The sequence below is a fragment of the Haemaphysalis longicornis genome, unplaced genomic scaffold, assembly GCF_048455015.1.
Source record: "Haemaphysalis longicornis isolate Haplotype H1 unplaced genomic scaffold, Haemaphysalis longicornis Haplotype H1 scaffold_2, whole genome shotgun sequence".
Lineage (NCBI taxonomy): Eukaryota > Metazoa > Arthropoda > Arachnida > Ixodida > Ixodidae > Haemaphysalis > Haemaphysalis longicornis.
In genome coordinates, this window is record NW_027526295.1 from 103911240 (window position 1) to 104019466 (window position 108227).

The window sequence follows — 108227 nt, forward strand, 5'->3', positions numbered from 1 at the left end:
CGGTGCTAAAAACAATTATTTTTATTAATATCAACTATGCAGGGAAAGAATGTCGACTGAAGTATAGTGCGGCGCAAAGCAATAAACATACCAGCTATACACCCAGTGCAGGGGCCCTTATTAATTGTTGGAAATGTTTTGCAGCCTACAAGGACACGTATAAATTATATTTGCAGAAATGCATATGGTTAGCTATCTCCTAATAAGAAAGCTCTAAAGTTTTGTAACAGCCTTTCAGTAACTTTAATTAAGAATACCTTCTTGCTGCCCAAAAGCAGCGAGGTATTTATAAGCACGTAAAGTTTTGGTCTGCCACAGCTTTTTTTTTTTTTGCATTGATGCTCAGGCAAAGGCCAACTGCCTCAAATCTGTCTTGGTGGCGTATTTAAAGGGAAAAATCAACCAACAACTGAATACTCAAGCGTTTAAGCACATGTGCGACAATACTGGCACGTTGGAATCCCAATTCCGCCTTGAGAAAGGTGATTGCGATTTTGGTATTATTTGATCTATGCACGTAACGTAAATTATCCATAATGACGCAAAAATTTAGCTCCAGTAAAAGTTCCCAGAGGTCCCAGTTTTACTATACAGTCTTGTATTTACAGTGGTTGCGCGATGTGTTATCTTCAATGCGTTCTTTTACCACATATTGCTTGCACCTAACGGTATGATGCAAAAAAGCAGTGGCGACAAGAAAACATGCCGCGGGGTTTTGTGCCCTAGCCACTACATAAGAAAGCCCTAGCATATGGTATCTCACTGCTTTTTGTGTCTATGTGAGGCTGCCTTTTAATTTGTAGTCGAACAAACTCAAGTTAAAAACTCAGGCAGCTTGTCTCTGACTGATTACTTGGGACATGGATCTCAAAAATTCTAATATGTTGCTGAAAAGTTCCAGAATCAAGAGCAGGCAAACTAAAAAGGAACAAGGAGGGAAAAACAACTGAGTAAAAGCAATGCTTATGCTTACGGTCCCTAATAATAACGCCTTAAATGCCAAAGTTTCATCTGGGCTTTGGAGGACGCAGTGTTGGAGGTCTTCAGAATAACTTATAAAACATCATCTTCAAGTTCATTCTGTGCATAATTTGAATGTTTGTGAAAAAAACAAAACTTTGTGAAAGGATGCGTTGTATACTTGGTGAAACTCAATTGAATATCCGTTTGTAAAACGTGATTATTGTGGCTGCGTCTTGTCTTCTTGCTTCCTGAGCTGTGCCAGATGCACACGCCTTCCTTTGGCCTTGGAAATCAGCAACATTTGTTTCTCACATGGCCTACGGACATCATGTTTTTGCCCTAACTATCTGCTTTAGCTGCTTTGCCTGCTTTAGCTGCAGCAGTGGCTGGCTGTCACTCGTCTCGTTGTCCGTCGCTATCGACATTTCGTTGACGTCATTCCCATTTATTTCTCTCTTATCTCACCTTCACTGGCTGCAAACTGTATTTTAGAACGTATAGAAGTGGCCATGGGAGTCATAGGACGCGTTGATACGGTATGTAACGGGATCACAAACAGAGGAAGGTGCTGAGCCGTGGTTAAAATTGATGTCTCCCTAGCAATGTCGCCAGAGGAGGGAAGGCAGCGCCACCGCTCTGTTCTGCCGCTCTGGGCACGAACGAACGGCAAAAAGTTTTACTTTAAAAGGGTCTTTTAAAGGGTCCTTAGAGCTTGCACAGCTTTGCTGTGCCCATATTGCTGAACGTTTTTCTCTGATCTCATCCCAGGTTTTCTGAAGATTTTTCCAGCCCTTAGTTATTTCGTGCAAGTTCACTTCGAGACATTGCTTTTCTTCTAATCTTTGCACGATATCCAACCAGGCGAAATATCGTCTAGCATTATACTGCTTTCAATGCACTATCCAAGTGTTTCTGAATATCTGTAGGCTCGCCTGAAGCTATGTTTTAACGTGATAGCGTAATTAAGCTCATGTTGCGAATCTCCCGTGTCCGTAATTCGTCCGCTATCAGCCGTAATCATCAAGCGTCCGCAGAAACGCGCATCCCGCTACCAACCTCAAGCAATGATTGAGGCAGGCAGATGTGGTGGCTCGCCCTAATTTGGAATACCCGCCGCACCAAATGAAATGTGTACAGAAGGAGAATGGTAGAATATGGCGGGGACAAAAGAAAAAAATATGGGAAATTAGCAGGGGCCGTGCCTTCGCGATGAAGTTCAATTTGCGGTCTATCGGTGTCAGAATGCTCGGTAAACCTTCGCCAGCAGTGCCCGCAACTAACACCGTCATACGAAAGCAGCTCTGCCATTATTAAGTTGGAAACAATTAAAAGGACCGACGTCATATTCATATATTCTAAATTGTCACCTTATGACTCTCCCTCAGATTTACAGCGTGAAAATAAGTTTCCTTCACCTCAGGCACATGGGGTAACCCCCCGTTTAGATTTTCTTTCCTTCTAATCAATAGAAAGCTCGAGCTGGACCCAAACAATTAATTACCTACCTCTCCTGCCAATATCCACACAACACCATCCCCCGGAAAGGTTTACGCCACATTTCACTCGCGCAAACCTATTCAAGTTTTCTTTTTTTTATTCCCAAGACTATAAACGATAGAACGCCGGTATTCAATTCCGTAGTGTTACCTCCCTTACTTGGTGCTCTCATGTTTAATGCGTATTTTAGATGCGACGCTGAGAGGAGCATCTCTTGCCGGCGACCCTGTCCTGCGTGCGTCCGTCGTCCGCGTCCGCACAGCTGCGTCTCTCCTCTGCTCGCCTCCTCTCCTCTCTACGATAGCGAACACTCTCTCCCAACATCTGTGGTCGCGCTGCACGTGGCGCCGCGCGGGGAGCTGCGCGCGGGGAGCTGCGCGCGGCTGCGCACTGTGCGCATGTGCAGTACTCTCTCCGCGGTCCCCTCTCCTTCTGGCGCGCTGCGCATAGAAGCGGAGTGCCGCGCTCCGGCCGGTCTCTTAGCCGACGGTCGTCCGCGCTTGCGCTTGCGCTTGCTTTCTTGTCGTACCCGACGATTGCTTGATGCGACGCCAATGGAACCCCCTTCAGCGTTGCATCACAACAGGGTTCCCGCGAAAGGAGGTGGGCGTAATTTTAAATGCAGAGCATTTGTATAACCCACGATGTCACCCGTGCGTCGGCGTCCGCAGCAGCCAGCCTCCCCCTACACTATAAAAAGAAATAACAGATACCGGCGCCTGGTTTCGATCCCACAGCCCTGCGGGCGGAACGCAAGGTACATGGTGCTCTACCCACTGCGCCACAAAACCGACACAGAATGAAAGGCTACGAACGCACCTTATATCCTTGGCTCATTCAAACTACGTCAAGAAGCTGCTGATACAACGCATTCACTACCTGTGGGCGGAACGCGAGGTACATGGTGCTCTTCCCACTGCGCCACAAAACCGACACATAATCAAAGGCTACGAACGCGCCTTATATCCTTGACTCATTCAAACTACGTCGTCAGCGGCGTGCGTTGGCGACTCAGCGGCGTGCTAGCGGCGTGATAGCTGCGTGGTGTACACGTGATAGCACCAACCCCCCAAACACTAAACGTTAACGCAATACACCCACCCCCTATGCGACGCATTTACTCGAGTCCCCCTCGCGGGGAGATGGGCCCATTTTTTTGTTTGTATTTGATTATTTTTTCTCTATTTTGCGTGTTCTTATTGTAAAGTAGACGGCAATGGGTAGACCGAAATTTTATGGCGAAGGCCTCATGCCCCATTGTGGGTAAAAGTCGTTTTTTTTTGTTGTCCCGTGCAAGAAATGGTTGCCTTTGAAAAAAAAAAAATAAAAGGGATTGATTGATTATTTCTGAAGTTTGACGCACGCACGGTACACGGGCGATGAGGTGCGCCGTAGAGCAGTGCTGCCAATTAAATTTTACCACCTGGGAGTCTTTAACGTGCTCCGAAATCTCGAAGGTATACGGGCGTTTTCGCTTTTCGCCTCCATCAGGAAAGACGCCGCCGTGGCCGGGAATCGAACCCGCGCCCTGGGGCTCAGCGGAAAATTAAATGGGAAATACACTTGAGTTCACCTGGGCATTGAACCCAGGTCTACAAAGTAGCAGACAACAGGGTAGGCACCACGCCACCTCAATAATGTTAGCGGCACATCAAGCATTAGCCTGTTCCGTGCGGCGCTAATGTCATATACCATGACAGTTGAAAGTGAGGGCACGAAGAACTGTCATTGTGGGGAAGCTGTGCTGTGAAGCATCGCTGGTTTGCCTGCCGAGTGATTGGCACCAAAAGACGAAGAAACAAAAGCCTGCAAAGAGACGCAAACAGGAAGTAGCAAAATATCCCTGGCCCTTAAGTCTGCTTACGCGCTTTGAAGCCGGAAGAAGCAGGTAGTATTGTGGCGGGTAACTTTTATATATACGTCCACCCGTGGACATAGCAGCCACAGTATTTCGCCATTTTTAATCCCCATTAGTTCATCTCAACCGGCCGTAACCCATCTGAATCTTACCTTAGTAAACCGTACTCCAGCCTTAATCCTCCCTAAGATATCCTAATCCACCCTAATTCTACTAATCAATAATAGCCAACCTTAACCCGACCACAATAATTATATAAATCACTAGTGAAGCTAAATAACTTTGGAAATCATTATTCGTCTTCATTCATGGTTAGCACGCTTTGTTCCGAAACTGGCGTTGTTTGGGTTTTTTGTACCGTTCGTGCCGACGCCGGAGTTATTCAAGGCTACCTTCCGATGAGGGATATAGGGCTTCAACCTCAATCAATAAAGAAGCATTTAATAAACATCATCATGGAAAGCCTGCTATTTTCCCCTTCGAGGCACGTAAGCAGATTTAAGTACCCCGAAGATTTTTTTATTCTGCGTCCCTGTTTAGTATGTATTCTGTCCCAGCTTGATAAACGAATATTTCAGCGGTACATTTCTCGAATTTGTTTTCCATCGAACACTGTCCCCAGCACAACACCGGCGATGCTTTTACATATACCCTTACTTTTCCTACCAAATGCGTGGTCAATTTCTCGCCACGTGCGAGATCTGCCCCCCTGAACTGGCGATGCCTAAAGTGAAGGAAGACGAATGACGAAGAAGAGGAACGCCAGCGTGCGTCTGCGTGCGTGGTCTTCGTGCTCGACGCCATTGCAGTTCGAACGACTGGAACTGTCTCAGACTATCGTGGAAAAGAATTCAACGGCCGGGGTGAGTAAATTTACCACTTCCCGTTACCCTCTCTCGGCAGTAGCTCGTACTGGAGGGAGTAGCTTGCGTGTTTGGGCAGCGTCATCCAGGATCGATTTCTAACCCTGATGGCAGCACTGCAGCGGGGCGTAGTTGGTGTGTCAGTGGCGTAGTCCTGCGCTCGTGAGATAAAAAGCCAGCTTTTTTTTTTTAACATTTCGCCGTATTCGCATCAGGTAATGGTGGCTCCCAGATGCTACACGGGCAAAGCGTTTTTAGGATTACAGAAGTGAAGATTTGAACAAAAGTTAGCTTCTAATTGCGGAGAAGGTGAGGAGCTTCCTCACTGCATTGTTTATTGCTATTGAGGAGCAGCGCAGGGTATGCGCTCTAATTTTTGCCACCGCTCAATAACAAATTTTCGGGGCCCCGCAGGGACGCCGGCTGATCACAGTGAGATTAGCAGTGTCAAGGTCCGGTGCTATCGACGTCATATAAGAATCGCTTTCGATAAAAACCGGTAAAAACGCCAGTTACTTCTGTCCCGAGTGCTTCCGTTTGTATCCATCCCTAGAAGGCGGAACTTGTGAATGTGTTTTAAAACAACTGGGCGAAGAGCGATTTTCAATGCTTGCGCTTCTTGCCACCTCAGCTTTCTGCCGTGCTTTGTTTACGAACCTGCCTGCTCTGTACAACAGCACCCAGTTCACCCCTCTATCATTGCCAGAAAAATTACTTATTGAACTTTCAAACCGATACATAACGTCGGTGCTTTGAGGATTGCATCGTATTGCAGGATAAAACCCTACGTTTAATTCAACCTTGTCCATTATTTAGGTGCAGGTCGTCATCAGTGACGGAGATTTCGTAATAATGGCGGTTTCCATACCACGTGTCATGTAGGAGGTCGTCCACTCTTGTGGTGCGAACACGGCGCAGCGTGGATGGGCTCCGCGAAGCGACACCGCGACCGCGCTGCGATAAAGCGAACTTCACTTATTGCGGCGCATTGTGTAGTTTGTGCGTACAATAACTGAGTTCTTCCTCTTATCAGATCTAAAATCCCAGTTTAATGCATGCATTATTGCGATTATTGAAGGACTGGTTTGGCTTGGTAATAGGAGGCGTTGCACAGGAGGGCTCCGTATAACCTCGAAAAGAAGGATTTATATCATGTGCACTGGCATTACACAGCACATTGTTGTCCGTAAATTTCGCATACACAGAATATCTGTCACGACGGCTGACTTTTCCATCCCTCTACTTTGGTCACGATGTCTGTTGGCTTTTTTTTTACATATATTAATATTTCGCATCGTTTAGACGGCAAGCAGTCGCCTAGAAAGCGGGTCTCACGCACCCCGGCGAATCGTCCTAATCGCCGGCACAGTCCTGGACTAGTCCCCTCCGGTCTGCTGCATTTTAATGCCTATATCATTGGTTGCACTGCCTACCTGGCTAGGTATTGGGTAACAGCGGCTCTACTCTTTGTTGCCACCTGCTACGTATACTTTTGTTCGTTGGTCACATGGGTTTGTTAGCAACATTTAAAGTGTAGTGAAGTGGAATCGAGTAATCGGCGGCCACCTTCGATCTAGACTGAGCATGCGAACATTCCGATAAAAAAGTGTTCCAGATGCTTTATTTGGGCTTTATAGAGCAGGCGCAGAAAATGAAGCTTTGCTCCGTGACGCTCTTTACTTTCAGAATGCGGTCACATCCGGAGAATGCCGGCCGCAGCAGCTCAGTGATTATCTCCTTGGCTACTCTGAGTCGGGAGACCCATGTTCGATCCCGATAGCGGGTGCCGCATTTAAATAGAGGCGAAATGGCAGAACGCGCGTTTGTTTGGATATATCAGTGTGCGTTAAGAGCCAGGGTCGTTTTGCAGCGTTAAACCCTATAATCCGAACCAAACACGATCTCAAATGTTTGCAAAAGCACACGAATTTAACTGGGATCGTGGCACTGAATAGACAAAGCCCCCCGTCCTCGTACGCAGAAACTACAGAACGCGCCGCATACAGTGAAGTGCACTTGTTCGCAACTCTGTCGTGGCGCTCTGAAATGCTACAAGTATGCTGATAGTTAGGCGTGCTTCCCAGCAAAGCAAGCACGGCGCGGTCCCGCGCTGTAGCAGACCACATGAAGTCCCGCCTCTATGTTCCTGTGCGCGTGCGCTACTTAGCCGCGATGCGCGACCGCGGCTTGTTCGCTTGCGCTGCGGCGAAAACGGCCACGCTGCACCGTGTTAGCAACAAGTGGACGGTCCTGTACGTACTAGCGGAAGTGAAAGTTTGCGGGATGTGACGTGCTGTTGGAGCATCCCAAATCTAGCATTCCTGCGCCATCGGCCTCACACAGACCCCCTCCCTGTGGAGGAGGCTCAAGAAACTTGCGTGCCAGGCGCTCTTTGTGTGCGTGTACCTGTACTTCCTTTGTTATCAGAAATGTCTGCTTACTCGCTTACCCGTGACGTTTCGTTTCAATATTCGCGGCAGCCGCTGTGGAGCCGCGTGACAGTCACCGCGGGTGTAGTTTCACTGGTGCAACAAAAGACGTTACTCGTCTTTGCCTTGTGCGCAGGGAACAACTTCGTCTTCGTATGCTTTACCTACGAAGTGATGAGCTGGTCTAACATCAAAATAATTACAGCGGAGGTGTTTAAAGGCCGAACCGCACGGAGCGTTTTTTCACGCGATTCGCGCGCGTCGGCATTGCGCGTGCGTTTTTTCGACGCTCGCGTCGACGATTCCGCGCCCGCGGCAGCATCTGCCTTGGATAGATTTTGATGCGCGTCGCGCGCGGCAGTGGGAGGAGCCTGGCGACTTGCGCCAATGGGGAGGCGCGCCGCTCATGGCGACGATTTCTAAGCGCTCTAGACAACCGGCTGGCTCCGCCGGGGATGTTTAGGCTTACCACCCCAGCAGATATTGAATGGGCGCTTTCACTAACGGCGCGGATGATGTTTTATAGTACCGTTTTCACCCACATTATAAGCTCCTTTACCGCACAAGCAACTTCGTTCGTGCCTTGAGCGGCATTTTAGAGAGCGCTTAGAAGCGGTCGCTCGAGCTCCCGACACCACTTCGCTGCCGAAGCCGCCGCCATGTTGCCGCCGCCGGCAGCGGCGCGCGCAGCGTGTGGGTGGTTACGCGGCAGCGTCAGCGCGCCTGTGGCGTGCGCGGCGCGTTTTCGCGAGCAGAAAACGCTCCATGCGGTTCACGCTTAAGATCTGAAAGAAAATCTTCGCGCGTCGAATAGGTGTGTTGCAGCAAAGCCAATTTTTTGGTGAATGCACCGTAGCTCTCAATCTCATTTGGGTATCTTGAAAATGTCGTACTAAAATTGGCGCTAAGACATCAAATAGATTGAAACGGCATCTGATTGTTTGCTTCCCCAATAAAATAATTCCTCACTCATTACCAATTATGTCCGTTCTAGGCGTGATGGATGACGACAGGGGCCAGCGCACCTGCCTCTGGGCCCGGCAGCTCCACGTGATCATCTGGAAGAACATCTATCTGAAGCGCGTGTGTCGCCACTACGCCGCCACGCTCATCGAGGCCGTGCTGATGGTCGTCCTGCTGCTGGGCATTCAGGAGGACTCGGTGGTCAGGGAGCCGCTGATACGCCGGACCGACACCGTCTACCAGCCCGCTCACCCCAGGCAATTCTGGAACACGCAGCCGGACATGGCCCGCATTAGCACGGTGAGTAATCAGCCGTCGTGTAAATTCTTCTGCTGGGTACTGTTGGAACTCGCACTTGAAAAACACCCGACACCACCACCTCGGCAAGCCCTCAACGTTACGACGCAGCGGTTGGCAGATAGCATGGGCATGGCACGCGAGAGGTCCCCCACACCTCCTTAAATTAGCTGCCCAGTTCTGGGGAGCTCAAACGTAGTGAGGTCAGTGTGCGAATGTCCTGGCGACGCGTTAGACGGTCGATGTCTCCTGAAGGGCTAAGCTAAGAATCAGCCGCCTTACTGAGCTTAAACATGTGTGCATCAGTATATCTAACATGTTCAGTATATCTAACATATCCATATCTAAGTATTTCTAAGTATATCTGGGTATATCTGACCTATATCTAACATATCCATATCTATATCTAAGTATATCTAACAGTATATCTAAACATTAGCCTGTCATGATGTATAATTGTACATGTGTCTATAATACTGACGTACGCTGTGACTCGGTGTTGGGAAACCGAAACATTTTTTTATTGATCAGGTCACACCACGACAACAGGCTCCCAGAGCTAAGCAAGCATGTTTTTAGATCAACATCGAATATAAATCCTTGCAGCATCTGAAGGGGTAAAAATACCTGGGGCAATCAGCGATATTGATTCTAACAAAACCGCGTGGCGGGAGGTGGTAAAAATCCGAGCGTTTAGGCTTGAGAGTAAAAAAAAAAAAGGTTGAGGATTGCTACAGAACGCAATGCGACTGGTCATATTGAGGGCGAAGCAGCCGTGGTAAGTTGATTTACGTGCCTTCAGGGCCAGAGGCATTTCAGAGTGCAGTGGTCATTCAAAACGGAGAGAAAACATCTGCATTATTTTGGAAATGCAGGGCATTATAAGGTTTATTAGTTTCGGTTTTGCTTAATATTATTTTTCTTATTTTTAAGTTTTAAAAATTTTGTTCGACAGATTATCTCCATTTACACTTATACGATTACATTTGAAACGTGCTGGAAATCTGCTTTCTTGTGGAAATGCAGGGCGTTGCACGGTTAGCCATTTCCCGTACTTTTTAATATTTTTCTTTTTTTGTCTTTCAAAAATGTTTCGACCAATTATTTCATTTACGTCAATACAACTAATATAGGTGGAATTTTGGCAAAAGTTGCCTTGCTGTGGAAATGCAGGTCATTTTACGGTTTCCCTTTTTCTGTATATTTCTTTTTTAATTTACTTTTTTCAATATTTCGCTCGAAAAATTATCTCCATTTACTCTAATATAACGACTACAGTTGGAAATTTACCGCAATCTGCCTTGTTATGGAATTGCAGAGCTTTACATGGTTAGCCCCTTTCCGTATTCATTTTGTCAATTTCATATATTTTTTTTAATTTCTAAATTTCGTTCGACGAATAATATCCATTTACGCTATTATAACCATTACAAGCGATACTTTCACGAAAACTGCAATATTTCGAAATTACAGACGTTATACATTTTACCATTTTCCATATATCTCAAATAGTTTTCTTATTTTTTTAATTTCGTCCGACCAATTATCTCCATTTACGTTATTGTACCAATTAGATTAGGAACTTTGTCGAAGTCTATAATATTGTTCAAATGCAGGGCGTTACACGGTTCGCCATTTTCTGTTATATTTTTTTATACCTTTGTTCTTTATTTTTTCAAAATTTTGTTCCACCATGTATCTTCATTTATGCTATTATAACGCTTAGAGGGAAACTTTCTCGAAATCTGCAATATTGTGGAAATGGAAGGCATTATGTGTTTTGCCATTTGCGTACTTTTTAAAATATTTTTCTTGTTTTTATTTTCAAAATTACGACCGACAAAACTGTTCATTTAGTTATTATATTGATTACTTTTGTAACTATCCCAATATCTGCATCATTGTGGAAATGCAGGGCTTTACACGGTTAGCTGGCTTCTGTATTTATTGTATATTTTTGTTTCTTTTTTACTTTCTCGAAATTTCGTTCGGCCAACTATTTCCATTCATGCTATTTTAACGAATACCGGTGAAACTTTCGCGAAATCGGTATTATTGTGGAAATTCCATGCGTTATATGTTTTGCGATTATCCGTATTTTTTTATTTTTCCTATTTGTTTTCAACATTTCTTCCGACCAATTATCTCAATTTACATTATTACAAAAAGTTCATTTGCGCTTTCGCGAAATCTATATTAATGTCGAAATGCATGGAGTTACACGATTCACCATTTTCCGTTTTTATGAAAAAAGTTTGCTTTTTATTTTCAAAATTTCGCTCCAGCAATTTTCTCTATTTGCTCTATTATAACCAATTCAGGTGGAACTTTCGCGAAATCTGGAATGTTGAGATAATGCCATGTCATTTTCCGTGATTATTATTTTTTTTCTATTTTTTCAAAATTTTATCCTATCGATAATATTCAGTTACATTAATATAACGATCACACTTGGAGCTTTTGCGAAATGTGCCTTATTGTTGAAATGCAGTCGGCTACATAGGTCGCCATTTTTCGTAGTTAGTCTTTTTTTATTTATTCGAAATTTCGTTCTACCAACGATCTCTATTAACGCTATTATAACGATTACAGGTGAAACTTTTGCGAAACCTGCATTAATGTGGAAATGCCATGCGTTATACGTTTTGCCATTTTCTGTTATTGTTTAATATTTCTCTTATATTTTTGTTTTTCAAAATTTCGGCCGATCTCACTTTATGTTATTATGAAGATTACTTTTGGAACTTTCCCGAAATCTGCCTTATTTTGGAAATGCAGGGCGTTACGCGGTTCGAGAGCTTCCGTAATTATTGTTTTTTTGTATTTTTTAGTTTTCTAATTTCGTTGGACTAATTATCTCCGTTTACACTAATAGAAAGAGTACAGGTGAAACTTTCGCTAAATCTGCATTACTGTTGAAATGCCATGCGTTACACGTTTGCCATTTTTCGTAATTTTTAATATCTTCCTTTGTTTTTCATAATTTCGTCGGACCAATTACCTCCACTTAGGTTGTCACAACGATTACATTTGGAAGTTTCCCGAAATTTCCATTATTGCGCAAATGCAGGGCGTTACATTGTTCGCCAGTTTCTGTAATTATTATACATTTTTTCATTTTTTAGATTACAAAATTTCGTCCTACCAATTCTCAATTTAGGCTATTATAACGATTACAGGTGTAGCTTTCGCGATATCTGCATTTTTGTTGAAATGCATGACGTTAAACGTTCGGGGCTGTGGGGCTACTTGATAAAGAATGCTACCCATTAAAAACTTAGACATACAGTTAAAACAAGCAAAAATACATATGCCCGTTTTAGATTATTAGCTGATGCAGTGTAAAAAAATGTGCTTATCCTGTATCTCCGCAATATCCGCTGGAAGGCGATTACAAATAGTGATGAGGCGCGCCGTGGTGGAGAGCTCCAGGTTAATTGCACCACCTGGGGATCTTTAACGTGCGTCGAAATCTCGTACACACAGGAGCTTTTGCTTTTCGCCTTCACCAGAAAAGCGGCCGCCGCCACGGCCGGGTATCAAACCTGCGACCTCGTGCTCAGCAGCACAATCCGTTGCCATTGAGCCACCGCGGCGGGTATGTGTACCCAACTAGAACAACGTCAAGTTTCGGGCGTTACATTTACAGCTTAGACAGGTGGGCGCTGACAGATGCTGGTAACAAAACATCTAGGTGAACAAAACAGAAGGAAATTGTTCGTGGCAATATTGTGCAAATCTTTATTCGGCCATAAAAACATTTGTGTCGTCCAAAACTTCCTTTTCGAGAAAATGTCATACCATCTCCTCCTCCAAAATAGAAAAACAAACTATGAGCAGTCAAACATAGCAACGCACACTGTGAAGAGGCAGAAAGTCACTTGCCGCGGCGTTCTATCCCACGAATTTATGTTGTAGTAGCTCGGTGCTTTCCGGAAGCATCCAATCAATCCGAGAGCACAGTTGATCGTACCAGAACCGTGCGGGAAAGCCTGCGAACGAGTGGCACCGCTCTTTGCCGGTTAAAAGAGTTGGATGGCCACTTCTTAACTCAAGAAGACACAAGCGCTCGGTGCTTTCGCCACTGAATAACATAATGCGGGTCTAGGACGTGCTTTGAAAACGTAAAAAAAATTCTGAAGAAATTCGGAGAATTATCTACTACTGCGTAGCATTCTTTTGCCCCCTATCTCAAGTGAGTTTTTCCAAGCCAATTTTTTTCTAAATCCTGTCCTACCAATTATCTCCAATTACGCTATTATAACGATTACAGGAGAAACTTTTGCGAAATCTTCAATATTGTGCAAATGCCATGCGTTATACGTTTGCCATTTTCCGTCATTTTTAATATTTTTGGTATTTTTTAGTTTTCCAAAATTTTGTCCGACAAATTGTGTCGATTTACGTTACTACAGCGTTAACATCTGGAAGTTTCGCGAAATTTGGTTTCTTATGGAAATGCAGGTCGTTACACCATTCGCCATTTTCCATAATTATTTTCATTTTTCTTATTTTGTTAGTTTCTCAAAATTTTATACGAGTAATACCGTCCATTGACGCTAATATAAAGACTACAAGAGGCACTTTCGCGAAATCTGCATAATTGTGGTAATGGCATGCCGTATATGTTTTGACATTTCCCGTATTTTTCAAATACAAATTTTCTCATTTCTTAGTTTTTCAAAATTTTTTTCGACCAGTTATCTCCATTTACGTTATTACGATTCCATTGGGTCTTTCGCAAAATCTGCATTATTGTGGAAATGCAGGGCGCTACACAGTTCGCCATTTCCGTAATTATGTTATATTTTTCTTTTTTATTAGTTTTTAAAAATTTCGTTTCACCAATTTTATTTTATTTCATTTCATGTATTCATCCTTAAGGGCTCGGAGACATTGCATAAGGTCCCAGAGGCATTGCATACAATTATAATTTGCACTATTATAACGACGACAGGTCGAACATTCGCGCAATCTGCATTAAAGTGTGGAAAGCGAAGCGGTGTACGTTTTTACATTTCCCGTATTATTGATATTTATGCTACCTTTTAATTTTTGAATTTTTTTTCCAAAGAATTATCTCAATTTACGTTACTATTATGATTACATTTGGAACTTTCACGAAACCTGCATTGTGGAAATGCAGGGCGTTACACGGTTCGCCATTTCCCGCAATTTAAAATTTTTTTTCCCAGTTTTTCAAAATTGCCTTCTGCCAATTATTTCCATTTACGCTGTAACAATTACAGGTGGAACTTTCGCGGAATCTTTACTATTGTGGGAATGCCATGCGGTATACGTTTTGACATTTTTTGAAATTTTAAAATATTTTTCTTCAGTTTTCCAAAATTTCGCTCGACCATTGATGTCCATTTGCGTTATTCCAACAATTGCATGTGGAATTTTCTCGAAATCTGATTTATTGTGGAAATGCAGGGCGTTGCAGGTTTCGCCTTTTTCCGTATTTACTTTATATTTTTCTTATTTTTCCGGTTTTTCGAAATTTCGTTCGACCAATCGTGCCCATTTATGGCAGCATGATGATTACAGGTGGAACTTTCGCGAAATCTACAATATTGTGGAAATGCAGGGCGTTACACTTTTCGCCATTTTTTCTAATTTTTTTCTATTTTTTATTTTTTCGAAATTTCGGGTTTATCTCCATTTACGCCATTATTGCGATTACAAGTGGAACTTACGCGATATCTGCATGTTTGCAGAAATGCAGGGCGTTACACGCTCCTGGCTGTAGAGGTACTCGGCAAAGTATGCTACGCATTAAAAAAAATGGCTGCGGCTTAGCGTAGCTCAGTGAACCTTGGATATGCAAAGCAAGAGCTTGGCTTAGTCTGGTTGAGCCTTGGTTTCGCTTGGTTAACTTTTGATTAAGCTGTATTGCCGACCTTGTCTCAAAGCCGTTCGGTTCCGCCCAACGCGATTCGGTTCCGTCCAACGGTTCCGTCCAACACGGCGTTCGCCATGGCGAACGCGGCGCTCATTCAAAGCGAACGAACCGTTCCTCTTCGCCGGGCGCGAGACGAGTCACGTTCCGGAAACGATCCAGCGCCGCATGCATGGCAGGCTGCGGGGATTGGCTGGCTCTGCCGTAGCGGCGGTGGCGACCGCTGTCGGCGCCCGCCGGCGCCAACAGCGGGCCTGGCGAATCACGCGATGCGCTTCGAGGGGTGTGTCGCCGGGGATGCATCTTCGGTCAAAAGGTCATTTGTGGATCCTCCACGAAATGGCTGGACGAAAGTACTAAAGCTTTGCTGAAAAAACGATTGCCATAACGTGGTTCGCGCCGATGTGTTCGTAACGCGCGCATACATTTATATACACCCGGCGGCAAAATTAGCCCGGGCATGCGAGCGTGTGGCGAAGTGCATCTAACGTTTCACTTCCGGCGTCGAGACACCAATGTGCGCGTGCGCGTTATACCTCGGTATACTACCCTCTATTTTCCTTCGCTTGAAGCGGCAAAGCTGATAGCATTGAGCCCTTGGCACTAGTTCTCACTTTGTTGCTCAATATATCTCGCTGGCACACGTTTGGCGCCAGAGGGCGAAGGTGAAGGGTGCTTCGCTCTATCTGCCTGACTCTGACAAAGCACGCAGTGGAACAAGGCTATGATGTCGCAGCTTTTTGGGTGATAGCTTTAGTTTGGTTGTTAAAAGAAAAAACGTTTGGTCTGTGTCAATCAATTCTACGCGCATTGCAACCATTACCTATTTTTGTTCTTTTTTGTCAAACTAACTACTGTGCCGATCTCTACTGGCGTTTTTTTCCTGCCAATATCTGTTTTAGTGCGTGTGCAAGGTGACTCATTATCACACTTGAAATAAATTATTTCTCGCCCTAATTGCTTTCCGTTATGTTGGGCTCACTTTTAGTTACCGACAACTGCCTGTTTTAGGCAAAAAATACAAGTACACCGTGCAGTATATGTGGCACCAGTTCTTCATCGAGACGGGCAAGATATGGTATGTGTCGGATGGGGACAGTGCGACCAACACACACTCCCCCTCACCGTTCATCGCGGAAGCGTGTGCGGGCGAGTCATGTTAGCAAGGAAGGTGAGCCCTATCGCCAAACGCTGAATGTGATCAGTTTTGACGCTTGAAGTGAAGGAAAAGACAGGGTAGCGAGCGTGGTTGGACGCGAAGCGCACATGGGTATCTCTACACAAGAAGTGCAACGTTAGACGGCGCTGCGATGCAGTTTGCCCCGCACTCGCGTGCCGCGGCTTATTTTGCCGCCGGGTGTAGATAGTAAATTCGCACCTATACCTAAATACAGACTAGGTATAACGAGTTATAACTGCGAATAACGGGCTTGCGGAGAGGACGCAACCAAGAGCTAGAAAAAAAAAGCCACGTTCTTACCGCCTACCATTCTGTATGGAAGGGCAGCGACACTCAGGCGGGCTCACCTCTGTGCACATCCCCCCCTCTCCTGTTGGGAGGCTGCTCTGCCCAACACTGCCGCAAGACCCGCAACGACTGGTCGAGTGGGCATGCTGGAGAGCGCCCGGCGTTTGGAGTATTGCATGGACTGAAGGGCCCACTCAACGAAGGGGATCTTTTATCACCCAATAAATAGGACCGGTGTCCCTCCTCCCCCCCACCCCTCCGCCTACCATAACCAAGAAGGCGAGGAGACGCCTTGGGGGACGAGTTCATACATTTGTTGCTAGTTAAGTAACGTTTATCGCAGTCAATGAAGGAAGCGCATTGGAGAAAAACATTATGACATGGTAGATGACTTTTCGAACTTCGGAATACATCCACACACCTAAGACACACAAACCTAGAGATTCTCGAGAACCTAACCCAGATATGTAAACGCTTAACTCACGTAACTTGGCAGCCCACCGGATGCATTGACAGGCTGACCTGGTTGAAGTGAAAACATTCTCGCTGCATGCAGGTCTACTACACACCGGAAAACCGGTACATCAACAGCTTGATCCGAGAGGCATTCGCCAGGCTGGGCGTGAGTCACGTGGAGGCCGTACCGACGGAGCAGCAGCTTGTCACGATTGCGCGTGAGCTGGCTAACGCCACGCCTCCCGCCAGAGCCGTGGCGCTGAAGTTCTGGGGATTCGTGGAGAACGGCACGGATGAGCGGCCAGCCCACCTCCACGCGTCACTCTTCACGGGACCGTTGCCCTTCGACATACAGGTACGCCAGGGCACGGCCGGGCTAGAGCGGCGGCGCGCGCTGTGTTGATACGGCCTTCGCAGCGGCGGCGCGAACAATGCAGCCCAGTCGCGACGTGAAGTTCCGCCGCTCTCCGCGTGGCGGCTGCAGGAGCCTACCTTTGCCTGGTCCTTGCGCGCTTGCATTTGAAGGCTGTTTTACGGACGCGCGGGCTTTTTTTGGCACCGTTCGTGCTTATGTGATTTATCAGCGATCATATCGAAGCAGAATTTCGTAGCTCTGTTATATTATTGCTTTGAAAACTGCATGCTGGACACCGGACTCGACGAAATTTTTGTCAGGGCCAGACACCGCGGAAAACGAACGATATTGACCACTTATTCTCCATCAGGGGCAGATTTGTGAGCCCTGGAAAGGTGGGAGCTTTTTGTAGGGATTACGATGATATTCCACTAGACGACAGTACTAATATTAATAACAATATTTTATTATTCAATCGTGTTTTCATACGCTCCCTGGGATTGCCATTGGGCCTTTCTGGCCACCGCCGAAAGATAGCTAATACTTACTATTATTGTAACTATTGTGCACATTATTGTATTATTATAATGTAATAAGTAGGGCTGGGAGTCGATTAGAAATTCTAATTCGATTGGTTGAACAATCTATTACAGTCGAACACGGATATATCGAACACGGGTATATCGAATTATTGTCTATATCGAACTCATAAATTATCCCCTTGAAAACCCTGTGTAAAAGTATAGGAATTCGTACGTTTATATCGAACCGTATTTTTCCCGACATTGGGTATATCGAACGCCGCGCGAGCTGGAAGGTGCTCTTCGGCGGTCGCTGCACCCCCGATTGAGGTTGAGGAGGATGTAGAGGAATTTGCTGGCATGGCGAAGACTGGCTCGCGGAACTAATCCCCCATACCGGAACGAATTTGCGCTTGCCCAGTCGGGCCCCGCTACCGGCCGCCGTAGCGTTAGCGGACGGAGCCCGGTAGGCTAAATCTCTCTAGGCACACAAGCCCAAACGCTCGGAAAATGTGACAGTGCGAGGTAGGGATGTCCCGACTGCGCACGTCCTTTTTTTAGCTTGCCGAAAATGAGTTTTTTTTCCTCTCTCTCTGGGTCTTTCTTCCCCCGATGTCATCTCGGGAAAGGGAAGAGGGAACGAAGGCGCTGGCGGCCTCCTCCTTCTTTTGCATTTTGCTGATGTTGCTGCTGTTTGGCGAGTTTTCCCGCACCTTTCGGAGATCTCTGTTTTTCTCGGAGATGACCATCGCGAGCGCTTTGTTGGAGTCCGTTCAGAGAGCCTTGGAATTGTTACCTTCAAAGTTCTTGTGGTACGTGTGCGCTGTTCTTCTTTTGCGTGCGTGTTGTGAAGGGTCAGCGAAGGCGCAGTGTACTGCTGGAATTTTCTAGTTGTGCAGCCTCGAGAAGATCGAGACCAGCGTCTTTAATTCATTTCCAGGACGAAGAAGCAGGCCAAGATCAGCGATTTTTTTTTCACGGAAATAAAGCGTCCTGTTGCGTCGTGAGTGCGGAATTGGTTGTCATTCTGGAATGCGACGATCGGTAAGTGATCGTCCGCCATAGGTGAGGTCTCAGAGCCCATATTTTTTATTTCGAATTTTTTATATATCGAACTATTTCGCGATCCCCTTGGAGTTCGATATATCCGTGTTCGACTGTATATTAACCAATTAGTCGGCCGTGTTCATTTAAAAAATGGCTTAGAAATGGGCCATTTTTAATGGTTGTTTCTATTGGATTGTTCATGAATTAAGGTCAGTTTATGCGATCAATGGTACCTCGTCCATGCAGTTGAGGAGGCCGAGAAATTCGTTAGTTTCTTTTCTTGTTGACGTCATCCCGGTTGTGCTGATCAGTACAGCACGCGAGACTGCGTTCAACACACGCTCGCGTTGAGGACAGGAAGTAAATGGGATTGAAAATGGCGTTGAGGTCAGCGCGACGCACAGCAGCCTTTTTTACAATGGGTGCTAGTTCCAGAAACGAGGGATCTCTGCATGCGCATGGCACTCTTCCAAGGGATCCAGATCGTCGTTGGCGCTTTCCCCGCCTGAACTTCAACCAACTAACTGATTAAAAAAAATATTAGCAACTAGAACATTAATCTATTAATCGGAAGGTTAATCGACCAATCGCCCACCTCTATTAATAAAAAAGGCTTTACTACTACTTATAATGTACAAAAGTACGCAGTAGCAACATTCGGGGACATGTCTACGAAAACTAAGAGCAAACGCGCGAAGAGGTGCTTCTGTCCGTGAAACCAGCAGGGCAAAGGTATACAAGTTATGCGCAATTCACGACAGAACGTATACAACAAATTAGACAAAAGAATAATCAAACGGCTCTCATACCAAACGATTATAGTTTGAGACAACCTATCTAACTGATGTAATTTTCACGTGTTGCTGCCAGTCGCTGGACCTAAATTGGTGGTCAGAATTAAGGCACATGACGGAGCACAGCTTCAAGCAGTCGACACTGCGTGGCACCAAAATATCTCCACGCCAGAGGATGATGATGCACACGCCTCTTTGTGCTGCTGGTACTTGCCTTACGTTCCGGGTTACATCGCCAAGCTGATAGCTGGCTTGGGTTGTGAATCTTACGCCCCAAATAAACTGTCCGCATAAACTCGTTTCCAGTCTTCCTGCTGCCCTTCAGTTCACGGGTTATACTCCACCGATGCTTTTTCTCCGGCATGGCATCTTAACAGCCGCAGTGCTACTTTTAATAAGTAACCTATGACAATTTCAGTATTCTTTAACCAATGCACTCCCAACCTGCATACGAACCTGAAACATTGAAACTAGCAAAGGCGAATCAGTTACGAGTTGAAAGCAAGAGTAGTAAAATTTTGTGGCGGGTGCCCACAACAGCTGAGTACTGAGGATTTCAGTTCGGGGGGAGGTGGGACCTGAAGGACCAAAAAAGTAAATAAAACAAAACAAGCGAAGGAAGATTTATTGCTACATTGAAGTGGATGTCAAATTTTTCTTCCCAGGAACTTACTCGGCCTTGGGGTTTTCCCCTAAATCTGGCCAATTAAAATGAAACAAGACAACAGAAAGAGCCAAAGGTAACAATTTATACGATTGATTCCGTGGTCTGTCTCATTTTCCAATTATTTCAATAATTTCCTCAGAGCATACATCAAAGCCGCGTATGGCTGGTGCTTAGCGTGCCACACAAAAATAATCATCGAAGTCATTATTAGTTGATGAGCATGTCTTCGCCGCTTGCTTCGTACCCCGCCCCCTTCCCACGCTTTGGTGTAGGCCCGTAGCCAGGATGGCACCGAAAAAGAAAGAAAACAAGAGCGGCAGCGGCGCAAAGCTTGCCCGCGGAGTGGGAGACGCGCGCGTCAAGCAGAGGGGGCTCACAGCGCCGGCTCCTCGCAGCGGCCGCAGGCAGGAACTAGGCCCCTTGCGAAGGCCCTCCCAACGCGGGCCCGCCGCCGCTCTAGCCCGGCCGTGGCCACGGCCAACATAAGTATATAAGGGTGGCTACGCAAGATGTGAGCTACAAAGGAGCAAAAACATCCAAAACGCTCAAACGAGAAAACAAGCGACAGAGACAAACAATTACCCAGCGGGGAAAAGTGAACTCTCAAACGGCTTGTGCAATGCGTGTTAAATTCTTTCTCTCGTTGTTCCTGAGAATGAGCGTGGCTCACTCTCTCATGCACAACTCTCGCCTAGACAGGCGGAGAATCGCCGGGAAAGGGACGCAGAAATCACATTGAGTTTAATTTGACATTGTAAAGGCCACAGGTGGCCCAAAATCGTGGTTATAATATAAACCGTGCAATGGTTGCCACGCACCGGTTCCCAGAGGCACAACCGCATTATTTTCAACGAGCCACTCTCCGTTTCCGGTCGCGGCTTATAAGCCTCGCGTTGGTTTGCTGGCGTAGTCCGTCGGCTCGAACGCCGGTGACTCGGTGGACACTTTGTAGTGTGTCTCAGTTATTCCAGGTTGGTTGCAAATGTTCACAACGGGCTTCGGTTGGCAGGAAGCACCTAACATCCATTCGTGTGGTCGCAAGTTCAGACTCGACAAAAGTTTACACCAACTGGCACCCATTTCGTAAGAGGACGTAGGGGAGGGAGGGAGTGAAGGAGGAGGATAATGAGGAGGCGTGGGTGTATCTTATACTCCCATTAGGGCCAGCGTGGTATTAAAAGTCCGATGCTCCTTTTTGGGGGGAGGTCCAATCGTGGTAAATGCGCCTATTTACTACGGCTCTTGGCCACCGGAGTAGACCGGTAGTTTTCCGCCATCGTACTACCGAACGTGGGAGTAAGCTGCCTGCCGGGAGAAGTCTCAGAGACGTGTTCCATTATAAAAACGCGAATTTAGGTTAGATTGATTGTAGGGTTTAACGCGCCAACGCAACGCGGGCGATGAGGCGCGCCGTAGTGGAGGGCTTCGGATTAAATTTGCCCACCTAGGGATCTTTCGCGTGCCCCGAAATTTCTTACACACGTGCGTTTTTGCTTCTCGCCTCCATCAGAAAAGCGGCCGCCGCGGCTGGGAAAGGAACCCGCTACCTCGCGCTCAGCAGCGCAACGCCTTAGCCACTGAGCCACCGCGATGGGTAATTCAGGATACTTTTGTGTTTTGTTAGTAACTTGTCGGTACTGTGTCAAACACACAAAACCATCTACAAGTGGCCATCTCATATTTTGAGCGTTACTGGAAGGAGGTTTACTGAATCATCCATTATATTAGAAAGAAAGCGTTAGCGCAAATCACATGCACACGATCCGTGCTCCTGTAGCCTGCACTGATCCCTCTGAGAATGGCAGGTTCCTATTTGACGTTTTCACACTCACCCACCACACCCTAGAATAACTACCTCGTGGTATCGGCAGCATTACACAGTAATATATTGTTAGTCTATTGTATAGCGCCCGTCTGCACATTTCCGCAGCCATATCAGGCACCAGCAGCCGCTTTCTCAGGAGAACAAGTTTAGTTTTCCAGTCCTGGTTCCATCTCCTTCCCTGCAGCTTCACTACCCGGAGTGGCTCATCGCCCAGCCCGAGGGTCCAGTGAAAGAAGAGCAGTTCCCGGAGGTCAACACGCTGCTGCCCATCATGGCGGCGCTGCAGCAGCGGGACCTCGAGCTGCAAGCGCTGCGCTTCGCCTACCCTTACCCGCTGCCCCCCGTCAAGCTGCAACGCTTCCCCTACCCGGAGCACATCGAGCACAAGGACACGAAGAACTACGCCCTCGTCCTCACGCGCTTCTGCATCGGGATGCTGATCCCCTTCTCGGTGTTTGTGGCGCGTCTTGCCGAAGAGAAGTCCACGGGTGAGCACGGCTTTCCTTTTATTGATTGGTTGTGGGGTTTAACGCACCGAAGCTACACCCGGGCTATGAGGCGGACCATAGTGGAGGGCTCGGGATCGATTTCGACCACTTGGGGATCTTCAACGAGCGCTGAAGCTCGACACATGGGTCATGTGGCTTTTCGCCTCCATCAGAAAAGCAGCCACGCTGAAGAGAATTGAACCCCCGTTCTTGGGCTCAGCAGCACAACGCCATGGGCACTGAACCACCACGGTGGGTGAGCATGACATTGCGGTGGCTGCCTACAGTGGCTGAAAAAGGAAAATCACTAGGCCGCTCCGCTCTGCTGTGTTGTTCTGCTGCGATTGATTTCGCAGCAGGACGCTTCAGTGCCTACACATATGTGCGTACGAAAGGTCGAAGTTTTGACTACACCTTTCTTGCATTAAATTCTAGGGTAATTTAATCACCCACAAGAGAACATCACAACTAGCATGTGTGGGTACTATGAGAAGAAGCTAGGGGAAGAGTTATTGTAATGAATGCTAAATTTGTGAAGCCCTAGTGGCCACGTTTTTATTAAGAACATTTAAGGCAGCATACAGTTCTAATCTAGTCTTCGGAATGTACAAAATGCTTCATACGTCGGCAAATTTGTGAAGACTTAGTGGTCACGTTTTTACTCAGAACAATTCAGACAGCATACAGTTCTAATCTAGTCTTCGGAATGTACAAAATGCTTCATGTGTCGTCATTCTATGACAGATTGCCATCTACTTTCTAGTTAAAACCTGATTACTGCTTGGTCTTTAGAAAAGCCAATATGTCATTAATTTGGTACCATTAAGTTCAGTGTGCTGCGTACAGATGTCGCCTAATCGTTTACCATGATTCTAGGTATGAAGGAACTGATGCGACTGTCGGGGCTCAATGACTGGCTGTACTGGGGGAGCCACTACTTGACGGCATTCGTGATACACGTGGCCATCTCCACGATCATGATGCTCTTCGTGAGCGTGAAGAGGAACGAAGAGGGCCGACCCTTCATCCTCTACAGCGACCCCACGCTCGTCTTCTGGATCCTCATGTGCTTCTGCAGCTCGAGCATCATGCACGCCATGCTGCTTTCCATGTTCTTCGCCAGCCGTAAGTGGCGTGTGTGACGACACAAACAGCACAACTTGTAATTTTACACTTGTAGTTATATATTACGCTGGTAATGTCAGTTTTTTACATCCCAAAAATACCGTATTTACTCGCATAATGATCGCACTCGTGAAGTTCATCGGCAAAATATAACTTTTTTTATTTCCCGCGCAATGATCGCACCGTGAACTTGCCGCAGCCATATGTCGTATGTGTTCCAAGTCTAGACGACGATGGTCGTGCTTACGATAGTTTCCTCCTCTTTCAAGGCGGACATGGCTACGTTATTGCCGCGGACTTGATAATACTAGCGATATCGGCAAGCGTGAGTTCATTATTGGTGCGGAAGAAACTCTCACGAAATGCACATAATGTACTCATAAAACATAAAAAAACGAGCTCGGCTCGCTGTGTCGGCAGCCGTGTCTTGATGTCCCACACTGTGACAGCAGCAGCCACTTATTGGTCGACCTGTTCTCACCTCACAGCAAACTCGTTCCGGTGCGTTCCGTAATTCCGGCGCGTTCCGCAATCTTTTGCATCACTCGGTGGTCATTCAGTGGTCAATGGAGTTTTTATTACGTTTTTATTTGTTATGTTTATGATGTTCATGAGACTTATCGTAAACATTCTGAGCTGCAACTTGCGTTTTCCGCGCTGAAATGTTTTCTCGAAAAACTTACCTCGCGTAATGATCGCACCCCTAACTTGGCATCATATTTTTGGAAAAAAGTGCGATCATTACGCGAGTAAATACGGTAAATTTGTGCACACTGGCGTATATATTACCGCTATTAAGGCGTAAAAATATTATGATTTGTGTATACACGTCAGGTGTCCTTTTCTTTGTACGGATTTGATGCTCAGCTGACATCGTCATCATTGTTGCAACCAGATCAGGAGAGAGAATTCTGCGGAGGCACCAAGACACTCTTATTCTACGTAATCTGAATCCGTTGTACCTCGAAATTTTCTCTGAAGATGATCACATGGCTGGCAGTACTTCTGTAATGCAATTTAACAATCAAAATAACTTCCGCTTGCTCTTGGTGGTAGGCGAGCTAATTATTGTGATAATAGCATCATTGAAAAAACGAAGATGGCGAGTCAGTAGTATGTGTTTCGTCATCCACATAGCCTTTAATGTATTAAACTTGCATTGGTGTTTTGACGCGAAATCCTTTTAGACTGACAATGTTTGAATTTTATTTATGAGCGCAGAATCTTAGCACATAAAATATACACTCGGAGGTATGGGACCTGAAGATGTTGCACCCAATTGGTGAGCATTGGTGAAAACGACATTTTCACTGACAATCCAATTCGAATAAAATAGCACGGTAAAATGTTTTGAACCTTGCGCGGGATCTAATAGTTGTTTGAAATACACGTTGCTATGGTCTGTGCAATTCAATTTGCCAGCAGGATGGAAAAGTCATCACGGGGGGAAAATGTGTGCCAAGTTATGCTGGTAACTAAATTTTCTACCTCTGCTACCTCTACTTCGTAGGTTGAAATTTAGATTGAAACAAGGTACTTCACATGCCCAAGGGTTCTTTTCGGAACGTATGGTGTCTTCTACCTTTTATCAAATCATAAACCTGGGGCACATCAGAGAGCTTTCTACGCCGTGCGAGAATAAAACTGATGTAAGCTTTGCATACACCTTTCCCGGTGTACTTGAAAGGTATGCAAGTATACAGCCAATGGTTAATCTCTATTATAATTCACCGAAATGGGACGCGGTCACCTCTTTGAATATGCGAAGCAGTTGTACGCCATACGCCCTCTGCAGCATTGTTTTGAATGATCAAATGAGCTAAATCTGCCCAATCCTCTTCAAAAAAACGTTTTTTAATCATGCTGATGATTTCACGTTTCAAGTGCGAACAGCTTCTCATGATGCCGTTAAGGGTGGCATAACATCAAAATTGTGATCTTTATGCAGGCAAAAACGAAAGACAGACAGACCAGCCACAGACAACTCAGCTTCACTTGTTAACCATTGCAATCAAGTATAAGTTATTACAAGTTGCGCTTCGCAACACTGCATTAACGTTTACGAATTTATCTATTAAAATATTACACAATTCGGCGAAAATAACATATGGGTCAGCTCAGCAATGATTCGTTTTTCTAAAGGCTGCCGGACGAGGCGCTTACGAAAATCATAAATAAAAACTCCGTCGTAGCTTGTGTCGGTGTATAATTTTCTGGAGCCTATAGGTGGTTCTGACCGTGTATGCTCGCGTGTGGCTGCACATAATGGGATATGGTTGTAATGTCTCGTGTAATTCATTCTGTAACGCCGTATGTATTTCCAATACCACACTAATAAACCTAAGGTTAGAAAAAAGGCAAACGTTTGATGGTTCACATTGGAGTTTTCAAGTGCAGAAAATAAAATAAAGGGATCGCACAATGGCCACAGCATTGTGCCTGCTCCCGTCATGTTTCGCAAGTGTGTAATTTCGGGCCGACAGTTCAACTCAGCCGGTGCTTTGTAGTCCTTGTGCACCAACGTCGTCATGTTGTATACAGTGCAAATTTCTCTCCTTGTACCTGATCGTTACGGTAAAAAACCGGGCTATCTCCCCTAACGTGAAACTTGGGAAGAAGCGAAGCATGCAGTGTATAAGTGTACAATGCGGTTTCGATGTTATGGTTTCGATATATGATGCTGTTTGGAAGTTATGATGAGGTTTCGATGCTCAGCGCTCGGCGTCTCAGGCATTGGCGGCTTGGCATCTTTGCCCACGGAGATGAAACTGTTTGGGGTAGAGGTATGCAGCTATGCCGTTAAAGACTGGTGTCTTTTAAACACGAAGCGTTCTAGCTGGAGGCGTTGGAAAACAAGTGTCCCGGTGTGTTCTTTTACTACGCGTTTTGGCCCGTGCAGATGAAACGATCTAAGTCAAGGCGTAGGGAAACGAGCGTCGCAATGCGTTCGTTTAGTACGGGTTACGATTTATCGCCACGCGTAGGGAAACAAGTGTTCTGGTGTTTTAGTACCCTAACTACATGAGACGCCGATAGCCCGAGCCCCTACGGTGCTTCGCCCTAAAAAAACTACAGGTGGGAATTCGTAAAATTTTCTGGGTGGGAATATTGAATTCTTATTATGTTCACGTTCGCTAAACCGACAGTTTTACCTAACTGTTCGCCATTGTGGCTGGTGGTGATCGTCACATAGAGACTGTTCTCTGTATGGTGCTAACGCGACATTAATGTCCGATAAGGACGTCGCACGCGGTGCTGCAACTCTGGTGGTTAGTCGCACTTGTTCTCCCCGCAGCTCAATCTGCCGTGGCCGGGGCGATGCTCTACTGGACCATCTTCTGCTCCATGCCGTTCCTGGCCCTGGAACACGATTACGGCCACGGATACCATTACATAAAGCGAAGAGACAAGCTCCTCACCTCGGTCTTCCCGGGCATGAGCCTGCACTGGAGCTTCCGCGTGCTGGAACGCTTCGAGAAGTTCGGTACGTTTATTCCCTGTGCGTGCGGTAGACTTTCTTCAATTTTGGCTCCAAAAACGGCGAACAGCACAAAGTGAGTTACCCCCAACTGATCTTACTGGATGATGACAGCTCTTATTTTATGCCATAAAGTTGGTCTAACAACATGAGCGGGTTCGCCTAATGTACGCTCAGATAGATAGATAGATATAAACTTTATTATTTAGGGGATGGTGGGGCGAATCAGCCGCCTCGGTCCAGGCAGCCGCTGAGGGCCCTGATGTGGGCCGCCAGTTCCCGTTGCTGTTGGAGACTCGCCGCAACAGCCAGCCATTCTCCTGTGGAATTGTGTGGTTGGGTAGGGTTGTAGGGGCACTTCCACAGAATGTGTTCCTGGGTAGGGGTAATAAGGCAGTGGGGACAGAGTGGGACAGGGGTGTCTGGTGTTTGTTGGAACAGATGGAGCCGAGTGGGTGTGTGCAGTGTATATGTTTGCGCCTGCCGAATTACTACTTGCTCGCGACGGGTAAGCCCAGAATAGAGGGGAGGGAACGTGCGGCGTATGCTTAGAAGGTGGGGAGCGGGGGGGGGGAGGGGGGGGGGAGAGAACAAGCATTTGTGTCGCGAGCGTCGACGGGGGCCCGGAGGAGAGCTGGCTGCACGCCATTCACGTTCAGGCTGCACACCATTCGCCCTGCAACGTGGTCAAGTCAACAAGTTGAAATTTCAAAATTTGAGGCCTAAATTATCTTATACACACGTCTGCTTGGCGTGTAGCCTAATATGAGCATAACGGATCGTAAATTTGCACTTATTCTTTTAGACGTTCTGAAATATGGCAGCCGTTTATTTGCTTGATGTCCGCTCTTTCTACATTTTGCCTTCACCACGCGACTTGGGCGCTTAAAGGAGCCATGAAGACAAAATACAAGTTGGGTTTATTAGAAAGACTGCTTAGACCCGATAACAATGATACCAATATCATCGCACTGTCCGAACAAATAACGGAGATATTAAAGAAAACGTGTGAAGCAGTCGCGACCCCCTGGCCAATTTCCCGCAACTTTTCTATGACGTCAAGGAACCTTGTTTGTGCGATTGGCGGCCGCCTGACAGACCTGTCGCGACGACACATGACTGGACGTCTGTAATGGGGCCTCTAGTTCCATTTGACCGCACCACTTGAATGCTAACGTGCAGTTAACGCACCGAAAATTATGTTTTATTGTTGGCCCGTATGACGTCATTCTTGCTCATAACACGTCACTGTGGCGCAAAATTTGAAAGTTTTTAAATACTTCTTGCTTTTTTTTTCGTTAAAAAACCTCTGTTGGGACTGTAATGGAGCTGAGTGAGATAATGAATCCTAGTTCTTTCAAATTAAACGAAGTTGTATTTTCTCTTCATGGCTCCTTTAAATTCGACACGCTTTTCGGGGGTGTTTAGAGCCTAACCGTGCAAAAGCTTTCTATGCGAGCTCCATTGGCGGCATATACAGGGCAGCGTACGTTAAAGGCTTTTTAAAGTAAATTTTTTTCTCCAGTTTCATACACACCGTAGGTTTCGCATGTATTCAGGCGGCGGTTCGGTAAAACCATTCTCTTGTCTGCCACGATTAAAATGACCAAGACTGGAAAATATAGGAACTGAGTGCAGGTACCTCTAGATATGAATAAATGATCCGCTCAAGGACTCTTCAGGCCGTTGTAATGATAATTTTTTCTTACTTCCTTTTCTTGTAGCCATGCTTACATTGGCCAACGCGTGGTTGATAAAAGTAACGTGATCAGAACAGAAGCACTCTTTAAAAGACGATCTTTGTGGGCATTTGCAGCAGCGTTGCTCCGAACAGTGTGCAGCCAAAGATTTAAAACTGTCTCAAATTTTTTTACGCAGAACTGTTAGGAGGTCGTTGAGGCTCTAGACATAAAAGAAATTGCCTCAAGACACATATTCGCTGCCTGTCAGTAGAGAATGCTGAAGACTCACGTCGAAATAAAAGCCCCCTTTTTTCTTTGTGTGGATCTTTCAACGCAGCAGCGAACAGGAAGGTAGTTCGTGAATCGGTTGGGAGACTGTCACACTGTTTTCAATGTCATGGCCGATACCAGTGAGTGCCTATGTGAGATATTTCGTTGGGTAGGTTGAAGACGTCGGCAAATGACTATTGGTGAATGGACCATGATCCTTAGACGGCACTTGTCATTATTTTCCTTAGGTAGGCATATGAGGCTCTTGTTAGGATAGGCTCGCCAAAACATAAGCTAGGCTTACGAATTTCCAAGCAATGTCAAATTCATTCTATTTCTGGTTGCCTTCAACGGTTGCCAATGTTTGCTCAAGTTCAAGGCCACATGTTCACTACGTACAGTATTATGCAGCTAGAACCACGCAGCCGGGCTGGTGACGGGGAGGCTCGTAAATTCCGAACTCCCTGGGTTCGATTCCGGCCCATTCCCAAACTACTATTTTTGTTTTAGCTTTATTACTTTACCTTTATTCCCTTTGTCTGGCAAATGTGTAATGGGTTAAAGGGACCCTGCGAAACTTTTTTCAACTTTTTTTTGAAATCTTATATGCTTGCAGAATGTAGTCACTCCACACATCCAGTACTTAGATTAGGGGGTCGCAGAGTGCCTAAGCCAAACATTACTGCTCTATGCCCATCAAATAAGTTGTAAACTCACTCAATAGATTTTTCTTTCTTTTCCGGACTTGACGTTCTTAGACGGCTTGAATTACGTTACGAAGGCCATGTAGCGTATCTCGGCAGGTTTTCCTTCAGTTGCAGCAATGAACGGTTTTCAATAGCAATTTGAAATAAATCCACAAAAACAAAGCCGAAACGGAAGGCGTATCTGGTGCGACGAGTAAATAACGCAGTGCAGCTCCGTGCTGGCAATAACTATAGCTTTTGCAGTGGTTCCAGACGCGAATGAAAGAGTGAAAGCACTTATCGAAAGTGCAGGGTCCCTTTATGACCCACGACCCTGTTCATCCGATTTCGAATTTTGGGTATGTAAGAACAGTAAAAAGTTGGAGAGGATGCCGAATTGTTATTACTATTCAATTCGCAATCGGTTCCAGAAAGAGATATTTCATATTTTAAAAACCCTTTTCAACTGAATAATGAGAAGGGCTAAAGATACGAAGGATCCCAGAAGCCTTGCTGTCATTAGCAGGAAGTGGAAGGAGCCTCAAGAACTAATTTTAAAAATGGGACGTGCCTTTGCTGATTGGTTTATCTCGTCCCCTTCGTCTTCTTTGCTTATTGTCACTGGTTTTCACGTACAAGTATTTGACAGCACTAAAAGATTCGGGGTAACGACAAATACCTAACGTGGCATGCGAATATTCATCTTTTGTGAATAAATCACCCTAGTGTAGATCATTGCTGAGCTTGGAAACAAAGAATTGACGAAGCTCCCACTAAAGGTGCATAACTGGAGGATGAGCAGAGCTTGCAGGCCCCGTCCCTTCGTCGATGACACGGCTGTCGCACCTCATACGAATTTCCGACCTTGCTGCTGAACGTTTTCCATGACTGGGAGGCAGGGATCGTTTTGTCAGCAGTCTTGCATATCTGTAACAAAGTGGACCGCACTAGGACGCGCTAGAACAGGCGGCAACCGGCTTCGCAAACTCGGCGTCTGTGCTCTCAACTTCACGCGCGAACGCACGTGAAGTGGCGAAGAAAGAACACGCGCGAGATCACACCATGAACGCTTGGCAGAGCGCTCTTCAAAGTCGAGTTGGACAATCCCGGGCGTTGGTGAAGAGGCGCAGCGCTCACGTGCGCTCAGTATTTTTAGTTGGCATTTTTTGCGAGCTCCTAAAGGGGCGCAAGTCCACGTGCAAGCCTGAGCGACGTCGGTTGCTTCTCGCGGAACGCGGGCTCACGTGCACTGGTATTTCTTCTTTGTCTGTTTTACAGACCAAGCTCAAGCTTAAGCAGCTCCTCTGTGAAAATCCTCATTCCACTTTTAGATGCGAAGCATCTCATGCTCGGGGCTGTGTCCCTCCCTCCCTCGTTGTCGTTGTCCGCCGTCCCCACGCTACTGCGCATGCCCGTCTCTTCAACACCGTCGGCGTTTGGCCTGACGTCAGCGCAGTCCACTATAAAAAGAAATAGTTAGGCGGCGCGATGTTTCGATCCCCGACTCTCTGACTGCAACGGGAGGTACGTGGCGCTATTCCCACTGCGCTATAAATCGAGACGGGAGCATGTGCTACCAACGCGCCCGATGTCCTTCACTCAAACTACGTCAAGAAGCTACTGATACAACGAAGGCACACGAAGCTGAATGTCAACGGAAATGACGAACTGAAAACTAATGGGAACTTCAGTCGACCCCATGGCTGCTTCGCATACTACTCAGGGTTCTCGCACGGGAAGCTGGTGTAAATGTTTTGCTCGCCCTTCATGCTGTCGAAGGCGACCAACACATGTAACAGACACTTAATGCTTAGAAAACTGTATGATTACTGCAAATACAGTATATTTCAATTTTCAAGCCAATTTTTTATCTTATTCACCTAAATTCTCTGTTCAAACATCGTTACTGGATTCTCTAATATCTATTTTGTAATGCGTGCTATTCCGCTGCCCAGTTCTCAACATGGGAAGATCACTCGCGTTAGTCATTAACAACTATATATACTATTCTATAATTAAATACTGTTTACTTGTAAAATTGTATGGCTGAACGCCCAAACTTAACCCTTTCGGTCCTGATTTTTTATTTCAAGTAAAGAAGTGTTTTCTGTGTGTTTTCCTAAATATTAGGGTCCCATAAGCCCACAAACAAGAAATAGAGCTGGAAGTAAGTGTAATAATAGATTTATTAATGAAGCAATTAGGACATCTGGCAATTAAAACTTTTATGTAGAGCAACGACATAACTTTTGCACATTTTCCTAAACCTTACGACTACATCAGCCGACAAACAAAAAATCAGCTTCGTAGTGCACGCATTTATAGATATACAAGCTTTGGAATAAAACTGAGACCGCCATTTTTTAAGTGCGAATGCACTTCTTAAGCGAGCCTGAAGCGTCCGCCGCCGTCCGCATAGCAACAGCTGCGGGTGCGCGCGCTGCTCGTCTTCCTTGGCAACGGGGGGAGATGGGTGCGCGCTGCCTGGCCGCTGAATGGCACATACCCACGTGGGGGATTGGCCAGGAATCTCCTCGTCTTCCTTGGCAACGGGGGGAGATGGGCGCGCGCTGCCTGGCCGCTGACATGGCACATACCCACGTGGGGGATTGGCCAAGAATCGGGCGTGAGAAGGGCTAATGCACCCGCTTAAAGGAGTACTGACACGAAATTTTAAAGCTGAGATCCGCTCTAGCAATCAAGTACAACGACAACACAAATAGGTGTCTGTGAATAAATGCATCTTTCTTTCTTTGTAGTTGTGTGTGTGTGTGTGATCTCTCTTTCGCGAACATTACCGAATCGCGCAAATTCAACTCGTGCATTCGCACTTTCGCATTCTTCCCCTCGGGGAAATGCGGGGAATTTTTTCAGCCACAGTGTCGTAATTTCAACTTCACCGGAGCTTTTTCTTTTTTGCTGTGAGTTGCGCCACGAAAATGAAACAGTGATATCAATCGCAGTAGACATCATTGAAGGACGATTCGCCAAAAATCTGGCAGATTTGGTTGCGTTCTCTTGTGCTAGAGTAACGTTTATATGATGACGTCAATTGACAACACCAGGGCAGAAAGCTTTCCCTGGTCTAGTATTGGGGGCGCATGATTATTAGGGCTTAGCGGGGTTGTTCCCCTACATTAGGTGCCGCATGATCCCTCAGAAACATGCTAATGCATTTCATAACATGTGGCCCGACTATTACGAGATTTGTTACTGTTAGAATCAAGCTTGAATAAAAATTAAGAGTTTATTTTGGATTGTTTTGTGAATATGCGCAAATATATCTTCACCACCGTAAGACTTGCACATTTTAGATCGCAACATTGCTGATTACCTTTGTATGCTATCCTCAAAACCGGTCAGCTGAAATTTTTTTACGCTGTTCAAGCTCCAGAGGTACGTAGTTCCGAAACCAGACCTGTATCTTAGACAAAAATCGTAAGTATCCGGTGTAAAAATGAAAAGGCGCCATTTCAGAAGGAGGTAAAAAAAAACTGTTTCCTGAAGATAACTTACAGAGGCTTTTAGTATGCTTTAATTTCTAAGCAAAAAAGAGAAATTGTTGCCATGACATTGCTTAAGTAATTCAGCAACCATAAGGCTATTTTGAAATCTGCAAGCCTATGTGGCCCCTGTACCTAAAAATATAGATTTAGGCTAATGTTCGACAAAATACACAATGGATTACCATTACCGTAAATTTTGGAACGCAATAAACAGCTTTACAAAATGAAAATGGTAATCTCGCAAAGGTAATCAATTACGGGCGAGTATGACAAAATCTTTGTTGTGATACTTATCGATTTCCGGCTCTTTCTCAAGGCTTAAAATACGATTGGAAGCATATCGGTTAAGTAAATTTTGTATATGCAAACGTGCTATTTTACGCGAGAAACCAACCGCCCACTCCTTTTGCAACGATGTAGCGGAGCATGGAGCCAACTGGGTGAACTTCTACGATGTGGAAGCCACGCCCGACGACATCACCCTGGCAGAAATAGTGCTCGTGAACTTGCTTGCCGACTGCTTCATCATCTTTTGTATCTGGTACTTGGACAACGTACATCCTGGCGGCCCTGCCATCTCTAAACCATACCTTTATCTTTTCAAGGTAAGATCGGCGAAGTTACCGAGACCCTTCACGTTTTAGATGTTCATTGCAAAACAAAAGGTAAATGAGAAGATATATATTTCGACTTCTAATGCCAAAGAGAAACCTGCTACAGCAAATAAGCGCGAAGGCAAAGCATGCGGCAAAATGTTCAGGAAGTGCGATAGGGTAATATAATCCCATTCGTAAGCCAGGAAACTGAATCTGCCTTATGTTCTATAATAACGCGTTCGATGCTTCTTCTCCCCCTGCCTTCCCAACTGTTTTCTGAGAGCATAATGCATAATTCAGGCAACCTCGTGAAGGCCCCTCAGATTTATTCTACGACGCGTTGCGCAATAGTGCTTAAAGGGAGACTGAACGCAAGCCGCAAGTTGGCTTCGTATGAATGTCTGACCTTGCCACAGCCATTTTAGCGTTCATTCGGCGCCGCAAGATTCCTTAATTACTTCTGAAGCGCTAATGAAACGCTGATCAAACGGGACGCAAACAGTGACTGCAGCCCCCGTTTGCATCTCGATAAATGGGAGGCAAGAGAGGCCACGGTCATGTGTAACCGTACAGGAACAATCGAATAGAACGTTACCACACACTGCGCGGTTTGACCAGTTTCGGTCAAAGCAGTCCTGCTTTCCCGAACTCGCAGGTACTTTTCTACTCCTTCATATGATGTTCCTTTATGGGATCGATGATCTACCAGTAATGACGCTTTCTTGAAGAAAAATATTAATGCCGGTCCAGTCAACGTCAAAGTTGTCGTAAGTGCAGAGCAGTGATTGGGCCATAGCGCCGTTATCCGCTCGATCCTGCTACCCATCGCGCTCTTCGCCTCCCAGTCTCATTCCTCCCTTGATGAATTCGACGGAGGTTTGTTCAGCGCAGTTTAAATTTCTTGCCTTTTCATTGCTCGCGTGCCCCCTTCCTGGGACAGCCCGAGGGGGAGTTCTGTTCTTTATGTGCTTGCTTTCATCCCGCACGTGCCGGCGCCTTACTGCGCAGTTTGGAACGCGTCGTTGTTGGCGGCCACTTTTTAACACAAAAGTGGTCTATGCTACGGGTAACCAAGATCTTACTTACGTCATATCGGTCACAGAAATATAGTCACCAGAAAACTGCAATTGACATGGCGGCGGCCGGATTCGAGCCCACGAACTCTCTCGCCCCTCGCCGCAACAGGAGGTACGAGGCGCTCTGCCAACCGGCTATGAACTCAGACGTAAACAGCTTTACAAACGCGCCTTATATTCTTCCCCATGACTCATTAAGATGGTGCTGTCGTCTAGGAGAGGAAGAGCGAAGTAGCGCATAATGACGCTAATGAGATCAGACAGTTGGCTGCTCGATGCCAAGGCCTTCATGTACGGGGACCCACGTGAATTAAGGCACCCACCGCTGCTTAGTGCTTCGGGTGTGATAGCCCCTGGTAAGAAAACTCGCGTTAAGCGCCGCTGAAAGGCAACGACTCTGAGGCGTGAATGTCACGTTCGTGACTGCTTTGGTGCGATGAACGACACGCCAGCGGGAAGCGGACTGCGTTCACGCTTTCACGGTCGAAACCACAAACTGTGCCTCTCGCGTTCCACAAGCTGAGCTCGTGGTAACGCAACGGTCTGCCGTACAGGCCACGTAGCAGAAGACGGTCGCACATTTGTCGAAGAGACCCGCGAGAAGGACGTCACTCGCCAAGCACACCCACAAGGCAGCCGCGCACCCCTAAATCATGTTCCTTTCGCTGCAGATTTCGTTGCACATTTCACTTTGTGTTTTACCGATTCCTATGACAGGAATCAATCAGTTTTTCGCTTATCATCGTAAAAATTACCCAACGGGCGTTACTAAATAGACGCGGGGGCTACGGGCAAATATTGCCTGCAATGTACCTGCAGTTTTCGTCGTGCTAAACAACGGGGAGATGTATGACAAGCAATAGCGGTTCAGGAGTTTCGAACGGTTAAGGCTTGAAAAAGCGCTTGTTTTTCGAAGCCCCTGTTAGGGTCCCTTACGCCGTAACGCCATGGGGCTCTGCCTGGGTTCATTATCTCTCTTCGTCGCCTTATTCCGGCAGTCGCTAGACATTGGGACTGAAGAACTTAGCGGCTTCTCGTGGGTCCCCTTCGGAGGATAGACGGTCTTTGCGTAGCGTGTCTTGTGGTCTGTGGCTACGACAATCCAATTGCGTTCAGCTGGTGACGTAGTGAACGGATCAAAATTTGTTCTAAGCGAACGAGCTATGAGGACAAGGCGAGCCCCTTAAGTGCTCTACATTTAAGACATATTCTTTTGAGGCCCCGCAAATGTTGGCGTCGCACAAACCGTTCGTGCATAGCTCGCACGCTTCCCCGAAAAGCAGTACCGATGGACCAAATATGGACAAGTAACGCCATCCAGCGGCTACCGAGAAAGATGTCCTGCACGCCAGATGGTGTGCGGACTTAAGGCGGAAGTTGCGCGGTATAGCCAGCGGGCAGCGGCACCAGTGTTGCAGTTTTCACTATTTTCTTATTTACAAAAAAGCTACGTGAAGAGTTCTCGGCCAGCTAATGTCTCAATCTAAAGCAACTTAGCTCAGCTAATCCTGGGTGTGTATAACGAAAGCTCGGTTCAACCTGGTCGTTCTGGTCTAGTCTATCCTGGTCTAACTTGGTTTTGCTTTCACATGGCTAGCCTTTAATTTAGCTGCAATTATTATGCTTAGGTATATACTCATTTATAAGCGGGAATGACGACGGTGCCGAGGTCGGCGGCTAGAAATGTCTGTGATTAGGCTTGGGTAGGCTGGCCACGCGGCCTTTAGGGCGGTTGCCGGTTCGTCCAAAGCTTCGCTTGTCCAAAGCTTCGCTTTGTCAACGGTTTCGGTACCGTTTCCGGCGTTTTGCGAGCCAAACGGCTCGTTCTTCCTCAGTCTCTGACGCTAGCATCGCGCGCTTCGCATTCAGGAACGTCTCCAGTGAACCAGTTCGGCGGGCGCGGGTGGCCAGACGCCGCTTGCCGACGACGGCTCAAAGCCTAGGGCTGCCGCGCTACACTCAAGGACGGCCCGGTATCGGTTTCAATCATGGCCGAGCTCACCGTGACGAGTCAAACCCGTGATCCGGTTAGCCAGGCATGCGGCTAGTCATGTGGTTAGGCGGCGACCCAGCTGCAGAGAGCGAATGTGCAAAGCCGGCGGCGGTGGAGGACTTGCCGTGCAAAGTTAAGTGATGCATTGCCAAGGGTAAGGTGCATCTGCGGTCAAATGAAGGTCGAATTACTAGTGACGGCGAAACTGTTGTGGCGAAACTTTGCTTTAAAAAAATTAGTGCGGTTCCACTTAGCGTGAAAGCTGGCGGAGGTGCAGAACAGTGATTCGCTGTAATGGGCTGGACCCCCATTATCCGCTCACTGCTACCAGCCAACACGCTCTTCGCCGCCCTGTCTCACTCCTCTCTTGATGAATCGAATAGAGGTTTGTCTAATGCAAGTCAAATCTCCCGCCTTCCAGTGCTCGCGCTCCCCCTGCCTGAAACTTCGCCAGCGGGGGTTTTGTTCTAGTTGTGCTTTCCCTAATTTCGTATGCTGGAGATGTTCTGCGTCATTTCAAACGCGTAATTTTTAAATACGATAGTGTTTATTGGGCCACTTAAAAGGGAAAATTTCGGTATGTCTTTATATCTGTCTGACTGTCTGCCTAACTCGATTTGGCCACCCGGCCAAAGTGAAACAGAGCTTGCACAATAGATTTATATACCCATAGCCAAATCGTAACGTTTAAGTCCGGCATCGGCGTCCATACGTGTCAACACCGTGTGTTGAACAAGAACAAAAATATTACTGAAATGCGAGGCAAAAAATCAATATATACGTGATATTTGCAGCGTGCCTTTTAAAAAAAATTGTGCATGTTTGCTCAAACAAAATTCTACATCCACTGCAGAAAAAAAATCACGCCGTAGCCTGCTGTCACCTGCGCCACTATAGCTTCTGGCGGCATTCTACAAAATCAAACCACAACAGTTGCAAAAGGTTCTACTACATAGCTTCAACGTTCCGCTCGGAACGCACGTGGAGAAAGGCAACGTGGGTCTATAAACGTTGAAGTAGGGTGCCTTGATCGACGCGCGTCTCTGCCGGACGGCGGCTCAGGCAACGTGCACACCGCCGGGAGCAGTTGAACGCGGTAAATGCAAGATCAAACCGCCAGGGTGTTTACATTGGCAGGAGGACGACGGGAGGAGAACAGTATAAGAGGTGAGTGTAAAAGTGGAAGGAGGCGTGTATTGGGCAAATGTCGACAAACTTTCGTCGATATTTGATAGCATCCACAGCATTTGATAGCGGAGACGCATCTGACAACGCCTCTGGTACACTACCAGCATACGCGATCTGCCGGAAAAGCGCGCCTGCAGTGACCGTTTTTCTTAGATGTGTAAACTATCAGCGCCACCGCTGTGACGAGTATGCTGCGAACAATGTTCGAAGCCAAGTTAAAAGAAGTGCTTTGAGAGGTATGTAGGCGCTATCGCCGTGGGTAGGCTCCCATACGGTTCGGCCACAGCTCCCGTGTTCGAATCACTTCTGACGCCACCTATACCTGCAGTTTCTTTTGCGCTAAACAACGAGGTGCATGACAAGCGTCAGCGGTTCACGAGATTCGGACGGTTATGACTATGTGACCATATCGAACTGGCAGCGCAAAAGGACTGGAGCAAAGAGTCGACGTCGTGTCTTCTGCTCAATGTCGCGTCCTGCTCTTCTGCACCCCACCCGAATCAGAGCGACGTTTACGCTTGCGTTCGGTGTCCCTAACCCATCCTGCTTTCGGGGCCGCCGAGTTCGGACGCACGGCAATGATTAAATTTGGTGGCACATGCACGCTCCCGCCGCGGCGGTGGTGCGGTGGCGACGGTCGCCATTTCGCCGCTGCTCGCAGCATCTTTCCTAGTGCAAACGCGTGATTCATAGCGAGAGTGTTCTCGTTATCTTTGTCGCTCGCCAACTAATGCCTGTGCTACTCAGTCAGAGGCTTTCCTAAGTCATCAACACGTGGCCATGACGCGTTTCGTGCGAGAGGCACCGAAAGCTCATTTGCTCTGTAGACTCCTTCCCCCTTCCCCCCTTCTCCCCCCATGTCCATGTAATGCACTGTATGTATGACACGTTTTATTGTGGCCCGCAATTCTTGTTCCTGATGTAGTAGAAACCATTTATAAAAATAAACTTCCAATGAAGACTGTTAAATTGCACTTTGTGCACTGCTACCACAACTATCGCCAAAACTGGTAGCTTCCATAACATTGACACTGATAGGGAGGATGAGACAGCAGAAGGATTCCAGTGATGCAGGAACAGCAGAACGTATTTTGCGTTGTCCGCAGCACACGCTGATCGGCATCACTATCGAATTCCGCAGAATAGAAGGTCTTGCTGGCACGTTCGGTGGCCGTACTCATCCCTATACTACGTGCATGTGTATAGTGAAACAGGAAATAGCCCACGTGGTAATTTGTGGTCATTTCTTTGCGTGCCATAAAATAATGTGTGGAATGCAAGCATGACTGCGGGTAAAGTTTGTCTTTAGGCACTTACGCTGCCCCGAAGCCTCTCAATTGCAGTTTTATCCCACTCAATGGTACCACATTCGCTTAAGGTTTAGCGAGGGAGGCCAAACAGCACCCATGAGTGTCGTGGTGCTGTGTCTCGCGGAAGCGCACATTCGCTACATTTTAAGGTGTAGGTCGCATACAGCAAGGAACCAGGGAAACTTTTGGCATTGTGTTAAAGCGAAGACGCAAACTGGCGTTACACACTGTAGCGGGTATACTGAGAGAGTACAAAGCGGAATAGGAGAGGAGGGGAACGTTCGACAGCCCACAGTTTGTCCTCACGTGCATGAAGACCCGTGGTCCGCTGTCCGCCACTCGTCGAACAGTTGGCCACGCGAGAAGGGGTGCATGGTGCATATCTGTTCGAGCGATGCGATCCGGATGTGGCCTCCAAGTCGGCGGCCGCGCCGAAGCCAAGTAGCATAAAAGTCCAGCGTGGGATTCTCGAGATTGGGCACGCTAGCGTATCCTACCATAGAGCGACGTCGCCTCCGGTGCACTCGCGAACTCTGGCCCCCCGTTCAATAGCCCACGAGCCCCACGGGACTCAGCGTATCGACGAAAACGTCTCGTTGACGGGTGGCCTTGCCATCTCGTGCGGGTCACCGCTCTTCAGCAAGCGCCAGCGTAGACCCACGGTTTCTGCTGCATCCAGCCAGTTCCTTCCTCTGCCCAGCAGCTTTCCGGCGACCGCCTGCCCAACTTCCTTCTTTTCGTTGGCTTCATCGAGACAAAAATTGCGCGGCATTTGAAAAGCCGCGGCCAGTCTTCGCAGCTGTTAATCCGGAGCTGTCGCCTGTGAAACTTGCCTATAGGGCAAATAAACATGGGGTGAAGCTGGCGATTTCACCTTATAAGGCAATGGATTCTTCCCCATACGTAGGTATGAGCCAATGTATCTTTGACGGCCATGACTATAGTATCCTACGCACTAACCAAGCGATTCCCAGGAACTAGAGGGCCATTGAGGGGTTATTCTCTAAGGTTGTGGAGGAAATTTATGATGCTGATTCAAAGCAGGGCAGAATCGCGTCGCCCACGGCTAACTAACGGGATGAGCACTGTGTGTGGTTTCTTGCTGACGAATGCACGTGTCCCGAAGTGCTCTGCTGTTCGGAATCAACTGGAAATACTAAATATTCCCGATTATTTCTTTCTATTCTCAGAAAAGCTATTGGTTCCCAAATATGACCTTCGGAGTTGCATCAACGGCCCCAACTCAAGAAAAGGATCATTTTGAGCCGGAGCCGAAAGACAAACGTGTCGTCATAGATCTTATCAACGTTAACAAGGTAAGCACGTTCGAATTTGTTTGCCTAAGAATTGCCGGACAGAACATGGTGTGCAGAGACGCACAGTCGTGTTTGAGTTACAACAAAGCGACATTGGAAGTTGTCCTGAAAGGCATTTTGAGCACACCAATTGAACAAGCGGAATCATTAGGTTGGATCGGGAACGTCACCTGTGCCAAGTATAACTTTTCCGTGAACAGCGGAAAGCTGAAATTTTCATTGCAAGGGGACTTTGGTTAGTTAGACCTCCCTGAAGCACGGTTAACGTATCGTGTCCGTCCACGTTTATCTTTTTTTACTCTATTACCAGGCTTCTCGGTAAGTCGTGTTGGCTAGGCCGATACGACGACGATACGACGGCGACGCAGATTTCCAAGTTGGCAGACCGCCTTGTCACACGACGCCGAGCGCGACACGAACAGGACGGCCGATCGAAAGTCCGCGTGGTGTGACTAGCTCGCTGCCTTAAGACGCCGACAATTCCGAGCGGCCGAACGGTCGTCGGGAATCTATCGAGAAGCGAAAAGTACACCCCGACATCTTTCGTTCCGTAATGAATGCGACTCTGTTCTGTTCGTTCCTGGAGTGTAAGAAACATACTAAGGTCCACGAAGCCCATACAACTCAACATTAGCGCTAATGCGATCCGTATTTGGGCTTAGACGCTTCGGACGTTCGCTTTGGCAACAATTCGTTTCCCGGAGTTGCAAACTTTGTATTCGGGCGCGACGAGCAACGCTTGTAGAAAACAGCTTTAAGAACAGCAGAGGAGTTACGGAAGGTTGATTAGTTAGTAAGGAATCCATATAGATCAAAGGTTTTAGCTTAAAGCTAAAAACAAAAGTACGGCAAGCACTATTCCTGCAGGGCGAAATCGCAGTCGCAGCAGAAAACAGTGCTGTTGCTGGACACCAGCTATATAGTGGGGGCTTCATGGAACCTTACTTGGCAACTGTTATTCAAGAAATGTTCAGTTAACCAGCCAGGAATTCCTGAAACCAGGAAGAAAACAATGTGATGCAGTGGTTGGGTCTCAATGTAGTAATAAAGTTTTTCCAGGCAATCTGTTTTGTTACGGAGGATCGTATACTTAAGAAACGCGCTTGCTCTAAGTCGCGGGTTCAAATACCCGCATGGTGTTGCTTTTTTTTCTGCGTGGTCTTCTGACTGGCATGGCTTGCGAATCACATTCGCGATTCCAAAGCAAAACGTTTTGGTGGAACTACATAACAAGCGTCAATGTATCGTTTAAGTCATACGCACGATTTCTTCAGTGTTAAACTGGTGCTGTCTATATATAAAAGGCAATTGCACTTGTATAGGAAGAAATATTGATGTGTGTATTCTGCAAAGTTGGTATGCCTCGTGATATACACTAAACCGTAGTCAAGGCTCCGGATTAATTTTGACCACCTGGGGATGCTTAACGTGCGCCGAAATTTCGTGCACATGGGCGTTCTTGCTTTCCGCCTCCAAAAGAAAAGCGGCCGCCGCGGCAGGGAATCGAACCCGCGTACTTGTACTGTAGGCCTAACTAAGGCTCCTAGGACATATATGAGGAATGCACGGGCAGAATTACATTTGACAAGCAAATCGATAAATTCCCGATCCGAAAGGGAGTGGGACAAGGAGGTACCATCTCACCGAAATTGTTCACAGCATGTCTGGAGAATTTACTCAGGAGGCTTGACTGTAAAACTTAGGCTTACGGATAAAGTAGGAATACTTGACTCATTTAAGGTTTGCAGACGAGATAGTCTTGCTCAGCGAATCTACATAACTCCAAAAATGACTGAAAAAATACGCAAAACTACAATCACGGGACTTGGCTGTGGGGCTAAAGGTAAATATGAATAAAACTAAAGCCATGCTAAATAAACATGCTGAACGCGTTTTTTGAGCATAGGTGACGAAACACTGGAACAAGTAGAAGAGTATAACTACCTTGGCCAGGTGGTCAGTGCTGACCCCAGCCACGCGAAAGGAATCTGGCGCAGAATAAGATTGGGTTGGGGTGCATTCGGCAAGCACTCGCAACTAATGAAAAATAAGATACCTATATCCCTAAAAAGAAACGTATTCAACCAATGCGTCCTGCCGATGATGACGTACGGAGTGGAAACTTCGAGCCTTACTAAACCTAGAACGAAAACTGAGGTTCGCCCAACGTGCCATGGAGCAAATAATGTTAGGAGTAATGCTTAAAGGGACACTGAAGTGATTTGTAAGCATATTGTTGTGGGATTACGAGTGCAAATTGTAGTCTGTAGTCTGCACGAAATGTTTCGTCCACGCTCGGTGCATGTACGTCACTTTATTCAATATAAACATCAATAAGAAAATGCTGTCATCCTCTCCTTCTCGCCAATTTTCTTTGACGTTTTGTATGAGGTAACAAAAAGGTGGCTTGGCTTGACTGCGCTACTGCACGGTTCGCCGACCCTACAACAGTCAGTCGGCCCAGCGTTTAGTTCGCCGGCCACCAACCGGTCATCCCAATTCGTTCGCTCAGTTGAAACTAAGCCACGACATGATTGTGAATGGAAGAATGTGCCTTTAGTTTGCTAGTTTATACACTGTATCAAGCTCCATGTCTAGGTCGCTCCAAAGAAGCACTGCACAAGCGCACATGCGTCGCTTCGCTGAGTGGTACTCTAGTAGGAAAATCTAAGGACAACTGCAGGCGGGAGAACAGTCAGCAAACTAGTATAGGTACTAAAGAATCAACCGCGTACGCCTCGGCTAGTGATTTCTACGATTCCCAGCCGTGCTGGTAAACTTATATGACGCAATTGTACAGCCAATATTGCAGGAGTGCGGTCTGCCGATTACTGAGATGTCGAGAATGCCCATCCACCGATAACGTCTGATGCCAAGCACGTTGTTTCACAGTACCGAAACCGAAACTTGTCTCAATTGTGATACTGGACGTCTTCCAATTATGTGGCACCTTTTACTGACGTCACTGCTGTTAGTTGGTGCGGCCGCCTACAACCGTGCTTGGTAGTGTTTCTACTTACAGACTTTATAAAGTAAATACCGCCGTCTCGGCCGGAAAAACGATGGAAAGTGTGTCTATTTGAGCGAGTCTACGCAGTGCAAGCAAAACCGGCAGCTTGACAAATTCAGTTAAGTGTCCCTTTGAGGACAGAAAACGAGAAACCTGGATTAGGGAGCAAACTCGGATAGAGGATATCATGGTCCAGGTTAAGAAAAAGAAATGGACTTGGGCTGGCCATATGGTACGACGAACTGGCAACAGGTGGACCACAAGGGCAGCAGGTTGGACACCAAGAGACGGGACTAAAAGAAGGGGGGGTAATTGACTCGATGGAGATATGCAATAAGAGAATTCGGAGGCAACGGATGGACTAAACAGGCTGTTCATGACGCTATATACCAAGACACGCCGTCACTTCAAACGTGCGGTGACACGATCACTCTCTTTTTGCGTGATATTTCGGCATGGTGTGGTAGCGCGAAGGGCACTCCCCGTTCTTTCCGTCAGCTTTTCCAGTGTTGAGTGGAGTGCAAAAATAATTACCAAAATCACAAAGCAACGGCCCAAACGGAACGCAGAAAGTCAGCTGGCCCCGTCCTAAGCAATGCTGCGGAGCAGAATATCGCAGTAGAAGATGACACGTGCAAGCGACTGTTCTTGCAGACGTCTCGAGGAAGCCAGGCAGCATGGGCAGTAATGCTCGCGTGGAGCGAGGAGGAGAAGGAGAATCGAGGCGCGGGCGACGATGCGATGTTTTGATTTGCAATAACTCCACTAATACTCACGCTGTAACACAATTATTAAAGGAGGTGATTTCTAGGGCACTGATTTACCTGAAAATTCAAATACCCAAGTATCGACCAAACCTCTTCAGGGCCCCTTGTACATAAAAATGAAACTGTTCTTCATCATTAACATAACGTTGTCATAGATTCGGATTCACTGCGTACCGCAAAAGCGGTTAGTTACTAAGCGCCGCAAAAAGTTAGGTGTCGCCGTCACATGCATTTTGACACTTTGTTGGCGACATCGGTTATATCAATGTTGTAACGGGATTGACAGAACTGGTGTCAATATTTTTTTTTCAAAAAAGAACGCACCAAATTCAGAAAAATGTAATTTGAAATTAACATTCTTTGCAACTTCTTGTGATCAATGTTTTATGAATATTTGCAAACTTGGTTGATATAAGTGCTGAATCTACGAGCTCTCTCACTGCACAGGTGTGAAGCTTCCTTGCAGTTTCGTTAGAAGCTTCGCATCTTCCTTAAACGGCAGTTACGAGGTTTTGATCGTGAGATGCGACAGATACAACACCCACGGCTAACAGTAAAATCCTAATATTTTTAGCCCTTGCTGTATTGTCTATGGACAATATCACGCTACGACAGTAAGAAAACTTCGCGTGTATCAACTAACCTACCAGGTTTGCTGGAACGTTGAATGATCATTAGTCGGGGTAACTGATCGATCAGAACCTTATCCTATAGAAGAGCGGTTTTGCGAGGCAATTTTGTTGCATATATCAGTGGTAGGTATTAAAATCTTGTCTAATTTGCAGGCAAGTATAAGACGCTTAAGCGAAACTTGGCCATACTCGATGGTCTTTTCCCCCGTTTTTCGGGTTCCATAGTGATAGCATGTTGTGGCCAGCCGTCCCAGATCTGTGGTGGTTCTTCTAGATCACGTTTGCTCGTTCTCAAGAGGTCGGCCATTTACTCAGGTAGCTCGCAGGCAGACCAGACACCCTCAGTCTTTTAACCCTTTTCCATTGTGGCGTCACACTGGGTGTTCAGGTAACAAATGTGATGCATTTAATTATAACTCTTAAGGGCACAGAGACGTTTGTGTGTGTGTTTCTGTGTTCGTGCGTGTGTGCGTGCACGTGCGTTCGTGCTTGTATGTGTTCACGGGTGTGCGTGTGCGTGTGTAGGTATGTGGGTGTAAGTGTGCGTGTACGTGCATGCGTGCGTGTGTGTGTGTGTGTGTGTGTGTGCGTGCGTGCGTGCGTGCGTGCGTGCGTGCGTGCGTGCTTGCGTGCGTGCGTGCGTGCGTGTGCGTGTGTGTGTGTGTGTGTGTGTGTGTGTGTGCGTGTGCGCGCGCGCACGCGCGTGCATGCGGGCGTGTGTGCGCGCGCGTGTGTGCGGGCACGCACCTTATCGAAAAGCCTTGTATAGACCGCTTCAGTGCTCTGCTTTGCAATCTACCCTAACGCTTTGAAATGTCTCCGCTTGGCATCGTACGCGTTGCTCCACTGCTCGGTCCTGCCGGGGTCGAAACGGAGTTGATTGAATTTCGCTGTTTGTGCGTTCGCTCGTTCATCTGGGTTCTTTCGATCCCTCCACCTGTGGTGTGCTTGCGTGGAAGGTTTCATCTTGACACTGCCAAGTTTACCCTGATGCTATGGAACGCTTCGGTCTCTGAAGAACCTCGGGCTATGAAGCCTTTCCGGTGCATTGTCGTCTACGTCGATTTCTCTTCGCGGGAATGTGCTGTCTTGGTCACGCCCCAGGGGAAGTCATGCGGGGCTTGCACATATGTGCTAGAGATAAATATCTTCAGTATAAAAAAATATGAGGACGACGTGAATGCATGTGTGTCTAACTATGTGGTGACGATATTGTGCTACTTACGAAAGCCCTTTGCCACCATTTTTTGCAGGATTACGACGGGGTGATTGGTGTCCGTGAAGTAAACCTCCGCATCTATGAAAAACAGATCACGGTGCTGCTCGGCCACAACGGTGCGGGTAAAACGACGTTGCTCAACTTAATAACGGGTAATACAACATTCCTACATCTGTTGCTTGCCCCACGACGCATACGTTCAAAGCAGATCTTTTTGTCGGATTGGCAAATAATCGTACTGCTGTTGGTACATGATGGGCGAAATTGTGCAAAAACTTAGGGTACCTCAAATATTAAAAAAAACGCACTTATCAAAAAATGTGCTCACGAATGCTGACAAATTTGTGCAATTTTCTTCAAGCCTGACCCGTGTTTCCAGCGCCACGAGTGCAAGTGAATATGACTAGTATAGTCTACATTCTTCATGCCAAAAAATTGATGTCAGTAAAACTAAAGCGCGTTTCCCACCCTTCACTGAGTGAGTGAGAACTCGCTTTAGTAAAAACTACTTTACACGATGGATGTCCCAAAACTATGATGATTATAAGGAGAAGCACATCAAACGCCTCCAGATAAGAGTGCTTCACGCGGAGGGAATCGAACCTGCCTCTTTTGCTTTATGAAGCCAACATGTATCCGCTTCCCCCTCTCCTAGAGTGTTGGATATGCTCGTTTTAGCACGTTACTCGTAAGCAAAGGGCCTTGACTGTTTTGTTTCTGGTAGCCACGTTATAGTGAATTTCGCACCGGCACTGATGACGACGAATACCGCAATATTGGTTTTAAAACTGTATAGTTAAAATGAATGCGTACACAGAACACGTTCAAGCTTAACGTCGAAAGCTTCAGATCAGTATAAAATAAATCCCGCTAGCCAGTCTATTAATGCAGCTCGCCATCCCCTCCAAGACAGGTCCTGGCTCTACTGTGAATGAAATGAGGAATCCTCGCGTAGCTATTCGTCAGACCGGAAGGGGCAGAGCACCTGAGAAAAACCACAAGTTTAACCGCGGGGCACCCCAATTCACGTTTTATAGTGTTACACAGTCCCCAGCAACCCACCGAATATCGATCACCCCGCACATCGGTGTGATTGGTTACATTCATAAATACGTCCGCTAGTGGGGCAGGCACTTTTCCGGTCAGTGCAATGTCTTCAGCATCCCTCTCCACCACAATAGTTAAGAAAGCATAACAGTTAAAGGAAGGCGAAACAGAGCAAAGTAAACCACGGCGCAGGAAATACATATAGTGCATAGGAAACGCTCACCGCCGCGGACCCTTCATGCGCGACATCACCAACCCACCACCCAGGATTTCCAGATGCTCGAGGAGCATAGGCCCTTAGTGCAGCGGTTACCGTTTGACCTAAAAATACGCGTCATCTCGGCTGAGCTGACCGCGCGGCTGATTGGCTTCTTAAGAGGTAATGCCTACATTATTTCATCGGTAATTGCTCCTCCGCGAACGCTATCGGTGCAAAATGCAACCCCACATTCCCGAAACAGAGGCTGCTGCATCTATGACGGCAGTAAAGAGACACATCGACCCGTTCGCCAATGCTGTCGCCGGAATATCTTCCAACTTCCCTATGACCGTTCGGCACCCCTGTGCACGGTGTCAGAGTCGGCCTTTAAATTCCCCTATATGAAGGGAATAAATTTTTTAACGAGCCCACCTAAACTTATTTTACTTTAATTGAATTTGTTAGTCAGAAGAACTGGTACAGGTGTTGTGCAACAGCTGTTGTGAGAAGAAAGTTTAAAAGAGCTGCTTTACGGCTGCTCGACACAGTCCAACCCTCCACAAAAAAGCAGCAGTCGTCACATATATTCGGTTATCATATTTTTCTGCACATGTAAGTCTGTCGAATGGTATTTATATCTCTTTATAAACTTCTAAAACTTATGCCTAGTCTCTGCTTACGAATACTCTAAATGTACACTTCTAAGCGGGTGGCTGTTGAAGAGTTCCTCGAGGCTTTCATTTATTTCACATGTTGGAAACGTACCAGGCATCACCATAGTTGTAATTAATACGAGTGTCGATCAGCAGAGTGTGTTTTATGGTGTTATCTATATTTTGCACACTAACAACTATGGTTTAGATCCGTATATACACGTATCAGACCTGCGCTGTTCCAAATGTAGACGCGTTTCTTCTGGAGGGTTACTTATTCCATTTTGTTAGCTCCCTACCCTTGAGGTGCCGTATACTACTGTTCTATGGATTTTTTACCACCATGTATAAAGTAAATATTGCGTTCTTAATCCAGGGAACCAGGTAGCATATAGAAAATGAAAGGACCAAAAGTACTTCGTAGCCTTTCGGTAGTGAATGCGGGGCGGTAGCACCACAGCAAGCAATCGGACTTTCTTGTTGAATGATTTTGCGTACAGAACTATTCATGTGCTCTCAGGCCCGACGTTGGCAAGGACTATGCGCAGCCAGCAGGCACTGATATTGAGCATGGCAATATATATTTTCTGAAGTGTTCAAAAAATATTTCTTCAATACGGTTTGACTTATTGTAATCAACAAAGCTTGTAATGCACTTTCGGAATGAGTTTGACATAAATTTATTTTTGTGGTCGACAGTAATGTATATTGCCGCGAATTCTCTCACGCGTTGCATAGCCACGTGATTTCTGGAACTATAAATACTGAGGTAAAACCCGTACAGTATTTGGGTCCATCAGTGATGGACTTGCGATCGCCAGCACAGAACTATGTTGTGTTGTCATAAAACCGGCGCTCTAAACCTGTCGCGCTGCATTTACGGTTGCATGTTTACGAGCAAGCCACAATTGGAAATTTCTGTGAGCATGTGCAAGAGAAATTAACGACTCACAATTCAGAGCGGAAAACGTGCTCTTGTTCAGTTATTGTAATGCTTTTTTATCTAAAACGGCGTAGCCATCGTGAGCGAAACTTTACCACACCCTCGCACATTAACGCATCACTGAGGAGCGGAATCTCCCAACACTGTTTGTTGGTGCAGGCAAGTCGAAAAGAATGACACAGCCTAAACCTTGCCACGAGAATTTCGACTCCTCACTAGTGGCGTGGGGCTATAATCCTGCGTCTGCAAAGTAAGGAAACAAACGCATGCATTGCTAATGATACGTAAACTGCCCCAACAGAGAAACGCCCTGCAACAAGAAAGGGGCAATCTGTGCAAAGGGACAGAGCACTCTATTTTACCCTGTTCGCAGGCGAAGACACCAGTGTAAAAAGTCATGTGATGTTTAAAGTCACGATATTGTTCCACAGCCTGCGACTGACTACTCTGGACCAAGTATTCTTTGAGGGCCTATAAACCTGCAGCAGGGAAAACTGTGAAGACGTTGACGAAGAACCGTTAACTGAGGGATAGGTTTATTGCCTGAAACGCAGGCGCTAAGCGAATGGGCTTGTGAACTGGAACCGCTTCAAAACGCAGTCGGGCAGGGTATCTCTGCAAACTTTGATAGGCTGACCAAGCACCTCCTGCGGAAAATACAACAGAACCCCCATCTCGGCCAACCAACGAAGGAATGAACAATTCGTTTTAGTTCTGGAAGCATCATAGAGGTTATAGAGGTTTTTCTAAATGATGAAAGAAGTAATTAACCAATGCCACAATGAACGAAGTGACATATTCTAAAATGAGGCCAAGTAAACTCGAGAATACAAGCGTCCACTCTTGCGAGCCAAAAAAAAATCTGCACAAAGAACGCTTCCGGCAACTCCTTTACAACAGAAAGCACTCATTTCTTATTTGCGTAATAAACCGTCTTGGCATTATCCCAAGAAAGGTGGATGACTGAAGCCGGCAGAGAAGACGGGCGCCTTCTGCTCCGCACGACCGGAGCGGCAATGGCCCCCATACAATGCATTGGCGGTATAAAAAAGGCCTATTCAGTAGTATAAGCTTGTATCAATTCAGGGTTGCTATAAGGTACCCAGCCTCCGTGTTGGTTACGCTGCACTATACAGCACTACCACAATCTCATACAGCACTACGGCAATCTCTTAAAAGGCCAAATAAATCGTAGACACTATTCGAAACAATATGCAAACTCTACGGGCGCCAAACAAGAGGCTACCCATGACCCTCTCTGTGTATGCGCAGGCTTTGCGGGCTGTAGCTCTGGCCAAATTCTCATCGGCAACTACGACATCAAAACGTGCACCAGAGACGCCCGTGAGAGCATAGGGTACTGCCCTCAAAACAACATTCTCTTCGACGATCTCACCGTTGAAGAACACGTCATGTTCTTTGCCCTGGTACGTGCCCGTGTTTGCTTCACTGTGGCCTGAATGATTTTTGTTTGCATATTGAGGTTGAACTCGCCATATTTGTAAAAATGTCTGTAGCTCTTCAGGGTTTGTGCAACGGATTTGGAGTAGCCTTGTTTTCACTCAGGCTGTTAGCGCGACTTGTCAAGCAGGTGGAACGATGCGCGAGGTGTGCCTGACTGCTCTCAGGAGGAACTGAATGGGGAAGTACAAAGAAAAGTGGAATGTGGGAGCGTGATGCATGTTTTGTTCACTGGGAGTTTGAAGCGCGCGAGTGAATCGAGGTCTTCGAAATAAGTACGGGCGCGAGTTCCTCGACACGTCCCACCCATGTTTGGTGGTGTCGTGGGGCACCTATTAAAGACAGAAGAAATGTAAAACATTTCCGGCTTCGTCTATAGCTTTGCCGCCCACAAAAAAAACCAAGGAAGTGTTTTCGGCATCTGGAAGGAGTGACAAAAATGGCATAAAATATTTTAGCACCAGCTTGTACTAACTAGCAGAGCCAGACAGTTCCCACTCGCACTGAATGTGGGCAGCTTTACCGGTTATGTGGGACCAGCGTTTCAAAGACTCAATTCCAAACACAACGCTGCACTCCAACTAAAAGTTTATTCGAAAAAGGGGAGATAGCAAAAAAATACTGTTTCCAAGAGCCAACCGGGCCGATATCTTTTGTAGTGCCCACAGCAATTCGTTCTCCCTACCCGCTCGATTACGACTTTTAAGACTGGCGGACCAAGTCTATAACCACTGATGTCACTCTAGCCTGACCGTAAGAACTCCACTTTTGTGTTTGTGTTTTGCATTTGTAGATAAAATTCACTGGTTGTCGGTTGAAGAGCCGCGAAAAACCATTTAGAAATGGTAACGGTTTCAATTTTCACTCACAAGCGAGGTGTGCGCCTTTTCAGATGTGAGGTGACGAAAGCGATGATTATCTTATGGTATTTGTGTCGCGATTCTGCGTTTAGAGTAACTTGCAGGATTACATTCGCTTAACCTAACGTGTTGTGTTCTTCTCGCCGCAGTTGAAGGGAATCCCGCGCTCCAAGGTTCGCCTTGAGGTGGTGAATCTTCTCAACGACGTTGGCCTTATGGCGTACAAAACAGCATTTCCGTATGAGATGACCCTGGGTACACAGAGGAGACTCAGCGCAGCACTGGCGATCTTGGGTAGCCCGAAGGTGAGGTCAAGAGTTTAAAATTCAAAGCGTTGTTTGCCGTGGTAGACACTAAAGTGGCATTTTATTGCTTCTAAACGCCTCAAAAATTTATCTGTGTCCCCACAAATGTTTCTGGAACGTTGCCGTTTTGTGAAGACAGAGGACGAGAAAAAGTCAGAACAGGACTGCGTTTGCTTTCAGGTGATATTTTCAAGATGTGACATTGCTTTTAGGTTTGGCAAATACTCAAATTTTGTTCCTTCGGCCAGTCTGTCGTTGTGTAACGCCAGTAAACCTGTGATATTACTGGTAGGCAGTGTGTTTGCTAGTGGATTACTGGTTTATTGCGAATGGTTGACCACTGGTTTTCAATAGTGGTGACCCATTAGTGACTGCCCCTGGGCCACCGAGAAGTAACCAGCGACGCACAATTTCCGAGCGACCGACAGGTGACCCACAAGGGACTGGAGATGTAGGCGTTTCCCATTTCTTGCTTGTGGCTCGCTTAGAGCTAGGGAAGAGAGAAGGACGTAGAGTTGGAAGGAAATAAGGAAAGGGAAAAGCAGTGAACTTGGAGGGCGAGGTGCGAATGGGAGTAGATACAAATATGAAGGAGTGGCTGGAGGAGGAGGGCCGTTTCTGGTAGTGTGGTAGAAAAGCAATATTTACAAGGCATTTTCGGCGAAAGAAAATAACAGCGGCCGTTTTTTCCCGTTACTTTGAAACCGTTGGAACGACCTTCATGTGGCACAATTGGCGGGGAAAACATGGAGAGCAGATGGGAGCAGCGCGAAGAAAAACGATGCTGGCATGATGATTCGAAGTTTTTTGTCGCACCTTTCGTGGCTGTGCACCCCCCCCCCCCATTTTTGTCACATTGATGTTCATGGAAGCTTCGCTCAAAATTAAAGCGCGTGCATGGTGTTAACCTTCAAGGTTAAGTCACAGATTAGAAAAATGTTCGCATGTATTATACAGAATGAGCGACTTGAATCCTTCAGAAAATGGCGGGCACGAAGCCGGAGCGGCCGCGCATTCGCAGCTGGAAGAAGTGTTTCATGCAACTGGTTGCCAGTGGACAGTGTGCTTGAACATTTTCAGGAGGGCAGCATACGTTGATGCCGTATGCTTCTTTTCTAGCGAGATAACTTGTCGACATAGACCTAAGCACGTACAGGCACACGAGCAATGTGTGCAGGAAGGTTAAACCAACCGTCTGGTTTTGCCACTCCAGCGCGTCAAGATCAGCTGTGGTGCTGCGGATAGGGCTGTAAGGGAGCTCCCAATTTCTGACGGGAGACACGTGGGTCCAATGTATCCTCAAAAGAGCCCATAAAGAAATATTAGGTGTGGGGTACCTTAGAAACGCACAATGTTCGTCCGCGTCCTTGCGCATAGCATTTACAATCGCAAAAAATCACACAGGCACCGGCACCGGCACGATTCGAGCCTGTGTCTGGTAGACCAGACAGAGTTAGTGTCAGTCGTCTTACAGAGTTAGTGTCAGTCGTCTTACCCATTGGACTATGAGCGTGAGTTAGTACCCGATAGTCAAACGCCTTACTCCGCCGCCGCCTGTAACGGTGCGGAGTGCCTTAGGACGTCCCAATGTCCCTCCGCGTCCATCAGTGGGCACACAACCATTAAGGGAAAATCAAACGAAATTTGATTTGAGCCGTAAGTTGGTTTTATTTAAGGAATACTCAAAGGTTTAACTCACTGCTCAAATCGAATGACGGTCGGGGCGAAAATCGGATGTCACTCGGGGCGCACCTTGGATGTCATTTCGACTCCCCCTACTCCGCACCCTCGCCATCATCCTCGGAGTGGAGATGGTGCCATTTGTAATAAGGAAAACCCATTTATAGGCGGCCAGAGCATCATGAGTACTCAATCCCAAGACATACTTCTCAATTACGCGCCCCCTAGAAATGATGGTTATGGTGATTGTGGTGAATCTATACACGCCTGCCCCTTCTTTAGTAACGATGTACCCGACCTCAGGTCGCAGCGTCGGCATAGAGATAGAGCATCCGCCTGCCGTGCAGAAGGACCGTGGTTTGAACCCCGTACCGCACAAGTCAGACCTGTGACGCAGCAGAGGGTGCTAAGAATCCCTGGACCCGGACAGAGTGCCATTGGAATCTGAACCTTGCAACATTTAACGCGAGAACCTTACCTAGCGAAGCGAGTCTAGAGGTGTTTGAAGAATTGAAGGGCATTAAATGGGATGTCATAAGGCTTAATGAGGTTAGGAGGACCGGTGAAGCCCTTACGGTGCTGAAAAATGGACACGTCCTATGTTACCGTGGTCAAGTTGACAGAAGAGAGCTGGGAGTGGGATTTCTAGTCAATAAAAGCATAGCTGGCAACACAGAAGAATAATATAGCATTAACGAAAGGGCAGCAGGTCTTGTAATTAGGCTCAATAAGAGGTACAAGCTCAAGGTGGTACAGGGCTACGCGCCCACATCCAGTCACGACGACCAGGTAGTGGAACGCTTCTATGAAGATGTGGAATAGCCAATGGCTAAAGTAAAAACACAGTATACCGTTGTTATCGGAGACTTCAATGCTAAAGTAGGCAAGAATAAGGTTGGAGACAAGGCAGTTGGGAACTATGGTCTGGGCTGTAGCAATAGCAGGGGGGACCTACTAGTCGAGTTCGCAGAACGGAATAACCCCCGCTTCATGAATACCTCCTACTGCAAACGGGAGAGCCGGAAGTGGACGTGGAGGAGCCCGAATGGAGAGCATAAAAATGAAATAGACTTCATATTATGCGATAGACCTGGGGTCGTGCAGGGTGTGGAAGTGCTCGGAAGGGTAATGTGTAGTGACCACCGTATGGTAAGATCTCGAATTAGGCTAGATTAGGCTAGACCGCAGCAAGCTAGCACGAAAGAAGCCGATTAATGAGCTAAATTAAAAGAATTCAGTATCGCGCTTCAGAACCGATATTCAGCTCTTACCGAAGAAGCGGAGTTTACGACACAGGAAGCCAGCGACAACCTTACTAGCATTATCGCGGAGTGTACAGTAGAAGTCGGGGGCACGATGGCCAGACAGGATACTGGTAAGCTTTCCCAGGAGACGAAAGATCTAATTAGGAAATGGCAAACCATAACAATATCCACGCTAGCTGACAGAATAGAACTAGCGGAGCTTTCGAAGTTAATCAATAAGCGTAAGACAGCTGATATACGGAAGTGTAATACGGAAAGGGTCGAATACGCTGTAAAAAACGGAGGTAGCCTGAAAGCAGTGAAGAGGCGTCTTGGCGCGGGAAAAAAATCAGATCTATGCACTTACAAATCAGCTAGGCAATGCCATCACAAATAGGGATAAAATAGTCACAGTGGCCGAGGAGTTCTATAGGGACCTGTACAGTAGCCGGGACATCCAGGATAATGCCGAACGAGACAGCAGTTCAGAGGAGATAGACATCCCACCAGTAACGACCGAAGAAGTAAGGAAGGCTTTGAAAGAAATTAAACGGGGCAAAGCACCTGGTGAGGGTCAGATAACTGCCGACCTCTTGAAGGATGGCGGAGAAATTGTACTTGAAAAACTGGCAAACCTGTATACGCAATGCCTAATGACCGCAAGTGTACCGGAATCTTGGAAGAACGCGAACATCATCCTAATTCATAAGAAAGGCGACATGAAGCACTTGAAAAATTACAGGCCGATCAGCTTACTGTCAGTCGTCTACAAGGTACTTACCAAGGTAATCGCTAACAGAATTTCTACAACCTTAGATTTCAGTCAACCTAAAGAACAGGCAGGGTTCCGTAAAGGTTATTCAACAATGGACCATATTCCCACGATCAACCAGGTGATAGAGAAGAGTGCTGACTATACTGAACCCCTATATATAGCCTTCATAGATTATGAGAACGCATTTGACTCGTTCGAAACCTCAGGAGTCATTCAGACATTACGGAACCAGAAGGTAGACGAGCATTATGTATGAATATTGGAGTATATCTACAATGGGTCCACAGCTACCACCATCCTCCATAAGGAGAGCAGTAAAATACCTATAAGGAAGTGCGTCAGACAAGCAGACACAATCTCCCCAATGTTATCCACAGCATGTTTACAAGAAGTATTCAGAACATTGGATTGGGAACAGCTGGGAGTAAGGATTAACGGAAAATACCTCAGTAACATCAGATTTGCTGATAACGTTGCCTTGTTAAGTAACTCGGGGGATAAATTGCAGAGCATGCTTTCCAAACTGGACAAACAGAATAGAACCATGGGTTTGAAAAAATATGCAGAAAACCAAAGTAATGATCAATAACCTCGGGACAGCACAGCAGTTTGAGATAGGTGGCGAGGCAGTGGAAGTTGTAAGCGCGTATACCTACTTAGGCCAAATTGTGACGCCAGATCCCAACCATGAGGCAGAGATAATTAGAAGGATAAGAATGAGGTGGAGTGCGTACGGCAGATATTCTCAGATAATGAATGGCAGACTACTATTGTCCATGAAGAAGGAAGTGTATGACAGCTCTATCGTACCGGTACTCACCTACGGGGCAGAAATTTAGGGGCTCACTAAGAGGGTTTACCTTAACTTGAGAATGACTCAGCGCGCAACGGAATGGAAGATGATAGGTATAACATTATTTGACAAGAAGAGAGCGGAGTGGGTGAGGAAACAAACGTGTGCTAAGGACATATTAGTATAAATTAAGAAGAAATGACTGTGCGCAGGGCATGTAATGCGAAGGCAAGATAATTGTTGGTCATTAAGGTTAACAGAGTGGATTCCTAGAGAGGGCAAGCGTAGCAGGGGGTGGCAGAAAGTTAGATGGGCAGATGAGATCAAGAAGTTTGCAGGGATAAATTGGTTGCAGTCAGCGCAGTACCGGGGTAGTTGGAGATTATTGGCAGAGGCCTTTGCCCTGCAATGGGCCTAGATAGGATGGTGATTATTATGATGACCGCGCTATGGCAACCGGATAAAAAAAACCCGTATTGATGGAATTGCAGAAGGAGGCTTGGGATGCGACCTGATGTCGGCAACCATCGCCGGTAACGTACTCCCTCACCAGAGCAGGATTGGCCACCCTGGTGTAGTAATGGCCACAACCTGCCATTAATACGACAATTAACCCTCAGCCCTCAATCCGTCCTTCCCACAGTCGCTGCACAGATATATGCAGTAGCCGCGACATCCAGGTTAATACCAAAGGAGGAAGTAGTTCATAGGAACGCTAGTAACGACAGAAGATGTAAAGAAGGCTTTGAAGGAAATGCAAAGGAGCAAAGCACGTGGTGAGCATAAGATATCAGCATACCTTTTGAAGGATGGCGGCAAATTTTACTACAAAAAGGCAAACCTCTATACGTAATGCCTCATTACCGTGAGTGTACGGGAATCTTGAAAGAACGCGAACATCATCCTGATCCATAAGAAAAATGACATGAAGTTGATAAACTACAGGCCGAGCAGCTTACGGTCAGTCGTCTACAAAGTTATTCCCAAGGTTATCGCTCACAATTATTAGCACGTTCGATTTTCGTCAACCTAAAGAACAAGCAGGGTTTTGTAAAGGCGATTCAACAATTGAACGCATTAACACGATCAATCAAGTGAAAGAAAAATTGGCGGACTATACTCAACCCCTATATATAGCCTTCAAAGATTGAGAAAGCGTTTCACTCGGTCGAAACCTTAGCAGTCATGCCGGCATTTGAAATAAAGGTGTAGACGAGGCTTACGTAAGAATACTAAAAGACATCTACAATGGGTCCACAGCTACCATAATCCTCTATAAGGCGGGCAGTGAAATACCCATAGGGGAGGCCGTCAGATAGAGACACAATCTCTGCAATTTCATTTACAGCATGTTTACAAGAAGTATTCATAACATTGCATTACGAACAGATGAGCGTAAAGGTAATGGAGAATACCTCAGTAACCTCAGATTTGTTAATGATGTTGCCTTGATAAGTAACTCAGGGGACCAATTGCAAAGCATGCTTACCGCACTGGACAAACAGAGTAGAACCGTGGGCCTGAAAATTAATATGCTGAAAAATAAAGTAAGGATCAATAACCTCGGGACAGCACAGCGATTTGAGATAGGCGGAGAGGCCGTAGGAGTGGTATGTGAATATGTATACTTATTCACATAACACTACTTATTCTTATAGATAACACAACATACATTACTACATACATTCAGTATACATACTACATACACTACTACATACATACATTACATACCACTACTTCTACTTATTCTACTTGGAAACCGGGGTCTCGTTGTGACCCCGGATCCCAACTATGAGGCAGAGATAATTAGAAAGATAAGAATTGTGTGGAGTGCATTCTGCAGGCATTCTCGAATAATGAATGGCACTCTGCCATTGTGTTTTCTCGATGTGGGTGACAAGGAATCGGCGGTTACCTAGTCGCATAGATGGGTGGTTGTTTTGTTCTGCCGCATTTAGGGCAGACTGTTATCGAACATATCTTATAGCTATGCGGCCGGTGATTGATCTGCTCTTGGATGACCATTGAGTGGAAAAAAAGACATAGTCGGGGTTGTTTTCTGGAGAGAAAACACGATGGTTACTTGTATGGTTTTTGCCGAAATTCTCCCTTTGCCTTTTATTCTTTAACTTGGTGACGCATAGTTTCCCATTCTGCACACGAGGTGTCATAGACATGTGTAGGCAATACTACTATAACCGATAATTCTGCGCAAGGAACGCGACCTTCGAATAAAAGAAACCAAGACTTCCCTGCTCTCGCGGATACCATGTAGTCCTGTAGATAGCAAATACCCCTCAACAGCTGCTGGACATTTCTTATTCTTGATCATGGCACACTCACCCCTCTGCTCTGAAGTTTATGCATGGAAGAGCGAAGATTTCACTCACCGAATTCCCTCTCTTTCATGTCGATATCATGAGCTGACATAAATTGTGTGGATTTTTCAGAGAATATTTCTTCTGCAAGGAGTCCACGCTGATATTGCCTAGAAACTATATCATCACGCTTAACCTAATGATGCCAGGGTAGTATGAGCTGAACTCGAAATGAGATTAAGTCCGTATACCGCATGGCTGTCCTCTGGACGTGTCCATGGCAGGCTGCATAGTCACATTGACAGATATTTTTTTGTGCCGGACCGCGATGAAATCGGGGTCATTCGTACTAGAATCATCCGTAATGCTGAGTAAGCCTAGGAAGTGAAATGGAGGATCTCGAGTGGCTGACAGCCGTTGAAGGCTGTTCTCTCGACGGTTTGAGGAAGAATTTATGCAATTCTTCTTCAGACTGCTTCGTCGGACAGCGTTGCTTCACACTCTGCACTGGAGTGTCGTTTTTTACCTTTGAACTACAACCAGTAACTCTGCCCAGTTGGTGGCTATTCGCAATGCTTTCACCAGACCACGGGGTGCCTTCGAACACAAAACGCTCCCAATGCGATTTGAAGAGGCTCCGAAGAAGGTTTACTTAAAAAAATCGGCGTAATGCTCAGGTCCTAAGCTAAAGGCGGTTGGCGTATTTGTACACTTCAACCCCAAATTCAAGTGTTGCTTCTTCGTCGGCTTACAGAATCTCCTGCGGCTGATTCACTTTGAATGGTCACTGCAAACACAATTCTACTTCGTTCTGTGCATAAAAACGTTTGACAGTTGGGAATCAGTACTGAGAGAGCTCTTTGCCACCCATGGCGGTAAAATAGTTATTATAGTCTTTAATCCACTCGGCCAATGGCAGAGTGACCGGAATGGAAAGAAACAGAACAGTCATACAAAAACAGTTAGAAATGTTTACACGCGTCAGTACAACGGAGAGCATGACTGAGCATTAAGGGTGCGATAGATACAAAGAATTCCTCAATACGTCAACACAGTTTACTGACAGAGCCATTGTTTCATGATCGTTTGCTGTCACAGTAACTTTTTCTGCGGGCATACTAACGTATGTCTCTCTAAGCCGGCCGTGCTTTGGACGCAACTCTGAGTGGCACCGCGGGACACCGTAGCTTCCCCAAGATGCGTTATCTTCTCAGGATTTCCCAAATGCTTGCAGAAAATTCTTCACAACCGACCAAGCGTTGTGACAGATTCTGACTAATAACGAGTTCGGAACCTGCTATAACGGATAACTTACGGACTGGACGTAGATGTCCAGCCAGCGTTCCGGCTTCTAAGAGGGTGGCCGCTATCCCAGCGCCCGTCATCTGGTTTTCCACCGCTTCATTCTTGATTTTGCCGTGGACACGAATACTGCTGAAAGAATGCCATCAATATTGGTTGAGGTTTTGCGATATTCGCGTGAAAGCTACAAAAAATTCGTGAACACACTGTCAAAGCCACGAACCGATGGCTTCACACTTCGAGTTACTACGTGGCTGCTATCGTTGTTTGTCACCGCGTCGTTTGTGCCGGCATCTCACCAGGGCGTTCCCTTCCCGTCGCCTCCGGCGGCATGTCAGAAACGGGCCCTTGCTCGGCACGTCCCAGCTCGTTACAGCTCAGCGTGAAAAGCACGTGTCCGTTCGCCCTCATGTTGAGCTAGGGAGCCCATTTGGTGATGCTCTTTGGTCTTCAGGCGCAATTTCTCCTTTCGTACCGAGGAGTGACGTCGATAAACGCCTTTTATTTATTCTCATGTGTTGACGAACCATTTTCGACATAAATATGGGGGAACGGAATTAAAAAATAAAGGATGGCAAACAAGATGGGTTTGACAAAAACAAGGCTCCAATCCACGCCACAGTAATTACCCACGCTGTGACACGTGAATTCACACACGTGGCTCTTTGCAGAGCCACGTGTGTGAAGTCAAGTCGAATGGGCGGGAGACTTGTGCATTGTGCTATTTACCCAGCCTCAACTCTGCCAGCCGTTGCCTAGAATTCGCGGAGGTGGCGTATTGAACGCAGTAGCGTCGGCCAGTGCCGGGCTAGAGCGGTGGGTGCCGCTGCTCTAGCCCGGCCGTGCGTCGGCGGAAAGAAAAGGGACAGGAGCGTCCTTCGAAGACTGAGGATGAGGGCCGCACGCGAGGTTATGGCGTCATTTGTCTCACTGCCCCCTGTTCACCCTAGTTTCATGTGTCGCCTCCGAAAAGCGGCCTCTCCCTCGCCAGATGCTTTATCCAAACCACCCTCTGTAACCCTGTCTGGGGGTGCCTCTAGAGAGTCATGGCGACAGTGACCCGTACTGGTCCAAGCAACCTACGGGTCTTTAAGAAAAGACAGAAAAGTGGAAAGGGGCTTATCAAAGGGGCTTATCAATGTTCGGGAGAGGTACAGTGTGCAATTTTTTATGAGCAAGGTGTGGCTTGTAATGCAAGTATTCCATTGCTATAGGACTAACGGCTAGAAATTTTATCGCGTATTCGCCGTGTTTATCTGGTGATCATCCGTGGAAAAGAACAAACAGAACGAAGGTTTTCCGGAAAGTGCGGGATGGTGTTCTCGGTTTATCGCATTTGTTTTTGAGGCCAGTGGTCAGGATATATCTGTTTCTTCGTAAAGTTGAAGTCAGCTTTACGAAGACAGTTTGTCTGCTGCGACTTCGAAGTCTTTTGCCTGAATTCGTTTTGGGCTCAGAGTACATGAGGGGTTTGGGCATGAATTTTTTAAGGAGGTGTTGTGGCCATATCGTTTTCTTGCAGTGCGTTTTTTAGAGTACAGTAGAACCCCGCTCCTACATTCCCCAGTGCTACGGTTTCCCGGCTGCTACGATTATTGGCATAGTCCCGGCGCAGCTGACATGGAGTCCGATGTATTCAAATCCACACTGTTACATCATGGCTCAGAGTACGTTCCCGGATCATTCGTCGCCATATGACACCCCGAATCCACCCGGGCAACATTCGCGGACCGCCATTTTGATGTTGGACGGGCCTTGACTTGGCTTGGCTACGGAACTAAATGCATAAAGCCGCACGCGGATGCGATTCGTCACCACTAAATGGCCCTGTTACTCTGTCACCATGATGACTGCACTTACAACAGAAGTTTCACTTCGGAATGCCTGAAGTGCGCGTTTGCCATAAAGTACCGCCGCAAGAATAGCACGCGCTCTAATCGTTATAGTGCGCTTCAAGCTTTGAAAACACTGCTGAACCTACAACCACGAACTTTATCCTGCCTTGATGGCGTCGCGGAAACGGGAGGCGCTTTCCCCCCAGGAAAAGCTTGACGTACTAGTCCCAGTAGACAAGCAGCCAGCACGGAAGAGAGTCAACATCGCTAGGGACCTTTCATTGCCGCGCGGGGTGTTTTCTAGCGCTCATGAAGAGCGGCAATCGTACATTATCGAGTGTTTTAAGGTTCGCAAGCCATAGTTACAGAAATACATGGTTGCAAGTCAAAGCTACACTGTTTTCGTTCATTTTCGAAGGTTTACTCACTGCTGCGTTTTTCCGGTTGTTACGTTTTGCTTTCCCGGTACGGTGAAAAACGTATGAAAAGGGTTCTATTGTATTAAGTAGGCTGAGTCGAAAAAGAACTGTACAAAGATATTGTCGAGAGTGTATTTACATTGCCAATACACCGGAGGAGGTGAAATCTGGGGCCTGACACATATGTACTTCAGCGAGGTCGAAGAATGCCAGTCCCGGGTGGAATCAAATCTTTGTTTTTAATCTCCATATTGGAACAGTTGAAGTAAAGACCTGGATGAAGGAAAAGAGATGGTGTGCCTAGGGGTGTGCGCTGTTGTGTCGAAAGGCAGAAACAATTGAGCATGTGTTGTTAAGTGTTGGGGAAATGTGTTCTCTTGGGACGTCCTCCAGCGAACACTCAAAAAAGATTTGCCGGTGGATGCTTGGAGTACTAGGTTTCTGAATATTGAAAAAGAGGACGGTGTACTGTCTCACCCCATTATTCTGTATGGATTGCATAGCGTCTGGAGAAACAGGATGGCGGTACGCTACTCCGACCCAGACGTGACACCCATCATACAGTAATTCCGTGTCGATACGTACTTTTGTGCACATACAAAAACTTCAGCCCATGGAACCCGACAGGCTACCCACAACTGAAGAGAGAAAAAACTTCTGTAAAGACTTCTGCGTTGCTCGGGGGGGGGGGGGGGTGCTGCTGTTACCAGTAGCCCCAAAGAACGGCTTTTCATTGTGCTGGAGGAAGACCTCCTATGCTCCTCTGTCGAATTGGACTGGGTCGAATTGTACTCTGTCGAGTAGCACTGGGGTCGAATTGTTCAACGAATTTGCGGTATTGTGTGCGTAGTCCTGGTGTATTCTGCATGACGTGGTGGCATATTTTATTCGCTTTGTCCGTAACACTGCTTGCGTGCTATTTGTTGAGGCAGCGCCGCACCGCTGTTTCCCTGGTGCGGTTCAGGTACACACCTCGTTGTCCATCGTAGAAGCTTCAGCTACTTTGCTATCTCACCTGCCGGTTATCATTTCCCGGAGTCTGTGGTGCACGAAAAGCAGTTTTATTTTGGGCGATTCCGCGTGCATTTGCGCTGGGTTGGCTGCTCGTTTGGTTCTGCGCCGCGCTGCGCCATTCTGTGCCGCGCTCCGCCACTCCCACTACTTATCAGCAACACATCGTCATGCGAGACCACGTTTCCCATAGATAGAGACCACGTTTCCCATAGATTGGCGTAGATATTCATCACCGTGGGCAGCACTCCCCTGAAATCTGAAGAGAAACTGTCGCGGGGACGTAGTGTGTTGTGCGATAACTTCGTTTTCAGTCATGAGGTGGTGCCTATAGATGTGCCACATTGTTCATATCGATGTAGGTGGGAGATGTGGACTGGTGCGACTGGGTACTGTTATTACTACCCCTGTTTTAGCACTGCATCAGTTTTGGCTGTGCAAGTCATTTATATTCTACGTCCTCAATTGTATGCAAAAATCACTCGTAGATACTTTTCTAATTCACTTTTAGAAGTCTACGGCCACAGCTAAGTCACTATTTTCTTTTCTTAGTCTGAAAAAATGAATGAGGTGTAGGGGTCCGCGGGAGTCGTGATAGTTTCTTCTTCCTCGAGGCCCTGGTGTATATACGACCAAAACAACATTTACCCTATTTTCATTTCAACTGAACTAGTTCTTTCCTTCATGGAAGCTTCACATAAAAATATAACTCCCTTTAGAGCATTACGTTAACGGTTTTTTTGTTCAGGGGGTCATTTTGTGAGAGACGTCGATTCGACACCAAAACTACTCTACGAGGTCATTTTAAAACACCGCAGCATTTCACAATTCACTCATTTAGACGCTTCACTGAATCCATTTCGGTGCCTGATTAGTGCCCAAATTATTTTCTCTGCGCAGATACTTGTCATGGATGAACCGACGTCGAACATGGATGCTGACGGACGTCGGGAGATGTGGCAGCTGCTGCTGCAGGTCCGCCGCAACGCCACCGTCCTGCTTACTACTGCGATTCTGGAGGAAGCCGATGTGCTGGGAGACCGAATCGTAGTGATGGCCAATGGAACGATCAGGTAGGGCCCTTTTTTCAAGCTGTTGTAGGAACACCACCAGATATAAAGCTGTCGAATAGGACAACAAACTAGATCCGTTACTAAACTCTAGCGAACTTCTGTAAGCAAGTACAGACGACGAAACCTACTTTTTTTAGTCACGAACAAGTTGTCCAAAATACATAACACAAACTGTGGGGCCCATAGCCGAAGCTAGTTTAGGCGCATTACAGAAATACACAATACAGCAGCAAAAATTAAACAGGTGAGTCAAAAGATACTGATTACAAAACAATGCACAAAAACCAAATAATTACAAAAATTCCACAGAACAAGAAATGAACCGGTGTTCATGCGATGTTAGATAGTTAGTACCTTTTTAGTGTAAATACAAAGTTATTAGCTGTTTTTATTTATATAGGTAAAGTGTTCCAAACTTTTGCTCCGTAATATTCTGGTAACCGTTGACCATAGGTATTTCGGGTAACAGGTAAGTTAAAATTCAGGTTACTAGCATTCCTAGCGTTCCTTGTAGGAACACAAACAAATTTATTGAAAAAAGATGGCAATGTAGAATAATTGTGTTGACAGCTATACAGACCTTCATTTTACTGAGAAGCAAGAATGGAAGTATTTGAAGCTCAGAGAATAACGGACGGCTGCGAACACAATAGTTAGAAAGTCTCATAGTACGTAATGCTCGTTTTTGAAGGCGGATGATGGGATCTGAATAAGTTTGATCTGTGAATTCCCAAGATTCGCAACAGTACGTAAAGTGAAAATGAAAGAGTGAGTAGTAAATAACCTTCCGAACTGAGATACTGAAGTACGTTCTGCTTCTTAAAAGGGCGAAACAGGACGATGCAAGATTAGAGGACATCGTTTCTATGTGCCCTTTCCAGTTCATATGGCAGTCTAGAGTCACGCCTAGATAATTGATGCAGTCAACTTGCTCCAGCCAGCAACTATAAAAATATTAATTGTTAATTACCTGCTATGTCTTCACAGAGGAACATGAGAGCGTTTAAGCTGCTTTTGTACGGTCGTCCTGCTGTGATGTGGTTCCTCGCGATTTGTTTTTAAATAGCGCACAATAAACAAAGACACCCTGGTTTTGCCAATGTTTAAGATTACTACCTTTACAGTTGCCGGAACAGAAAGCCGCTGGAGAAATATTGACACTCAGAAGTAATCCTGGCATAAGGAAGGAAGACACAAATATGACTGGCAGGAAAGAACAGTATGAACCTGTAAATAACAAAGGCAGGCAAAATCATAATGTTGAAATCTAGGTTTATATGCACAGTCTCGTCTGTTCTCAACCGTCATGTTGATGGTGCTGTTTTTGTTTTCAATACTGTAGCACCGACGGAAAAGGCGCGAAGCTGTCTTTCCCTAATCCCCGGTAAACATGATCTAGAGCTGTAAAGTTTGGTGGTCTTTCCGCAGGTACATCGGGTCCCCAACTTTCCTGAAGGAACTGTTCAACACCGGCTACTGCTTGCACATCAACAAGTATCCCAAGTGCAAAGTTGCGGCCATTAGAAAACTTCTCCAGAAATACGCGCCTAAGACCAAGCTCCGGCATAACACCAACAGCGAGGCCGTGTTCATGCTTGGACAGGCTGTGTCCTCACGCAGCCTCATCGCCATGTTTATGGTGGGCGCTTCCTCCTCTCATGCGTAATGCGCTGTGTAGTATCGAAGCCAAGATGAAATTTTGCATGAACGTCTTCGTGGATATTTTTTACATTATGCAAAAAAAAAGCCTTCCCACAGCTACGGAACGAATCCATGCCATTGTGGTGGCTTGGTGGCTTGTATAACCGCCCTCGGCGAACAAATTGCGCCTTTGCAGAACGCCGTATTCCCTAACAAAACTGTTATTTAGCTTGGCCCGTAAAATGTAGCTCCACTGCAGCTATAGGCGTCAAAATCAAAATGTCTAGAAATATTTGGATGACTATTAGGTGGGCACTTCACCTTGCACTTATTCATATCCACGCACGGCGAAGTTAGTGTTACCCCTAGAACGTGTTCAATGCTAAATTCAACGTTAGACCATAATTGAATTCTAAATAGGTACGGAGGCTAGGCTGGTGCCTCTAAGCTACATTGATACAACCATCTCACGTTAAAAAGCAGAGATTACTGGTGGCGACATTCGAAGATACATAAGCGCGACATTGGCAAAGAAATATTAGAAGCTGCGGCCATAATTCTAGAAGAGCTGTATTTTCCCGATACCTGGCTCGGGCACAACGTTTTCTTGTGAATTTAGGGACTGTGTGGTTTAATTAGGAAATGTCTAACTGCCTATTTCTTATGTAATCTTCGTTTTGTACTATTTTGATGATGTACAGGGGGCGTAACAAATTATTCTAGACTTTATTTTCAGGATGCTATTGAGATTGATTGATTGTAGGGTTTAACGCGCCGACGCAACGCAGGCGATGAGGAGCGCCGTAGTGAAGGTCACTGGAATAATTTTAAACTCCTGGGGATCTTTAACCTGCGCCGAAATCTTGTACACGCGGGCATTTTTGCTCTTCGCCTCCATCAGAAAGCGGCCGCCGCAGCCGGGAATCGAACCCGAGACCTCGTGCTCAGCAGCGCAAAGGAAGCTATTGAGCGTCACATGCGTAGCAGAGCTGAAAAGCGCGTCGGTGTTATGAGACGACGGAAATAAGCTTGTCGCTTCGGTGCAAGTGTTCGTCATGATCATGGCGAGAATTGATCGCTGCAAGACTGCACGTGTGGGAAGAATGGAAGAAAGTGGAGGCTGTGTGGGAACTTGTCACTCGTCTGGAATATTGTACGTCCAACAGTCTCGCAGATAAAGAGTATTTTTTTTTATCTTTATTTGTGAGGGCACCGGAATAATGTTACTAAGGGTTGCATTGTGTGCATATTAGTAAACCATTGAGAACGACAGTTGAAAGAAGGAACGCGATAGAAAGATACGTAATCCCAAACACACGCCAATGTAAAACGAAGGAAAGCGCTTTGCGCCTGTCCTTCCGTTCGTTCGTGTTATTTATTGATCTCCGCCGGCGCACCCCAAAAACCCTTTTATTGCTACAGTGCGTGCCCACAGCTTCAAAACCTAAACACACTTAAACATGAAACACCAGCTTCCTTACCCGGCACGCCGCCTTAGTAAAGGTTAACTAAATTGCACTGCCCGTTTCTTCGGGAACATATCTAGTAAACAAGATGCAACGAACTGCAGCACAACAACTAACACCTACTCTTAAATGACCTCGTTGTTAGCGCAAGTTTTCACCTCACTTTTGTTGAGGATATCTGCGCTAATGAGATCACTTCCGCATGGTTCTGATATCCATGAGGTAGGGATGCTATTCCAGTTATCCTCTTATCGCAAAACCACACAACTGTTTCTATTTATGCCCGCAGGTTTTGAGAGAGAACCCATTGGTTAAGGTTGGAACATGATGTCGTACACAAGAAAAAATGCTTACTCAGTAACTGGAAACAAGCCGAATGGGCAGTTCCATTTGGTTATGTTTCGGTAAATCCTCCAGCAGTACAAAGCTTACTCAATACCGCGGAGTGTTTAAAGCAGTAAACGCCTAAAAGTTCTAACCAAGTGACGGTGTAAATACGATGTACTTACAAAGCACTTCTCCAACCGACGGTGGAGTTGAGCACATAGCCTCCAATAAAACTCCGTCTGAGGAGATTCATGCCGGTAAAAGATACGTTTATGGATGGAGTAAAAGAACGAGCCTCTCGCGAGATCTCGGGGCAAACGAGAGGGCGGTCGTCAGAGGGCGGCCGCTGCTTCCGGTGGACGTGCAGGTAGACAACGAGCTCCGATATAACAAACGTGGCCTGTCCCGCGGATTTCCCCAAAAGCGACGACCTTGCTGCTCAAAAGGCATACAAGAAAGGAATGTATTAGCAATATACGCCAGGACTGTTCTCGAGGCATTGTGTGGGGCATGCGTTCACTTCACGGTGATGGAATGTGGTGGTGTATGTACACCAGCAGGGTGCTTGAAGTGCCAATCAGATCAACAGCTAGCGTAGGACTCGTCGACGCATACCAATGTTTCTACACAGATAGAGAATTTCGAAAACGTTAGGTATGCTTCCTGGCCTATTCTTCGTACTTCAGGAGGCGCATATTCGATGTAATCAGCTAATCCAGTGATGTTTGTCAGAGCCTAAAATTCAGATTTATTGATGCAACTATCGCGGACTGTGATGCCGGTGTAGTGGATTAACGTAACACGTTTATGTCTGGCTGCAATAATTTGCTAAATACAACCCAGCGAATGTCCTCATTTTTCATGAATGAATATTCCAGGCGCTGGACGTTGCCTTAAACTAAAGAGACGTCAAGCAAAGAGAAGGTGGTCGTTTGTGCAGTAGCCTCATCGTTTGCAGTGTACTACTTTTGTAAAGAGCACATGATTGTACAAAGTATCTATATTGCTTTATTGGCATGAAATCCTCCACCCACCGTTATATCCCCGAGGTTGCAGTGCCAGAAATGTTCTAAATGCGCCTTAAACATGTCGCGAAGCAGTTCGTTCAAGCAGAGGTCGTCCGCTTCTCCGCCCATCTAAAAAGCGCCCAACCAAAAGCGTCCCACCCTTTTTTAGGAATGTTTACGAACGCCGTGCTAGTGCACACCAAGGCACTGCTGCGCGCTCCCGCCGTTTAGGGAAAACGATTAAAACAATCTGGGACATACCTACACATACAAGTCGACTTGTTCAAGCTCCTGCGTGTATTCCAATGTCATGTTCCCACTCACGTAGTTAAATTTCTATCTCTTGCCTTTTTCCTTCGTGATATTTTTACATGTTCTTCATGTCTGAATGCTCTGATTATTTTTATTTTAGTGGCTCCTTGGGTTTTTTGTATTAGAGATGCCGTATCGAGGTGGCGTGGCTCTTCCGTAATGTTATTTCAGAGGTGTCTAATCATAGCATTCTTAAACTGTGTTACAATCTCGGTAATAATGGTACTCATTAAATATGGTGCTGATTTTCCTGATTCTTACCTAACATAAACCACATCGTTTAAAGTGGGCATGGACCTAACGTCCGCTTTACATCGCCTAGTAATTTTCCGTTCAGTTCGCGCTGAGTAAGGATAATGTTATGAGCTTTGTTTGGAGCTGCGCATAAAATATTTAGGGAATTTCAATGAGCACGAGCTACACAATAACTAATGAGTCAGGCCGTGATGCAGGAATTCTGACCACTTAAGGGTCATTAACGTGCGCGGAAATATCGACATACGAACAATTTGTTTGTCAAATCCATCACGGAACCGCCCGCCGTGGCCAGGATAGCACCAGAATCTTTGCACTCAGTAGTAAACCCGCACTGGTCCACCGCGCGGCTCGGAGCTGCGGATATTTAATAGCGTGTTTTATGTGCGAAATACTGATTGGTGTTTGTTTTGAGTTTTATGCGGTTTATTTCTTGGTGGTGCCAGAGTCCTTCAATGCTTTACTGGTCACGAAACTTCGGCGCTCCTTTCATATAGGGACCGCGGGCGCCACTACAGGCGCCACCGCCGGAACGAAGGGCATCCAGCCGCCGCGCGTGCGGCATATTGGCCAGCTCTTGGCGTGGAAACGCTCGCTACTTTTTTTCTCTGCGCGCTAATTAAGTGTGCTTTTTTTCCTAGTAGCTAGCGGTGAATAGTCAAGTTATTGTGTATATCACCTGCCTTTAATGGGGTTTTATTTTTCCAAGTAAATTACCGTCGACTTCGGCCGCAAAGGGCAACGGCTTCAGCGTCCTCTGAAAAGCGCTGCGCCGTCGTGTGTACGGATTTTTAAATCTCTGTGGGTTCATTTCTTAAAGCAAAAGTTGTAAACACCACACATACGGTAGCTACGTAGTCACGGACTGCTGCGGGCCTATCGAAAATACCATAAAAAAAACTGAAAGAAACCAAGCACGCGTCGTTCAGACTATACGCTTAATGAATTCGTTGATTACTGTGGAATGCAGAGAACGCTAAAAGAGATAGCCCAATAGTATTGTCGTTTCGATGAATGGGTACATACTTGAGAACATCTAAAAACGCTGCAGAAACGCGAAGGATCAAAGCACGAAGAGATATATGTTGCACCGTGTGTCTTTCCGCTTCCACGCTTTGTAATCCTTGCAAAGAAAAGGAAGTGAAAAAAGAACAATAAAACTGATTTTATCACACACAACAAAAAATTCAATATTAAGAAAAGAGCGTGGTCCAGCCTACAAAAAATGTTTTTTTGCGCTGCGATGTGCAGCACACGGAGGAAACAGAATATTGCCCCGTAGGCAAGAACGACGCAAAGCGTTTCTGAACGGAGTTTATTAAAGTGACCTCCTACTCTACAAAAGACTAGTACGAAACATAAAGAAGCAGTCCGCAGTGTGACGTGCACAGATGAACGTCAATAAAGTGAGTTGCGCGGCGTTGCAAACGCCGCGCAACTCCATGGAAATAGGATCGAGAACATTGTCGAAGAGACAAAAAATCAAGTTAGCGACAAGGTCACACCCTTTCCATACCAAATAATATTGCCCGACGTACGACAAAAAGAGCAAACGGGCGCTCCGGTTGAAACGCCAGATTAGAAAACCGGAAGCGGTCACGCGCGGTTACAAAACAAACAAAATGAACCCTAATGGATGATTCGCGGAAATATGAAAAGTAAAAGCACAAGGACGTTCCAAATCTTTCCTTTTACATGCCAACCTGAGCGCAAGGTAATACAAGTTAGCAAACAGGTAATGAAGCACCGCTACTACCTGTCTGATCTGACTAAAATCCGGCTTTAAGTTAGCCTTGTACAATTCTAGGTCCAGGATGTTCTCAACAGGATACATTGTTTTTTTCATTCTCCCACACAGTGCATTCCCACACACTCTCAGATGTTCAGAATAGAAGCTGAAATCTCCCGCATCTTGCCTTGGAATGGCGCGCCTCCCTTTCACACGCAGCTCCCCTTCGCTCGGTAAACAGAACAAGGAAACATTTTCTGTTTTGTCGTAGTACAAGGAACGACATCCCGGGACGCAACGCGTGTTCGGCATCGTTGCACTACTCCAGTCGCATCACAACAGCGCGAGATGCAGGTTACAGTTTTTTTCCCGCACAAAACAAACAACTCGCCGTGCCTCCGCCGTTCGAGCCAACGCAACGCCGCCCGGGGACTGACGTCAATGAGATGGTGGCGCCACCGCGCGGCGGTCAAACGCAGCATATGAAGCTCTCCCATTGAGTTACGGAGCAGTTTCGTGACCAGTAAAGCATTGAAGGACTCTGATGTTGCTTAGTCTTTCTTACCATATTTATTTGAGTTCCATTGATGGTTGATTAAGATTGTTTATTTTTGATACAAATATTTTGTTCCCTTTCTTGTTACGTGCCCCAACTGGGACTAGAAAATAAATGTCTATTTTGTTCTTTGCAAGGCTGGGCAGTGCCCTGCTGAGCTGGGTTCTTTAAATCACAAAATATTTCACCAGACACTCGAAAACACTCTTATCCATGGTGGTGCTTTCGGCGAAATGAAATGCTCCGTCGGATGCCTAAACACGCCCTCCTTCAGGAATGTTCTCAGTGAAATAAGAGTTAATAAATGTCCGGAAAAATTCCCCTCTTCAGGGGAGCAATAGACAGCATGAAATACTCTGCCACATGCCCTAAAAAAACTCTTCTCCTCAGCAGAGTGATGTGTAGCAAAATATACTTCGCTAAATGTCTAAAAAAAACTCTTCTTTAGCACAGTGTTTAAAATACTGCCTCTTCGCGGAGTAAACAAAACTCCGCGTACGTATGGCGCTAGAGGACAATCCACTTACTGCCTATCCGGAGTATTTTCCTTTAGAGTGTATATGTTGAGAAAGTTCCACAAATGATTACAGCACACGTGAAGAGGCTGCTGAGTGTTTAAAGCATCGCAAATCATGCAAAAATGGATTTTAACTGAGGCCATGGAAGATTACCGATTGTAAGCAAGCATGCAATGGAGGAAGGACTTGGGGGCCCTTACAAGGTACACAACGAGCGAAACCCTTACAGCTTTAAAACCTGGCAAAGGCAAGTGAGGGACACCTAAAGAACACGGCATCCCCGATAACCTTTTATTCATTGGTTTCAGTGTCGGACTATACTCCTAGTATAATTTCGAAGTTATAAAGGAAAGTGCATTCACGTTGCAGTATTTTCAAAACTTTTGATGTCACCAAGTAATCCCATGTTTGGAATCTCTAGTATAACTTTCTTGCTAAAGCTGATAAAGAAAGCATGTCTTAGAATCATATTTGGACCCAGTTACCTTGGAGCTTTCATTTAAAAAAAAAAAACGTCAGCATAGGCACCAATACGGCCAAATCATGGTGGCTGAGTATTGGAAACTTTGGTCAGAAATGATGTTGCGGAGAAATTGTGCTTCCGATTTAGGCGGGTGTGTTGGGTTGTGTGCGTGCTTGCGTCCCGGTAAGTGGATGTGCGTGTAATCCATGTGCGGCAAGTGAGGCTTTTCTGCTGTGGACGCTACGCGATCGCCCTATAGGAGTTGCGGCACGGCGCAGCCTCATCCTTTCAGTCGTTCTTTTCATGAATGCAGGATTTGGAGCAGTCCGTAGACGAACTTCGTGTCGAGTCGATTGGGCTCTCCATGAAGTCACTGGAGGATGTTCTAATCAAAGTGGGCGACCAGCGCCACATCCGCACCCGCCGCGCTACGAAACCAACTCTGCCTAAAGGCTCCAGTGACGGTGACGAAGATCATCTCGGCGCTAATCGTGAGATCTCTTGTTTTCGGGTTTCTGGCAGCTAACGGCTATTGCTTTGTTTGCCACACCTATGGGTTGTTCTTTCGTGGTGTTCAGAACAAAGAATCACAAACTAACAAAGCACCGCTGAACGCTCAACTGAAAAATTTTGCAAATTCTAGAGTTAACAAAACACTCGACATGAATGCGTTAGTTACTCTGAAGGTGAAAAATGCAGAAACCCTGGCTCACAGACACCACAAAAAATGGTGGGCACGTGGTACACAAAATCACCGAAGGCTCAAAGAACAAAATCAGGTCGAGGTACGCACAGCTTGCCAACAACTTTTCCGGGGTAGCTTCTGTAAATTGTTATTTGACCTGAGAAGGAAATCACTCGTTTTGTCTTGGTTGAGTTAGAAACAGTGGCCTTCAGAATGCCCGAAGAACAGGAATCCCAAATTCCACCGCATATCGAAGACTGCGGCTGATTTATGTTATTACGTTGTGCACTCTGACTTGGGAGAGTGCCTTTGAGGTATGTGCAGTGCCGACACGAGTGAGTTTAGCGTGCTAGCTCCAGCAGTAGACACTTGGATACTGGCAAACAACGATCCTGCAAGGAGCCCCTTTCAGGGTGATGGAAATTGGGATGTGGGTGCAATCGTAGCAAATTATAGCAGGAAGGTACCAGAAGCGAGTGAATGTACTGTATATTTAAGCGTAGAAGTGTATGAACAACACGTGAACGTAGCGCTACTTAAGTAGGTAGCGCATGCTAAATACGCAACCAACTTTTAGGGTAGACGCAAAGTAGGCTCCCGCTAAACCTTCTCTTTGCTGATGTCACGCTATCGGAATTCGTGCAAGATGGATAGTTGGCCTCAGCTCGTCACCTTGGATTCAGTGCAAAAGGAGATGAAGTGTTCAACACAATCGCTAGCCCTCTTTCGTAATTGTAAGTTATGTGCTACAGATATTCTGAATAAAACTATCACGTGGCAATTAGAGCATCAAGGCGCGTCTCCTTCCTTAGTTCCGTCGTTTACCCTGTTTTTTTTTAAGTATAACTGGCCTGGCCAAATCGTAGCACTTAACTCCGCTTTCCTAATAAGGTTGAAAGGCTTGTGTAGTTGCATTGGCGTATTTGCAACACCAGAAAGGGTGCGGCGCACATAAACAGCTCGTTCGATCGCCCTGTCGTGCATCCAGTTCTGACTGGCGCAGGCCAACAAATAAATTTAAGCAAAGACAGGATGTAAAGCCCTAGTGCCGGTAGTATTGCAATGACTTTATCCTTTGATAAGAACTTTAGCAACACTCATTACCCGACATAATACATTAAAACTCAGGTTACGGGGTTCGATATTTTTGTGATTGGTATCTGTTTCACGTATAAAACGTGCACATACACACAATCGTGCTCACAGCCACTCACGCGCTCACAAGCACACACAAGCCGCAAGCATGCACACACACGCTCACGATCACACGCACACCGATGTTCTCATAGACACAAGAATGTGTGGAGTAACTTCAAATGCACAAAAATTAACCGCGTGGTACGTTTCATGTCAAAAACCATAGTTTGCGCCACAATTCACTTTTCCTGTGTTTCTGGCCCGCACTACCCACCCAAACGTTCTGACGGACGGCGCACCAGTCACTTATGGCTCAAAGAACTAAACTGCAGGTATTGAGGTGAAAACAATTTGAGAATTTTGGTTTAAGGGATCCGAACAATGGACCTCCAGAATGCGATGTTGCCACGCGTCCCAAGACCATTAACGTTTTTATTGTCAAGACCACTACAGCTATTAAAATCTAGCTAGTAAGAGATATAGCTAGTATAAGTGCTGTAGCGTTAGGTTTAAAACATGTGTTCGAGGGAAACTCAGACGAAGCGAGCATACTGGTTGCAGAAGTAGAGGTCAGAAGTGTAGAAAAGGGCATTCCTTCCGCGAAACTTGTCCTCCTCCAAACCCAGAACCCTGGCGCAGCCCCGACCGGTTAAGCCATGTTACAGGGAGGAAAAAGACGGAAACGGAAAGAGTAAAAGGGTACATGCTGAGTGCGTTCAGGGCTTTGACAGAGAAATGCGTGTTGCAGAGGTCTATAAATTCCATCCGTAACTGGATCATTGTAGTTATAAAACTACAAACTAGGGAAGTAGTGACGTATTTCCAAGACGAAGCTTCCCTCTGCGAGAGATTACCTAGACAGGTAGAGATAAGAGGTAAGGGATGATAACTATAAGATGACACGTTGGGAAAATCGATAGCCATAATTTTGCTTTTTCTTCCAAACGCCCGTACCACAAAAAGCAATCAAAACTGCGCTTTCTGTTCGGGCACTTGTAAATAAAACAACGCAATGTATAGAAGATATGTCATTTTTTTCGATGAAATATTGAGCCTCTTATTTTGCCTGCCCCGTCTACTTCTGAATAGGTTAGATTTTACGCTATGTCTGAATTCCTTCAAATGATTACCCGAAACGTCCTTGAAATAAAGGCATAAATGGGTCAATGTCTTACTTTGAATATGTACCCGGGTCTAGAAAGGCATCTTTGTTTAGTTTTACAAGCTACCACCTATTAACTGAATCAAATTTTCGGCCACCCTTTAGCACATTGCTATAACCAAATTTATTATAGGAAAAAGGGCGCATCTTGCACTAGTGGTTCAAGGGTGGAGAAACAGCAGAGCTGGCCTGCCCTCTACCTGTGTCGGAGAACCCGATATTGCACCAAACATTTATTTCCGAACTTGCCACTTAGTTTTCTATGACTGGCAGGCCGGAATCGCTTTGTCCACAGGCTTTCACGTCTCTCCCATAGTGGACCGCATTACCACGCGCTAGAACCGGCGGCCAAGGCCAAAGCGTACGCCGCCACTGCGATCCCAAAGGAAATGCTGTACTCTCGGAATGCGATGATTGCTGAATCGGATAGACGCCGCTATCCTAATGCGATTGTCCCAGGTTCCATTCCAACCACCGAAAGTGATATTTTCTTCTTTCTGATTTTCTTTGCACGATATTGTGCCCCGGCACTGCTAACGGCGCACCCACTGGCCGTTGGGGTGGCCCAGTGTTTAGGTTGCCAGTTTCATGGCGTAGAGGTCTAGGTTTAGGTTCCCGAGTCATCCCTAACGTCAATTGTTTCTTGAGGCTCCGAAGTGTTTTGGCGCACCAACGGACAAAGCTTCGCCTAAACAGCTGTGGTGTTCAAACTGAAACTACTTTTCTGTTCCGCGTCGTCAAAGTTGACGTGTTATGGTTAAGCATAAAAGCACAAAGAAATCACTTGATATTTTAACGACTATAAAAAAACTAGTGCAATTACATTCATCGGCTTTCGATATTAGCGCACTAAGCTTTTTTAAGCCTTTCGTAACATTGCCGTCACTGTTATTGAGACAAAGCATCCTTTTGAATGGACCACAGTCCTCTAATGGGCGCTTTAACATAGCCTATCTGACTGTGCACAAGCGTGTGTTATGAACCTAGAGCCACTGGTCCTCTGGAAAATGGGTTTTTTACACGGATACCAGAGGAGGTACTTTGCAGCGTTAAAAAGAGTATGTGGCCTTGGTTTAAGGATTAAAAAAATAAGCCATCTATTTTACGGGGGGGGGGGGGGGGGGAGGGGTATGACCAGCGAATATTATTAGCACACAACATAGGGACAGCGGAGATTTCAGATGAAAAGTGCAAGTACCTTTTATTATGTGCATAGAATGTTAGGGGCCCGGCTTCTCGTCGTAGCTCGTCCGCTGTCACGCTATCATAGTACACCGAAGTCACGCGGCGTAGCGCAACAAAACAGTCTCAGTGTGACGCCTCGAAAGGATACCCGCTCTCCCTTAGATTCAGCTTTCTGAACAAATGTTAAGAAGAGGAGGTTTACAGACGCAGAACCGTTAGAAACTCCTGGAAACCGCTTGCACACACATGTCCCCATTATTTAGCGCGAAGAAAACTGCTGGTGCATATGAGGCAAATATAAGCACTTAACTGGCAGCTCCCGCATTCATTTACTTAGGAATGCTCGTTGCGTTGGTTTTCACTTTAGTATGTGCAAACAAGTGGCCAGGGAAGGAAAGAAACCGACGCGTTCAAAATGGCGCCGAAAAGCCGCACGCGCGAGATGAAAACAGGCAATAAAGGACACCACTCCCGCCCGTGTTGTTGCAGCCAGAATAGGAAACAAAATAGGGTGCGAGCATTCTAAGGAGAAGGCGCGCGAGCTCTGCGAAGGCAGGAAAATCAAACCGTATTGAATTGAACAAACCTCTGTTCATTTCATCAATAGAGGAGTGAGACAAAGAGAGAAAGAGCGTTAGTGGTGGTAGGAAAGACACGAGAACGGCGCCACAGACCTTATGGCGAATCATGGCTGCTCACTTCCACAGCTTTCACGTTGAGTGGCGTTCCTTTAATTTTTTTCTCCTGACCATTGATTTCAGTGTTCTTGGGATTTATCGACGTCTAATAGGCTTATAAAGCGTATCCCAGTAATATGTACAAGCTTTTGGTTTAAGCTAGACAATATAGCCTAATTATTACTAATCTACTCAAGACGCATACCTAGGCGAAGGATCGTAGGCGTATGAACGGCGCGCGATTGTGGTGGCGCCACACACTGTTTCCCAACGCCTTGTCCTACTTAGAAATGTGGGGCTGAAGGATTTCTTGTCAGGCATAAAAAAAAATTAAAGCCGTTCCACTCAATGTGAAAGCTGTTGGAAGTGCAAAGCAGTGATTCGCCATAATGCGCTGTACCACCGTTATTGGCGTAATGCTACCACCCCATGCAATTCAAATTTCCCACCTTCGCTGTGTTCACGCGCCCCCTTCCTGAAACTGCGTACACGGGAGTTGTTTTTTTGTGCTTTGTTTAATTTCGTATGCTGGACCTGTGCGGCGTCATTTGGAACGCTCCATTTTTTTCTTGCGCGGCTGGGGCCTTCGTTCGTCATTTCGAACGCGCCATTGTGTTCTTGCGCGGCCGCTTTTTTCGCTTGCTATCGTAAAAACCAACCCAACGAGCGTTCATAACCAAATGAACGCGGGCGCTGCCGGTTAATTAGGTATATTTTGCCTCAAATTTACCTTTAGTTTTCTTCGCGCTAAATTACGGGTAGATGTAGGGCAAGCGACAGTGGTTTACGAGTTTAGAACTCTTGACTACGTAAACCGCTTGGCTTTCCAACTTCTCGGGCACGCCGCGAACGGCAGCCTTACCACGGGATGTCCTGTTGCTCTACTTGGATCCAGCGAGCGAGCTACGACGACAAGGCGAGCGCTCAAAGTGCTCTGCACTTGAAACACGATCCTAGCTGTATAAGCTTGAATTAAAACAATATTTATTGGGCAGTGTGAGCGCGGTGGGGACGCGGAACTGTTTCAATATTTTCGACGAGCCACCAATATATCCACGCTTCCAAATGACGCGCTATAATTCATTTCGAAGCTTTGTTTAGGCAATGCTACTAACTTCAGCCAAATCGTGCCCTATATTGTCACGAAGTCAAAGACGACTCAGTTGTCTTCACAGGAAACGAGTTTATTGGAGAGAACTTGTGCTCCCCTAACAACTCGAAGAATACACAGGCGGCGAGACAGCAGTAAAAAAAAAAAAAAAGTGACGTGCGTCGGCGAGCGTCGGCGATTCGAATGGAATGCCGCGGCGTCTGCTCTGCAGGCTTTTTATCTTTAGGCGCGACTGTTTCTCGAACCGTCGATTTACATCCAGAACAAAGGTTATTCTAGGCTGTTCACGTTAGTTCGGAACGCTCTCCCTATCAGAAGAGATAACACATGCAGCATAGAAAGAAAGAATGGAACACGCGCTTCCCTTGGCACACAGATAACACAGACCGCCGCAGCCGTGCGGTAAAAGCGAAACATAAATGATCAAACCCAATACATGGTTCGCGGCAATATTGTTATTGTTGCGCGCTTCCGCGTTTTGTTATGATTTCCGGAATACACGTGGTTTTGCGCAGCATCCGTGGTGAGGGAGATAGTAACAACCCCGGTTAACAACCCGACGCTTGTTGGACGAGTCTGGGCCATGTTCGTCAAACGCTTTATCCACGTCTACCGCGAGGAGAGGATGCCGCTGTTCAGTTGGCTGATGCCGCTGCTTCTCCTGACTCTGATGTTCGTGCTGGAGGACGTCGCCCTGAGGGGCACCGGCCACTCTGTTGAGCAGACGTCTAGCAGCCTCCAGTACACCTTTCGGAGTATCGTCGTCTACTCACAGGTGAGAGTTTGAACACTTCTTCGCTTCGAGAGCCGTGGTGTCCTATGAAGCAACGCCGTTACAGAATTCAGCTTCGACGACAAACTAATGCCATCACATATCACATCTTAAGACCTACACGTACATATCATCTGCCAGTTATTTAAGACCGTTATCTTACATACGTATATTTGGCTGCGACAAGCGTAACATTCTCTACGAACCACAGACGATCGCAGGCTTTTTAAGTCATTCCGCAATGTTCGCTGCGGAATAGCCAACGAAAAGCCATGTCCTACTGTTGCTTACTACGAGTTTCCACTTGCACTGTTGTAGAAAAAAACCGACGGCACCGCCGAAGCGTGTTCTCGGGCTTCATCACCTCCCTCTCCTTTAGCAGTTGACGGGGGCAGCGAGGGATAACCGAATCTAAAAAACATTTTGGTCTTAGCAACCACAAAAATCAAACAGCCCGTGCGAAGGTCCCAAGTAAACTGCCCAGTGATCGTTACAAATATATCGAGGTTTTTCACAAATGTTGCTGTTTTCATTTTAGTTTACCTAGCCCTTCACTCAGCGACTTCTCGTGGTTGATCAAGTAGTCCCTGAAGAACTGTCGGAACTGAAGCCTACGAACTGTATTTTTTTTTCTGGGGTTTAACGCGCCGACGCAACGTAGGCGATGAGGCGCGCCGTAGTGGAGGGCTCCGGATTAATTTTGACCACCTGGGGATCTTTATCGTGCGCCGAATTCTCGTACACACGGGCGTTTTTGCTTTTCGCCTCCATCAGAAAAGCGGCCGCCGCGGCCGGGAATCGAACCCGCGACCTCGTGCTCAGCAGCGCAACGCCTTAGCCACTGAGCCACCGCGGCGGGTGAACTGTATTTTTTTTTTTGGCTTTTCATGTATACTAAATGTGTATTCACCAACATGAAACCACTAACCATGCTTCTTTGCTGCACCATTCTGAATAAACAAATAACCAGAAGGGCTTCAATGAAGGTTTTTGTGTTACACGTGATGGAAATGAGGTCACCGCCTACGAGAATGGGTCGTGGACCACGTGGTTTGGTGCATTTGCGTTGTGCAGGGGAACTCCCCGTCGACATATTTCTAACACCTCTGGTCCACCACACGGAAAACTGCACAAATGGAAGTATTCGTCGACGGAAGCAGTTTTAAGGCGCTGGAACTACGTGACCAAGTGCTTGTTTCTGTTCGATTGGGCGTGTTTTCTGGAATACCCGGTCGCTTGCCAGTCACACACACGCGCGCACGCGCACACGCACACACGCGCGCGCGCGCGCGCCTGAACAAACGCACACACGCACAAGATAGTGGTTTGACGGGTTTAAGGGCTCCTAGCGCAGCCGAAAGTAGAGCAGGTCCAAGCCTGAGGGGGGTGGTACTGACTCCATGAGCCACGCTATATCGGTTACAACATGGATGGTCTCCCTGACACCATGGAAGACTCTGTGCAGGACATTTCACAGTATTACTTGCGTAGTAAAGGCCGTTTCAACGTAACCTGACGTGTCCTAACCAGAGCATAACCTAACCTAAGCAATGTTTTCTCTTTTGATTGCTTAGGCGCTTTTTTGCGCAGAGTTCGAGTCCCCCAAAAACAAGGGCAATGATAACTTGCTCTGGGCGAAGCAATGAATTATCGAAATGAGCATAGCATGCTTAAACCGTGGAGCTAAAAAACCGGTCTGCCACCTGAGACACGACCTAAGACAAAAAGGCGTCAGTTATTCAAATGTGGCCGAGAGTCTGCAAAGCCTAAATGTCGTACCACTTAATTCAGACGAAAAAAGCACGCACATCTTCAGTTTTTCGCAAGATCAGCCTCCGCGCGTATGAACTGTCACTACATGGAGGGTAAATCGGTTGATGGGAGAAATTTCTATTCCTGCTAAATGTCTATCATCAATGGCAACTGATCCTTTTTGATGGCGCTGAAGCTGCAGGCAAAATAAACGCACAACGGAACGGAGCAAGTTCCTTCATGTAAAAAATCTGGGTGAAGCCCACAGAATGTGTGCAGGGCAACAAATCCACTCTGTATAACGGTCTTGAGGTTTTCAATGGTACGACATCATATCTGTAATTGCAGAGAGCGTGTCAGCCACTATCGATTCAATCGATGACGCCGAAAGAACCGCCCAGCGCCCCTTTGGCGTAAACAATACCAAAACTTAGAAAGCCGCATTGCAAGTTGTGCTTGTCAGGTTACGTCGAGACTGGCATTAATGCAGTAGAAAAAAACAATATGAAGGCAGCCGTTTTCTATGCATTAGATAGGCTTAATTACAGTATATATATATATATATATATATAATAATACAGTATATAATAATATATATATAATATATATACACATTCATTAACGAAGTTAGAGAGGCGCAAGTGTCTCCTGAACAAAAAGTGCCAGAATTAGACAACCGATTATGCGCCGTTGAGGAATGTGTCCGGTTCTCAGACAGCGAGCCGAATCGTCAACAGGTACCAGAGGTACTTTCGGTTAACAAGCGTCTTGAAGAATTGGAAGATCGTTCTCGTAGAGAAAACTTGATTTTTTTATGGAATATAAGATTGCGCTTCGGAAACGTGTGCGCAATCAGAAGAAAAAGTTTGCCAGATCCTCAATGAAGCTCTGAAGCTTAACTTGGAAAGTAGCGACCACCGCATATCCCGCGCGCACAGGCTAATCAGATTCGTAGTTGGTAAATCTCGACCAGTGATCGTCAAATTCGGTTCTTTCAATTTGCGAGAACGTATACTGCATTCTAGAAGTAGTTTTCGCGAGTCTAATGCATCAATCAGTGAGGATTTCAGCCGCGCAACAAGAAGCCTGCGCAAAAAGCTTTTTAATTTGGCAAGGCGAGTGGCGAGAAGTATACCGTCAAGTACAATAAGCTGTACATCAACAAAAAGTGCTTTGTATACTCTCCGGTGACAGACAGCGTTTGTGAGCTGCATAAAAATGCGCAGATCGTATCAGAGGCTTCGTCCTCCGCTACGCATGCCGAAGAAGATTCGCTTTTATCCTAACAAAGTGCACCCCTCCGCCACTTATCGTAACTACTCATTTTTGTATTCTAACGTACGAAGTGTTCTTAACAAAGGTGATGCATTATCTTCAATTTTTGATGACTGCGCCGCAGATGTTGTAATGTTAACAGAAACCTGGCTTACCCCTAACATTGCAAGTGTAGAGCTGCTCGATTGTGAAAATAATTATACTATTTACAGATGTGATCGAGACGAATCGACAGGTGGTGGTGTCCTTATAGCCAAAGCTGAGTATATAGTTTCTAGCCCAGTAGTAATAGCATCACCTCTAGAATTGGTTTGTGTTTCCGTCCATGTCAACTATCAAAATGTCATAATTCGTGGCTGTTACCGCCCTCCGAGTGCGACACCAGTGTTTTGCGAGCAACTGCATGATGTTTTGAATGATATTGTCAAAAGGCACCCGCATACACCTGTTCTGCTCCTAGGCGATTTTAACTACCCCACAAAAAACTGGTCCCTTCCTTGTTCTCAGTCAAGCACAACTTCAGCCGACAGTTTACGTTTCGTGGAACTGTGCGAAGACTTTAACCTCAACCAACTCGTAACGCAGCCAACAAGAATGGGCCATACGTCATCAAATGTTCTTGATCTGATTCTCACCACCGTACCATACCTTGTGCATTCTATTTCATATATCCCAGGCATAAGTGACCACTGTTCCGTGCACTTCAATCTTACAGATTCTTTAAGGCGTCGGTCAAATAATCGGAAAACAATAAGACACCACTCACGCGGCGATTGTGACTCAATCAACATGGAACTCGAATCGCATTTTGAGAGCTTTGCTCGTGGCTTCTTTGATCGCACTGTTCAAGAAAACTGGAACTTGTTCAGAACGAAAGTTGAATCTTTAATCACGCGATACATTCCCACATACGTTATCAAGGGTCGCCAACGCTCCCCTTGGTTCTCAACTTATTTAAAAAAAAATTGCGGAATAAAAAGAAACGGTTGTTCCGTCAGGCAAAACAGACTTACTCGTTCGCCCGTTGGCACGTGTACAAATCCGTCCTTTCCGAATACAGAACAGCTATCAAGGAAGCCAAGCGCGTTTTTCCTAATAATACCCTTCCCTCAATTCTTGCAACCAACCCTTCTAAGTTTTGGAAAACTGTTAAACCTAGTGAAACGAAAAACATTTCGCTTACGAACTCAGACGGGCAGCCAGTTCGCTGTGAAGACTGTTGCATTACATTAAATGACTTTTTTTACTTCTTTTTCGAATTGTTCTGCATCTGCGTTGCCACAAATGCCTAGTCGTGATTTTTTACCTATGTATCCTGTGACATTTGATGCCGTTGGAGTGCTACATTTATTTCACTACCTTAAGTTATCCTCTTCTTGTGGCGTAGATGAAGTCAACTCAGTTTATAAAAAATACTGCATTGTATTAACCAATTTATTTCTCCCTGATTTTTCGCAATCTATTCAGAGCTTCACTTTGCCGTTTGACTGGAAAGTGGGGAAGGTGGTCCCTCTGCACAAGTCTGGTAACACAGTCTCCTCTCAATTACAGACCAATTTCCCTAACCAGTGTTCTTTGTAAAATGTTAGAACATATAATTTACTGCAACCTGGTCTCATTCCTAGAATCAAACTCTTTTTTTTTACTCCCTACCAGCACGGATTCCGAAAAAGTTACTCATCCGAAACCCAACTTCTTTTGTTTTACTAATGACATAGCATCAGCTTTAGATAGCGGCTCACTTGTGCATTGCATTTTTCTTGACTTTCAAAAAGCTTTCGACGCAGTACCTCACCAATTACTCCTACTGAAAATTAGTGCCATAAACATTGACCCGAACATTATTAAATGGATTGAAAGCTTTCTGACTAATCGCACTCAGTTTGTAACTACTAATGACTATAACTCACCTCTTTCTAAAGTAACAACTGGCGTACCGCAAGGTTCAGTTTTAGGCCCTTTAGTTTTCCTTATATATAATAATGATCTCCCCGACACTATTAACTCCTCTATAAGGCTATTTGCAGACGATTGTGTCCTTTACCGCGAAATAACCAATGAATCAGATAACCAACTCCTACAGGCAGACCTTGAGACTGTCTCAACCTAGTGCAATAAATGGCTTATGACACTTAACTCTAACAAATCTAAGTGCATGTCAATAACCCGACGATCTATTTCTCCCGCTTGTACCTACAGAATTAACACAGTCCCCCTCCAGCATGTCTCTTCATATAGGTACCTCGGCGTTTCCATTACCAACAACCTATCTTGGCACACGCATGTTACCTACATCTGTAATAACGCTAACCGAACGCTGGGATACTTGCTCCGCAACTTTATCGCGCTCCGCTGTCCCTCAAAATTCTACTATACCGGTTACTGATTCGCCCAAAGCTCGAGTACGCGTCCGCTATATGGGATCCCGCGCAGCACAATCTAATCAACGCGTTAGAATCTGTCCACAACCGCTTAGTTCGGTTCATTTGTTCTAATTATTCCCGTACAGCTAGCATATCAGAAATGAAATCTAACCTTGACCTACCCAATTTAACTGTCCGGAAGAATCTGGCGCGACTTCATTTTTTTCATAAGATATTTTTTCACAACCCATCAATGAGGCCAGACCTCATTTCACAACCATCACACCACTCATCACGCATTGATCACCAGCATAAGGTTGCCATTCCGTTTTGCCGCACAAAATTCTTTTCAGCAGCCTTCTTACCGAAAACATGTGCCGATTGGAACCGCCTTCCCTCTTCCGTTGTAACAATAACAGACCCTTTGTTGTTCAAGACAGCAATTTCTCAGCAATTTTTGTAACTATATGCGCTTTCAATTATCTATCTGTCTTTTATATGCTCGAATTCTTACTACAAATACATTCTTTTTTTCAGTTGATTTATGTTGCCTTCGTAATTTGCGCTGCTGACACTTGTTTCTTTTCTTTGTTTGTTTCCTTGTCTTTATTCCTTTGTGTGTTATACAACGTTGTACCCACCCCCTCTGTAATGCCCTACGCCCTGAGGGTATTCTAATAAATAAATAAATAAATAAAATATATATATATATATATATATATATATTGTTGCGGATCTGGTAGCGTGACCGGTGGTGGCGTACGTTGATCCGGAGTTGGGGCAAACATTGGGGCTTGTAGGGCGACGAAAGAAACTTTATGTACAGATATCTACATGGCGTTTGACTGAGTGAACAGGCATTTTCGCTCCTGCGCGCAGGAGCTTAAATAACCAGGTTGGGTCCACCCCGTTTCCCCCTTTCCTCGACTGACGTCAGTATGGTCCAATCAGGGGCGCCCCGGCTGACGTCCACACACTCACAAAGAGATGGCACTTTGCACAGGTTAATGTTCAGTTGACTCCTGATGATGCAATGGTTGAAGCTCCGAGAAGACGCCCTGACCCCGTCGATAATCCGGCGTGGAGTACTCGTTGAATAGCAGCGTCTCGGATCACAACAAAGCAGTCCCCCGCTGACGATTGCCGCTGGAAAAGCAATGCTGCACGTCTTTATAAATCCCCCCCTGCCTCCCTGCCTCGCCCGGGGGGGGGGGGGGGAGCTGCGGAAAGCGCCTTTTTCAGCAGAAGCGTCCCTCTCCGCCGCGTCATCGCATACAAAGCCGGGTCGCTCCCCATCGATGAGGGTAGGGGAGAGGAAAACTTGCGATAATTGGCCGACGGAAGCATTGGGTGACTGAACCCGATAGCATTGCAGACGGGCGTCGTAATGTCACTACGCCGATCGTAACAGCATCTCCGGCCGGCGGGAAGCTCCCGACGACATTGGTTTCCAGCCCGTGTAGGAGGGAGCCTTGTCCCAGGTAGAGACTTCGGGACGGCACACAAACACCTCAATCAGTCCTCCCAGAGGGTAACCCATTGTTTTAACACGACGAAACGGTCAGAATCACGGCACAGACACTTGCGGGAACACTCCTGGCTTTTCCTGTCGCGAAGGGCTTCATGGCTCTCTCACGTGCACTCGCAGGTTCCGAAAAACACAAAAAACACAGCTACAAAGCAAGCGGGTGCAAGGACAATTCCCTGAAAGACCACCAGGCTGCTTCTAAATTCAAACAAACATACTGACTAAAACCCATCTAATGTGGCAACACTCAACACGAGAATATGAACTGAATAAAAATAAATCTGGTATGCAAAACGCATCAACAAAGGAACTCACAATGACACCAACCGCAGAATTCAATATTGGTAATAAAAACATAGTTCAGGAAAAAAATATGAAACCATATTCCTCGAGGCCATCTCTACACTAAGGGCAGCGGCTTAGGCCGTCAGCGTTGCCATTGAGCTTCCCCTTTTTGTAACGGACCTCAAAATTGCGCTGGGCTCCCCATTACGCAAGACAACCAAACTGGTACATACAAATGCCTCAATATACAAAAACTGACCATAAACACGTAGTACTAAACGCAACTACTTCCGGTGTTTATATACAACAATTTCGTACACTCCATCAGGGTGAGACGAAATGAACACTGACACGCAGATTCCGCCTACCTTACGCGGCGTTAAATCGAAAACACTAACCACTTCTCCAACCAACAACACAAAATTTACGCTTACCTCACGCTCTGTTCGACCTCGAACAGTACTTTTCCAACGCCGAGCAAAAGTTCTAGCTACGTGGTGTTAGAGCATGACGATCGACACACTGCTAACTAAAAGAAACAGACGCTTAACTACCTCTGTCTTACGAAAACTCGACAAACACTTGAATAAGAAAACAGAATGAGCAAAGTACGCCATTATACAAGCGCACGCGGATTCGTCTGAATCCTTGAAAACATTCTAAGCCCTCGTCAAAACAGACATTTCCGGGTGTAGCCTGCCGAAACGTTGTTGCCACTTAGGCCGACCGCCTGTGCTCATCTTTTGCAAAGTGCACCGCACAGTGTACGGGGGAGGTCTCTGACACTGAGGGGGAAAACAGGCGCAACGCGTGCGGAGAGTACGGAAGTAAAGGGAACCCAGAGAAGAATGGGACGCCCGACCATGACGAACGCATCGGCGGGGAACGCACTCTCCCCGAAACGTGCTCCCCCCAGCTCTCCGAGAATTCCTGCGGAACCCAGTCACCCCCTTCTGCCCTTTTCGGCATAGTGCCTCTCGGCCTCTGTCACGGCTAGGGAGCGGCCTCTTTGTTTCCCTCGGACGTCTGACCTTTCGTGTTGCTCTGCTGCTTCTGGCCATCTCAGCCTTGAATGCTGCAAAGTGAAAAGGCTCGCCTACTTTCTTTGCCTTTTTACGCTGATTGTTTTTCGGCCGCCTCCTTTTTCTTCTTTTGGGTATCGCGGCACATTCGAGCGGCAATGCCCCGATTCCAGGCGACTTGCAGTCAAACGTGTGTGGCATGTTCTGGCTGCCCGGGCCAACCTGCGCGGCTACTGGTTCGGCTCGCGCTCGGTGATCCGCCGACGCAGTGGTCTCGTTACTTCTCTGCGCGCCTACGGACTTAGGTCGCGCTTCGCGATCTGCCGACGCAGTCGGTTCGCTACTTATGTGCGCGGCTACGGAGTTAGCGCGCGCTTCGCGATCTGCCGACGCGGCCGACTCGCTACTACCCGGCGCGGCTACGGAATTAGCTCGCGCTTCGCGATCTGCGGACGACGCCGGCTCGCTACTTTCCGACGCGGCTACGAAGTTAGCTCGCGTTTCGCGATCTGCCGACGCGGCCGACTCGCTACTTTCTGGCGCGGCTACGCAGTAAGCGCGCGCTTCGCGATCTGTCGACGCGGCCGACTCGCTACTTCTCTGCGCGCCCACGGACTTAGGTCGCGCTTCGCGATCTGCCGACTCGGCCGACTCGCTACTTTCTGGCGCGGCTACGCAGTTAGCGCGCGCTTCGCGATCTGTCGACGTGGCCGACTCGCTTCCAGTCTGAGCGACTACGGGCGCAAGCCGCTCTTGCAAACTCTCGGAAGTGGGTGGGACAAACACCTTACCTAAGAAGTCGGAAAATTCACCCTCGTCTCCAGGTTGTTCCTCGAGTTTAGAGCCTTGCGATATCACCTCAACTACCGTGGCCGGCAGGGGCGCCTTTACGCTTATAGTGCTGCTCTCACCCATGCACTGACTGCTGGGTGCCACCCCGTTTGAACTGGGCGCTATCGCTGCCAACTCCCGAGCTTTTGAGCGGGTCAGCGCTTGGACAACTACCCCGAAGTTCAAACCCTTTTGGCGCAACAATTCCTCAGACCGGTTGGAAAACAGGTACGGATATTCGGGCGGCAAACTAGGCGACACCGCGGCCTCGGTGTCAAGTATCCCGAAGGGGCCCTCGATACAAATTCGCGCGATTGGAAGACACACGCTGTTTGCCTCAACCGCCTGCTTGATCCAGGCGCACTCGCCTGAGAACTGCTCTGGGGTCACGTAAGATGGATGTACTACATCCATCGTCGCCGCGGAATCTCGGAGTACCCGGCAGCATTTGCCATTCACCGTCATCTCCCGAATGTACGGTTCCAGCAGCTTCATATTCACATCGCCTTCACCTGCCGACAGAAAAGCTACCCTGGGATTGCTACACCCGGCGGCCACGTGGCCCGGCTTGGGAAAATTGAAGCAAATCAGTGGTTGTCGCTTTTCGAAAACCTTTTTCTGATGCTTCACCTGGTCATCTTTTGTCGACGCTTTCTCATCGTCACGGTGCTTCAAATCTTTCTCTCTAGCGCCCTCGGCATCTCGGGAAACGCTGTCTTTTTGCCATTTGGGTTTGAACTCCCGCTTCGGACCCTCCCTTATTTCTCCAGCATGACGCGACAAGAACTCGTCAGCGAGCTCGGCGGCTCGTGTCACCGTTGTGACATCTGATTTGTCCATTACCCAGCTACGCATGCTTGCGGGGATCCGGCGGTAGAACTGCTCCAAACCTAGGCGTTGTACAACTTTATCGTGGTCGCCAAACGCGCCCTCCTCCTTTAGCCACTCCTCGAAATTCGCCATCAATTTATACGCGAACTCCGAGTATGACTCATTTCTCCCTCTTTCACCTTCCCGAAACCGCTGCCTGTAGGCCTCCGCTGACAACCTGTACTTCTTTAGAAGACACGCTTTTACTTTGCTGTAATCTTCTGCCTCTTGTCTAGTCAAGCGGGCTACCACATCGGCGGCTTCACACGGCAACAAAGTCAGTAGGCGTTGCGGCCAAGTGTCTCTAGGGAAATCCACTTTCTCGCATGTGCGTTCAAAATTTACCAAAAATAAACCCATGTCCTCTCCCACCTTAAACGGTTGCATGAGGTCCTTCATTTTGAACGACAGCTTTACTCCTCCCCCACTAGAGGCCTCGCCAACACCACTACCGCTTCTGGCTTTCAGTATTTCAAGTTCGAGCCGCTTCATCTCTAGCTCATCTGCACGACGCTGTGCTTCCGCTTCTGCTTTCTTTCTCTCATCTTGCTCCCGTTCTTTCATAAGCTCCAGGCCCTCTGAGAGCTCATCGTCGTCTGCCCCCACTGCTTCGATAGCCTCGATGATTTCTGGCTTTCTTTTCTCATCGCCTAAGCTTAACCCAACATTTTTGCCAACTCTAGGAGTTGCGGCTTTCGTAGCGACTTCAGGTTCATGTCTGTATCGAGTGCTGCCAACTGTTACTGCAAAAAATCCTTTACCCCGACGCACCAAAGAAACCTCGCGTCAAAAGAGTAATACACTTTACCTCCCTCGCTACACTTTGTAAGCAGAGCCTGGTAATCCCTCAAACAGAATGGCCTCGCACTCACCAAACTTTGCAGTCATGCCTCCGTGAAGTCGGTTCCGATGCTTGGAGTCGACCCATGCCTCATGGAGACGATCCCGTCCGCAGTGGAGATGATCTCGCCGTGGTGGAGACGATCCCACTTGCTGCCAACCAGTGTTGCGGATCTGGTAGCGTGACCGGTGGTGGCGTACGTTGATCCGGAGTTGGGGCAAACATTGGGGCTTGTAGGGCGACGAAAGAAACTTTATGTACAGATATCTACATGGCGTTTGACTGAGTGAACAGGGATTTTCGCTCCTGCGCGCAGGAGCTTAAATAACCAGGTTGGGTCCACCCCGTTTCCCCCTTTCCTCGACTGACGTCAGTATGGTCCAATCAGGGGCGCCCCGGCTGACGCCCACACACTCACAAAGAGATGGCACTTTGCACAGGTTAATGTTCAGTTGACTCCTGATGATGCAATGGTTGAAGCTCCGAGAAGACGCCCTGACCCCGTCGATAATCCGGCGTGGAGTACTCGTTGAATAGCAGCGTCTCGGATCACAACAAAGCAGTCCCCCGCTGACGATTGCCGCTGGAAAAGCAATGCTGCACGTCTTTATAAATCCCCCCCTGCCTCCCTGCCTCGCCGGGGGGGGGGGGGGGGAAGCTGCGGAAAGCGCCTTTTTCAGCAGAAGCGTCGCTCTCCGCCGCGTCATCGCATACAAAGCCGGGTCGCTCCCCATCAATTTGGGTAGGGGACAAGAAAACTTGCGATAATTGGCCGACGGAAGCGTTGGGTGACTGAACCCGATAGCATTGCAGACGGGCGTCGTAATGTCACTACGCCGATCGTAACAATATATATATATATATATATATATAGATATATATATATATATATATATATATATATATATATATATATATATATATATATATATATATATATATATATATATATAGAAGGGTTGGCAGTCAAGAAAACGTCGGAAAGCAAAGGGGGGAATGTGGTTGGTCATAGAAAGAGTTTAAGAGGGTTCGCAAAAAATTCTTCAACTCTTTCTATGACTAACCATTCTCCCCTTTGCTTTCCCAGGTTTTTTTTACTGTTTTGACTTCCAATACTTATTTCTGGCTTAATTCAACGAGCCCCTCACTTCCCATTCTGATTCGATATATATATATATATATTGTGAGCGCTGTCTTCACATTGATTGCTTGAGTGGTCATTCTCCCTATTGTGTCCAAACACACTATCATCAGCATCGTCTCGCCCACGCATAGTTTGGTGTCATCATCGTATCGCTGGGCTCACGCGATCGGAATCATCATCGGAGTTCGCTGGTTCGGCTGGCTGCTGAGTAACGACCGCCGGAATAAACACCGCCTTGCATTAGGCCTGCTTTCCTGCTTCCCTCTCTCAAGTGGTGGAGTTGCTTGTCGGCCCCGTGCTCTGCCTCTCCCAGCTACACCCCTGGAGCTCCGTTCAGGTCGACGTCTCCCGCTCCACGAGCCAACGATGCAACGAGAAAGCGCGTCGGAACACAGCGCTCCACCGTCCTCGGCATGGGTGATCACAGGCCACCAGCGCGACCCTCCCTCCTTCGCTGGTCTTCGGGGAATTGGCTCGACCAGTATAATTGCGTCAGCCAATTTAACCGGTGGGATGATGCTTTTAAACTGCGCGATGTTCCATTCCACCTAGACCTGGTCGCAAAGACATGGTACTTCAACAACGAGGCAACCTTCGAGAACTGGACCGATTTTACTCAGCGTCTACGCAAAGCATTCGGTACCCCGTCAGCTCGCGTCGATGGCGCCAAGAAAGATCTGGGTTCTCGCGTCCAACGTCCCGACGAAACATATGCGGCTTACATCGAGGATGTCCTCGCCCTCTGCCGCCGGGTGGACGAAAGCATGCCAGAGGCTGACAAGGTGCGACATCTTGAAGGGCATTGCTTCATTTGCCTTTAACGCCCTCGCTATCCAGAATCCCCTGACAGTCAGCGATGTGCGGGAGACCTGCCAACGCCTTGATCAGTTGCAGTCACTTCGCCTTCAGCCTGAGCCGGCTCCTCTGGATGGGAACACAAATTTGCGTACTCTGATACGCGCAATCATTCGTGAGGAGCTAGGCACCCGTACCTCACCTTGTCTCCAACGCGATCACTGCCACCATAGCCCATTTCCGCTGCGGGATTTAATCAAGGAAGAACTGGCATCCATGACAGCGTACCCACCGGCAAATTCGACTCCTCCTGCCCCTTACATGACGACATACGCAGAGGCCGCTTCAAAACACCCCTTGTTCGTGGAATCACCTCCGCTTTCGACTGCTCCCGGACATTTGACGGCCATTGCACCCTCTCGGGTTGCCCAGGCGTACTACGCGCACGTGCGCCCCGACCGCCAGCTTTTCCCTCGGGACCGCCCGGTGTGCTACTACTGTGGAATTCGGGGCCACATTTCCCGTTTTTGCCGAAGACGCCAGCAGGATGAACGCCGAGGGTACGCTCCTGATGAGCGGGACAACGCCCGCTTTGCTTATGGTGCCGGTAGGAGCACATACGTTCCTCCTAATCGCCGTTCTTCCCCGCCTCGCGATTCTCCTGAGTTTTCTCAGCGTAATACGCCAACGCGACGTAGATCGCCTTCGCCCTACCGTCGCTCGCTGTCCCCTCTTCGTCCTGCCTCACTTCCCAATAACGACCCTTCGGAAAACTAGCACCTGCAGTTTTTGGGGGGGAAACTGCATTGCTCGAAGACGCCACAACTCCTCCTGAACGTCCGTGGAACTTATTATTGGTGGAAGTGGAAGGTTTGCGTATTGAGGCACTTGTTGATACGGGGGCTAGTGTGTCAGTTATTAGTGCACAGTTATGTTCACGTCTGAGGAAGGTGAGAACTCCTTACTCCGGACCATCCTTGTGTGGGGCAAATGGTGCTGCGATTCGGCCTTCTGGATATTGTACAGTGCGGGTTACCATAGACGGGCTCCTACATTACGTTCAGTGTGCGGTGCTGACTCTGTGTTCTCATGAAATTATTTTCTGCTGGGACTTTTTATCAGCATCGTCTGCAGTAATTTCCTGCCGCGAGCCTGCGATTCACCTCACTGAGACAGGAATGGACTGTGTATCCGATCCTTCCGTACCGCGGTTGGTCTCTGCGAAGATTGTGTCTTGTGTCCCGGCCAAGAAACGGTGTTTTCCGTAACGTGTGACAGTATCGCCGATGGAGATTTGTTTGCCATACCAGCTGGGAACTTCGCTCGCAAAGGAGTTATAATATCGCCTTGTGTCGTTCGCTTTTCAGAGGGATCAGCTTTGATCGCCGCACTAAACATTGCCTTTGAGCCGATCTTGCTTCCTAAAGGCACTAAGGTTGCTTCTATTCTAAACGAGGAAGTTGGCCGTCTTGCGCTTTGCCCAATAGCATCACTCCAGCATGCCTGCGGACAAGCGATTACGTCTTCGAGCCTTGCATCCACCATCAGCACTGAACTAAGCGAGGAAAATCAAAAATCACTACTCGCCCTCCTTACCAAGCACAAGGCGTTGTTTCACAGCCATTGCCTCACTCTTGGACGAACATCAGCAGCGACTCATCGCATAGAAACCGATGGTTCTTTTATCGTCCGCCGTCGTCCCTATCGCGTTTCATCCGCACAACGCAAAATCATTCAAGAAAATGTGGACGACATGCTTCAGCGGGACATTGTTCGCCCTTCGGGCAGCTCCTGGTCTTCGCCGGTTGTCCTGGTCCGGAAGAAAGATGGCTCAGTGCGCTTTTGCGTGGACTACAGAGCGCTTAACAAAATAACCCGGAAAGACGTCTATCCTATGCCCCGAATTGACGACGCTCTCGACACGTTACACGGCGCAGAATACTTCTCGAGTCTCGATCTTCGGTCAGGCTATTGGCAGATTCCTATGGCCGAAGCCGATAAAGAAAAAACAGCCTTCGCCACACCAGACGGCCTCTACGAATTTAACGTGATGCCGTTTGGACTTTGCAACGCTCCGGCCACCTTTGAGCGTATGATCGATACTGTACTTCGTGGCTTGAAGTGGAAGACTTGCCTATGCTACCTAGATGATATCGTCATTTTTTCGTCCACTTTCGCTGAACACCTTCAACGTGTGGATGAAGTCCTCACCTGCCTTGGCAATGCTGGTTTGCAGCTGAACACCAAGAAATGTCGCTTTGCCAGTACCTCGATCAAAGTCTTGGGCCACGTTGTAAGCAAGGAAGGTATACGCCCAGATCGAGACAAGATCAATGCGGTCCTCAATTTTCCCGGCCTCTTCGCCAGAAAGAGCTACGAAGTTTTCTGGGCTTGGCTTCCTATTTCCGTCGCTTTATCCGAAATTTTGCAGCAATAGCCTCGCCCCTTCACAAATTACTCACATCCGGAACTCCATTCATCTGGACCCAAGACTGTGAAAAAGCTTTCCAAACCCTGAAACAAGCTTTAACTTCTGGACCGGTCCTCTGCCACTTCGATGAGTCGGCACCCACTATACTTCACACCGATGCAAGTGGTCACGGTCTTGGTGCTGTCCTTCTTCAGCGTACGGATTCCTCCTCGGAGCGAGTAGTTGCCTATGCAAGCCGCACTTTGACTCCCGCTGAAAAGAACTACACCATAACTGAAAAAGAGTGCCTCGCCGTTGTTTGGGCAGTGCAAAAATTTCGTCCTTACTTGTATGGCCGCCATTTCTCAGTGGTAACAGACCACCACGCCCTGTGTTGATTATCCTCCCTCAAGAACCTCTCGGGGCGCCTTGGCCGCTGGGTACTCCGTCTACAGGAATATGACTTCACTGTGACTTACAAGTCGGGGAGAAAGCACAGTGATGCCGACGCTCTTTCCCGTTGCCCACAGCCGACCACCCACTGCCCACAGCCATCGTCTCAAAGTAACTCATTGCCTTCAACAACTCCGCTCGCGTTGCCCATGGCCCCTTTGCAAACCGCCGGTCAATATATACTACAAAACCTTGTTTCTCTCCAACGAGCCGACCCGTACTGCAGACGATTACTGGATCTTCTCGACGGTTCAACATCCCCACCTAACAGCCGAACGCGCCGCCAACTAAGTAAATTTCGCCTTTCCATTGGTGGAGCCCTTTACCGCCACAATTACCACCCTACCGGAGACAGATGGGTTCCAGTCGTCCCTCGCTGTCTTCGAGCCAACATCTTGGAACTTTTCCACGATGACGCCACAGCTGGCCATCTTGCTTTCTACAAGACCTACGACCGCATCAAAAGCAGATTCTTTTGGCCAGGCCTTTCCTCAAGTGTCGCTAAATATGTTGCGTCCTGCCCTTCGTGCCAGCGTCGTAAACGCTCGACCTCAGCCCCTGCCGGTATGCTACAGCCGCTGCCATGTCCTTCTGCCCCATTCGAAGTTGTGGGCATCGATTTGTATGGACCATTGCCTCTCACTTCGACTGGTCATCGATGGATTGTGACCGCTGTCGATCACTTGACACGGTATGCAGAAACTGCCCCCCTACGTACCGGCTGCGCTTCTGAGGTCGCAGATTTCTTTATGCAAGCCATCTTCTTACGGCATGGACCACCTCGTACTCTTTTAAGTGATCGTGGCCGAACCTTTCTGTCAGCAGTCCTTGAGGAAGTTCTCCAAGCTGCTGGTACTGCCCACAAAACCACGTCGAGCTATCATCCGGAGACAAATGGGCTAACAGAACGGTTCCACCGTACACTTTCGGATATAATTTCTCTCTATATCAACCCCGACCACCGGAACTGGAACGTCATACTTCCCTTTGTCACATACGCCTATAATACCGCCGTTCTAAGCACCACCGGATTTTCACCGTTCTTTCTCGTCTACGGCCGCCACCCACCGTCCATTCTAGACGCATCTTTCTTTTCCTGTCCCGTGGATACCACAACCAACATCACCGACCAATTTGTTTCTCGACTAGCGCAGTGCCGAAACCTCGCACGATTGAACACCGAGTCTTGCCAAAATGACCGCAAGTCGCGCTACGACGCAGACCGACGGGAAGTTATATTCAACCATGGGGATGAGGTACTGCTTTCGACGCCGCTCCGTGCGCCAGGACTCTGTGAAAAGCTTATGCCGCGCTTCATTGGTCCGTACACCGTACTACAGAGAACTTCTCCAGTCAACTACGTCGTTGCTCCCACTTGTGGAGTCGCTGACCGACGGTGCCGTGGCATCGAAACTGTCCATGTTTCGCGCCTAAAGCCCTTTCGGCGCAGATCATCCTCCCTTTGACGGTTAGGATGGCCGCTTCAGCCGCCGGGGAAACTAGTGTGAGCGCTATCTTCACATTGATTGCTTGAGTGGTCATTCTCCCTATTGTGTCCAAACACACTATCATCAGCATCGTCTCGCCCACGCATAGTTTGGTGTCATCATCGTATCGCTGGGCTCACGCGATCGGAATCATCATCGGAGTTCGCTGGTTCGGCTGGCTGCTGAGTAACGACCGCCGGAATAAACACCGCCCTGCATTAGGCCTGCTTTCCTGCTTCCCTCTCTCTCAATATATATATATGTATATATATATATATATATATATATATATATATATATATATATTGTTACGTGGCGGCAGGACAATGATGAGGCGAACCATGGGCGACGATGAAGTGATATATTTACAAGATGTTGCCGCAGAGCGATGCGATCTATTTACAAGCGGCCATGATCGCTTCACAAGCGGCCATGATATATATATATATATATATATATATATATTGTTACGAGGCGCGGATGCGGTAGAGGAGAATGTATTTCAAGTATTTACAGGAAGAAAGGCTGGGCTGCCTTTAACATTCAGAACGACCCACAAGAGACGTCGTCGTCTTCCTCTACAAACACCCGTCGCTGGACGCATTGTTCTTGCTTGTGGACCAATCCCTCAGAACTACATCGTTCGTCGTCTGCTAGTTTGCGCCGTGGCATTACCCCCCGGCGGAACAAGCGCCGTCGCGGCGCTACGGCGAATCCATGAGAGGCGGTTGGTATGGCTTCAGCCGGACTACGTGGACAATGTCCGTAGAAGGTTCACGAGTCGACGAGGGTGGAGAAACGTGGGAGATCTCATACGCGACATCGGTCACTTGACGTAGTACGCGATACAGGGCCACAGTAGAGGGCAGCAGTTTTTCAGAAAGCCCGACTTTGCTGGTAGGTGTCCAGAGAAGAACAAGGGATCCCGGTGTATAGTGGGTCACGTGGTGTTTGCGGTCGTAAATCGTCTTCTGGACAGCTTGCGAGGAATAAAGTCAATGGCGGGCTATCTGCCGCGCATGATCAGCGCGGGCAATGGCTTCACTGGCGTACTCCTACCGCCGTAGCGGTAGGTCGCCCGACGTGGGGAGGAGTGCGTCCAATGGTAGAGTAGGATCACGGCCATATAGAAAGTAGAATGGTGAATATCCTGCGGTATCATGCCGGGATGAATTATAAGCGAAAGTCACATAAGGCAGCATGATGTCCCAGTCGCGATGGTCTGCAGAAATGTAGCAACAGAGCATATCTGTCAGGGTTCGATTGAGGTGTCCCGTGAGGCCGTTAGTTTGGGGATGATATGCTGTAGATAGCTTGTGCTTAGCAGAGCATGAGCGAAGAATATCGTGAATTACTTGGGAGAGGAAGTAAAGTCCGCGGTCAGTGAGCAACTGTCTAGGTGCGCCATGCTGGATAATTATATCCCGAAGCAGAAAATCGGCTACATCTGTAGCACAGCTGGTCGGCAATGCACGCGTGATGGCCTAGCGCGTGGCGTAATCGGTCGCGACAACATTCCACTTGTTTCCCGATTAAGACAAAGGAAAGGGGCCAAGCAGGTTTAGACCGACACGGAAGAAAGGTTCTGCCGGGATGTCAAGAGGCTGGAGCTGGCCCGCTGGAAGCGACGTTGGTGCTTTTCTGCGTTGGCACTGGTCGCAATCCCTGACGTAACGGCGTACGGAATGGTATAGGCCTGGCCAGAAGAAACGACGGCGGACTCGATCATAAGTGCGAGAGATGCCGAGGTGCCCAGCAGTCGGCATGTCGTGAAGCTGCTGCAGCACAGTGGAGTGTAGGTGCTGGGGAACAACGAGCAACAGCTCAGGACCATCGGGACGAACATTGCGACGGTATAGGATGTTGTCACGGAGCATAAACATTGCCGTTGAAGTGTCGGGTGAAGCCGAGTTAAGGTTGTCTATAACAGATCGTAGTGCCGGGTCATGACGCTGCTCTTCCTTAATGCGAAGGCCAGATATAGTGCACAGAAAAGCTGCACGGTCATCTTCATTGTCGTCGGGTGGGTCTACAGGGTGGCGGGACAGGCAATCAGCATCTTGATGCAAACGTCCACATTTGTATTTTACTTTAAATGTATACTCCTGGAGACGCAATTCCCACCGACCTACCCGCACTACGGGGTCCTTTAGCGAAGAGAGCCAGCACAGCACGTGATGGTCTGTCACGACCGTAAACGGGCAGCCGTGCAGGTAAGGACGGAACTTGGTCACTGACCACACAAGAGCGAGACATTCTCTTTCAGTGATTCAGTAGTTGCGCTCTGGGGTGGAAAGAAGGCGGCTGGCATAGGCGATAACACACTACAGTTCAGCTTGCGTTGCGCCAAGACCGCCCCGATACGGTAACCACTGGCATCCGTGCGGACTTCTGTGGGCGCATGAGGATCAAAAGGAGCCAGAAGTGGTGCATTGGTGACCATGGAAACTAGGGTGGTAAAAGCGGCCATTTGATCGGAGCCCCAGGAAAACGGAACGTTTTTCTTCAGCAGGCCGGTAAGGGGTCGGGCAATGTGCGCAAAGTCCTTGATAAACCAGCGGAAGTAGGAACAGAGTCCCAGAAAGCCTCTGACGTCTTTTGTTGAGCGCGGTGCCGGGAAGTTCTGGACTGCGCGAACTTTATCCGGGTCGGGTTGAACTCCCCTGGCGTCAACGAGGTGCCCCAGGATTGCTATTTGTCAACGGCCGAAATGACATTTTGAGGAATTTAGCTGGAAACCCTCCCGTCGGAAAAGTGCCAGAATATCAGAAAGGTGCTCGAGATGGGTGGTAAACGAAGGCGAAAAAACGATAACATCGTCCAAGTAACAGAGGCATGTGGACCACTTGAAGCCCTGGAGCAGTGAGTCCATCATGCGTTCAAATGTTGCTGGAGCGTTGCAGAGGGCAAAGGGCATCACCTTGAACTGATAAAGACCATCAGGTGTTATGAAGGCGGTCTTCTCACGGTCCATTTCATCTACGGCAATTTGCCAATATCCCGACCGAAGGTCGGTGCATGAAAAATACTTGCCTCCGTGGAGGCAGTCAAGGGCGTCATCTATCCGCGGAAGGGGTAAACGTCCTTCTTCGTGACGGCATTAAGGTGGCGATAGTTCACGCAAAACCGCCATGTGCCGTCTTTTTTCTTGACTAGCAACACTGGTGAAGCCCATGGGCTGCAGGAAGGCTCAATGATATCCTTCGCCAGCATCTTATCCACTTCTTGTTGGATTACTCGCCTCTCAGCGCGGGAAACTCTGTACGGGCGTTTGTGTCTTCGGCTTGCGCTTCCTATAATAATTCGATGCGTGACCGACGAAGCTTTACCTAAAGGGCGGTCTTTGAGATCGAAAATGTCCCAATAGGATGCTAGCAGTCGGCGGAGCTCAACAGACTGTGCAGGGAGGAGATCGGGAGCCAACATCGTTGAGTATGGTTCGGTAGGGGAAGGGGCACAAGAAAAGTCATCGGCGGGATGTTTTTGGGGATCGGCCGTTAAAACAGAAAGGTTGTACTCTCCTAAAGGGGACAGAAGACCAAGAGTGATTCTTTTGGGCAGCGATTGCACGGAAAAGCTGAAATTGAGAAACGGAAGAGATGCTCTGCTTTGCTTGATTCTGACAACTGTGTGTTGTAGCTTCACTCTGTGCTCCAGTGCAACGGCTGTGGTTGGCGATACGACGTAATCCCCGCCCGGTACAGGGGAAGAGATGAACAGCGGGACATAAGTGAATGCTTGAGGCGATAAACGAACATCTTCGAGACAGCACAGATGCGGCAAGGGTTCTTCGATGGTGACTGGTGGCAGTGGAAGGTCGAGGTGGACGAGGCTGAGAGAACAATCTATGAGCGCTGAATGATCCGACAAAAAATCTTGGCCTAGAATAAGGTCATGGGTGCAGTGGTCTAAAACGGCGAACAGGACTCTTGTGTCATGGCCAACGATGGTGACGCGCGCGGTGCACATACCGGCGACCGCTGGGGTACCTCCGTCAGCGACCCGGAGACACGAAGTGGCTGGCGTCAAAACTTTTCGCAGACCACACCGAAGCTTCGCACTCATGACCGATACTTGCGCCCCGGTGTCAATGAGCGCACTCGCATCGACACCATCAACTTTCACGTCCAACAAGTTCTTTTCAGCTCGTAGTGTTATCAGAGGATTTTCAGGTCGGTCGGAAAATGCAGCGTCACCTCCGGGGGCTGCATCCTCTAGTTTTCCTGGGAGGGTCTCGAGTAGCTGGTCGGCGGGCTCGGCGAGGAAAAGCGACGAGGAGAACGGGACTGGCGACGCTGCGGCGATGGGGAATGACCAGACCAGAGATTGTCGGCGGAATCAGCGGTGTTCGGCTGCGGCTGACGCGGGAGTAGAAGCGTCGAGGAGGGTCGTCAGGGTACTGGTAGAAGTTGTTCTGGCGGGGCAGAAATGGACGGCTCCGGCAGTGTCGAGCCATATGGCCTACCCGTCTGCAGTTGAACCAGATCGGCCGGTCGTCAGGAGTCCGCCATTCATCAGCGAGGCGGCTCTGGAAACGTGGCGGCATATTGTCGCACCGAGAAGGGCTGACGGATGAACCATAACGAGCGCATGGGTGACTCACGGAGCAAATTGGCTGCACTCCTAGGTTCAGCAGCTCTTCGCGTACAACTGCCTGTATGAGAGGTACAGGGACAGCGGAGGAGTTCTGGGCGTCGTGCGGGAAGCAAGTTGGGGCAATGGCCTCAATCTCTCGACGTGCAATTCTTGTGATATTATCTGTAGTTGGTTCCATCCCGGTGGAAGTGCGCATTCCTGCTGACGGCTGGAGGTTATCTGCGCAGGAAGAGGTCGGAGCCGTGTTAGGGAGCCGGGTGAATTTTTGAGCGATTCGGCGGCTTTTCGCCAGCTCAAAGCGACAACATTCGGCTATAAGGGTGTCAACTTTGTCGCAGTTCTTGAAAACTAGAAGGTTAAAAGAATAGTCGGCTGTGCCTTTTAACACGTGGCCCACTTTTTCTTCCTCCGACATCTGACGGTCGACTTTGTAGCAAAGGGATAGCAGGCTCTGGATGTAAGTAACGTACGATTCAGTGGGGATTTGCACGCGGAAGGCAAGGTCATTTTTGGCTTCCAGCTGCCGACTCTCGGACCGTCCTAACAGAGCCTTCAGCTCTTCTTTACAAGCGTCCCAACTGGTGAGGCGGGCCTCGTTTGTGTCAAACCAATCCTTGGCCGTACCTTTAAGGTAGACGACCAGGTTTGCGAGCATGAATGTGAGGTCCCAGCGGTTGTGGCTACTGACACGCTCGTACATAAGGATCCAGTGTTCTACGTCGACGTCATCCGTGCCGCTGAATTTACCGGTTTCGCGCGGGTGGGTGAGGATGATGGTCTGGCCTGTAGCGGCCTGGCTAGGCGCAGTCATGGTGAGGGTTGTCCCCGAGTGCTCTTTGCGAAAGGAAGTGTGCCGGACGTGGCGTCCGCTACGCAGCTCCGTCTTCGCAGAAGGCCAGCACCTTCGCCTAAATACATTTTCATACATTAAATACATTCTCCTCTGGCCAGAAGGCCAGAGGAGAATGTATTTTAAGTATTTACACTATTTACAGGAAGAAAGGCTGGGCTGCCTTTAACATTCAGAACGACCCACAAGAGAACTCGTCGCCTTCCTCTACCAACACCCGTCGCTGGACGCATTGTTCTTGCTTGTGCACCAATCCCTCAGAACTACATCGTTCGTCGTCTGCTAGTTTGCACCGTGGCAATATATATATATATATATATATATATATATATATATATATATATATATATATATATATATATATATATATATATATATATATATATATATTGCCACGGTGCAAACTAGCAGACGACGAACGATGTAGTTCTGAGGGATTGGTGCACAAGCAAGAACAATGCGTCCAGCGACGGGTGTTGGTAGAGGAAGGCGACGAGTTCTCTTATATTTTCGCTTATTTATCAATGAATCAAAGAAACGTGACAAGCACACGTCATTCGGCCCTATTATATATTTCGAAAAAAAGCCGAATAGCACTGGCAATGACGACTGCAACCTTGATATGTATCTTTACCGAGTCCCTCGTCCCGTATCTCTCTGTTCTGCTACATGCATTACGAGGCACTGGCTCCAGCAGTTCGGATATGCCAATTGCTAACCCCGACCTCCGACCACGTTCTACGTGGCGGCCGCTGGGAAAGAAGACGTTCTACGTCTCCCGCGGTAGTCGAGGGGCGGCGCTAGTTGACCGGCCTCAGAGCTCTTGTAAATATAAACCCCGCTTTAAAGTCGAGAGAGAAGCCGCTGTGGGGATAGCGTAATTGGTTAACGCACCGCACCGGTTATGCGGAGATGTGGGTTCGAGTCCCGCTCCCGGAAAAACGGCGGATTTTTTCTCGACTTATATTTTCGCTTATTTATCAATGAATCAAAGAAACGTGACAAGCACACGTCATTCGGCCCTATTATATATTTCGAAAAAAAGCCGAATAGCACTGGCAATGACGACTGCAACCTTGATATGTATCTTTACCGAGTCCCTCGTCCCGTATCTCTCTGTTCTGCTACATGCATTACGAGGCACTGGCTCCAGCAGTTCGGATATGCCAATTGCTAACCCCGACCTCCGACCACGTTCTACGTGGCGGCCGCTGGGAAAGAAGACGTTCTACGTCTCCCGCGGTAGTCGAGGGGCGGCGCTAGTTGACCGGCCTCAGAGCTCTTGTAAATATAAACCCCGCTTTAAAGTCGAGAGAGAAGCCGCTGTGGGGATAGCGTAATTGGTTAACGCACCGCACCGGTTATGCGGAGATGTGGGTTCGAGTCCCGCTCCCGGAAAAACGGCGGATTTTTTCTCGACTTATATTTTCGCTTATTTATCAATGAATCAAAGAAACGTGACAAGCACACGTCATTCGGCCCTATTATATATTTCGAAAAAAAGCCGAATAGCACTGGCAATGACGACTGCAACCTTGATATGTATCTTTACCGAGTCCCTCGTCCCGTATCTCTCTGTTCTGCTATATATATATATATATATATATATATATATATATATATATATATATATATATGAGAGAGAAAGATTATGCATGCATGGAGCAGAAGTTTCGTCTTCGTGTTCGTTCTCATTTTGAAACTGTTGTTGTGATGCAGTTTATATCATATCTACAAGATTGACCACTTTAAGTGCATTTCAGATTAGGGGCTGTATGCGCTGCCAATCGTTTCAGGGCTTTCAGCAGGCCGACACAGAAGATGAGTTCTATTCACGGTGGCTGGGTCCTATGCTCGATGAGGACTATTTTTTCGTCGAATCCGTGGGCGCCGACACCGACGTAACAAAAAGCCTGCTAGAACTTGCCAAAGAAAATTTGGCGAATTACGTCTTCCGCACTCACTTCGGTATCCAGATGCTTAACAAGACCGGGTAAGTTTGTTCAATATTGAAAACGCACTCAGCAGTGTGGAGAAGTAAGACGATCAGTACAATTAACATGCACAGCTGATATGGTGTCGCAATTTCCAAGATATTTTAATAAAAAGTGAATGTTTGCCTTAGTCTTGACGCTTCCGTTTCAATATTTTTATTGGAGTACTCTGAACTATACCCGAATTAGATGACGCAGGCCCACACACGCCCTATGGAAGACGTGAAGGATTCTCATTGGGATATATATGCTCCTGAACATTGAAAGATAATTATTGTAACGATTATTGCGAATCTATACAGCGCTGCTATAGTGAAGGTGCAATGACGCCCAGGAAGATTTTTCAATCGGCTCTATGCAGCCGTGTAACTTTGTGGGACGGGGTTAGAGTGCCCAAGAATGCTAAAGACACACAGCTGTGAAGGTATTATTACGGAAGAGGTAATGTACGGTAAGAAAAAATAAGTAATAGCAAAAATGAAACCTACGAAAATTATTGTAGTAAAAAATTGACGCAATATATTTTATTTGCCAGACGCAAAACTACTACAGATAGGTAATTCGGAATTTTTGCCCTTGGTTTATTTATTAATTTATTTCGATTTCAATATTCATTTATTTCGATATTTAGTTTGATCGATTTCAGAGAAAAAAGATTCCACTCATCTATAAATTGCGATGTAATCACTCTTTCTGTTCGGCCGGGCCGTGAAAAAACGTGTATAACGCATTTGAACGCCGAAAATAAACATTCTGCCCAGAGTTCTACAAAGGGTTGCCCGTGGATCTACAGGCCCGTTTTACTGCAAAGAGCATTTTTTCTCTAGCCCACAAATTCGCCTAGATATTGTTTAAAGTAAGGATGCGCCTTGCAGTACCAAAGAAGTGCAGCTTGCTGGGCCAGTTGGTACATTTTGAAGGTGAAAAAAAAACCAGCGAAATAGACGGAAGACGTAGAAGAGACGAGACTACGTCTTCCGTCTATTTCGCTACGTCTTCCGTCTATTTCGCTGTTTTTTTTTTTTTTTCACCTGCAGTACCAAGTCGAGCAACAGAATTGAGAACGCGCACACAACATGGTTGATTGAATTTATTTGGCACATTAACGCCATATGTAGGCCATGCCTTTTGGTGTTTAACATTCAGCTATCGGAAGACGCATAAGATCAAGATGTGGTAGTACGCTGGCTGCGCACATGCCGTTGTTCAATTGCTTCCGCAACTTTGAGTGATGCCAAGTTTTAGTCTTTTCAGCGGTCAGAGCACGCGCAAACTTCGGCAAAAACTTGATACGTGGTAGCCTCCGTAGTGGCCGTTCACTTCCTGGTGCAACTGAATACTGCCACAAGCACCTGCCGTATGATACGCTTGTAGCGTCAGTTGAGGGAGGAGACCCTTCGCGGACATTGCTTTCGAGGTTCCCCTGCGCAGCTGGAACCCGGCGTGGCAAGGGAGCGACTCCATCCGCCGTAATCTCATTGGTCAGGTTCCACTATTATCTTCACCCTGGTTGCTGTGAAGCTTCATAGCGTTCATTTTCATTTTGGTATGTCTGAACGCTCACCCGCGCCCATTATATTAGGTGTTTTTTCTCCTCCCTCAGAATATGCAACAGCGAAAAGATTATCTTACGAGTATTTGAAATCTTAATTTGTATCTTCTGAAATCTTCTATTGTATACGTTCTTGTTGTAACACAAAATGAAATAAATTAAAATAAAAAAATTCAAAATTTAATACAGAATAAGAAAACAGTGCCAGTCTCGAAGAGTTGCAGCCAGAGTGCGTATTACTGCTTTTTGTGGCGAAAGCTACGCTGCCTCGGGCAGCGTTCGCGGGGGGACCAGTTTTGACCATGATAGCTAGATCCCCTTCCGCAAGAGCCAACGCGGAGCAGCGGCCCGATAGCAGGAAGACATAGGCGAGGAGGGAACGGAGGAAGAAGCGCGCCACGAAGGATGGCCAGGAGGCCACGTGCTGCGAACAGCCCCTCTTCCACAAGCGCCCTTCACGGAGAACCGCTCCGATGACGGGGAGAGATAGGCGGCAGCGGAGAGATTGACGGGGAGGTAACAGAGACGTGCGCAGTACCCGTGTCACCACCTGGCGGAAGAAGCCTAGTAGGCCGCCGCCGTAGCAATAAGATGGTAGGGCGGAGGCCACGTGCGGCGCGGAGCCGTGTGCGATGGAGGAAGGTTTCGCTATCAACTTGGGTAAACGAAAGCTAAACCACAGCAATTTTAAGTGCGAATGCACTTTATAAGCGACCCCAAACCATCCACCGCCGGCGTCGGCGGCGGCGGCGTCGGCGTCCGCAGTGCTCCTCTATATTTAAAGAAGAAACAGCATCCGGCGCCAGGTTTCGATCCGAGGACTTTGCGGGCCGCAGCCCGACACTCTACCAACCAAGCCACGGACACGACGCTGATATCAGCGTTAGTGACGCGCCTTATATCTTTAACGCATTCAAACTACGTCGTCAGCGGCGTGCGTTGGCGACTCAGCGGCGTTATAGCGGCTTGATAACTGCGTGGTGTACACGTGATACTACAAACCCGATGGGAGAGATGGAAGAGAAGGCGGCGAGGCGGTGGGCTGCGGGGGCCGAGCGCAAGCGCCGCAAGCGGGCCGACAACCGTGCATTCGCACTTTCACATTCTCCCCCTCGGGGAAATGCGGGGGAATTTTTTTCCTAGTGCCTTTCAACCTTCCGGCACAGACGTCTCTGGCTTCATTTGCATGACAAGGTGCGGCCAAATTCTCCCTTTCTACGCTCCCGGACAATAGTTTTGCTCCATTCCACGCAGTAGGCTCGCGAGCGGAAGAGGGAGCCCGATTCCTGTTACGTTCAAAACACACTACGAACGAAGAGACAATTGGAGCGCCGTCGCGTGTCCTCCCATTATCTCGCTTGCCGTTTGTTGGCGCTGTACTGTATGGCCAATCCACACAAGAACCCGAAACACTACGCTGCTTTGATAGTGTATACAATTTAAGCACAATTGCATTTTGCAGCACAATTTCGTTCGTTTAGTTGGCAGATAGAAATACAGTCTAGTCCACTTATAACAATATCCAAGTGCCAAGAAAATCCCATCGTTATAACCGATAATCGTTATAAGCGGGTCGAGAAAAAAAAAGCCACAAGAGAGATCAAAACATTTTATTAGCATGCAAGTGAGGTAGTGCAACTACTCGTTTGCAGAAAAGCCATAGTCAGTCAGCTTTGACTGCTTCACGCGAAGCTGACGCACATCTTTTTCGAGAGCATCTAATTGCTCCACATAGCTGAGCGGGAGGTCTTTCGCGAAAATGAAGTCCCGTAGGGACTGTATCATTCGTTGGGCCTCGTGCGATGACGGTACCTGGGTAGGCTGCTCAGCCGCGTCGTCGCCGTCGTCGCTCTCACCGCTGTCCGCTGCACCACGCACAGTCGCAACGATCGCCTCGTCACTGAGGCACTCGGACGTTTCCACACCATCGTCGGCATGGAGAAAATCGTCGAGACCCGACGCGTCTTCGTGAAGCGCCGACCATAACTGTGGCACCCCTTCATCGTCGGGTGCTTCCGTGGCCTCCCCTGAGATCGCTTCCTCCTCGCCTGCTTCCTCCTCGTGACGCATTTTCGCATTTTCGGCGCGCGCGGTAAGCGGATTCAATCGCTATATCCGATATCGCAGCTCGGGAGCATCGTAATAAGCGGGTTATTTTACCATAGAAAGCATACAAAATTGGACGGTGCAATCGTTGTCCATCGTTATATCCGATATATTGTTATAAGCGGTATCGTTATAAGTGGATTCGACTGTATATAATTACGGGATTATGTTTTTTTTTGTGTTAAGTGTGTTTGATTTAGCTGATACGCGAGAACGACCCACCTGTATGTATTACCCCGCAGAAAAAGTATTTTTGTTGCGCATGCTTCGAAGCCACGTGCATAATGTGCGGCCAAAATGTTGAGCCGTAGCTTTGCGCAGCAAGCTTCTTATTACTCAATTACGAAGCCAGAAAAAGTTTACTGTCGGTAAACTTTAATCAAAGCTTTTAAATGCATAGCATTTTAGTAACTCACAATGTCACGCGGCGTTGGCGTGCGCTGTCGTGGTCCGCATGCGCGCCTTGTCGTAGTCCGCATGCGCGCCCTGTCGTTGTCCGCAGGCGCGCCTTGTCGTAGTCCGCAGCCAGGAAGAAATAACAGTTTCCGGCGCCCGGTTTCGAACCCATGACGCCGCGGGCGGAACGCAAGGTGCCCGGCGCACAACCGACCGAGCCACGAAACCGACACAGATTTCGATGCACCGAACGCGCCTTATATCCTTCACTCATTTCTCGTTTGTTTCGAAAGCGCCACAAGTTGTCCCGCGCTTCCAAAAGATGGCGACACGGGTCCCGCGATCAAGAGATACGACTTGCCGGCGCACCCCCTCGGAAATGCTGTGCATTTGATCGTGCCCCTCGCGAGGGGGATGTCTTTTTTAAAGAAAGTGGAGAAAAAATGCCCGCCGGATGGGATCCGAACCCGCGACCTCCAGAATACGCGTCTGGTGCGATGACCACTACG

At 47.3% G+C, this 108227-nt stretch overlaps 2 protein-coding genes across 2 annotated transcripts; both read left to right on the top strand.

Moving 5' to 3' along the window:
* Nucleotides 1-8609: 8609 nt before the first annotated feature.
* On the top strand, nt 8610-35870 carry LOC144168205 (phospholipid-transporting ATPase ABCA3-like). Its single transcript, XM_077697241.1, has 7 exons — nt 8610-8873; nt 16797-17051; nt 22090-22393; nt 23270-23518; nt 26814-27002; nt 33561-33745; nt 35811-35870. Exons 1-7 carry the CDS (start codon nt 8610-8612, stop codon nt 35868-35870), a joined length of 1506 nt encoding a protein of 501 aa, XP_077553367.1.
* Nucleotides 35871-40498: 4628 nt separating this feature from the next.
* Nucleotides 40499-79183, top strand: LOC144168206 (phospholipid-transporting ATPase ABCA3-like). Its single transcript, XM_077697242.1, has 8 exons — nt 40499-40619; nt 46282-46399; nt 50362-50516; nt 51560-51715; nt 63993-64165; nt 65594-65804; nt 72753-72930; nt 78912-79183. Exons 1-8 carry the CDS (start codon nt 40515-40517, stop codon nt 79181-79183), a joined length of 1368 nt encoding a protein of 455 aa, XP_077553368.1. The 5' UTR covers nt 40499-40514.
* The last annotated feature ends 29044 nt before the right edge of the window (nt 79184-108227 follow it).

Excerpts from the sequence above, each read along its gene's own strand:
- LOC144168206 (XM_077697242.1), top strand. The coding sequence starts at position 40,515 with ATGACCTTCGGAGTTGCATCAACGGCCCCAACTCAAGAAAAGGATCAT. Across the intron at positions 40,620-46,281 it reads ATCTTATCAACGTTAACAAG|GATTACGACGGGGTGATTGG; the intron begins GTAAGCACGTTC and ends CATTTTTTGCAG. Across the intron at positions 51,716-63,992 it reads CGATCTTGGGTAGCCCGAAG|ATACTTGTCATGGATGAACC; the intron begins GTGAGGTCAAGA and ends TTCTCTGCGCAG.
- LOC144168205 (XM_077697241.1), top strand. The coding sequence starts at position 8,610 with ATGGATGACGACAGGGGCCAGCGCACCTGCCTCTGGGCCCGGCAGCTC. Across the intron at positions 8,874-16,796 it reads ACATGGCCCGCATTAGCACG|GTCTACTACACACCGGAAAA; the intron begins GTGAGTAATCAG and ends CGCTGCATGCAG. Across the intron at positions 23,519-26,813 it reads TTCCATGTTCTTCGCCAGCC|CTCAATCTGCCGTGGCCGGG; the intron begins GTAAGTGGCGTG and ends TTCTCCCCGCAG.